General features: G+C 55.1%; 1 protein-coding gene, 1 long non-coding RNA gene and 1 pseudogene across 10 annotated transcripts; 2 read left to right on the top strand and 1 right to left on the bottom strand.

Moving 5' to 3' along the window:
* Positions 1–39,298: 39,298 nt before the first annotated feature.
* On the top strand, positions 39,299–108,740 carry UMODL1 (uromodulin like 1). Of its 9 annotated transcripts, none has more exons than XM_084989774.1 (22): positions 39,299–40,438; positions 45,022–45,264; positions 50,777–50,938; positions 51,450–51,571; positions 54,190–54,376; positions 56,993–57,133; positions 70,120–70,374; positions 72,598–72,710; positions 73,668–73,887; positions 78,749–78,886; positions 79,934–80,506; positions 81,735–81,992; positions 84,408–84,520; positions 88,438–88,651; positions 91,579–91,716; positions 93,177–93,496; positions 100,903–101,048; positions 101,541–101,777; positions 102,037–102,196; positions 104,022–104,106; positions 106,351–106,548; positions 108,370–108,740. In XM_084989774.1, exons 4-21 carry the CDS (start codon positions 51,503–51,505, stop codon positions 106,530–106,532), a joined length of 3,549 nt encoding a protein of 1,182 aa, XP_084845900.1. In that variant the 5' UTR covers positions 39,299–40,438; positions 45,022–45,264; positions 50,777–50,938; positions 51,450–51,502; the 3' UTR covers positions 106,533–106,548; positions 108,370–108,740. The 9 variants fall into 9 exon arrangements, 8 of the variants coding, with proteins under 8 accessions (XP_084845900.1, XP_005670432.3, XP_084845899.1 ...); XM_005670375.4 differs by lacking the exon at positions 39,299–40,438 and adding an exon at positions 40,802–40,877; XM_084989773.1 differs by lacking the exon at positions 39,299–40,438 and adding an exon at positions 45,703–45,828 and having other exon boundaries at positions 45,061–45,264.
* On the bottom strand, positions 97,981–100,336 carry LOC146397911 (ubiquitin carboxyl-terminal hydrolase 1 pseudogene; annotated as a pseudogene).
* A 13,248-nt stretch (positions 108,741–121,988) lies between the features above and the next one.
* On the top strand, positions 121,989–125,585 carry LOC146397912 (uncharacterized). Its single transcript, XR_014822548.1, has 2 exons — positions 121,989–122,374; positions 123,569–125,585. It is a non-coding gene; the product is annotated as an uncharacterized LOC146397912 (long non-coding RNA).
* The last annotated feature ends 14,693 nt before the right edge of the window (positions 125,586–140,278 follow it).

Here is a 140,278-nt window from a genome sequence, read left to right on the forward strand (position 1 = left end):
GTAGTTTTATTTTAAAACATGCATTGTGTTCGTAAGCCTCCCAATGAAAAGAAACGGTGGGAGAATGAGAATAAACAGGGCTCGCCAGTGACGAGAATGCCACGTGGGCGACGCCGACCTTAAGCGCAGTGACTGTGCGGGAAGCACACGGTGCTTGAAACTCCGCATCGTCGCAGACACGCGTGGGTTCAGTCCCACCTACAGCCCAGTGACTGAGGACACATTACTCCTGGCTTCTTCATCTACCTTTGCCTCTTTGCTGGTTGTTTTCCCCTGATGAGGATGAAAGGGCAATGGAGTTAATGGTAGTTAATGGTCACACGGCAGTTCATCAGCATTGCGGGGCCTCAAGTGCCACGAGTGTCCGTGACAGGCTGCTGCGCCGAACACACTGTCACAGGCTGGGAGCCCGACAGCTCTGAGTCAGCAAGTGCTGGGGACGCACATGTACTCCGAACACCCAGGTACTGGCATCTTTACCCCGAGGAGCCTTCCCAGGATGGCTGCGTGGGTCCTGGAGCCCCTCAGGGCTGCTCCGGGCATCGCAGAGGTGACGGGACATTTTTTGGGACACTGACACGCGTACACCCCTCACCCCATTTGCAGCTGGAGTTTCCATTTCTGAAAATGGGCTGAGCAGACACCAGAGAAGAGATAAGACATCCCACCTAAACACTCGAAACAATGGGGAAACAAAACATTAAAATGATAGTGAGACACCCCTACCCACCTATTAGAATGGCTAAAATTAAAAATGCCGTCAAGAGGACGTGTCCGCTAGGAGGTGGAGCTACTGGGACGCTCACACAGCTGGTGGGATGTGAAGTGGTCCAGCCCCTTTGGAAGACAGTTTGGCAGTTTCTTATGCAGTCGAGTGAGTGCCTTTCTCTGCGGCACTCCCAGGTGTTTACGTACGGGAAAACATCTGGCAGCTTTACTGCCCAACCCAGAACCAGCCCAAACGGCCATTACTGGGCACTTGGATGAAGAACCAGTGTCACATCCAGGCAGTGGACACTGCTCAGCAATAAACAGTTACCAGCACAGGAACAGGAGGGCCTCAAAAGCATTATGAAGACAAAAGGAGCCAGACTCTAAAAGCTATCTGCTGTATGATTCGATTTATATGACATTCTGGAAAAGGCGAAAATATTGGAACATCTATCAGAGGTGCTGAGGGTGGAGGAGGTGACGGACAAAGGGACAGGAGCGCATTCTGGGCGACGGGAATGGTCTGAGATTCGATGGTGGTGGAGGTCACGGGGCTGGCTGCGTGGTCGGCACGCGTGAGCTGTACGCTCCAAGAGGATGAGCTTTGGAAGGGAGGCGTCATCAATGTGGAGCATCATGTTGGCCTCAGGTGTGCGGCGTGAGGATGCGACGTACGGATATACTGCGAAATGAGTACGTTTTCTCAGATGCACCTTGTACCTTGAGGAGCCGTCTTACGGAGTAAAAGATAACCAATGGAAAACAAACCCTCTTTCAAAAGGTGTAAAACTCAGAGTTCCCGTTGTGGCGCAGCGGAAACGAATCTCAGGGACCATGAGGTTGTGGGTTCAATCCCTGGCCTGGCTCAGTGGGTTGAGGATCTGGTGTTGCCGTGAGCTGTGGTGTAGGTCGCAGAGGCGGCTCGGATCCCGTGTTGCTGTGGCTGCGGTGTAGGCCAGCAGCTGCAGCTCCGATTTTACGCCTAGCCTGGGAACCTCCATGTGCTGTGAGTGGGACCCTAAAAAGCAAAAAAAAAAAAAAGTGTGAAAACTCAAGTTCACCTGCTCCTGAGGTCTGAAATCTTGCTGTTGAAGGGGAGCAGGCCTTCACCCCCAAATATGCCACAGACAGGTCAAATGAAGGTCAGAAGTTCTGTAGTTTGATGGGAAATAGCCTAACTGGTGGGTGATTTTTTTGGGGGGGTTCTTTTTAGGGCCACACCCACAGCATATGGAAGTTCCAGGATAGGGTCGAATCGGAGCTGCAGCTGCCAGCCTGCACCACAGCCACAGCAATGCTGGATCTTTCCGGAGCGAGGCCAGGGATCGAACCCACATCCTCATGGATACTAGTTGGGCTCATTACCACTGATCCACAATGGGAACTCCTGTGGGTGATGGTTTTTAAATGAAACGATACAGGAGAAAGCACTTAGGCTGGTGTTGGCACATCTAAAGGCCCGGTTGAGGTGAGCTGTCATTGTAAACACATGGCAGAAGCGTTTACAGCTTCCTCCTGGCTTCGGGGCAGCGGGGACCTCAGAGCCCGCCATGTCCCTCCTTCAAGGCTCACCTCTGCGCCTCAAGCGTAGGGACGGGCAGTCTCTCCTAGAAGCCATGGGGGCGCCTTCTAGCTTTGAAGAGAGACCGCGTTGTTCCACCAGGGCTGGCCGAGGTGTGGACTGGGGCAGGCAGCCATCCCAGGACCGGGGAGGTGGACGCCTGAGGACGCGGGCTGACAGGCCGGCTGAGATGCCCAGTGGGACAGTGACAGCCAGTCCTGATTTAAGACAGAGCAGTGTCCCCTGGGAAGACGAGGATGTGGGGCACAGAGGCCAGGGCCCCCGTTGATGGGCGCAGGTTTCAGTTAAGGGTCCAAATGCTGGAGTTCCTGTTGTGGTGCAGCAGAAACGAATCCGACTAGGATCCATGAGGTTGCGGGTTTGATCCCTGGCCTTGCTCCGTGGGTTAAGGATCCTGCATTGCCGTGAGCTGTGGTGTGGGTTGCAGACGCGGCTCAGATCCAGCATTGCTGTGGCTGGGGTGTAGGCTGGCAGCTGCAGCTCTGGTTCCACCCCTCGCCTGGGAACCTCCATATGCCTCGGGTGCAGCTGTAAAATGAAAAAAAAGAAAAAAAAAAAACCAACAACAAAAACCAAAAAAACAAGTCCAAGTCTTTTCCAAAGTGCCCATAGTCCTGGCTCATGGATCTCCTCGCCGTTCCGCCCCCACCTTCTCCTCTTTGGTTACTGGGTGTATCACGTATACAGTCTGCACACACAGGCGACACCATCGCACACCTTCCAGGCGGAAGATGTCCCCAAGGACATTCCCTACCCTCCACCTGCTTCCCGACGTGACGAACGCCCCGTGCACCAGTGATGCCGGACTGTGCGGGTGGCTTTTGCCTTTTTTTTCCTTTTCTCCATGGAATGTCTTTTACCATTTTAACTGTGCAGGCTTAAAAAAACTCTTTTTCGTATAAGAATTGTCTGTGCTCAGAAGAGCCCACAGTGTTACTCATTGTCACCGAAACCCAGATGGTATTTTTATGCTCAGACTGGCTTCTGCATTTCTTTCCAGGCCCTGTAAGCGCCTTAAAATTTCCATTTATCGAGTCAAGTTGTTCTTTAATCAACGGCAAAGTGCAGGACACATGTATTACTCAGTCTCTTTCAAACTGAGATAAAGGAAGATTTTTTTTTTTTTTGTCTTTTTGTTAGGGCTGCACCCTCAACATATGGAGGTTCCCAGGCTAGGGGTCGAATCGGAGCTGTAGCCGCCAGCCTACACCACAGCCACAGCAATGCCGGATCCAAGCCTCGTTTGGACCTACACCACAGCTCATGGCAACAACTCTGGATCCTTAACCCACTGAGTGAGGCTGGGGATCAAACCTGTGTCCGCATGGATACTAGCCAGATTTGTTTCCACTGAACCATGATGGGACGTCCAAGGAACATTTTTTTAAAAGAGAGCCTATATAAATGAATATCAGAGGTTCCCTGGTGGCATAGTGGTTAAGGATCCAGCGTTGTCGTTACTATGGCACGGATTCGATCCTTGACCGGGAACCTCTGTGTGCCTCAAGCATGGCTGAAAGAAACACATATATCAATATCTATTTTAAGAAAAGAAAGGTGCTGGCTTCTGATAGAGGCATCCCTGGGTATGGGCAGGGGATTGGTTCCAGGACCTCTCTCTGGTACCCAAATCTGAGGATGCTCAAGTCCCTAACAGCTGGCCCTCGGCACCTGTGGGTTCCGTATCCATGGATACAGGGGACCTCCGTTATGGCTGACACTCACTTAATGAAGAGCAGCCTGCAGCTGGCTGAGGGAGATGGAAAGTGAGCAGGTCTGGCTGAACCTAGACCAGAAAGCATTTTGGCTTTTTCTGTGGCCAGGATGGGGCAGGGCCCAGGGAACACCATGGGTTTGGATGCCTGGATTAGAAGGGCATGGAGGCGCCCGACCTGACTACCCAACTGGTTGGCAAGTCACTTCCTCTTGGTTTCCAAGAACAGCCATCAGACGTTCGAGGTGGACGGGAGCCTAGAGGTCTCGAGTTCTTCTTGCTGACCTTTTAGACGGGGAGCCAAGCAGCCCAGCCCAGGGGCGGTGCCCTGCCCAGAACTCAGCCTTGACTCCGAGCTCCTTCTCCAAGGGGAGGAAAAGCTCCCAGGAGTCTCTCTCCATGCGGCTGGGAGAGGCCCTCATCTATCCAGCCGTGAAACACCAATATGAGGTCAAAGGGGGGCCTCTCGTTGGAAGGGGACCTTGTGGGTGGCCTTGGTGCCGAGTGTCAGGGAGGGAGCTGACCCGGTCCTGCATCTGGCATTTCCTTTCCCAGACCCTGGCGGTGGTGCCCCCTGGCCCCAGAGTCGTGGGGTGTGGGACGTTCTCTCTCCGCCTGCAATTTCCTTCCCAACACGTGCAGGGCATGGAACCGTGGCGTGACCACAGCCTGACTTTGACCGACTGCAGGGCTCCAGTGCCTGCACAGATGAGCTGTGTCCTGTAAACTTGGAGTCTACCTAGAGGCTGGATTTGCATATTAAAAAAGCAATCAAGGAAGTCCCTGTCGTGGCACAGTGGAAACGAACCTGACTAGTATCCATGAGAATGTGGGTTCAATCCTTGGCCTCGCTCAGTGGGTTAAGGATCCAGTGTTATTGTGGCTGTGGCGTAGGCCACAGCTGCAGCTCTGATTCGACCCCTAGCCTGGGAACTTCCATATACCGAGGATTTGGCCATAAAAAAAAGGGGAGTTCCTGTCATTGCACGGGGAAATGAATCTGACTAGGAACCATGGGGTTGCGGGTTTGATTCCTGGCCTCCCTCATTGGGTTGGGAATCTGGCATTGCCATGAGCTGTGGTGTAGGCTGGCAGCTGTAGCTCTGATTGGACCCCTAGGCTGGGAACCTCCACATGCTGCAGGTGCAGCCCTAAAAAGCAAAAGCCAAAAAAAAAAAAAAAAAAAAAAAAAAGCAGGATTTGTCAAACTGCAGCAGGTCCAGGGCTGGGGCTGAGCTAAGATTTTTTTTTTTTTTTTTTTTTTTGGGCTGCACCCATGGCATGTGGAAGTTCCTAGGCCAGGGATCTAGTTTGAGCCACAGCAGTAACCAGAGCCAGAGCAGTGAAAACTGCTAGATCCTTAACCCCCTGGGCCACTGGGAAACTCCTGAGCTGAGAATCTTTTTTTTTTTTTCCTTTTTATGGCCACATCTATGGCACATGGAAGTTCCTGGGCTAGGGGTTGAACCTGCATCCCCTCGGACGCTATGTTGGGTTCTTATTCCAGCCGCAATGGGAACTCCTCACCTGAGAATCTTAAGAGGCCTCGAGAAACTCAAGACTGGTGGTAAACTTATTTCAGGACAAATGGTCCAAAATGGGAGCTCCTGAACTTACCTAGAACAGATGGCCTGAAATTAGTCCACTCGTTTTTCCGGAAACAGCAAAACCTGATTGTGGAACAGTCAGCTTTTGAGGCTCAGAAGCTCCGTTCATTACAGCTTCCACGAATATCTGTTTCCATGTGAAACAGACACGCACCTCTGCTGTGTGAAATGCAGGGGAGTGGGAGGAAATGGTGAGTGTGGTTGCCTCAGTAATAAAGCAGTGTCTAATAAAGTGTCTAATGAAGCAGTGTCTTTCTTTCTTTCTTTTTTTTTTTTGTCTTTTTGTCATTTCTTGGGCCACTCCCGTGGCATATGGAGGTTCCCAGGCTAGAGGTCCAATCGGAGCCGTAGCCACCGGCCTACGCCAGGGCCACAGCAACTCGGGATCCCAGCCGCGTCTGCGACCTACACCACAGCTCACGGCAACGCCGGATCCTTAACCCACTGAGAAAGGCCAGGGATCGAACCCACAACCTCATGGTTCCCAGTCGGATTCGTTAACCACTGCGCCACGACAGGAGCTCCATAAAGCAGTGTCTTGACAAGAGACGGCAAGAGCATCGTGGGTGAAGGGGCGTCAGAAACTGAGTTGTGTCCCCAGAACATTCATAGTTGAGAATCCCACCCTCCAGGACCTCAGCACGTGGCCTTCTTGCAGATAAGGGTCTTCAAAGAGGTGACCACGTGGGAAGGAGGTCAGGAGGGCGAGTCCTAACCCGATCCGACTGGTGTCCCTGTAAGCAGAGGCGCTTACAGACAGATGACCTTGTGAGGTCACGGGGAGAAGATGACACAAGCCAAGGAGGGAGGCCTGAGGAAGCCACCCCCCCGGTGCCCTGATCTGGGACTTCCCGTCTCCAGCACCGGGAGAGAATCAACTCGTCATTTTCAAGCCACCCAACTTGCGGTATTTCGCTCCGGCCACTACAGCTGACTCGTGGCTGGGGAGGAGTCCGTGTTTTGCAAATGGTCACACTTGACTTGAAGCCAGCCAGCAGCCGGATTGGGACTTGAACCCACTGTTTTTAAATTAGAAGCACTCACTTGGTGTCCGGACTTACTGAGGCTCAGGTTCTTTACGTCTCAGCGCAGAAGGAATTCAGCGAGCGACAAAGCGATAGGCAGACATAGATTCATTAAGACAGGATGCTTGTGAGAGATGCAAGCGGGCAGGCGGGGAGGCTCTGCCCCGAGGATTAGCTGGGCTACAGTTTTATCATCCAAGGGAAGCAGGGAGCGAAAAAGACATCTCTTCCTCGCTCTTACATCACTAGCTCCTCCTTCATCTCAGATAAAGGGAGTGTTTGACCCTCTGAGGTCAAACTAGGGCTGTGATGGCGCTTATTCAAATCAGCAGAAGGGTGGAAACAGATGCTAAAATATGCGAATCATCTCAGATTTCCCTACGACCAGGGTCTCCTACTCTGGAATGTCATCTTTCCCTTCAATTCCTGTCCTCGGTCCTAAGGATCTGAATCCTAACATTTTCCGAGGACCGAGATGAGCCACTAGAACCCGAGATCAAACGATGGCTCCTTGGTACAAAGAAATTTAAAAAGTCCATGGGTGTGCATTTGGTGACTAGGAATTCTGCCTTCTTTTCTGCTGCTCTGTGGCTCCGGAGAAACTTTAAGTGGGGCTGGTGGGAGTTCCCTTCGTGGCTCAGCCGTAACGAAACCGACTAGTATCCATGAGGATGTGGGTTCCATCCCTGGCCTCACTCAGTGAGTCAAGGATCTGGCGTTGCTGTGAGCTGTGGTGTAGGTTGCAGATGTGGCTCGGGTGCTGCGTTGCTGGGGCTGTGGGTGGAGGCCGGCAGCTGTAGCTCCAATTCGACCCCTAGCCCGGCAACCTCCATATGCTGCAGGTGTAGCCCAAAATAAATAATGGGGTGTCCTTCTGGTTCCACATTTACTGCTTTACTTTCTCTCGGTCCACGATGGAAGCAGAAGCCCTGAGAAACTCCTGCATCAGCCACTCTGGCCCCGAAGAGGCAGCCCTCTGGAACCCAGACAGCCAAGCTGCTGCTGGCGAAGCTGTGAGTAGCTTTTTCCCTTTCTTAGTTTTCTTTTCTTGGCTTCCACTGGATCCTAATCCATGTCAGCACTGCCATGTGTTTGCTCTGTAAAATGAGTGCCTTTGGAATTCCGTTGGAAGGTTCCGGATTGGAAAAATAAGGGGGATGGGGGAGGGGCGAGGACCAGGTCAGGTTCAGCCCAGAGTGGCCTGCCCTCCGGGGCCCTCAGGTAGGTGCCAGCCTGGGCGGTGGTGATGGGTGTGGAAGGGACCCCCCAGAAGTTCAGCACAGAGGGCACGTTCCCTGTGGCCGCCGTGCGGGGGCCTCGCCACAGGCAAAAACGGGACTCCAGCCAGCTTTGTACAGAGTGGCAACTAGGCCGCAATAAGGACAAGGCCAGAGCCACGAGGCCAACTGATTGATGGGAGGCATCTGTGGTCCAACCGGATGACCCGTTTCAAAAGAGCAAGCTGAGCAGGTGCAGCTGGTCTTTCACATTCAAAGAGGCCCTCCTTCCCCTCTGAGGGGTTCGAATCCTTACAGTGCTGTGAGCACCTGGAGGCTGAGTTAACCCAGAGGCTGCTCTGGTCTCACCAGGCCCCAGGGGCCAGGATTAGAAAGATGTGGGCCTTGGAAGCGGTCCTTGCAGGTGGTCCTTGGCCTCAGGCTTTCTTTGGAGGGGGGTCCCTGTCCAAGTGAGGCTCAGCACCCAGGGCGGGAGACAGGGGGTGGCTCCATCTCAGGCTGTCCCATCCAGCCCACAGGAAATTCATGCAGCACGTCCCAGCGCTGAGCCGGGCCAAGAGCTCGCCGGCTCTTGGGTGCTCCCAGGACTGGCCTGACCTGACAGGCAGGTGCTGCCGTGTCTTCTTGGCAGTGTTCACTGTGAACCTGCCCCTCCAGGAGGGTGGCTGGGGTGGGACGGGCCTCGCCCAGCCTCGTCCTTGCTTCTGGGTGCTGACCCACCCTACTGGGCCTTGGGTTCAAAGCGCATTTTATTTTATTTTTTATTTTATTTTTTATTTTTTTGTCTTTTGTCTTTTGTTGTTGTTGTTATTGCTATTTCTTGGGCCGCTCCTGCAGCATATGGAGGTTCCCAGGCTAGGGGTTGAATCGGAGCTGTAGCCACTGGCCTACGCCAGAGCCACAGCAACGTGGGATCCGAGCCGCGTCTGCAACCTACACCACAGCTCACGGCAATGCCAGATCATTAACCCACTGAGCAAGGGCAGGGACCGAACCCACAACCTCATGGTTCCTAGTCGGATTCGTTAACCACTGCGCCACGACGGGAACTCCCAAAGCGCATTTTAAAACAGAGTCCTGGAGTTCCCGCTGTGGCTCAGTGGAAATGAATCCAACTAGTATTCATGAAGATGTGGGTTCCATCCCTGGCCTTGCTCAGCGAGTTAAGGATCCGGCATTGCCGTGAGCTGTGGGGTAGGTTGCAGATGTGGCTTGGATCCAGTGTCACGTAGGCTGGCAGCTGTAGCTCCAATTTGACCACCAGCCTGGGAACTTCCATACGCTGAAGGTGTGGCCCTAAAAAGACAAAAAAAGACAAAAAAAAAACCAACCAAACAAACAAACAAAAACAGAGTCCCATGATGGACCAGATGTCAGTTTGCAGACTTTAACCATTTTCACAATTGGTGCCGGTGACTCTGGAATGAGGAGAGAACTTCCTTTGCCTCATGGAAGTGCCCCCCACCCCGCAGCAGTCTTCAGCCGTATCTTGGCAGCAATTCACCCACCCCACCCCCACCCCGGGGGAAGTTTTCCAAAAGCCTGATGCCCAGGTCCCCCCCTAGACCACTCTTCACCGACAGGAGGCTGCAGCCCCTGCCGGATGGTGGTTCAGGGTGCAGGTGGGGGCAGGTGGGTGGTGGGGCCGCTGCCCCTCGAGCCCTTCCCCCCGGGGGCCCAGTCTGTGGACATGGGTCTGCAGCCGGGAGACCTGGTTCAAGCTGGGGTCAAAAACTGGGACAAAAACTGGACAAAGACTGGGGCAAGCCCTTCTCGTCAGCCCAGGGATGACAGCATCCCCTGTCCCCCCACCAGGCTTACCGTGAAGACCGGGTGCGAGAACACCTGGGAGGCGGCACAGACGCCGCTTCTGTCACCAGCCGGCCTCGCTTCTGGGCGCAAAGCAGATGCCACCAAGAATGAAACTCCCAGGCCGCCCCCTCCTTCCCCGTCTCCAGGTGTTTGCAGACTCTCCCGGCCCCATGCAGCCAAGACGCTTTTTCTTCTAAGGATTCTCCGTCTTTTCTCTCCGTTTCTCCGCCTTTCTCCCGCTCCGCCTTTTTTCTCCACCGTCATTTCTTTCTTCCTGGACTTTCAGGGCCTTTCCCCGTCTGTGTCCTCGTCCGGGGGAAGCTGCCAGCTCCTTTCGGTCACCTCGGGTTTTCCACTCTTTCCTTCCAGGGTGTTCTTTCGTCACCAGAACCTCTCTTCCCCCAGTTCCAAACCTCTGGCCACTTTGACCTTGGTGTCCCCCTGGCGCGGTTCCCTCTTCGGGGATGAAATACCCTCCCGGTCAGTTCACTGAATGGTCCTTGGGACCCACTGCCACTGTCCCTCCCTTTCTTTGTGCCCCAGGAGACCAGACAGGTTGACAGCACACGGTGTGTTCGTGTGCGCGCGTGTGGGTCTGAGGCTGTAATTTACATGCAGTCACTGGCTCGTCCCCTTGCACCTGCCAGCGTTTCATTCCCGGTGGGTGTGGCATCGTTTGAGTTAAGCTTCCCACCAATTTCCCAGGGAGAAGCAAGGCGGGGGTTGCCGTGGGATGTGATCTACGGTGAAGAAAGCACGAGTGAGCCGTTGCCACTGCTCTGCAGGGTAAGGCTTCGCTCCAAGAAGTTTATAATGATCAGGGTTGGATGGGGCAGCAACATACCTCCCTTGTGATATTTTGATCAAGGTCCTGAAAGCTTACTGTGTTTTATTTTGTGCTTTTAGGGTCCCACCCATGGCATATGGAAGTTCCCAAGCTAGGGGTTGAATCGGAGCTGTAAGTACTGGCCTACGCCACAGCCACAGCAACACGGGATCCTTAACCCACTGAGCGAGGCCAGGGATCGAACCCACATCCTCATGGATACTAGTCGGGTTTGTGATGGTTGAGCCACAATGGGAACTCCCATAAAAACTTGTTCTTGAGTTTAGAGTGGTTGGCACTTGGGAATGGCCAAATTCCATGACACAGTGCCACTGGAGCTTAACAATGGTGGCTTTGGTGGGTGGTTATATCGCCTCAGAGGCCCAAGTGACAGCCTCTCTTCCAGCCCCCGGGCTGGGACTGGAAGGACTCACCCCACCCACGGGCTTCAGGGTTCATGGTGAGGCCCTCCAGGAAGAGGGGACCTGCAAACCCTCATGCAGGGTTTGATCCGAGTGAGGCTCAGGCCATCAGTGACCGGAAGTGGCCCCACATCCTCAGGCCATATGCTAAGCTGGGCAGTGCTGGCCATACAGTCCAAGATGAAAGCCCTGGGGGCTCCCTGCAGCTCCTGCCTGGGGGGCAGAGGAGGGGGACCCCTGCACCCGCTAGTGGGGCAAAGCTGCCTTCTCTGCTCCAGACAAGCACCCTTGTCTTGTGAGACAGGAGGGCTTGAGAAACGGGGGCTGCAGCACAAGAGCCAAGAGGTGGGAACCACCGGCCTGCCCATCAGCAGGTGCAAGGCATGCACTCTCCATACGGTGGCGTCGCGCTCAGCTGGGGGGAGTGAAGAACCAGCCCCGGAGACACACATGGAACCAGAAGCCTTCTGTTAGGGAAGGGACACCAGACACAGGTCACCTTCTTATCATCCTTTGCACATGAATTGTCCAGGCGAGGCACTTCTACAGGGACAGAAAAGAGAGGAGTGGCTGCCTAGGGCTGGGGGGTGAGGGAGGCCACAGCTAAGGGTGTCTTCCCGGGGTGATGAAATTGCTCTAAATATGATTGTGGTGCTCAGTGTACAGCTCTGAATATCCTGTAAGTGGGTGACCTTTACACTCGAAATGATTGCCTTGTGCGGCACACGAATTGTACCCCAATAAATCTGTTACAATAAAAAGAAAAACAAAAGTGGACCAACAGGGGTGGACTGTCCAGGGGTCACAAAGTCTGACTTTGGAGCCGTCTTGCTTCTTGAACCTGCCACCACGGCCCTCCCTCCCCACCCTGTTCTATTTTATTTTATTTTTAGTTTATTTTAACTTATTTTTTTTTGGTGGCACTCAAGGCATATAGAAGTTCCCAGACTAGGGATCGAATCCGAGCCACAGCTGCGAACTGTACCACAACTGCGGCAATGCCAGATCCTTAACCCACTGCCCTGGGCCAGGGATCCTTAACCCACTGCCCTGGGCCAGGGATTGAACCCAAACCTCTAGGATGTGGATCCTTAACACATTGCACCGCAGTGGGAACTCCTATTTTATTTTATTTATTTATTTTATTTTATGTGTATGTTTTTGCTTAGGAATTTTATTGAGAATTATTTTTACTTCTTATTTTTATTTTTATTTTTTTGTTTTTTTATAGCTGCACCTGTGGCACATGGAAGTTCCTAGGCTAGGGGTAGAATTGGAACTGTCGCTGAGGGCTTTGCCACACCCACAGCAATGCCAGGTCCGAGCCATATCTGCAACCTGCGCCACAGCTTGTGGCAACGACAGATCATTAATCCACTGAGTGAGGCCAAGGATGGAACCTGCATCCTCACGGATCCTAGTCGGGTTCTTAATCTACTGAGCCACAATGGGAACCCCTAGAATTATTTTTACACAGGGAAGATTTTTAAATCATTTTAAGACGCGATTCCTTTTTTTTTTTTTTTGTGTGATCTGCATTATTTTAAAAACATTTTAAATTTTTCTATTTTTTTGTCTTTTGTCCTTTTTAGCGCCGCTCCCGAGGCATATGGAGGTTCCCAGGCTAGGGGTCTAATGGAGCTGCAGCTGCCGGCCTACACCACAGCTCACGGCAACGCCAGATCCCTAACCCACGGATCGAGGCCGGGGATCGAACCCTCGACCTCATGGTTCCTAGTTGGATTTGTTTCTGCTGTGCCATGACGGGAACTCCTATTTAAAATTTTTCATGTAGGAGTTCCCGTCGTGGCGCAGTGGTTAACGAATCCGACTAGGAACCATGAGTTTGCGGGTTCGATCCCTGCCCTTGCTCAGTGGGTTAACAATCCGGCGTTGCCGTGATCTGTGGTGTAGGTTGCAGACGCGGCTTGGATCCCACGTTGCTGTGGCTCTGGCGTAGGCTGGCAGCTACAGCTCCGATCTGACCCCTAGCCTGGGAACCTCCATATGCCGTGGGAGCGGCCCAAGAAATGGCAAAAAGACAAAAATAAATAAATAAATAAATAAATAAAATTTTTCATGTAGTGACAGCAGCCCTTTTTGGTGTACAGTCCTGTGCTTTGACAGGTGGTAGAACAGCCATCACAGTCAGAACAGAAACCATCCCTGTGCTGCCACGTTCTAGTCCAGCCCACCCCTACTTCATTTCATTTTTTTATAGTGATTTTTATTTTTTCCACTATAGCTGGTTTACGGTGTCCCAGTGTCCTGTCAGTTTCCTACTGCACCGCGAAGTGACCCAGTCACACATACAGGTACACATTCTTTTTCTCACATCGTCATGCTCCATCCCAAGTGATGAGACGTAGTTCCCAGGGCTACGCAGCAGGATTATGTTACAGTTTATGTTTTTACAATGATTTTTATTTTTAAGCCCCCCTGCTTTAGAGCACACCGTCGCTCCCGGATCAATTCATCTGCTGCCATTCTGAGTGGAGAGAGCCGGGCACCACGCCGACCACAAGGGCTCTTCCCAGTGGAAGTTCTGGAACACGAGGCTTGAGGCATGGGGAGCTGATCAAAGGGTCTGTAAGCAGAGCGGGGCCGGGTCCTTGGGGTGGCACAACCGGAACAGGCGTAACAGGGGTGCAAACAGATGCAGCGAGTCCGCATCCAGGGTGGTAGGAACGCCATCCAGCATGTCAGCAACGTTCCTGTCAAGCTGCCATGAGGCTTCGTCCATCGCTGCCGTTCTCGGTGTGGGTCTCAGGCTGCTGGCTGGCTACCCCCTGGGGCCGTTTCTCGCCCACCGGCCCCTTCGTGCCCTCTGCCCTGGCTTCCCCGCCTGGGGGCTCTGCCCTCTTGGGGCCGCCTGCCACACCTCCACTCAGCCCCCCACTTTGGGGCTGGATGCAAGCGGTCTGTGGCTTTCCCTCTTCTGCTCTCTTGAGGACAACAGCACAAACCACTTTCCTTTCTAAAGGCTGCGGTAGACAGAGTACCAGCCCCCTAAAGAGGCCCGTATCTCCATCCTGAGAACCTGTGAATTTATTTCCTTACATCGCAAAGGGGACTTTGCAGCTGTGATTACGAATCTGCAGAGGAGGAGTTCCCGGTGTGACTCTGCAGGTTACAAACATGACTAGTATCCTTGAGGATGTGGGTTCCATCCCTGGCCCCGCTCGGTAGGTTCAGGATCCGGCGTTGCACGGTGAGCTGTGGGGTCGGTCACAGACGCAGCTCGGATCTGGCGTTGCTGTGGCTGTGGCATAGGCTGGCAGCTGCAGCTCCGATTCGACCCCTAGCCTGGAAACTTCCAGGTGCGGCAGGTGCAGCCCTAAAAAAGAAAGAAAGAAAAAAAAAAAGAATCTGCAGAGGAGAAGATGATCCTGGATTATCCATGTGGGCCCTAAGTCTGATCACGAGAGCCTTAATAAGGGACAGAGGGAGGCAGGGGGTCAGAGAGGATGTGACGGAAGCAGAGACCAGAGAGGAGAGAAGATGCTGTGTTGATGCTGCAGAGATGGAGGGCGGGGCCTTGAGCCGAGGCTGCAGGTGGCCCAGAGAGTCTGGAAAAGGCCAGGAAATGAATTTCTCCTTGAGCTTCTGAAAGGAATGCAGCCCCACCAATACCCTGATTTGAAACTTCTGACCTCCAGAACTGGCAGGTCTTACATTTGTGCTGTTTTCAGCACTGTTTGTTTTGTGTTTTGTTTTTTCTTTTTAGGGCCACACAGAAATTCCCAGGCTAGGGGTTGAATGGGAGCTGCAGCCACCAGCCTACACCACAGCCACAGCAACAGTGGGTCCGAGCCACGTCTGCGACCTATGTTGCCGCTTGTGGCAATGCCGGATCCTTAACCCACTGAGCGAGGCCAGGGGTCTAACCTGTGTCCTCATGGGTTCTTAACCTGCTGAGCCACAAGGGGAACTCCCATTTTCAGGGCTGTTTGTAGTGGTTGTTCCAGCAGCCACACGAAGCTGATACACAAGTTTTTCTCCTGGCCCAGGCAGGGAAACAGGCAAGGGGGAGCCCAAGAGGCAGTTGTTAGAAAGCCTAAAAGCGACTGGTTACGGTGGCCACTGGCCTTCCGCCGTAGGAAGAGGCCCAGGTCTGTTTCTCTGACTCTCTTGTTAAACCTTATCCAGGGGTTTCCCAGTTCTTGCAGAGGGATCCGTCTTGCCCAACTCTGGCCAGACCGGAGCTTGGGCTGAGCGACCCGAACTTGACCCCAGGGCAGCGTGGGCGGGGGCGGCTGGACCATCTCCTTTAATGGGACCCTCGAACTTGTCCTGACCTGTCCTGAGCTTGACCCTGCACCCCTTGGTTCTCCCACGCTTTCCTGGGGAACCATGGCTCCACCCCCTGGGGGCCGCCTGGCCCTCAGATGTCATTACCCGAGTTCCTGGCTTCTGGGCAGGTCCCTCCCGGGTCCCTCTCTTTGCTCGCTTCAGTCCGCTGCAGTGGGCTCATCCCCAGGATCACGAGGCTATTTCTTTAGCAAAGGCTCGGTGTCGCCGTCTCCGTCCTAAGCTGTCTTGGCAAAGCTGCCCATCCCGGCCCGTGGATGATGGAGCAGGAGCCAGGCTTCCTGAGTCCAGCTGCTGGAAGCTCCCTCCACCCCCGGTCCCTCTTTGCCTCAAAGCCGACCGACTAAGTTCTTATTTCCACGTGACGGGCTCTGAGATCTCAGCTCATTTGAACACCTCAAGTTTGATGAGTGCTGGCTGCAGGCCACCCTCCTCTCCCCCGTGGAGGGCCAGCAGCATCTGCCCCTCAGGGCCTGTTCGGCTCACTCTTGTGCCAGTTATCACCCACCAGGTTGACCACCTGCTGGCCTTAGGGGCTGGGGAGTGTGGCCTCCAGGGAGTTTACAGTCTCTAGGAGAAGACGATTGCCAAGTACGAAATTCCGCACGTCTTGAATTCTGTTGTGATAAGGGGTACGTGAGAAAATTTAGACAAAGCATCGGTGAGCAAGTGACATTTAGGCTGAGTTGAAAGTTGCATGGCAGCAAAGGGGAGCACGCGTGTGTGTGTGTGTGTGTGTGTGTGTGTGTGTGTGTGTGTGAGGCAGTGGATCCCACATAGGTTTGAAAGGAACCACATTCGTTCCCTCATTCGTTTATTCACCTGGGGACTTCCTACAGAGCCCCTGGATGCCAGGTGGGAGGACAGAGCATCTGGTGCCTGGCGTGGCCTGTGCAGCGTAGACCGGGGGCAGTGGGCGTTGGAGGTGGTTGCTTAAGTCCAGAGCAGAGGGAAGGTAGTCCTTTGGGGCAGAGTGATGGCAGGGCTGGGTGAGAGGAGGATTCAGGAGGCTGGTCTTGCCTGGACCACAGGCGATGGAGCATGGGATGAGGGCACGGGCAGGGGCACGGTGGCTCCATCTCCAGCAGGAACAACCGATGGCCTCTAGGGAGGGTGCAGGTGCAGAGAAGAGGCGAGCTGTGGGACCGGAGAAGGTGACTCCACTTTGGACACAGGCACACTTGTCCCAGGCACATACCTGGGGGGGGGCTGGGAGGGGGGCCTTGGAGGGATGGCCTTCTCGAGGAAGCACCCAGATTCTTTAAATCCACACGCAAAGGAAAGCTCCACAATTTGCAGAAGGCAGAACCCAGCATCATTCCTTGGGCTGGAAGCCGTGGGCGCCCCAGCTGAGTCGCAGGCTCCCCTCGCCCAGAACCCCCTTCTGTTCTTCAGGAGCAGCATCTGTCTGCTGGGGACAAAGAAGTTCTCACATCTCAAGTGTGAGTCCACCCTGCCCACGGGACGGGCTGTGGTCTGGGAGTGACCCCCACGCCACGGGCTGGCAGCTGCAGAAATGCCCCAGCTCCCTCCTTCCTCCCTGGGGCAATTCTGCGTGTGTTCTGCCCCGTCTCTCCGCACAGCCCCAGGGGCACCCACGCTCTCATTCAAGCCCCCACCCCCCACCCCCGAACCTCCCGGGACCACCACCCAAACCAGCGGTTTGCACGTAGACGCTTATCTTAGTGTTTGTGATAAGGGAGGTGAAACTCAGGCGTGGATGAAAGCTTACTGGTAATTATGCTCATTTAGTGGGAAATGGATAAGGGGGTGTTACATCCCTGTAACTGAAAGACTCCTGAGGGCACGTTCTGTTTTAGAATGAGAAAATCTTGTTCCAGGCGTCGTGCCCTGGGACACGTGTCATTCCATCGTAACGAGTCCCATTGATGCACCTCCATCTGTGGACCATAACAAAACATCTGGAGCCAGGTTTTTCTGACATTTAGAAACTCGCTTCTAAATTCATTTGCCCTACAAAATCAGTGCAGAGCTGCCAACGGCCATCCTCCTCTGATTAGCAGGAGAGGGAGGGAGGTTTGTCCCGGGAGGGACGTATTTGGGCAAGGTGACCTTCCCGGTGGCTTTGATCACGGCGTGGAGCGGCCACCGGGTCCGCCGGCTGCACCTGCACCAGAAGTCCGCTCTGACTTTCCGGCCGTGAACACGTTCCCCTTCGGTGCCACCCAGGTCTCTTCTGCAGGGTGAGATCTGGGACATTAAGACGCGGGTGGACTTCCCGACGTGGCGCAGTAGCTATTGAATCTGACTAGCATCCATGAGGATGCAGGTTCGATCCCTGACCTCAGTCACTGGGTTAAGGATCCCGTGTTGCCTTGAGCTGTGGTGTAGGCCCTCAGCTACAGCCCCAATTCGACCCCTAGCCTGGGAACTTCCATATGCCGTGGATGTGGCCCTAAAAAGCAAAGCAAAACAAAACAAACAAACGAAAAAACCCACAGGTGCCTGCAAGCATCCTGTACTCTTGAACCTGCGGCTGGGAATCCACACGATAGGCCTCAGAGTTTTTTATTCAACCACAGCAGTGAATCAAAAAGGTAGATATGAAGTTTCTTGGTGGCCTAGTGGTTAAGGATCTGGCGTTGTCACTGTTGTGGCTTGGGCTTGAACCCTGGCCCAGGAACTTCTGCATGCCACAGGTGGAGCCAAAAAAATTCAATTAAAAAAAAAAAAAAAGAAGTTAGGGGAGTTCCCTTCCTGGCTCAGCAGTTAACGAATCTGAGTAGGATCCATGAGGATGCGGGTGTGATCCCTGGCCTCACTCAGTGGGTTAAGGACCCAGCATTGCCATGAGCTGTGGTGTAGGTCACAGATGTGGCTCAGATCTGGTGTTGCTGTAGCTGGTGGTGTAGGCCGGCAGCTGTAGCTCTGACTGGATTCCTAGCCTGGGAGCTTCCATAAGATGCGGGTGAGGCCCCGAAATAGCCAAAAAAAAAAAAAAAAAAGAGGTGCTTTTTTTTTTTTTTTTTTTTAAATGGCCACACCTGCGGCATATGGAAGTTCCAGGGTCAGAGATTGAACCTGCACCTCCACAGCAACCTGAGCCGCTGTAGTCAGATTCTTAATCGCCCGTGGGAACTCCAAGAAGGTATGCTTTGTGGTGACACAGTCCAGAGCCAAGGACAGGCAGAGACGCTGGCCCAGGTCACCTTCCTCCCACTGCTCTAGGTGGTGCAGTAATTGCAGCCAAGAGCAGGTTGAGGCGTAGCAGCTGATGTGACCCAGTTCATTTCAGCCTCCTGCGTAGTTGTTCACTGGTGCAGGCTTGTCCCACCCACCCTAGAGGTGGCAGGCAGGTCCCTGCCAGCCCCTTGAGGCCAGCTGTATTGCCTGAGGACAAGTCAAGGGGTCCCCCTGCGAGCCACAGGTGTGTACATGGGGCAGTGGTGGGGCCAGGGACTACAGGCTCTAGAAAATGACACGAGGAGTTCCCTCTGTGGCTATGGCACATTGGGGTGAGGATCCAGAGTGGCCACAGCTGTGGCTTCAGTTGAGGCTGTAGCTTGGATTGGATCCCTGGCCCAGGAACTTCCATTGGCCCAGGTTGTGGCCTAAAATGAAGGAAAAAAAAGGTGACGTAATATTTCAGCTTATCTATTTACCCTGTTTTTAGGGACAACCATGCCCCTCCGCCAGGGCTCCCAACTTGCGTGGTCTAAGCAGTTAGAAGACCAGGGCTGTAACTGCCACGTGCCAGGAACTGTGGGCTGCGTGGTCTCTTGCGGGGCAACGTGTGAGCCCCAGGAGCCTGCCACGGGGGTGGGGTGGGGTGGGGCGGAGCTGCACAGGGCGTGTGCTCTAACCTCCGGCCAAGGGTTGTCGCTGCAGCATCCACTTTAATACCATCAGCTGTTTTTCTCATGGCATCAGCAATGACCATTGTAACCCAAAGCTCGGTACATCTCACAAAGTCCTCTCCCGTCCGTGGCTTCATTCCGCCCTGAGAAGGCCTTGGGGGCAGGTGGTAGCTTCACTGCCTTACCCACAAGGAAGCAGAGACTCGGCGGGGCCAGAGCCAAGGACAGGCAGAGACACTGGCCCAGGTCGCCTTCCTCAACCAAGCGGGAAACGAAGCAGCAGGCCCCGTTGGACCTTGGCACCTCAAGGCCTGGCCATGGCTCTGCAGGTGACAATGGCTCTTCCTGCGATGCTCGTGCATGCACAGGCTTGTGCACACACGGGGAGTGGGGTGGAGGGGGGGTTAGGTGCGCTGGCCCGGGGCTCCATCCACAAGCTCTTGTCCCCTAAGAACCAAGGGCACCTGAGTCAGGTGGCTGAAAAGGGCCGTGAGTAGCCTTCGAGTCCCACTGCCATTTAAGTAAAGGCTCCAGCATACACGCCCATACAACTCACTCCTCTTGGCAGGTGCTTGAGCTCACCTTCTGTATCCTGTTCCACTCCCCTCCCCACCCAGCCTTCCTCAGCTTGCGGGAGGGCGGGGGGGGGTCTTCTGCGCATCTGGTTCAAGCCTCGGCTCCCCCTAGACACCTCTGTGCTGTGGCTTTGATCCCTGGAATAGGCTTCTCCGAGGCCCGGCAGTCCCCTGCCGTGGATGCATCCATGAAGCAGCTGGATCCCGGGGTCCCATCATCACACGGAATCTGCATACCATGTGATGCAAGTGTCGTCTGAATGTTTGTGTCCCCCCCCCCCCAGTTCATATGTTGAAACCTTAACGCCTGATGGGCTGGTGTTAGGAGATGAAGACTTGGGAGGTGATTGGGTCTTGAGGGCGGGGTTCTCTTGAATGGGATGGGTGCCCTTATAAAAGGGACCCCAGGGAGTGCCCGTCGTGGCTCTGGGGTAACAAACCCCACTAGGATCCTTGAGGACGCGCGTTTGATCCCTGGCCTCGCTCAGTGGGTTAAGGATTCAGCGTTGCCGTGAGCTGTGGTGTAGGTCGCAGACGCAGCTTGGATCCCCCGTGGCTGTGGCTGTGATGCCGACCTGCAGCTGCAGCTCTGATTCACCCCCTAGCCTGGGAACTTCCATATGATGCGGGTGTGGCTCTAAAAAGCAAAAAAATCATTTTAATTAAAAGGGACCCCAGAGAGCTCCCTTTCCCTCTAGCCACGTGAGGACACGGTGGGGAGGTAGCACCCGTGAACCCCTTCTGCCAGCGCCTTGATCCTGAATGGCCAGCCTCCAGAACCGTGAGGCATCAGTGTCTGTGGGTTATTAAGCTGTCCAGTGTCTGGGGTTTTGTTTTAGGGGCTCGAGCTGACTCAGGCGGTACCTGTTTGTTTTCGGTGCAGGCCCCTGCTTGGTGGGAGGGAGAAGAAACTCCTCTCACACGTTGAAAATCTGTTGCATAAACCAGTGCTGTTTTATTTCCCTCTTTCTGACCATGCGGGGCGCTTCTCAGGTATGAGGCCTAGGATTCGTGTAACCACGTCTGAGCCCAGGCTTCCTCCTGCTTGGCGCTGGCCTTCCCGGGCCTCCTGAGCCATCTTCCTGGCCTCAGCCCCCCGGCTCTGCTTGGCTCCAGTCTCTGACCACGGGGCAGGAGGGGCGGGCAGGGACCCCACTCCTGTCCACTTGGGGCGTCTCTGGGCTTCCCCGAGCCCTCCGAGGTCTTGGTTCTGCCTGCGTCAGGGCTTATGGATGCAGAGGCCCCCTGGGGAGCTGGATGGGCAGAGGCAGCGGGGAGAGGCCATGGACGGAGCGCAGGAAATGCCCTGGAAGCAGAACTTCAGCCTTGACCGCTCAGGCCCCCAGGCCCAGGGGCTGACCAGCCAGTCACTGCCAACTGCATTTAGCTCCTTGGCGACATCTCATGAGTGTGTGTGTTTGTGTGTGTGTGTCTGTCTTTGGGTCTGTGTGTGTGTGTGTGTGTATGTGCGTGTTTATCAGTCCATCTGTCCGTCTATGTCTGTATCTTTGTGTCTGTGTGTCTGTATCAGGCAGTCTATCTGTGTCTGTATCTTTGTGTGTGTGTGTCATTGTGTGTCTGGGTCTTTGTGTGTGTATGTCTGTGTGTGTGTGTTTATCAGCATGTCTGTGTGTGTGTCTGTGTCTTTGTGTGTGTGTGTGTGTGTGTGTGTGGCAATACGATGAATTTTGTCACCTTAAGACTTCCAAGGCCTGTGGATCCCAAGTGTTCTTGTTCTCACCCCCTCCCCCTCCCCAGGCCCACCTTGGTTAATTCCCCTTCCCTGCCTGTTTGTTTCAGGATGACCAAGGCCCCGTGGTCCCTGGAGTCCGCCGATGAGTGCTGGCATCTGCCAGGGTGCAGGATGGACCTCAGGTCTCCGTGTCCACCGTGTCCTAACCTCATGGCAGCTGGCCGCCCAGCAGGTCTGGGAGGAGCTTCCTGCTTGCTCTCCTAGGATGGAGGCAGACCCATCTCTCCCCAGAGATGGGCTGGGTGGCTCAGGGAGCGATCTCTGCTTCCTCCATTCGGCATTGTTTTGGGGCAAAGACCATCAACTGTGACTCGTCCACTCTCTGTGCCCCAAAACTTGAAGGAAAAAGATGGGCCATTTCAGCAGACGCGGGGGTGAGGCAGGGTCAGGCCTTTAAAATGTGTTTTTAAAACAATATGGCAGGATTTAGAAATTGGCAACTGACTATTCCATGTTCATTCTGAAGCATGATGGAATCTCTTATGGCAGTATTTATTCAAAACCTGTCTCAGTGGAAAAAAAAAAAAAATGTTTGGTTTAACAGAGACTGTGCTGGAGAAGGAAGAATTCCGAGAAACCAAAATTGGGCTTCAGCCTCTCTAGTCCAAACACTTGGGGAGCCGTGGGTTTCTACGTCTGTCGGGGAATCTCACGGTGACCTCATGGTGCTGAGTCCCTGTGACTCTCAGTGGGGTGGGCTGTGCCCTGGGGGCGGGGGCGGGGCGGGGGGAGATGCTCTCGGGGTCTCAGCTACGGGGGAGGCGCCCGTTGCTCATGTTAGAAGTTGGAAGGTAAGAAAAGCCATGGCGAGCTGGAATATTCTAGACCTTAGAAACCCCCCTGTGGCCGAGTGGAATTTATTTTAGGATTCTGATGTCACCACGTCGGCACTTGATTTTCTGAGCAATGTGCCCTGTCTTGGAGCTGAAGACCGTCTCACTCCCTCGTAAGGTCATTACCGCAATTCCCAGACGGAAGCCAGGTGTGAGGTCACTGGCTAGCTGCTGCCAAGGGCAGATTTACAGCCAAGCTGAGGGCCACTCAACGGCAGATGCACCAGCCCCCGCTTCCCTGCACTTACTGATTCCAGCCGGTGCTTTTTAGCTCAGGAGGGGCAGGGCTGCCAGGACACAAGGTCTGGTCCCCGTCTGGGAAGGAGCTGCAAGCCTTGGCGGGGGGGAGAACTGAGTGCTTGCTTTCTTCCACAGTCACAGTTTTTTTTTTTGGGGGGGGGTTAGGTTGCCCTGGCAACTTGCTTGAGGGCATCTAACTGACCCCTTCCCCAACTGCCTGGGTCTGTGGGTCCCCTGCCAGGGGCAGGCTGGCAGGAAGCGATGGTTGTTTGTGTCAGATCCGCAGCTGAGGTCACTGCTCCCGGTGGACAACCTTGATCAAGATTTTATCACATTCCTCCCTCCCTTCCTCCCCCGCTCCTTCCACCTTCCCCTCTCACTTTCTTTCTTTCTCTTCTTTCCTTCCTCCCTCCCTCCCTCCCTCTCTCTCTCTCTTTCTTTCTTTCTCTTTCTCTCTCCCTTTCCTTCCTTCCTTCCTTCCTGTGCTCTCAACCCACTGCTTCTCAAACACTCAGGTGCACGACGGTCAGCTGCAGGGCAGGTCGACTGCAGATTCTGCTGCCGTCAGTCTTGGGCCTGCCTGGGAGTCAGAGGGACTAACAAGCTCCCTGAGATGCCGCTGCTGATCGTGGAAAAATGATATGGGAATCCGGATTCTTGTTCACAGCCGCTGAAGAATGAACTCCGCGAACACACAGGCAGCAAACAAGCAAAATCTTTATCAAAGGAAAGCAAATAGCTCCCAGGGCTGCTGGGGGTGGGGGGAGAAGAGCCCCCCTCTCTTGTCCTATAGGGATTTTGATCTCTTAAAGATGGGGGTGGGTACCAAGGTGGGGTCCAGAAAGATGTGCTTTTCTCCCGTTGGCCCTGCTCAATTGCTTATATCAGTCCTTGTCCTATAGGGGTTTTAGGGGTGGAAATGCCCCGTAAGTTTTAGGGTTTCTTTGTCCTTTTCTTTGCTTAGATTACGTCACCATTTCGCTCCTTCCTTTTTTTATCAGTTGAGGAGTGGACTAGAAATTTCCATTCCCTACAGTAAACAAAGCCTTTGGGGACCGCGCATTTCCTATGATAAAACAAGGCCTGTGGAGGTGTTGGTGCCTGGAGCCCTTAAACCACAAAGGTCAATCAATGTTCATAGCGAGAGACTGTATGGGAGCCCACGCTCCTCCGCTGACTCCCTGAGTCAGAATTCCGTCTCACTGCCACTGGTCTGCGGACCACACTTTGAGGAGCCAGGCCTGACACCTCCTCAGACCCCAGGAGACGTGTTTCCCCCGTAGCACATCGGGTGCTGGGAAACCTCCCCGTGGCCCTGATAGGTCACCTACAGACATGACCTCCTGGCCCAGGGAGTGGCATGAACGTGAGCGGACGGCCGGTTCCTCTTCGCGAGAAGCGGGAGGACGGACTTAGCCACCAGCCAGGAAGGCGTGGATGGGAGGCCAGGAGGTTGGGAGAAGAGAGACTCAGAAGGCAGAGGAGCTTTGCCTGGAGGGTGGAGATCAGCAGGGTTCGCCTTGAACAGGAAGAGGCAGGACAGTGTGGGGGAGCTGAGTGGGGCCGGGGCCCCTGCAAAGAGAACCGGGGGTCCCGGTGAGTGTGCGGCCAGGGGTCACCTGTCGGAACATCACGTGCAGCCTGGTGATGGGTTCAGGCCAGACCCAGGGCTGGGCCCTGGAGAACCAGGCAGAGACCACCCTGCTTCCTCCGAGCCCCAAGGAGTTTCGGTCTGAGATGTCACTGTCACCGCCGTGCTCCAGGGCCTAGGACAGGCTGGCAGCCCCCAGCAAGTTCTCTGTCAATGCATCTTGAGTGAGTGGACACAGGGCAGGACTGTGAAGTGAGTGGCCCGGGAAGCTGGCTCAGACCACTTGGCAGGAGAGTGGGTGCCCCATGACTGGTTTTCAGTAGGCTGGACCTCTGTCCCCGAGTGGGTAACTGTGGGACCGGCGGTCAGACGATGCCTGTTCAGAGTCCACACCTCCCAAGGGGCACCCCTGGGACTTATCAGATGTGGGATCCATGGACCTACCACAGCTTTGGGGGTTCAGACTGTCCTGGTCTCAGGACCAGGCGGTCATCCGGCTGGGTCTCCCAGTCCATGTGCTTGGGTCTGAGCTGCCCCTTGGTTGGCCAGGGTGTGGCCTCTCCCAGAACCTTCACTTGACTTGGGGGCTGTGTGTCCCCATCACGGGGGCCATCTGCTCAGGTGGAAGGGCTCGGGGCTGGGGGACCAGGCCGGGGCTGGGGGACCAGGTCAGGCCTGAGGGCCCGGAGGGGGCGCTGGGACAGTTTTGCTGTGACCTTTTCCCAGTAGGTCAAAGCTGCTGGTTGGTTGGTCCCCTGTCATTGACCTCACACGTTCCTTCCCCAAGACAAAGAAAGGAGGCTCCCTCTGCCTCCTTCTACTCCATTGAGAAGGTCTAGAGGTTTCAAGTAATTACTTGTCTAGAGAGTACTTCCTTTGGGGAACAGAGGGGTACTTTTTACCGGGGAGATACTGCCACCGAAGGCCTTGCTCAGTGGGTTAGGTGTCGCGCATGGCCACGAGCCGTGGCGTAGGTCACAGGTGGGGCTCAGATTTGACCCCTTTTCCATATGCCACAGAAGTGGCCCTAAAAATAAAAAATTAAAAAAAAGAAGTCCTACAAATGAGCCAAACTTTTTTTGCAGTTTATAAAATACATGTGCCTGTGCCCTTTATGGCTACTTTTCTGGGTCCAGGGTCCTCTCCAGAACCACATATGATGTTCAGTTGTCATGACCCCAATGACATGCCGGGAAAGTGTTAGTTTCACTTTCTTTACTAAAGGAAAACTAGAGCCCATGGCACACACATTGCTTTTATTTAAAGACTTGGAATCCGGAAATCCTTTCCAGCCATCAGCACACAGATCTGAGAGAGAACATCCACCTGGGCTAATCTCAGGTGGGGCGCAGGTGGGCGAAGGGGTCCACGGGCCTGGTCTCAGGTCTCAGCTTATGCAGCACTGTCGTCCTGACCCCAGCCTGTCCTGAGTCTGTTCTTTAGGCCGTAGAGCCTGGTTCTCCGCTCTTGAACCTGGTTTTAAAGCCAGATGTCTGGCCATGCTCTTCAATCATGCGTTCGATCACCAATTCTGCCCCAGCTGTGAAGGAACCAACACTTCCCACCTCAGTTAAAGCCGCAGGTGACCAGGTTTCACCAGGAGCAGCCCGTCTCTTGGTAACGGAAGAACAATTCTTTATGCCGAGCGATGTTGGTGGCCCCTAACGTCAAGGCCCTTTCGAGGTTTGACGCATGTAGACACCTCCATCCGGGTGCAGAAGTGCCAGCAGAACTCCAGAAAGTTCCCTGATGGGCCTTCCCAAGCTGTCTCCACACTCGCACTTCAGAGGCAACCAGGGTTCTGGCTTTTTCCACCGGAGCTTTGGTTCGCCTTTCTAGAACTTTCCGTAAATGGAATCCTACAGTATGTCCTCACTCTGTTGTCCCTGGCTCCGTCCATTCAGCGTAAGGTTTTTGTGATGCGTCCGTGTCGTCTGGGATTCATCGAAAGCTCATTTCTTTCAGATCTTGAGTAGGGTCCCTTTATGCGCTGAGGCTGCGATGTGTTTGTTCCTCCTCCTGATACTGGACCCTTGGATTCGCTATTTTGGGGCTGTCGTGGATTCAGCTGCTGTGAACGCTCAGGGACACATGTCTGTGTGGAAGTCTTGGTGTTTCCAGTATCAGGAATACATGTCTAGGATGGATTTGCTCTGTCTAGGGGAGGGGTGTTTAGTCTTTTATAGAAACCTCCAGACCTGTTCCTAAGGGGTCACACCGTTTCACCCTTCTACCAACGGCACTTGCTGCGCCACATCTTTGCCAGCGATTTGTGTTGTCTTTTTATTATTGATTTTTATTCTTTTTGTGGCTGCACCTGCAGCATATGCCAGTTCCCAGGTCAGGGGCCCAATGAGAGCTTCAGCTGCCGGTCTACACCACAGCCACAGCAACACCGGATCCAAGCCCCATCCGCCACCTACGCGGTAGCTCACGGCAACGCTGGATCCTTAACCCACTGAGCAAGGCCAGGGATTGAACCTGCATCCTCGTGGATATTATGTTGTGTTCTTAGCCTACTGAGCCACAACAGGAACTCCCTGTGTTGTGTTTTAAACATTTAGCCACTCCAGAGGGCAACGTCAATAACCTTCCCCAAACCCAACCTCTCATCCTGTTTTTTTTCCATCCATTTTGAAGGTCTGTTCATTTTATCCAGATTAGGGGATCTACAGCCCGCTTGCTAAAACCGTGTTGGATCTAAAATTTGTTTCTTTCTGGGAGTTCCTGGTGGCCTAATGGGTAAGGATTTGACATTGTCACTACTGTGGCTCGGGTCCAATCCCTGGCCCGGGAACTTCCACACGCTGCGGCCATGGCCCTGAAAATAAAAGCAAAATGAAATGAAATGAAATAAAATAAAATGCATCTTTTCTGCTGCTCAGACTCCCAGCTGGCCCTGCATTTTCTTGTAAAACAAATGAATTTTATTATAATTGTACAACCATCATCAGAATCTAATTTTAGTATATTTCCATCCAAACCCCCAGCACGCACCCCCCCCCCCCCAGCCTGTCCCCTTTGGTGACCATAAGCCAGGCACAGGACCTCAGCTTGTCACCCTCCCAGGGTTTCCAGGAAAGCGTTAGGGCCCAGGTGGGAGCGGGAGTGAGGCTGAATCCCCGTGGGCATGAGCTTGTCAGCGGCTTTTCTTGCTCAGGAGAGGAGCTGCTAGCGCTGTGGACAGGGATTTGTTAACCCTCCATTTGCCATACAAGCCGACTGAGGCCCAGATACCTGGGCAGCCTCGCTGAGGCCTGAGCCCGGGCTGACTCCTCGGCCTCCCTGTCCCACTGGCCCGTGTGGCCACCACTGGCTGCTATTCCTGGGTGTCCTGTGGCCTCGGAGCCCCCAGGGTCGGGGCTTTTGGGGAGAGCTGACTCTCACTCCCCCTCAGCTCATGAGCTCTCCAGAGAATGAGAACGTCCCTCGTGGCCACTGTGAGTGACGTCTGGGCAGAAGCCCCGTGGCTGGTGGGCGGAGGCCTGGGGCGCAGGTGGAAGACACTGCCTGCCTTGGCTCCGGCCCCAGCTGGTCCCGTGACCCCTGCTCAGCCTTCATGGCTCTGGCCTGAATGCCACGGTGCTGTGGGGACGGGGTCAGGGAGCCTCTCAGCCCACATGGCGCCCACCCCCACGTGGGGGGGTTGGAGGGGAGTGCCTGATGCCCCCTGGATGCGGGCCCTGAAAGCCAGTGTGGCCCCAGGGCTTCTTGGCCTCTGACTGTTCTCAGGGGACCCAGGTTCAGGCTTCTGTGCTGTCCGCTCTCCCCAAAGCTCCCCACCTCCGGTGGACACACCCACTTGTCCCCTCAGGCCCTTTCCTGTGCATCCGTGTCGAGCGTGGCTGCCCCAGCGAGGGCCAGGTGGTCCTGCAGCACAGGGCCGGCCGTGCTCCAGGCCCGGGGACCGCTCCTGACCCGCGGTCTGCTCCACCACCCCGCGCCATGGAGCTCCGACCGGCCCGGGCCGCTGTGTACCTGGCTCTAACTGTGACAAACCTCTTCCTGAATGGAGCCCAAACCCACCGGGGGAGATCCTCCAGCCAGAATCCCTTGTTCTACCCATTTTTTTTTAGGGTCACACCTGTGGCATATGAGGTTCCCGGGCGGCGGGTCGAGGAGGAGCTGTAGCTGCCGGCCTACACCACAGCCACAGCCACAGCCACAGCCACAGCCACAGCAGCACCAGATCTGAGCCGTGTCTGCGACCTACACCACAGCTCACGGCAACGCCAGATCCTTAACCCAATGAGTGAGGTCAGGGATCGAGCCTGCATCCTTATGGATGCTAGGCGGATTTGTTTCTGTTGAGCCATGGGGGGAGCTCCTCCCTTGTTCTAAGTTTTGGCTGCTTCTCCCCGACAGACGTTGACACTGGACACCAGCCGTTGTGTCTGCCTTTTGGGTCTTTTCTAGGGCAACGGTTTCCTTCCGGGTGGGGGCACCACACCTGTTCTGCCCACACCCACCCCTTCCCTTGGGAGTCCATATTGCATCAGTATCAATATCAATTTCCAGAGTTCCCGTCGTGGCACAGCGGAAACGAATCCGACTGGGAACCACGAGGTTGCGAGTTCCATCCCTGGCCTCGCTCAGTGGATTAAGGATCCAGCACTGCCGTGAGCTGGGGTGTAGGTCGCAGATGTGGCTCGGATCTGGCGTGGCTGTGGCTGTGGTGTAGGCCAGTGGCTACAGATCCAATTAGACCCCTAGCCTGGGAACCTCCATATGCCGCCAGTGCACCCCTAGAAAAGGCAAAAAACAAAACAAAAAACCAATATCCCCTCCTTGCCCTGCATAGATGTCCCTTCATCTGTCACAGGCCCTATGGACCCAGGAGGGTCAGGATTTGAGCTGGTGTTAGCCAGAGGGGAGATAGGCCAGGACCAAGCATCTGGGGTGAGGTAGGGGTGTGTGGCAGGCCACAGGAGGAGGGCACAGCTCTGCCCTCACCCCACACCAGGCCGGTGGAACGGGGAGGGGCAGGCGCTTGTGAGCCAGGCGGGAGGATGCTGGGAGCTGGGGAGGGGGGAGGGTCCCTGGAGCCATCCTGGCGTAGGGCGGGGTTGGGGGGGGGTGCGGGAACCTGGAACACAGCTAGAGCAGAGTCTCCTTACTGGGGACTTTCCGTGTGGGGAACACGGGGTTGCAAGCCCCCCACCCCTGCCACCTTAGCCGCTGGGGTTTGGGGCCCTGGGTGGGCAGGTCTCATTTGGGCTGCTCCCTGCAGGTAGAGATAGACGCCAGGGTACAGTCACTGACGTCTCTGCTGGCACTCCAAGCACGTGCACACACACACACACACACACACACACACACACACACACACACACACACGCAATTCCAAGACCGGGGTGGGTCTCACTCACCCAGGGCAGTGGGGGCAGCAGCGCGAGGAGCAGAGGGGACGTGCGGGCAGGTGCCCCTGACCTCGAGGTGACCGCGTGTCTCTGGGGCCTTCCCTCGTCCCTGTCCCCTCTCGCTCCCATTCTTCCCTCCTTCTTCCATGCTTCTAAGAAGGAGGATCTCCAGGAGGAGGAATCAGATGGTCAGAGGCCGTTTTATTTCGATTTTGTAAATGTCGCTCAAAGGGGAAATCAAAATGACCGCATCACTGGCGCTCAGCTCTGCAGCGCCCCGGGCTATGGCCCCATCCCTCGGTGGGGTGGACGCTGCGGTCCTGCATGGTCCTGTGGCTGGTTTAAGCCCCTTTGGCCTGGCCTGGCCAGACCTCGACGGCAGGTCCTGCCCGGCCCCCCCGCCTTTCTGCCTGTGCTCAGTGATGCGCCAGGGGTGACCTCTCGGCCTGGAAGCAGTCAGAGCTTGACTTCAGAATCCCCGGCCCCCTCCTCTGCTCCCACCACTCCCTGCCCAACAGCTTTCTCAGCTGGTTCTCCCAAAATAGTTTGGGAGATTTTTTTCCCTTTATAATGATTTTTACTTTTTCCGTCACAGCTGGTTTACAGTGTTCTGTCAATTTTCTACCGCACAGCAAGGAGGCCCAGTCACACATACACGCATGCATTCCTTTTTCTCACATTCTCATGCTCCATCGTAAGGGACGAGACATAATTCCCAGTGCTACACAGCAGGATCTCACTGCTGATCCACTCCAAAGGCAATAGTTTGCATCTATTAACCCCAGATTCCCAGTCCATCCCGCTCCCTCCCCCCTCCCCCGAGTTTGGGAAATCTTGGGAGCAAACCACGTAAAAAATTTTGCACAGCTCTCTGTCCAGAGGCACCGTCTATTGTCTATTGTGAGCAAAGCGTCTCGGCGAGAAAATCATTGTGTTCTCTGTGGTTTGCCTCCGAGCGGGGAACCAGACAGGCACCACCTTCACGATGTCTCTGGACCAGAGCAGGTGGAGACAGATGCGGGTGGGACCCACCTCCTGAGGGGTCATTTCCTCCCTTTCGTTTGTAACGGTGTCCTGGGGCTGGGGCGGCAAATTACCACCAACTTTGTGGCTTAAAACCACAGACATTTGGAGTTTCCACTGTGGCTCAGTGGGTTAAGAGCCTGACATACTATCTGTGAGGATGCGGGTTCGATCCCTGGCCTCGCTCAGTGGGCGAAGGATCTGGCATTGCTGCAAGCTGTGGCATAGGTTGAAGATGTGGCTCGGATCTGGTGTTGCGGTGGCTGTGGTGTAGACCGGCAGTTGCAGCTCTGAGGTGACCCCTGGCTTGGGATCCTCCATATGCCACGGGGGTTGCCATAACACGAAAAGCCAAGCCAAACCAAAGCAAAAGGGGACATTTGCTGCCTCCCATCGTGGAGGCCCAGAGTCTGAACCCTAGGTGTCTGTGGGGCCTCGTGCACGCCGCAGGCTCCTGGGGTGGGGGTGGTGGGGATCCACCTGCGTCTTCCAGCTCCTGTGGCGTTCCTGGGCTTGTGTGTGTCCTCTCCTGTCTCAGCAGGACAGGCTCATTGGGTTCAGGGCTCACCCTGAACCATGATGCTCTCATTCTGTACCCCTGTCTTGGTGGCATCTGCAAAGCCCTGTTTCCAAGAGCCACCTTCCGAGCTTCTGAGTGGACACAGATTGGGGGAGGGGGACGCGGTCAACTCACGACATCAGTCACGCTTGGTTGTCATTTGTCCTTCTCCGGTACCTCCCCCCACTGTTTTTTTTTTTTTTTTTTTTTTTTTTGCTCTTCAGACACTGTTGAGATACGCGAGGCCGTTGCCCCCAAACACTGCCTGTATCCTTCCTTCCGAACGCATCCAGCCTGCCGCCCGCAGTCCTGCTGGAAACGCTGCCTCGTCTGTTTCCTTCTGGGATGGAAAACCGTTCTCCACGGCCCCACAGTCCGCGAGACATTCCAGGCCCGTCTTTCCATTTGGGCTTTCTCATCTGTCTGCCTTTTATTTACACAAGCCCCAAACCACTGAGCACTGCGCGGTAAACACTCATTCATTTACCCCGAGCGTGCTGGGCTCGGCATTCCGGGCCCTCCCTTCCCCAGAAAATCCTCAGCAAAGCGCCGGGACTCCGGGGGACTTTCTTTTCACATACTTTGAGGTTTTTCTGAAAGGGTATGTTTTTCCTAACATCGCTTCCAACATGCTTATTAACAAAAGAAAACCTTCGAACTTTCGGAAAATAGAAAAGAAGTTTACTCATCTGGAAGTTCCCAGTTTTAAGTACCCATTACCAAAGCCTTCGGCGTGAATCCTGTCCAGCCCCAGGGGAGCAGGGGCTGGCCTCAGGGCTGAGTGTCCAGAGAGAGTTCTCTTTTTTTGGAGGGGGGGGGGCATTCAGAGTATTTGGAGGGTCCCAGGCTAGAGGCGGAATCAGAGCTGCAGCTGCCGGTCTACACCACCGCCATAGCAATTCCAGATCCGAACTGCGTCAGCGACCTACACCACAGCTCACGGCAACGCCAGATCCTTAACGCCTGGTCCTTTAATCCATCGAGCGAGGCCAGGGATCGAACCTGCATCCTCATGGATACTAGTCAGGTTCTCAACCCTCTGAGCCACAGTGGGAACTCCCCAGACCAATATTTCTTTCCTGGTTGGTCCAACTGCAACCGGACGGCCCCAGTGTTCTTTCTGAGCGGTAGCCCCAATTATGGTGCCTGACCTTGGCCTCCAGCCCCTGGACCCAGTTCCTGCTGCAGCTCGGCCTCTGTGCCCTGGTCCTGTGGTCTGGTCATGGGTCCTCCCTGTCCCATGATGGCTCTGAGCGTTGCCCTTTTAAGCTAAGACTTCCTGGCCCAGGGCCATTCCTGCACCCTTGGCGGATCTCCCCGAGGTTGGCCAGCTGACCCCCGCCCTGGGTCCTGCTTGTGCTCATGACCCACACTGTCCTGGCTGACACAGGTCACGTGCTTGCCTTAACCTTGGCCGATGACGTTACATGGCCCAGGCTGAGCAGACCCCTGCACCACACGTGGGGACGGCTCCCCCAGCACCACCAGCCCCCACTGGGTCCACCTCCCGGCCAGGCCTTTGCCGCCTGCCTATCTGTCCCCAGGTCACCAGGGACAAGGCTTCTGTGCATCCAGCGGGTCCCAAACATGGATGTGTCGTGGCTGACACTGCAGAGTCCTTTCTAGCACAAGCTCATGTCCACGTCAATCTGGTACTTAGTCTTCACAGGAGGGAGCAGGAACGCCAGCCTTGTGAAGCCCTGGCCACGTGCTGGGGTCTTAGCTCCTAGGCCACCCAGAGGAGGCACGCTGTCCCTGTTTGCTGACCAGGGCACGGCCGGAGTCCCTTCCAAGGCTGCTCAGAAAGGAAGCGGGGACCGAGGGAGGGATCGTGCCCCCCCTCCTTCTCTTCCCGTGGGTCCCTCAGGCTCTGGATCCTGCTCCCTGGAGCTGTGAATCTGTTCACCCCCCTTGGAAGCCACCCCCTCGGGAAGGGAGCCTCTCTGCAGCTGTAACCTCAGACGCAGGCTGGCGGCTGGAGCTGGGGCGCGGGGTGTGCCCTGGTGGGGGGAGTGGGGGTGGGTGGGGCATCTCCTGTCACCGTGCTCTAGATACGGCCTTCCAGGCTTAACTGCCCTCCCGATCTGACCCACATACCTGCTGCTGAAACTGACGTTGACCGCCTGTGACTCGGCCCTGAGTGACTCCGGCCTGTCACCTACCCTGTGGAGGCCACCACCTTGCTGGCAGGAGCCGGAGGTGACCTGGGGCTTTGACACCTACTTCAAGAGAGGCGCGGCCCTCAGGGCCACACAGTCCTGGACTGTGGCTGGAAGGACGGATGATGAGCCGGGCTGGGGCTGCGTCTTGCCTCCCTGAGCCCGGGGCCCCTCCGCGCTACCAGCTCCTCCGAGGGCCCAAGCTCTGGGCCCCAGAACATCCCCTGCAGGTCCCAGCTTGCGCGCCTGGACCCCGTGAATTCATGCTGGAGGTCAGTCTTCTCCATCCCGCTCGCTGACATGTCCAGGGCCGCCGTGACAAAGCACCACCAACGCGGGCGCTTAAAACACGAGAAGTTTGTTCTCGCACAGCCCTGGAGCCAGAAGCCCCAAATCGGGGTGTCAGCAGGGCACAGCCTCTGGGGTGGCCAGGGGTCCTGGGCGTTCCTCGCCTGGCAGCTGTCATCACCCAACCTCCTCCCCCTGGTCGCACAGCCCCCCTCTGTGAATCTATGACCCCACCTGGCTCCTGCGAGGCCACGGGGCGTACTGGATTTAGGGTCCACCCTAAGCCGAGGACCCCATCGTAACTAAGTCACACCTGCAAAGACCTCACTTCCCAGGTACCGTGGTCTGTTCCTCCTGTTCACGGGGGTAGGGCTTGAACATATCTTGGGGGGGTCACAATTGAACCCACAGCAGACTTGAGGGCTTTCTGGGTCTGGGCTGGTCCTGTCTACTGCTGAGTCCCCAGGGGGCCCCAGAAGGCACAGGGGGACGTCTGTGGGATGAATGAAGGGACAGGCAGGGAGCTGACAGCCCACGGGTCATGGATGCTGAAGGCGGATGTCCCAGTGAAGCCTGACTCGAGGGCCAGCGCCCCCTCCCTCCCTGCTTGTGCCTCTGATTCTGCTCCATCATGAATCTCTATAGCTGCTCCCCGCCCCCTTCTCACTTCCTGTTTCCTGTCTCTCCTGGAGCTGTTTCAGAATCAAACCATCAGGGCTGGAGGGGCCCACGGGAGCCGTGACATGACAGCACGTTCTCCTGGGCTCCGGCCCCGCCCTCACCCCCAGCAGCTTCCTGTGTCCCCGTGGAGACAGCGGCTGGTACCCGCTGGCACCCAGAGCTCGAAACTTGTGACTCCACCCACCTTGCTCCCTCGGAGGCCAGGCAGCACCCTCCGTGCCCCACTGTTGACCCCTGTCTGCAGGCACGACCCCCCCACGGCCAGGGGAGGGTGCCTCACGGCGCTGATCTCGGGAGCTTCCTCTTCCACCCCTGCGGCTCTGAGCTCATCTCTGACCTGGTCTCAGAAAACCCGCAAGACCCGCAGTGCTGGGCCGCTGCGATCAACACCACGGCAGCTTCTGGAAGGACCCTCTGTCGGCTGGGTGACTTCAACACCAATGTTCACTTCCTCAGAGTCCTGGAGGCTGGGAGGCCATGGTCAAGGTCCAGCAGGGAGGGCGGGGTTCGGTGAGGATGCTTCTTGATGGCTACCTCCTTGCTGGGTCCTCACAGGAAGAGAGACAGAGGGAGGGAAAGGGAGGGAGAAAGAGAAAGTGAGCTCTGAGGTCTCCTCCATAAGGGCGCCAATCCCATCGGGTCAGGACCCCACCCTTACGACCTCATTAACGTAAGCAATCATGTCCTTACTCCGAGGACAGCCACACTGGGGTTCGAATTTTAACCCACGACTTTTAAGACGTTTAAGGAGACGAATATTCAGTCAACAACATACACAGTTTTTTTTTTGTTTGTTTGTTTTTTCAGGACACATCTCTTTTTTCCACGTAAAACACAAAGAGAAATGCTGCCACGTACCCCCGACGGAGGCTATGACAGGCAGTGCGGAAGCCCAGGGGTGCCCAGAGGGATAAAGACCTCAGGGCGAAGACAGCCCTCTGAAAACCAGTCACTGTAGGCGGTACCAGAAACAGAGAACACGGATGCGAAGGAAGTTTTGCCAAGAAGCCAGGCTGAGCCACGCAGGGCCAGGCAGGGCCCGTGCCCGGTGGGGGCCGCTCATGAGTGGCCCGGATGTGACTGAGATGATGCAGCCTAACCCCGAGCACCACCCCGACCCCCAGAGGAGGGGAGGGGGGCTTTCCTGGTGGGGTGGAGGCGTTATAGACCCAACACATCAAAGAGAGGGACCTTCCTGGGCACAGGAGGCAGAGAAAGGCTGTGGGCTGGGCTGCCAACGGGAAATGCCCGGGCATATCAGTCATCTCTGGAGGTGCCTCCTGAAGGCCTTCCTTCGGCTGTGCCAATGGCACGAAGCCCCCAAACCTGGGAGACCCGGGACCTGGCCGTGTGATGCCCAGGCTTCCGGAAAGGAGGAATGTGCTGGGCACCCACAGAGCCCACGTGTGTTAAGCGTCTCTCACTGTTCAGCCCAACAAACTCCGCTGCAACTGGGTGGAGGAGAGGGGAGGGCAGGGGGAGGGGGGAGAGCGTCAGTCGGGGGTCCCATGAAGGGTGGGGGAGTCTCCGCCTTCGCCCCATGGGGTGTGTGAGTGTCACAGCCCCTGAGACGGGGGGCACGGAAGCACATGAATATTATTTTCTCAGAGCCCTGGGGGGCAGACATCCGAAAACGGGTGGCAGCCGAGTCGGGTCCTGGGGACGCCCAGGTGGAGAGCGCTTCCTTTTGCCTCTTCCAGTTTCTGATGCGGCCGGCCAGCCCTCGCATCCCTCCGCTTGTAGGCGCATCACCCAGGCGCTGCCTTGGTCACACCTGCCGAGACTCTGCTTCCCATTCGCAGCAACGTGGATGGAACTAGAGATTCTCATACTAAGTGACCTAAGTCAGTAGGAGGAAGTCCAAGGCCACAGGATATCACTTCTGAGTGGAATCTAATATATGGCCACAAATGAAGCCATCTACAGAAAAGAAACAGACTCCTGGGCATAGAGAACAGACTTGCGGTTGCCAAGGAGGGGGTGGGGAGGGGCTGGGAGTTTGGGGTGCGTAGATGCCAACTCTTGCATCTGGAGTGGATAAGCGAGGGGATCCTGCCGTATAGCACGGGGAACTATACATCAATCCCTTGTGATGGAACAGGATGGAGGATACTGTGAGAAAAAGAATGGATACATATGCGTAACTGGGTCACTTGGCTGTGCAGCAGAAATGGACAGGACACAGTAGATCAACTAGAATAATAATAATAGTAAAACAGACTCTGTCTCCAAGTAAAGCGCCATTTAAAAGCACCAAGGGTTAGGGTTTGGATGTATCTTTTGGGGGGGCACCATTCGACCCATTACACGTGGTGACCTTGTCCAAAAGCATCTCACATCCATTTCCTCGTTGGCAAACCACCTCGGATCTGGGATGGACCAGCGGTGGTCCAGCCGCCTCTTGAGATCCCCCAGGTGCCTTAAAGAGGGGTCCCGCCCTTCCCCAGAGGGGCTAAGCCCTGACCCGGGCTGGGATGGGGGCTGGTATTCCTTAAGGACATTCCCAGGAGTTGGCAAACTCATCCTGGATTTCATGGGACTTTCCTGGGGTTCGTAGCGACAGCCCCGCCTCCTGAGCCACACCTCGGCCCCGGCAAACCAGGACGCTCGGTCACTGCATCTCTAGGTGGGCTGGGGTGAAAGCCACCTCACCCCTGGGCCCCCTGGGAGGTTCTCTGCCTCTGAAGAGGGCCACTGAGGCAGCCACGAGAATGTCACTCTAACTGCCCCTTGCTCCTTCCCCTGCCTGATAGCGGCTTGGCCCAAAGCAGGGGGTGTGGCACACTCACCCTTGGGCATCTCTGCTGGAGCAGAACGTACCTGAGGAGGACTTTTCCAGCAGAGCCGTTCACAGGAGGGGCTGCCCTGCACACAGCCCTGCATGGGGCCGGGTCCTCGGGGTTTAGAAAGAGTTGGTCCTTGTCCTCAAGCTTTTGTGTTTTCTTGAGGGACCCTAGCCCCTGGGGACCCACCTGAATAGCCTGAGAAGGCACCTGCTTTTCCAATAAGCCCACCCGCAGGATTCCGAAGTAGGTGGTCCTCCCTGGGCCACAGGAAACATGGCTTTGGGTCCCCGCGGGGGCAGAGAGCAGCCTGGCAGGGTCAGAAGCTGGACCAGACTGTTTAAGGGGGCTCCAACCCAACATTTGCTCATGACCATCATGGCTCGTGTTCCCTGGAATTAACCCCTTGGCAACAGAGGCCCCTTCTTGCCTCCAGCACCATCCTCACCAATTGGCAAGGAGCAGCACAGTCTCCAGACACCCCACCCCGTCCCCCCTCCCCGTCCCTGTCCAGAGCCTCTCAGGGCCCAGCAGTTCTCACCTTGGTCCCCACACCATGGATGCGTGCTTCTGCCACGCACGCCTTTTTGTGTGCATCCTCCTTGCCCAGGCCAGGTGGCGCAGGATAGCGCCCGGCCTGCCCGGCCCCTCCTGCCCTCCACCCGAGGATGGAGGTCGCCAGGGCTGTGCGTGGAGCAGGGGTCCAGGAAAGAGGCGATGAGCAAGGCCATGCCTGCTGTCACTGCTCCAGACGACATCTGGTGCCCGGCAGTGGCCACACCCTTCCGTCCCTCTGAACACAAAGCCACATCCCAGGGCGGTGCTGGAAGGTCTACGTCTTGGCCCATGGGACGATGACAGCTGTGGTTTTGCATCCTGCACAGAACTCAGAACCGGAGCCCGTGAAGGTCCTTTGGAGGTCACCTAACCCACCTGCCCGACTGCAGGTGGAGGAGGTGGGTGGATCGCCCAGCTCACGTCCCTGGGGATGCTGTGTACACAGGCACGTGTCGAGTGGGCACACACGTCTCAGCACTGTGTGCCCACAAGCATCAGATCTGTCTGCACACTCATGAGAGTGTGTGGGCACATGTGAGTGTGTGTTTACAGACACATGTGAGTGTGAGAGTGTGGTTGTGTGTGAGCGAGTGTGCATACATGAGCGTGAAGGCGCGAGCGTGCACAGGAGTGCGTTGTGAGTGTGGCCATGTGTATATACCTATAAGTGTGAGTGGAGCATGGCTTTTTGCACACACGTGTGTGTGAGTGTGTGAACCCATGTGTCTGTCCTTTGATCCGGCCCTGCAGCCGGCTGGTCTCCCCTCGTCCCCCAGTTTTTGGACACAGTGTCAGCAGGATGCTGGATCTTCTGCCCCAGGAGGGGGTCACTGGGGGCTCTTTTCTGGGTGGACTCCTGGCCAGACACAGCTGGACATGCTATCCTGGAGGGGAGACGTCCCTCTCCCCGCTGGTGGCACCGCGTGGTTATTTTTCCACAAAGCATTGACGTGGAGAAGTCAAATGCGGAAAATCCCTGTGGCCGCCGTGCAGAAAAATATGCCTGAATTACTGCAGGGAAATACCTCGCTGTGGGTGGAATAGAAACAGCACACACGTTTTTACCCTTCCTGTGCCTGTGCAAGAGGAGGCTGAGAGGAGAGAATGAGAAACAGGCTGCCTTTAAGGGGTTTATTTGTTTTAATCATAGGAATTTTGATATAAAGAGAGCCCGGTGTGACAGCATTTTATGTACAATTTCCAACTGGCACGAAGCGCTCAGCTGGCAACGTGTCTTGCCTTTGTCCTCCCCTCTGGGGGTCTGAGGCTGGGTGTCCTCCCGGTAGGAAGGGGGGCCAGGCAGGGCGTGTTCAGTGAAGAATGTGGTCTTCCAGCTGCATGGCGTCTTGGACCCTCAGTCTCTTTATCTGGGCAAGGGGCATCAGGGACGTATGCCACAGGGCGCTTCTGAAGACGAGAAAAATGGTGCATGGGGCCAATTTCAAGTCTTAAAATATGACATTATCCTTGATGGCACCTTCATATTTTATAAAAGTGCTCCCATGTTCTAGGAGCAAAAGTTCTAAGAGAGAATAGCATATTATAATAGATTCCCTTATCTTTTTAAATGTTCAGCTTCACCTTAATTAGAGTGGTTTTCTCATGTATTCTGCTTGTGCTCAGTGGATTTTATCTTCTGGAATCTTATATTCTAGCCTTAACAATGATTCCCTCGCTCCTGAAACTTTTTTGTGAACCTCGGTGAGCGCAGCATCGCGTATGAGTCAGTCAGGGAGCGCTGTGTTGCTATGAAAGGGACCGTCTCCCGGGAGACGGGGGCTAAGCCCCTTAACGGCGCAATTATTTCCAGCTCCTTTTTTCCCTTTCTTGTCCTGGCATCTGTCATTTAGTCATTAGCCACGCAAATGCACCAGTTAATCATCTCAGAGGTTAACCTACAGAGAATACAAGACATGGCATGGCGTTGTCTGGAAGTTAAGCTACAAGAGCGCTTCAGGACAGAACTGTTTCGTGTTTTGAACCCAGAGGAATTATATTTCAGAACCAGGCAGTCAAGATGGGGCTTTGCTATCCTATTGGAAAGTCTCCTCAGCAGAATGAATGAGATTTTCACCTCATGTTAATCATGGTGCCTGATCTACTGTTACAAATTGCAGCCAGCAATGGGAGTTCCCGTGTGGCTCAGTGGGTTAAGAACCTGACAAGTCTCCATGAGGAGGCGGGTTTGATCCCTGGCCTCGCTCAGTGGGTTAAGGATCTGGCGTTGCCACACGCTGTGGCATAGGTCACAGATGCGGCTCGGGTCCTGCATTACTGTGGCTGTGGCACAGGCAGGCTGCTGCAGCTTCGATTCGACCCCTAGCCTGGCAACTTCCATATGCTCAGATGTGACTGCAAAAAGCAAAGAAAAAAAAATTATTTCAAGCAAAGAAAGACAACCTAGCAGAGGAATGAGAAAGCATCATCAACTAGAAAGTCTTTGATACAAAATTTTAAAGAATCCATTTCACACAACACGTGTGGCTACTGTAACAAGACATAAATCAGCTCTCCTTCTGACTGCCCTCACAATGATTTTTCTTCCTCTGGCCTCTTCTGGGTTGGGCCCACTTTTATGTAATTGTGGGCTTGTCACCTTTTTAGAAACCGGTGTGTGTGAGGCTCTGATTTCACATGATGAGGTCTTATTTCCACGCTGCTAAAAGCCTTCGTGGGGAACACAGGTCTGCGTGGTGTTACGTCCAGGTGCTCTGTAATGACTTACTCCCCGGCGCCTCCTACGAAGGCTCCCTTTGAGGCTTTGCCATTTTCAATCCTGGCCAGCGATGAACATCTCAGCCTGCAGCTCCATGGCCCTCAGGCCGAGCCTCAGGAAGAGGTCTCCGGGTCGGAGGAACATTTTTACGGCTTTTGATCCGTATTGTCCAATTGAGAGAAGGATGCTTTTCTGAGTCTGATGGGCCACTTTGATTTGCTGCTGTTTTCTCCTGCCAGTTCCCGGCGATAAGGTAAGGCAATACTTTGTACTGATGGAGGGAGTCAGATTCGGGTCTGAAATGTGTTTTCTGCGTAACGATGAGATGGGCCCCAGCGATGCAGCAGGGACTCGGCGACTCACCTTTCCTGAAAGATGCCATCTGCCTGGAGGGAGAATGGGCTGGGACTCGCAGGGGTCCCGGGGGACATGGCCGCAGCGGTGGCAGGTGTTTACAGGCAGGCATAAGGGACCGCTCCCACAGTGCACTCTGTGAAGCCGCTGCCACGGTCGGCGGAGCAGGCGAGAAAAAGAGCCCCTTCTCTGGGCCCAGGTGACCCGGGCCCCTTTGCGCTGCCACTCACGAGAGGCCCAGAGCCACCACCACCGTCCGACCATGCTCAGGACCCTCGGGCTGGCCCTGCTGGCTCTGGTCAGCGCCGTAGGCCAGAGCCAGGCCAGCGGCTTCACAGGTGAGGGGTCGGGGCTCAGTGTGGGTGATGCTGGGGGAGCGAGGGGCCCCCTGGGAGCAGAGCCGAGGGCTAGGCAGCCAAAGATGTGTCTGCTTGGAGAGACAGGGTCTCTTCCTTCTTGGCTGAACCTCCTTGTAACCACAGAGACGTGGTAGGATGCTCTCGAACCACCTGCTCGGGGGGTCGGTCGGTGGGGTTCAAATGCTGAGTCTGAGTCAGTGGGTCTGGGCAGGGCCCCAAACTCTGCATTTCAGCTCGTGGTGTGGGTGCTACAGATCCGCCAGCCCCGCTGAGTAGCGAATTCCCAGGGACTCAGCATCGAAGTCTCTAGAACCCTGACCCATTAGTTAGGAAACCCAGCGTGGTCAGGGGCTGGCTGAGGCTACACAGCCAGCCGGCTGCGGGCAGGATTCCTCCAGGGCGACCTCCGACCTTGACCCTGGCTCAGACCTCCTGTCCCTGCCAAGGAGGTGGGACCACGAAGTGGAGGTTCGACTCGCACTGGGCTCTGGAGCCCCGTCTCCTCTGCAGTGGACGAGGATGCAGGTGGTCCATGGGGGCTGAGGGCCAGGCACAGGTTCACGGCCTTAGAGAGGCTCACATCAGCTGCTGAAGACATGCTGGATTTCTGAAGCCCCAGGTCTCTGAGAACCGAGGTTGCAAGTCCTTTAAATCATCTCCCTCCAGGAATCCATCGTGGCTCAGCAGAAAGGAATCTGAGTAGGAACCATGAGGACGTAGGTTCGATCCTTGGCCTCACTCAGTGGGTTAAGGGTCTGATGTTGCCGTGAGCTGTGGTGTAGGTCACAGAGGTGGCTCGGATCCCGCGTTGCTGTGGCTGTGGCATAGGCTGGCAGCTGCAGCTCTGATTCTCCCTGTAGCCTGGAAGTGCCATATGCCACAGGGGCAGTCCTAAAAGAAAAAAAGAAAGTATGCAGCCGAGAATTCACACAGACTCATTCCCTTTCTACCATCAACTTCAGTTTTGAACCAGCTTAAAACTTTTTCATCCATAAGCAAGGAATTTGTGATTTTTTTTAAAAAAAATTAATTATGCTTAAAAAAAAAAAAATTTGGTATTTTCTTTGGAATGAGTAAGGTGCAAATCACACAGCTCAGGAGAGAGCAGGCAGGAGTGTCCGGAGGCCAGAGGAGATCTCAGGAGACATTTCATGCACAGGTGGGGTCCTGGCCGCTGCTCGGTGCTCCGTCAGGGAGCCACGTGTTTGCCCCCAGGTGCCACATGCTGCAGTTACAGGCGTGATTTCTTTAGTCCTCCCGCCACCCCAGACGTAGCTACGACTTTACAAATGATGAGACTGAGGCCCCGAGAGGGCGTGACATGGGCTCAAGGTCACTAAGCTGGTATCTGGGAAGCTGGTGCGAATGCAGGTTTGCTCATCCCAGGACCCAGCAGAGTGTTCAGATTTCCTGCCTCTGGGACCAGAAGCCAGGCGGCCTGACGCCTGTGCTCCTCAAAGGATTTGCTGAGTGAGGGCTCTGCTCCGAGGTTTCTGTTCTGGGCTCTGCCAAGAAGCCAGGCTCGAGGAGGACTCCGTGGGTCCAGCAGAAAGTGAAAAGCAAAACAAGCAGCTCTGAGGGCCATTTTGCCTGGAAGGAGGTGTGTGTGTGTGTGTGTGTGTGCGCCCACACGCTCGTGCACACACACACACACAGGAGGGCTTTGCTAACCAGCAGCTGGGACCTTGCTGGGACCCGGTGGAGCCCAGCGGCTCTCGGGAGACTGGGAAGCAACCTTCCTTAGCGGTTGGCACCTCGTCTTCACTTAAGATGAAAAATAACCCGTGGGTTGGCCTCACCTGCTTCTCCACGCAGGAAGCTTGATCCTCTTCTGCCCCCTCGCTCAGCTAGTGACATTTTCTCCTGTCACCTCTGAGCTCTGACCTCAGAAGGCGCCTTCTCCTGTCCCACCCCACACAGCGAGGGGCCTCCCAGCCCCTCCCAAAGCTTACTGGGACCCATCCCTGGGTGAACACAGGTTGTGTCCACTCCCAGAGGCCCTGCCACCCCAGGGGAGGCCGCCACGTGGTTTGGGCGTGGGCTCGCTCTGCGGTGATGGGACTCAACGCCCGATTCGGCAGCCGCCTCTCCCACCAGCCTGGGCTTGAGAGCCGGCTGGGCCCCGTTTCCTCCTGGGGGTTCCCAGCCCGAGTCTCGCGTTCCGTATGCTTGTGGGCGCATGAGAGGCCAGAGGCGGGGATCTTCGGGGGTGCCGTCCTGGTGCTGGGGATAAAGACGGTTTCTGCTGCCCCCTCCAAGTTCCCGCCCAGAGACCCAGCCTCTCCCGGAAGGGTAGGCACTATAACAGGGGCAACCTCCCTGCCGGCTGCACCGTGTCGTAAAGCTTAGCGCTCCAAGGGTCAGTATCTGAAGTGTCAAGTGGAGTTCCCCCGGCGACCTCGGGTTAACGAGCGGGCATTGTCCTGGGTTTGTGGCTCCAGTTGCTGCTGTGGCACCGGTTCGATTCCCAGCCCCGGAACTTCTATGTGCCATGGACTCAGTCAAAAAACAAGGAAATGAAAATGTGAAGTTCTGGAAACCATTCACTTTTCCTTCACTGAAGCCCATGACTGCAGTGGGTCCCCTGCGGACCGTGAAGTCTGGGGACACTGCACGGGCCCCCGTGTCCCTGCCCTGGGGCTGCCTTGGCCAGGTCCCAAAGACTGGCAGGGGTGGCGGTGGCGGTGCTTAATGGTAGAGATTTATGTCCCCACAGTTGGGAGACCAGAAGTCCCAGGTCAAGGTGTTGGCAGGGCCGGTTCCTCGTGCGGCTGGTGGGGGGTGGGGGCGGCGGATCCGGTCCCAGCCCCTCCCCAGCTTCTAGGACTTTGCTGGTGATCTTGCTGCTCCTTGGCTGGTGGAAGCATCCCCCTGGTCTCTGCCTTCGTCTCACATCACGTCTCCTTGTGCTCATTCGTGTCTCTGCCTCCAAATTCCCCTTTGATAAGGATGCCAGTTGTCCTGGGCCAGGCGCCGCCCTACTCCAGCGGAACCTCACCTGCAAAAATCCCTACTTCCAAACACGGTCGCATTCCGGGCCCTGGGGTGTAAGACTTCAACATGAATCCGAGGCGGGGCGCCTTTCCGTCCATGGCAGCCCCTGCTCTTGGGCAGACGGGACATCCTGGCACCCCATGGGAAGTGGGTCCGTGGCAGAGGGCACAGGGCTGGTGAAGGTGGTGGGCACCGTGGGAGCTCGAGGACCAGGTGATGACGCTGATGGAGGCCATGGGCATCTGTGTGCATGAACCAGGCTCCAGGTGAGAGACACTGGGCCTGGTAAGACACAGGGTCACAGCCAGGGAGGATGTGGTCCTACTATGGGCACTGTGCCCTCACTCCTGCTGGTGACCGAACAGGGTCAGCCTTGCAGTCGGGCTGAGCTTTACCACCTATGAAGGTCTCACGTGTGCTCAGTGTGTGTGTGTGTGTGTGTGTGTGTGTGTGTGTGTGTGTGTGTGTGTGTGTGTGTCTTCCATCTAGGGCGCCATCGCCAGTGTGCCCAGCACACGGTGGCCTCAGCATGGGGTCCCTGGGGGAACTGCCGCGTATTCCCCTCGGCTGTGCAGCCGAGAGGCGAGCACAGGGCTCTCCAGCCAGCAGAGTCAGAGGACACGTGAGGAGCCCACATGCTTGGTTCCTCTGTGGCCCCCTCCTGCAGTGTCAGGGCCGTGGGTACAGGAGCCGGGGGTCAGGCAGGTGTGGCATCTCCTGCCCCCTGGAGGAGGACTGCCCTTGCGTGCAGGTGGCCGTTCAGACTTGATGCCTTTTCTTTTTTTTTTTTTTGGCTGTGCCTGTGGCATGTGGAAATTCCCAGGCCAGGGACTGAACCCACGCCACAGCAGTGACAGCACCGGATCCTTAACCCACTGAGCCACCAGGGAACTCCTACACTTTATTCCTTCAGTCTGCACTGCTGCCTCGGCTTCTGGGGGCAGGGGTGGCGGGTTCCCCAAAGCCTAGGACTTGCAGAAGAGCCCTGGAACTGGTTTGACACTGGCATCTACCACCCACTCTTCTCCCCGTTGTCCCTCCCCCCACCACCCTGTTGTCCACCCCATTGTCTCCCCGCCTCGTGTCTCTCCTCCCCCCACCCGTTGCCCCCCCCCCCCCCACCCGGTAGAAAGCGGCCTCTCGTTGCTGGGCTACCAGCTGTGCAACTACAGCGAGACGCACACCATCCCCAGCGTGGAGGCCGCGCAGACGTCCCGCCTGACCCACGTTCCCTGCGGCGGCTGGATCCCCTGGCGGCGCTGCCCCAAGACCGTCTACAGGACCCGCTACCTGGCGGTGGACGTGCTCGAGCGGAGGAACGTGACCCGCTGCTGCGAGGGCTACGAGCAGCTGGGCCTCTACTGCGTCCGGCGTGAGTGTGGGCGTCCGGCCGCGTCTCGGGATCTTCGCGTTCGCCCTTACCCTGAACGGACCAGATCTTTCTGGAACTCTGGTTCCCAGGGCGCAGCAGGGTCGTCCGGAGGGCCGGTCCAGGCACACGTCTCTGGCCCCAGCCCAGGTGTCAGGTCCAGAGGGTCAGGGTGAAGCGCAGGTTCCCGGGTGGTGCTGATGCTGGGGCCCAAGGCCCCACTTCCAGAAGCTCTGTCTGGGCGGGTGGCTCTGAGACCTGACTGCACTGGTGTCCTGGGGGCAGCTTTATAAATGCTCACGCCTGGGTCTCCTCTCAGGGACGGGTTGGATTTGGTCTGGGGCATCGCTTGGGCACTGGGATTTTTTTTAAAGCCCCCCGAGCAATTCAAATAGGCAGCGAGTCTGAGAACCCGCGCTGCCCTCTCTTCCCTCCTGGCAGGCAGCCTCTTCATTCTACAAGCCCGGAAATCCTAATCTGAACCCCAATCTGTAAGAGTGATGGGAAGGGTCCCCCACGTGCCCCCTGCCTGCCCAGAGGCCCCCACATCCTCCTCTTACTTCCTCAGTGAGTTTCAAAGGATGCTTGGGGCACTTCCCAGGGAGGCTTTGGCTGGGCCAGGCTGGTCTGAAGCCAGGTGGCCGGGGCCATGTGGGAGTTCAGGGCTCAGCCTCTTGACCTGAAGGAAGTTTCCAGAACCTCTTCTAGGGGAGAGGATGTGGGCGTGGGCATGTGTGAATGTGTGGGGGTGGCGGTGATTGTTAGATTTGAGTCAATACCGGAGCTACCATGAGTTTCTGAACACTCAGAAGGGCCCCCTGCCCCCGCCTGGAGGTGGAGGTGGAAGTGGGAAGGGCGTGGCTCCATGGGGTGTCGGCTGGGCACCCTGAGACGGAGGGCTGCAGCTTCCAAGGAGCAGAAAGCACCAGCTCAGGGGTGCAGGGGGGCCCCCAGGACGGTCCCCAGGGCCCGAGGCCAGGACAGCAGCAGGCGGGGGCATGCATGCCACACACTGGGATCCGCCCCCCAGCACCAGGGGCCCCAGGATGCAGAGTCTTGGGCCAGTCCGACCCTGCAGGAGGCTGCGTGGCTGGGCACACGGTCAGCCTGAGTGCCCCGAAAGCCCACAGGGAACAGGGGCGGCTGACACTTCATCCTGACCCCATTCAGAGGCCAGGCTCAGAGGTGACGGGACTGCTCGGGGCTGAGCAGTTCACAGGAGTGTTAAAATGACACCACTGCAAGTCAAAACCAGAAGGGGCCAGCTGGCCTCAGGTCCGGGGCTTGGCACCCATCGTACACTCTTGCGGTTCCCTGTCCCCTGGCGATCCTGCCCAGGTGCTGAGTCTAAGGGGTCCCTCCCGGGGTGACCCCGGCCCCCTCTTCACGTCCCCTGTGTCCGAGGGCCCTGTGACAAAGGCGCTGCCCAGCCCTGGGAGCACCCTCTGCCCCTCCTCCTGGGGGTGGGGCCCGTGTCCGGGAGGCCTGGGGGACCTTGCCAGTTGGGAGCATCTGGAGGGACCAGCAGAAGGAGGGACCACCCCTCACGGTCTGCCATCGCCTGCCGAGGCCACACTCCTCTCACCTGAAGAGGGGCTGGCAAGGTCACATGCCTGGAGGACCTGAGGCTGAGTGCCACCCCCCGCCCCTCCCAGGCCAAGCTGTCTCTTCTGTAACAAGTGAATTCCCCGTGGGAGACACCTGCTGCTCGTCTTTCTTCCTCTTAACGAGCCAGCCTCTCATGGGGCTCCTCCCCACTTTTACACCATTAACGCCTTTAAATAGGAACTTACCAGGCGGGAGAGGCCCAGAACATTCTAGACAGAGTGGGCCGATCTGCTCTGGGGACGCGCCGGTCGGGGGTGGCTGGTGCGGAGACAGTGGGGATAGGAGGCGGGGTGTGCTGGGGGCGAGAGAAGGGACGCACCCTGAAGGTCCGCGGGGCCCAAGGAGGGGGCTGAGGTGGGGCGGGGGGCGCACAGGCCCCCTGGGCCTTAGGAGGGTCACTCTAGGATCAGGGTCACTCCAGGAGCAGCTTGGAGGGAGGCAGACAGGAGCCCAGAAGGCAGGAGGAGAGAGAGGGAGAGGAACCTCCATCAGGTGCGTCCTACAAAGGCCCACGGGAGAATCCTTGTCACGACAGACGGTGGGCGGCAGCGGACCCAACTAAGATCGCGCCAACTTGGGTCTGGGTGTCCTGACCCCCGTCCGATTCTGTTTGTGGCATTTGAGGAAGGGGGCTGTGGTGGGGGGGGGCAGTGACGAGGAATATCGGGCACGGGTCCCATCGGACTTCTGCTCAGGAAGGTCCGTCCCTTCTTGTGCCCGTCCCGCTTGGCACTGCAGCCGCTGCAGAGCCTGAGATGTGACCCGGGGGAGGGGGTGGGGGCTGCAGCGCTCCTGCGGCTTGTGAGAGCCACGCTGAGTGTCTGTCTCCGCGTCTCTGAGCTCAAGGACCCCACGTGGGCAGCTGGGAAGTGCCTGGGTTGCAAGCGTTTACACCATGGGTACCTGCAGCTCAGCTTCCTCCACCCCTGCCTGGCTCCTCTGATCAAAGCTGGCACGTTTGATCAACGTTGGCTCAGAGATGCCTCATGACAGCCTGGCTGTCTTTGGGACCAGAAGTGAGAAATCTCAGCAAAAGATCTGCTGAGACCCGCTGGTTGATCTGCACAGCAGGAGGCAGAAGCCAAGCCTGGACGTGGTGGGTGCGGACACAGCCTGGGAGTCTGGAGAGGAGGGGGGCAGAAGACGCTCTGCTCCGTGGCAGGGCCTCTGGGTTGCTTTGCGTCTTGGCAACTTGAAGCTCTCAGCTCAGGGGTCTCATTCCCGCAGCAGCCACTGCAGCCCGCTTTCTTCCTCTTCCTCCCACTCAGCACCAATCCCCTAAAAAGGGAGGAGCCATGTGAGAACACGTGCGATGACTTTTTCAAATTTTCTTCCTTTTTTTGGGGGGGGGGGCTTTTTAGGGCTGCACCTGCAGTATATGGAGGTTCCCAGGCTAGGGGTTGAATCGGAGCTGCAGCTGCCAGCCTACACCACAGCCACAGCAATGCAGGATCCAAGCTGCATCTGTGACCTACACCACAGCTCACGGCAACGCCGGATCCTTAACCCACTACGCGAGGCCAGGGATCGAACCTGTGTCCCCATGGATCCTAGTCGCGTTCGTTAACTGCTGAGCCACGGAGGGACTCCCCCGTTCCAAATTTTTTAAGTCCAATATTTAGAATGCAGTAAGTTGTACGTTGTTTTATTTAAGTATATTTTTAAAATACAAGGACAAAAATGAGCGTGCAGGTCGTGTAGAAAATTTGAAAACAAAGAAAAGGACAAAGGGAAATGGCCCCAAGCCTCCCGGCCCCCACCTGCCCCAAGAATAACGACTGTTCAAATTGCCTTCTGGTTTCACACAGGGCGCATGTTTGACAAAAGCACGGTCACCCTCCCTGAGACGTGTCGTAGCACCCTTTGGCCACTCGGGGGTTTATCTGGAACATTCTGGGTGTCAACAAGCAGTGTTCTCCAGCATGATTTAATGGCCACAAGGCATTACCTCATCAGGCTGGATCCGCATGAGGCAGCCTCCAACCTTGTCACATCTAGCGGTTTCCAGTTCTTTGTTACAAATAATGCTGCTGCTACACCCAAGTTGGGTGCAAAACTCAGGATGGATCCAGGAGCAGAGCTGGGGCCTCAGTGGACCTTCACCATCTGCACCGTCGCCCGGTTCCTGCCCTGCCTGCCTCCTCCGCGGGCTCATCGTCAGCGGGGCCCAGGTTCCCACGGGACCAGGAGCCGACCTCAGACTTCCCGTCTCCCCCAGGCTGGTGGCCAGGGCCCTGTGGGGCAGGAGGCTGCTGAGGAAGGCTTACTACCCAATTATTCCCCCGCCCTGGGGAGTCTTTAGGGCTGTGGCTCAGACGGAAATCTCCCCCTTGGCTCATTGAACTGAGAAGGTACCCGGGGTGGCCAGGCGCTGGGCGGTCCTGGCTCGTTGTTCGCATCAAGTTAGAGAAGGAGAAGCAGATTTTTGACTTTCTACCAAATCGGAGCTGTGGAGTGTTCTCTTGGGCTCTCTAAGCCGGCCAGCCCTGGGGGTGGGGTGGGGTGGGGGGGTAGGGACAGGGGGTTTCCAGCTGCCTCCAAATTAAGACGAGCTATGACTCAAAAGCCCTCTGTTGCGATCAAGTGAGCATTTTTGGAAGCCAGCTTTTCTTGGTGGCCTGTAAACCTCTTAGTTTAGACTAGGTTTTTTTTTTTTTTTTTTTTTTTTGGCTGTGCCCATGGCCTATGGAAGTTCCTGGCCAGGGATTGAACCCTCGCCACAGCAGCGACCTGAGCAGCAGCAGTGACAGTACTGGGTCCTTAACCCACTGAGCCACCAGGGAACTCTTAGAATAGTTTTTGATTAAGTATTTGGAGACAGTGGAGTCCCCCTCTCCCGGGGTCCCTAACATGAGCTCGTCGGTTACCAAGCACATTGGTCCTGGGAAAGGCTGGCGCTGGCACAGTGTTAATTGTAATCCACACTCTGTCTGGATTTTCCTTTACTTCCTAGTGTCATTGTTCTGTCCCAGGGACCCTCTGGCCTCCTTGCACACTCTCCTGCCTGCCTGCCTGCCTGTCGGGCATCAAGCCTGCTCTCTGATGGCTGCCCGCCAGAGCCCTGGCCCCCCCAGGCGGCCCCCCACCGGGCCCTAGCTTCTTCCTTGAAGCTTTCATCCAAAGCTTTCAGTACTTCTATTTGTATACTGGCCTCTGTCTGCCGGAGTCTAAGTGTCCTGAAGGCAGGGACTCGCCCTCTGGCTCACTGCTGGATCCTGGGCCCTGGTACCATGTCTGGCACACAGTAGGTGCCCAATAAATATTGAATGAGTGAGTGAGTGAGTGAGGGGTTAGCACACAAGCAGCAAGGGGGCCTCTGGAAGCTGGTGGAGGTCCCCGTACCTGGGCTCCGGAGGCCTAGAGCAAAGGGGCCCCCGGGCCCCCAGCTGAAGCTTCCCTCCTCCCAGGAGAGACGGTCAGGCTCGTTAGAGTCAGAGCAGATGGCCCTTGATGGATGCTCTGCAGGACGTGGGACAGTGCTGCCCGGGCCTGGCCACGGCTCTCAAGAGGGCTGTGCCGTGCACCTCGGAACCCCAGACGACCCAGGGCCAGGAGCCACCCAGGTGCAGCATCACGCAGCCCATCAAGGACTCTGCTGCTGGGAGTTCCCATTGTGGCTCAGTGGGTTAAGAACCTGACGCATCCATGAAGATGTGGGTTCGATCCCTGGCCTCGCTTAGAGGATTAAGAATCCGGCCTTGCTGTGAGCTATGGTATAATTCTCAGATGCAGCTCGGGTCCTGCGTTGCTGAGGCTGTGATGTAGGCCAGCAGCTGCAGGTTTGATTTGACCCCTAGCCTGGGAACTTCCATAGGCCAAAGGCGCGGCCCTAAAAAGCAAAAAAAAAAAAAAAAAAAAAGACGCTGCTGCCAACACCGTCCTGATGACTGGTCACTTGCCCCCCCAGCCCGGAATCGGTCTTCGGAGTTTGCATCCAGACCTGGAATCTGCCCTGTGGTGGGGCCAGAAGCGTCCACCTTGCCATGCACCCTGGATGTGGACTGCCCTGGACTCCGGAAGTGCTGCCCCGTGTCAGGGGCCCTCGTCTGCACGGCTCCCACGCCTGGAGGTAGGGCTAAGACCTGAGCAGAGCAGGCCTCCCTCGGGAAGCTGAGCGGGGCGGGGCCAGGCCCTGCTCTGGGAGGAGGGGACACTTCACTCATCAAAATCCAGCACTGACTCTCATGGACGGGGCCCGCTCTCTGGGCCCCGGGGCAGGGAAGGTGTTCTGGGAGAGCAGGGAAGGACCCCAGTTTCCCAAGTCTGGGGGAGGGGAACCCGGGGGAGGTCCTCGGAGCCCCCGCTGGAGCTCGCTGGGAACTGAACTGTGTCAGAGGAGGCAGGTGTAAGGCTGCCCCATGGGGACCCAAATCCTTCTCAAGAACCCGTATTCAGCAGGTCGATGGCCTGGCCCTCAGTGCCCACTCCCAGAAGTGGCTGGTCAAGGTGCCGGGCGAAGGAAATATATATAAATCTGTAATAGGGACTAGATATCATAACACATCATACATTTGTGTAGTGTGGCCCCAGGGAACCCCGCCCTGTCCCGGGCCTGAGGCTCACCCAGCGCCCTCCTGCAGCTCCAGAAAGGAAGCTGGCGAGTTTCTGGTACAACCTGACGGTCCTGGTGAAGATGGACTTCCAGGAGCTCCTGCAGGTGGACCCCAGACTCCTGGATCACATGAGGCTCCTGCACTCCATGGTAGGTGGGGGCGGGGGGCACCTGCAGGGTGCCCGGTGGTGTGCAGCTGGGAGCTGGCGGTCGGGGAGGGGTTCCATGTGTGACCCCCAAAGCCTGACTCTGAACCAAATGTGAATTCTTACTTAAAAATGGCTTTAAGGGAGTTCCCATCAAGGCTCAGTGGTTTCAGACCCCAGCTAGTATCCATGAGGATGCAGGTTTGATCCATGGCCTTGCTCAGTGGGTTAAGAATCCAGGTTGCCAGGAGCTGTGGTGTAGGTCATAGATACGGCTTGGATCTGGTGTTGCTGTGGCTGTGGCATAGGCCGGCGGCTGCAACTCTGATTGCACCCCTGGCCTGGGAACTTCCATATGCTGCAGGTGTGGCCCTGCAAAGCCAAAACAACAACAACGAAAAAGACCCAAAGCTCTAAGAGCTAGGATTTTCATGCAATAAAACACACTCTTGGGCGCGATTTGAGGTCAGGGCGTTCAGGCTCACCCCGTCAAGCATGGAGCCTCTCCCCCTTACAGGGTCTGTGACTTAAACAAAAGTTCCCCAGACACAGACACCCTGCCCAGAGCTGTGTCCTCATGCACCCCTTGCCCCGGAGCTCCAGCCCCCACCTCGGGAATTCTGAAGACGTTCTGGAAGTGCCTGGAAGGAGCCTGCAGACCGGGCTCCTCCCCCTCGCCCTTGGGGCTGGTGGCTCTTTGTCTTGGTGCTGCCTGTCCCCGTAGGATTCACAGCATGCCTGGCCTCTATGCACAGGACACAGAAACATGCCCAGCTGTGACAACCAAAACTGTCCTGGACGCCACAGGTCCCCCGAGGGACAAGGCCGTGGGTACTTTCTGACGCCTCGGCAGCACCTGCCAATCAGGACAACTTCATGCACTGTGTCCCTCTGTCCGGGGAACCCAGCAGGGGGCAGACGCTGCTTGTCACCACCCTATGATGCCTTCCCGGGGTGGTGGTGTGACCCCAGGACAGCTTCACGGGGAGGTGACCCCACACAGTCACCCCCACTTGGAAGGGCCCTGCATCTCCCATCATGCTCTGCTCTTGCCTCTTGAAATGCTTGATTTTTGAACAAGGGGCTGCACATTTTCCTTCTGTGCTAGGCCCCACACATTGTGTGGCTGGGCCTGGCTGACTGTCAGGTCCCATAGATGTGTCCCAGGTGTCACAATGTCAGACTCAGAGTCAGTGGGGGTGGGCCCAGAACAGACGGCGGACTCCTCACCTCGTTCTGGGCCGCCCAGTAAAAGGGCTTGAGAGGTATTTCCAAACACTGCCTGGACCCAGGAGCCTTCAGTGCCCCAGGTGGAAGTGATCTTTTTTTCTTAGCTCATTGGAGGGTTGGAGATGCCTAATTGCCCAGTAAAGAATGGCTCTGGAGCCAGACTACTGGATTCAAATCCCAACGCTGTCACTCATCAGCTGTGTGACCTTGGACAAGTTACCTAACCTCTCTGTGCCTTCGATGTCTCCTCCATTGAACAGAAATAGTTCTCCCTGAAACAGTGGCTGTGAGGTGTAGACAGCACGTGAAGATCTTTAAATGATGCTCATACGTGTCGCTTCTGAGCTGCTGTGGTTGTTGGTTGCTGCACGTCATTGTCCCATGTCCCCGCTGTTTCCTCTGGTGTGTGGGTTGTGCTCCGCCTCACAGGAGGGGCCTGTCCACACGGGCTTCTGACCGCAGCAGGTGTTGGGCGCCTGACTAAGGGATTTGCACGAGGCCAGTGCTGGCTTCCTGGTCTGCCTCCCTGGGAACGGTTTCAGGTCTGCCGAGGAGGGTCTGGGACCCAGTGCCCCCCCAGCCCCTTTCAGGTCCCGATGGAGACGGGGGTGGAGGGGGGTGTCCTGGCAAAGCCTGCTTCCTGATGCTCCTCTGCCTGGGTGGTCCACGCTCCTTGGCCCGGTGTCGCAAGGCAAACTGTAGCTTGAGACTTTGAAATACTAGAGTAGAGCAAAAAGAATTCATATGAAATGAGAAAAGGGATCATTCAACTTCAGAAAATAGCTGACGTGCACAACGTGAGGCTGTGGCTTGATGTCTAGTTCCCTAATTCCAGGCCTGACTCTCTGTCATCAGTCGCGAGGGCGGGGCCCAGGGGTGCCACTGCCCGGGGTTTCTCCCTGGGGCTGCCATAAAGCAAATTCAGAGCTTGCAGGTGGAGGTCGGCTCCAGGTGGCTCCCTGGCCTCTCCCCAGTGTCCGTCTGTGTCCAAAGTTCTTGGCATAAGGACACAACGTATCCTGGACGGAGGCTGCCCTAACGACCTCACCTTCACCACGTACATTGCAACAGCCCTGTCCCCTAAGGGGCCACATTCCGAGATTCTGGGGGCTTAGGACCCCAGCATGGAGAGCTTTAGGGGGGAGCCACAATTCAACCCAAAGAATTTATAATCTGCTTTGCAGGACTTTTATTGGAATGATGACCAAAAGAAAAATATTGTAGAGGTTTTGCCTTTTTTTTTTTTTTTCTGCACAGGAGAATGGAGCGTGTGTGTGTGTGTGTGTGTGTGTGTGTGTTACAATTAATTTTAACATCTTTGGGCCTCTGTCTCCCAGTCTGTCCCCTGGAAGCACTCTTCCACCATGTGACAGCCTGACTCTGGTTTCTCAGGTCACCGGTGCCCTGCAGCCACTGAACGCCACCGTCTACCACCTGCATTCAGCCGGTGGGGACACCTCGACCACAGTGTCCCGGCTGCTGCTGGGCCTGCCACAGCCGGTGCCGGTGGCCCGTGTCTCCACGGCGCTGGACAGCATGGTGAAGCGCGTCTATGAAGTGATTGGCGTCCGGGTGCAAGGTGGGGCTTCGGTCGGTGTCCCCTGGGGGTGCGGGGCGGGGACCGCAGGAGTGAGGAATCACCCAGCAGGCGAGGGATGGCCCGACCCATCTTTAGCTCATCCTGGCCCGAAGTCTGAACTCCAGGTTCTGAAGCCAGAATGTCGGGAGCTGGCTCTGCTCCGGTGTCGTTTTTCCTTCCCCGCTCTGTCGCCTCCGCAGCCCCTCAGGCCCAGCTTCTCCTTCCCTCCGGGTGGGGCCAGAGGACACATCCTGGAGCAGCGCAGGCACGACCTGTCTCCCCAGCTCCCAAATTCCCCTCCTGCCTCTTCCCCAGCCTCACCAAGAGCATCCTTGCATCCAGAAGGCTCTGTCGGCAGAATTTGCACAAAGCTGAGTTTGGCAAAGCCCACAGATGTGTTTCTGGAAGAAATTACCTGGTCTTTTTTTTCTTTTCATTTTTAAAAGTTTTTTTGAAGTACGGTTGAGTTACAACATTATGATAATTTATGATAATTTCTGCTGTACAGCTAAGTGATTCGGTTATACTTTTTTTTGTTTTGTTTTGTCTTTTTAGGGCCGCATCTGTGGCATATGGAAATTCCCAGGCTGGGGGGTCGAATCAGAGCTACAGCTTCCGGCCTATACCCCAGCCAGAGCAACGCGGGATCCGAGCCGCATCTGTGACCGACACCTCAGCTCACGGCAATGCCGGATCCTTAACCCACTGAACGAGGCCAGGGATTGAACCTGTGTCCTCATGGATACTAGTTGGGTTCGTTACCTCTGGGCCAGCATGGGAACTCCTATTCAGTTATACATGGACACGCATCCACTCTATTTCAGATTCCTTTCCCACACAGATGACCACAGAATATGGGGTGGAGCTCCCTGTGCGGGACAGCAGGTCCCTGTGGCCCCTCCGTCCCGTAGACCACAGAGTGCCTGTGCCATCCGCAAACCCCCAGGCCATCCCTACCCCGCCCTCCGCCCTGGTAACCATAAGTTTGTTTTTGAAGTCAGTGAGTCTGTTTCTATTTTGTAAATAAGCTCATTTCTATCATTTTTTTAAAAAAAGATTCCACGTATAAGTGATAACATATGACATTTGTCTTTGACTTACTTCACTTAGTATGAGAATCTCGAGGTCCATCCATGTTGCTGCAAATGGTGTTATTTCATTCTTTTTTTTTTTTTTTTTTTTGAAGGAGAATCTATATCAGGGGTCGGTAAACTTTCTAAAAAAGGCCAGATAGGAAATACGTGTGGCTGTGGGCCACATGGCCTGTTTCAGTGGCTTGGCTTTGCTGTGGGCAGTGCGTGAGCAGAGGCTGGGCTCGGCTGGAACTTTCTTTGCCACAACAGGAGGCATCGGCAGTTTGCTGCATTCCTGGGCTGCTCTAGCTGAGGAAGCTCCTTCTGTGACACTAAAGGTCACACGTCACCATGCCAGGGTCTGGGACCCAGGGAACGTTCTAATGATGGCAATTAATTCCCTTCCAATGCCACAAATGTTCCTGAAAACCAGACTGAGCCGCGCCAATAAGCAAAGTGCCTGTCTTGTCTGTTCTGACCACGGGAATCTGGAGCAAGGAGAGGGAAGGCTCAGGGCGGGGACTGGGAGCACCTCAGCGGGACACAGAGAGACTCCGTGAGGGTCTGTGGCTTTGACCGGGTGGCGCAGGTGAGGGAGGGCTGAGGGGGTGGGGCTTGCTCTGGATTGGATGCTGCGGAAGCGGACGCGCGTCTCTGATTGGACATCTCAGTAAACCTCCTCCAGGGGAGGGGCGGCAGCACGAAGAGCTGTGATTGGTGCAGAACCCACAGCCTCTCGTTGCGGCCGAGAGAGGGGTGGGTGCTTCGTGGGGGCCGTGATGACCTTTTTCCGTCTGGCCTTGATGAGGTGGAGATGTGACCTCCGCCTGTCTCGCTCTGTCCTGGTCATGGAGAAGCCTGTCCGGCAGTCCTGGGTGCTCCCACCGCATAGGCGAGTAAGGGGGCCGTGGAAGGACCAGGCCCCTCCTGCCCGTCAGGGGCCGCTCCGCCCCCATTTCTGTCCAGGCACTGCCGTCCACAGGATTGATGCTTGGGGAGGAGGTCTAGCCCCCATCATTTCTTTTTTCTGTTTTGCTTTTTAGGGCTGCACTTGTGGCATATGGAAGTTTCCAGGCTAGGGGTCGAATCAGAGCTACAGCTATCAGCCTACAGCACAGCCACAGCAACGCCAGACCCAAGCAGTGTCTGTGACCTACACCACTGCTCACGGCAACGCCGGATCCCTGACCCACTGAAGGAGGCCAGGGATCAACCTGCATCCTCATGGATACTAGTCGGATTTGTTTCTGCTGAGCCACAACGGGAACTCCCTAGACCCCATCATTTCAGATTCAGCACAGCCCCGAAGTGATTTGCTGAGCCCACAGCAGCCGCCCAAGCACCCAGAGCAGTGCCTTGAGCTTTGGACCAGCTGCCCCAGTGACTGGGGCTGGGGGCTGATGGGGCCTGTAGAGCAGGGCGTGCAGAGGCCCTTGGGACCTCAGCCTGACCCTCTTCCTCTGCTCCTGTGAAAAAGTTTGGAGGGTAATGAGGACAATGGATGTCCCTGATGAGCGTCCCCACTGCTCCTCCTTTTCAACAGACGTGAATGAATGTTCCCACGACGAACTCAACACCTGCTCCGGAGGGGAGCCGTGTGTAAACACAGAGGGCTCCTACCACTGTGCCCGTCACCCCGAGACGCCGACCCTGTGTCCCCAGAAGCTGGACGGCACGTGTGAAGGTGGGTGACGGCTCTCCAGGTGGGGAAGGAAGGCCTCGGCATCTCCCAGGCCAGGCAGTCCTCAGACCACCGGGACCCTCTCTTGCACAGAGGGGATGGCGGTCCCCTGGGCAGAGGAGTCATTTGGTTCTTTTGAGAATTTCTGATCTCATGACGGGCTATTCCTTTTTTGGGGGGGGGATGCCCATATGGCATGTGAATGTTCCTGGTTCAGGGACTGAATCTGCACTTCAGCAGTGACCTATAGCAGTGACCTGAGCCACAGCAGTGTCAGTGCCAGACCCCTAATCCACTGAGCCATCAGGGAACCTCCTATTCTTTTTTAAATTGAAGTATAGTTGACTTACGACGCTGTGTTAGCTTCTGGTATACAGCACAGTGGTTCAGTTATATATATATATAATATATATTCAGTTATATATATATATTTGTAATCTTGTTCAGCTTTTTCCTTATAAGTTATTACAAAAAATTGGTATTGTTCCCTGTGCTATGGGAGGGTATTCTTTTTTTTTTTTTTTGGCTTTTTGTCTTTTTTAGGGCTGCACCTGGGCATATGGAGGTTCCCCAGGCTAGGGGTCTAGTTGGAACCTACACCACAGCCACAGCAACATGGGATCCGAGCTGCATCTGCAACCTACACCACAGCTCACGGCAACGCCAGATCCTTAATCCACTGAGCGAGGCCAGGGACCGAACCTGCCACCTCATGGTTTCTAGTTGGGTTCGTTAACCACCGAGCCACGCCAGGAACTCCTGGGGACCGTTCTTACAGATGTTTATGTGCCATTCACTGTGGCAGGTGCTGGTCATCAAAACACATATGAATAGATCATAAGCTTTGCTCTCTGGAAACTCAGTAGAGAACGTGCCAGGTGCCTGCCATGCTGGTGTGTAAATAGGATGCCTGTGCACTCTGTTGTTTAAGGGGGACCCTCTTGAGAGTGAAAAGGGCATGACTGCTGCTTATACCAGGCGCCAGGAGTAACCCGGAATTGTGCGGTCAACCTAGATGGTGAAAAATGTGCTGAGTGCTGGTGGACACACTGAGAAGGAAGTCCCGGCTCTGTGCCGGCTGGGTTGCTGATGGATGCCAGGCGTGTCCCAGCTGCTGGTGCATGCGAGGGGCTCCAAGTGGCAACTAACTGTATTTTGAAAAGTGCGGAGAGCTGCAGTGTAGGCGGGAGAAGGCAGTGGGGGAAGATGGGGTCAAGGGACGTTTCGGCGACTGAAGCTGTGGGACTTGGTGACCAAGGAGATGCAGGAGAGGAAGAGGACAGTAAGGTGGCATGTCCTGGTCTAGCAATGGAGAGATGGCTGATTCTGCAGGAGCTGCGGAAGACGAAGCTTATTATTAGCGCTTCTGACAGTAGCATTTTACCCTGAGAGGGGGTGAAATGGAGACACAGCAGGTGCTGCCTGAGTGGCTCTTTGGTGCTGGAGCTCAGAGGTGGGGCTGGGCTGCAGTAACCTTGGGTGTGCAGGTGGCATCTGGACTACGGGCAAGGTCGGGAGAAGGGAAGGAACCCCGGGACTTAGATGTCAGTACGGGAGGAGGTGTGTGCAGAGATGGAGTGAGGCGGGAAGAACACAGGAAAGTCAGCATCCAGGAGCCAAGAAGAGGTGATGCTTCACAGGCAGTTACTGAGAAGTGGCTCAGAGAGACCAAGCAGAATCTGGAGAACAGGTGGGCTTCCAGAAGGGTCCTTCTCAAAGATGGGCATGCCAAAGCACACCTGTGGGCCGTGGGAGAGACGCTGCTAATTCTTGCAGCCCCGGGACCCAGTTCAAGCCCCCTCTCCTCTGGGCAGCCGCCCTGGCATCTCTTTTCTCTTCTTCCCCCTGGCTGGGGATCACGGTCTCCTGCAGCTGCTCCAGTGGCCGGCATGCGGCCCAGGGGGGCATGATGCCCGCAGCGTGCAGGGCTGCCTTCGGGGGGCGAGGCTGCAGGTGCAGGTGCCTGGCCGGCAGCTGGGATGGTGAGTGGGGGGTCAGCAGGTGGAAGGTTCCACTAGCATGGACGGGTGGTGAGGGTCAGGCGGGCGTCCGTTCACTAACGGACACATTTTATCTTATTTATATTTATTTTCATTTTTGGAGGCAAATGAGAAATTTATAGTTTTATTTAAATATGGGACACCTTTTCATGAGCACCAGCTATGCACCAGGCATTGTTTTCATGGTGATTCTCCAGTGTCCACGAGCTCCCAGTCCCTTGGAATGCAGAGGGCAGTGGGGAAGATGACAAAGACAGGGACAGACACAGAATATGGAGTGACAGTTCTGCCGTGAAGAAAAACGACGTAGGAAAGTGACAGGTGGGCTGGGGCCTGGACGTGCCATCTCAGGTGCAGTGGCCAGGGCCACTCCACAGACAGGGTGACCTTCAGGAGTGTGGGAGGGAGCCGTGAGGCTGACAAGGGACAAGGAGGGGTGTGGAGGGCTGGGCGATGTCCCCAAAAGAGTCCATGTCCCCGCGCACCATGTGAGTGGCGCCTTGAGCGCCAAGGGGACTCTGCGGGTGGGATTAGGCTGAGGACATCAAGAGGGCCGATGGTCCTGGACCATCTGGGCCCCAGTGTCATTGCCAGGGTCCACAGGGACGGGAGAAGAGCGGTGCTGCTGGCCTGGCAGGTGGAGAGGGGACCGCCACCCTGGGGCGGGGGAGCCTCTGGAGGCTGCAGCAGGAAGGAAACAGAGGGAACGCAGGCCTGCCCCCACCTGGTTATAGACTCCTGACCTCCAGGGCCGGAGAGCCCATTTTTCTTGCTTTAAGCCACTCAATGTGGTAATTCATCACAGCAGCCACGGGAAGCTATACAGAGTCAGGTCAGGGCCCAGCGGTGCGTGTCCATGGAAACCAGGAGCCAGGAGGCCGGTGGCGTCGGACCTGAGAGGATGGGACCAGCTACCAGGGACAGAACCAGGCAGGCCTCCTGTGGTGCAGACGTGGCAGGGCCACAGGACGTGTCATTTTTACTCTAGAACACTGCAGACAAATGGACACACAGGGAGAGGAGTATAACAAATAAGCCCGAGATGCTCCCAGACCCCGCCTGGCTCCGATCCCGTCCCCATCAGCCCTCCCTCCCCCTCCCCCGTTATTTTGAAGCCACTTCCTCATATCACTTCATCTGTCCCTATTTAAAAACCAAAACAGTAATTCCTTAATATCATCAAATATCCAGTGTGTTGAAGTTTCTAATGGTCTCAACTTTTTCATAATTTTTTTTTTTTTTTTTTTTTAGGGCTGCACCTACAGCATATGGAAGTTCCCATGCTAGGGGGTCAAATTGGAGCTGCAGCTGCCAGCCCACACCACAGCCACAGCAACACAGGATCCAAGCCGCATCTGCAGCCTGCACCACAGCTCATGGCAATGCCACATTCTTAACGCACTGAGTGAGGCCAGGGATGGAACCCACATCCTCGTGGATACTAGTGGGGTTCATTATCACTGAGCCACAGTGGGAACTCCCATTTTCATATTTTTTTCTTCTTTTTTTATTAATCCGTGGATTTTATTACATTTATAGTTGTACAACAATCATCACAACCAAATTTTATAGCATTTCCATCCCAAACCCCCAGCGCATTCCCCCCACCCCCCAACCTGTCTCCAAAGGAAGCCATGAGTTTTTCTGCGTCTGTGGGTCAGTATCTGTTCTGCAAAGAAGTTCTTTGTGTCCTTTTTTTTAGATTCCACATGTAAGTGATAGTGTTTGATGTTGGTGTCTCACTGTGTGACTGACTTCATTCGGCGTGATAATTCCTGGGTCCATTCATGTTGCTAAAAATGCTGTTATTTCATTCCTTTTAATGGCTGAGTCATATTCCATCATGTACCTGTACCACATCTTCTTGATCCACTCCTTTTTCCATGGACATTTTGGTTGTTTCCATGCCTTGGCTCTTGTAAATAGTGCTGCAGTGACCATCGGAGTACATGTGTCTTTGTGTGTCATGGTTTTCTCTGGGTAGTTGCCCAGGAGTGGGGTTGCTGGATCACATGGGAGTTCTATGCTTAGTTTTCTGAGGACTCTCCAGACTGCTTTCCACAGTGGTTGCACCCATTTACATTCCCACCAACAGTGTAATAGGGCTTCTTTTTCTCCACACCCTCTCCAGCCCTTATTGTCTGTAGACTCTTTGAGGATGGCCATTCTGGCTGGTGTCAGGTGGGACCTCACAGTGGCTTTGATTTGCATGTCTCTAATGATGAGTGATGTTGAACATCTTTTCAGGTGTTTTTTGGCCATCCGTATGTCTTCTTTGGAGAATTGTCTGTTTAGATCTTCTGCCCATTTTCTTATGGGACCATTTTCATAATTTTTTAACTGTTCGAGTTGTAGCTTAAGTCGGATCCACCAGTTAGTAATGGTATCTCTTAAGTTATTTTCGAATCCAGAAGTCTCCCCTCCACTTCCATTTCCTCTTGTAAGTGCTGGGTCAGGCTCCCTCGGCCCAGCCGTTGCCCACGGGCTGGGATCTGCTGGTTTGTACCCAGGGCTCTCCATAACCACGTCCCCTGCTTGGTTATACAAGGCCTGTCTCTGGCCCCATACAGGTTAAGGAGCCCTAAGATAGAGGCATCACAGAGTCAGACCCAGATCTCACTTCCTTTTTTTTTTTTTTTTGGGTCTTTTTAGGGCCACACCCAGGGCATATGGGAGTTCCCAGGCTAGGGATCGAATTGGAGCTAAAGCTACCGGCTAAACCGCAGTCACAGCAACTCAGGATCCGAGCTATATCTGTGACTCACACCACAGCTCACTGCAATCCACTGAGCGAGGCCCGGGTTTGACCCCACATCTTCATGGATACTAATCGGATTCTTTTCTGCTGCGCCATGACGGGAACGCCTCTGGCTTCTTTTTTGACAAGGCTCTTTATGTTCCATGGGCTGCTGTGTCCTGTTCTCCCATGATACCTGTCATCCCTCCTCTTGCGGCCGCTGGGCAGGTGATGAGCATGTGGACTTGAGCGGGACAGTGCCCAAAGCAGGAGCTCTGGGGCACCCAGCCGCTGCTGGGAGCCCCCACATCTGTGTTCAGGTGTGCCCTGCTGCTGGGCAAATCGACTAGAGGGGGCCCGGCAGACGCCCAGTCCACTCTCTCCTTCCTTCACCGTCCAGATGGGCTTTTGGGTGGAAACGTGTTCACTGAAAAAACCTCATTTTCCCACCTCCCTTGCAGGTGGGGGGGCATATGACTCATCTTAGCCAGTGAGCCATCGAGGAAATTTCCATGGAGTTGGGAAGGAGGCTGAAGGGTTACGGGCTCTGCGGAGACCGGGTTGGGCAGGGCGCTGTGATGGCCAAGTCCCCGTCGGTCATCTGAGACAGGGGGTGACCTTGAGGGTAAGCCCCAGACATTGGGGCTGGAGGAGCAGAGAGTGAAGGGGGCGGGGCCTGAGGTGCCACCGCTCTTCTCTAGGGGAGGGCTGCTCCTGGTGGGATTTTCCGTCCGTGCAGCAGCTGATCCCAGGCTTGGTGACTTGGGGCAAAGGCCCGGAGTGGTGGCCTGGTGGGCGAGGGGCATCCGGTAAGTGGACACTAGCCTCCCCAGGACATCTGAGCCCGCAGCACAGTTGGGGCTGGCCCGAGAGGAGGCTGCAGAGTAGGCTTTGGACGGACTCGGTACCTCCTTTCAAACAGTTCAGCCCAGAGGCAGATACACCTGCTTCCGCTTGGCTGCTAGGACTTTCTCTTCTCATTCAAGAATCTGATGTATTTACTTTACCACCATTCTAACCCCAGGGGAAGGATATGTCCCCCCCCCTCCGCCCCCCGCAAGCCTCAGAACCGCTGCAAATTATTTTTATTTTTTTTCCTGTTCCTTTCCCTCCCAGTTTTTTTTTTTTTTTAACCTTATTTAAATCCTGCCACATGTGCAGTTTTGCATTCTGCTCTCTCCGCTTGCTGTTTACCATGTAACATTTTCCAAGAAGTGACCTGGTCTTTTCATAATTACAATTTTCCCTGGTTGAGAAAGAGTGGCGTGTTACAGAGATGCTGTCACGCTCTCAGGTACTTCCCTCATGGCTTTCAGGTGGCCTCCAGCATCCGTTCTAAAAACCAGAACTTTTGGTAGCATTGCGACGTGGTCATGCAGAGCCCGGTCACAACTGACTTTGAATTCACCATTTAATCCGCACGTCCCTTTCCCTTGAAGGGAAGAGGGGTGCGTGAGTGGGGGCTATGCCGAAAGTTTGGGATTCCAGAAAGAAGCACCTCCCAGCCCCACCTCTGGCAACAAAGCGCTCCTCTCCTGTGCCTCAGGGCTTTGTCTGCCTAGAACCAGGCTCGTGCTCAAACGTGCCTGCAGAGCTTTGCGGATTATTTTACGTGCTCTGGACTGTGGCCTCTGGCGGGGAGCATCCTGTCCCCCCAGTGAGACTAGAAGGTCGGATACAGTTACTGAAAATACTCGGCGCGGGCATCTGAACAAACGTCAGACTCTGGGAGGAGACAGCAGCCACACTGCCCCGCTGCCCCTCAAGGTAAACTGAACACAAGCAGGGAAAGGGCACAGGCCCGGTTCCCTCCAACAGGGCAGAGAAGACAAAGCCGGCGTCTCCAGATGAGAACTCTCCAGTGAATTCCAATTGCATATTGCTAAGGGAAAACAGCACATGTTTTAAATTTAGAAGCTAATATAAAAAATGAGCAATCTGCTGGAATAAGTCAGGGGTACAAACCCGTGGAAAAGACAGCACAAATCTCAGATGCTTTTCTTGTGAAATTCGTCACCCAATTAATGACTCGCAGGGCAGCTGGATTCTTGCACAAAACACAAACCATAAGAAATCTTGCCCGGTTCCCGCTTAATGTCCCAGGAACGCATTCTGCTTTGAGGACGGAGTGGAAGCGTGTCCTAGCTCCCTCCAACACGGTCCCCTTCCCAGCTGGAGCCTGACGGCTCTTCAGCTCCCTAAAGACCCTCTTGTGAGTTGGTCCCTTGGTGAAGATGAGGCTGATCCTGGAGAGGCCGCCGGGCTGCCAAGAATGGCTGCTCAAGTTCACAAACCTGACCTACAACCAGAGTTTCAACAACCGAACACCCAGGATCTTGGCTCGAATCCTCAGTGTGGGTACCTTGACAAGGTTCAGCAGACAGCCCCAGGGGTTCGAGGGGCAGAGCCTGACGTGTGAGATCAGGGTGGGGGCCGAGTCCTCAGCAGTCCTTTTCCTGCCCCGTCAGGCCCAGGTCAGGGCTGCCTGCGAGAAACAAGGGCCCAGCCCTGTGGACACAGAGAATCCCTCCTGCTTCACTCCTGAGTTCAGGTGCACAGTCGTGGCCTGCAAGGGCCACGGGGCAGCGGTGCCCTGGGATCAGACCCAGGCAAGAGCTGGGTTTATTTTCGGGGGCCGCCTTTTAAGATGGAAGCACGTGGCCAAGCCTAAGGCCAGGACAGACAGTGTTCTGCCTGATGACCTGAAATCCAGGTCACAGGAAAGACAGGGTCAGCATGGTTTCCGGTTTAAAGGAGCTCAACGTCTGTCCTCCAGAAGAGGAATCAGCCTTCGTAAGTCTGACGGTGGCCAGTTTTGCAGCAACACAGAACTTTCCGGCAAGTCCTGCCATCCAGCCAACCGCGGCCTGGAAAACTACTTAAAGAAGAGTCCAGAGGTCGACTCATTTCCTGGGGCGGCTGTGACAGAGGCCCACAGACCTGGTGGTTGAAACAACAGAAGGTTCTTCTCCCACAGTTCTGGACGGCAGAAGCGTCCATCAGTATTGCTGCGTCCAAGACAACGAGTGGCAGGGCTCCCTCTGGATGCTCTAGGGGAGCCCCCCGTTTTGCTGTCCCCCTGTTTTGGGGGCTGCTCGACTTCCTTGGCTGGTGGCCACATCACGCCTGTCTTCAAGGCCAACGTCCTCAGTTTCCCCCCACGCCCTTTGCACGTGGCTTCCTCTGTGTGTCCCCTTTCCCGACTCTGTCTTGTGATGGCCTCGAGGGCCAACCTGGATCATCCGCGGTCATCAGGATCCTGAACTTTATCTGCCCCGGAAGGCCCTTTTCCCCAAAGCTGCTCCCTTTGGAGGTCATTATCCAGTCTATTCCCGGGGGGGGGGGGGAATAGGTTAGGAGTCCGGCACGGGAATTTTGCCTTTACTTACTGGACAGCTTTGCCTTTGGCTCTCTGCTTGACCTTCCTAGGCCTCAGGTTCATCCTCTGTAAAATGGGATCATAGGAGAACCTATTATCTCCCAAGTATTATTACCTCCCAAGTATTGTTGGGAGTAACAGGAGTAATATGCGCTCAGCCAGTGGGAGCTCTGAGTGAGCCGGTGGTAGCTTGGGTAGCAGCCTGATGGAGTTCACGGGAGGGGGTGCCCCCAGCCCCGTGAGCGCCCCCACGGCCCTGTATCCCCACTGTTGCCATGACGGCCCCCCCCCCCATTGCCGGCTTGGACCTCCTGTGTAGGTGTCTGGAACTGCTGTGGGCCTTAATCTACCCTTGTTTCCATCCCTGGCTGGGGCAGCGCTGGGTACCTGGAAGATGCGCAGGACATGTCAAACCGTAGGAACTTGCCCTTGTAGTTGGTCAATCGTTACTGAATCCAGACACTTGCAGATGCCTCAAGGTGCTATATATCTGTATATATATTTATACCTTATATATATGTATGCATTTAATTAAAGTATAGTTGGGAGTTCCTGCTGTGGCACATTGGGTTAAGAATCCAACTGCAGCAGCTCAGGTCCTGCAGAGGCGAGGATTTGATGCCTGGCCCAGAGCAGTGGGTTAAAGGATCCAGCGTCGCTGCGGCTGGAGCTCGAACTCAGTCCCTGGCCTGGGAACTCCCATATGCTGCGGATGTGGCCATAAAAAAAGAGTATAGTTGGTTTACAGTGTTGTGCCAATTTCTGCTGTGCAGCGAAGTGACCCGGTCACGCATGTATATGCATTCGCCGTCTTGTATTATCTTCCATCACGGTCTCGCCCGGTTCCCTGTGCCGTCCAGCAGGGCCTCATGGCTTAGCCACTCAAAAGGTAGTAGTTTGCATCTACCGACCCCAGACTCCCAGTCCCTCCCCCTCCTCCTTGGCAACGCGGTCTGTTCTCTCTCTGTGGGTCTGTTTCTGTCTCAAGGTAACACATTGGGTAAAGGGCTAAACGCACACTCGCCCGGTGAGACTTTCCTCAAAGAGATTTACTTCTTTGGATGAGAGGCCCTGAGCTCTGTGATTAATTAAACAGCTTTGGCAGATGCCCCTAAGACTTCTTCAGCCATAGCAATGCCCACCTGGCAGCTCCTCAGCCCAGTGATCCAGGGACCCCCAGCATATTAATTAATTAATGATTTTTTAGGGCCCCACCTGCAGCATGTGGAAGTTCCTAGGCTAGGGGTCGAATCGGCCTACCCCACAGTCACAGCAGTTTGGGATCTGAGCCACGTCTGCCACCAGCGCCGCAGCTCCCGGCAACGCCCGATCCTTAACCCCCTGAGCAAGGGAGGCCAGAGATCAACCCTGAGTCTTCCTGGATACTCGTTAGTTTTATAACCCGCTGAGTCACAACAGGAACTCCTGGCATCTTAAGTCAAAGAATGAATGTGAGGGATTCCCGTTGTGGCTCAGTGGGTTACAAACCTGCTAACAATCAGCAGGATTTGGGTTTGATCCCTGGCCTCGCTCAGTGGGTTAAGGACCCAGTATTGCCATGAGCTGTGGTGTAGGTCCCAGACGTGGCTTGGATCTGGCGTTGCTGTGACGATGGTGTAGGCCGGCAGCTGCAGCTCTGATTTCACTCCTAGCTGGGAACCTCCACTTGCCATGGGTATGACCCTAAAAAGACAAAAAAAAAAAAAAAAGAGTGATTGTGTCTCCAGCCAGCCGAATACCCGCCAGTCCCCGGGGTTCCTCCCAACGCCGAGAGGACCTTTCCTCTGGTAACCCCCCTCAGCTTGGAGGCACCCTCTCTCTAGAACGTTCTAGGAAAGGGCTGTACACAAGCTTGTGGCAGAGACTGGTTTTCTGTGTCCCACATCTAGTCTGATGCCGACTGGCAACCAGGAGGCAGTGTCACAGCCCCAAAGGGGGCTGGATGCTGCTGCCCAGGCCCTCCAAGCCTCGTGCTCGGCCCCACGGTCCTGTTTGCCGGCTGTTGTGCCGTGACCTGTGGGACTGAAAAAAATGCCTGGGACTGTGTCGTTTGGCCACGTGCATCAGAACATTCAGTGCTTTGAGCAAAATTTTAGGAGAGTTTTAGCCCTTCCTTCCTTTTTCAGAGAGCCCTGTTCCCAGGGAACAGACAGAAAAGCCCCGTGGTTGTCACTGGGGGTCTTCTTGATGTCAGGGTCCTAGGGAGGGGGAGGTGGGGGTGAGACCCGTGGTTTTGGGGCCTGAGCTGCTGGCCAGTCCTCAGCTGAAAGAAAGGACAGTGTCGTAAAGAAAGAAAATCATTCGTAAGATGAAAGTGCAGAAAAACCCTGGACCATTCAGTGAAAGGACAGATGCATCCTCTTTAAAGCACACTCGACCTCCCCAGGCAAGGAGCGTTTTCAGGAAAGTAAGGATTTAGATGCGGGGGGTGGGGGGGGAGTGGGGGTGCTTCCCTCCCTCTGGAGCATCCAGCCCCTGCTTTGCGGGGCTCTGGGGGACTCCTGATGGGGAAGCTTGGGGAGGATGTGGCAGGACTGAGCTGCAAGACGAGGGTGGGGCACTAAGCTGGATCCCGAGCTTCTTGGCAGCCAAGGCAAAAAGGGAAATGCCTTGAATGGTACCAGTTTTAATTTTTACTGAAAGGAAGCCCACATATTTGTTGGAAAGACAATTTTTTCATAATATTAGAAAGCATACAGCCTATGAATCCTTATGTGAAGGTTTTTCAAAACTTGACACAGATTGTAATTGTTTCTTCCCTATGGTTTTGCAAAAAGTTTTTTTTTTTTTTACATCTCTTCATAGTTTATTTCTATAGAACTCAAATTTTGCTGTAAAAATTTTGGCGCCTAGGCTGAGGGTTACCCTAGGTATAATTTTGGTATAATTCATATTGCCCAGGTGACTGCTATAAGGCCAGAATTTTTTTTTTTTTGTCCTTTCTAGGGCCACAGCTGCAGCATATGGAGGTTCCCAGGCTAGGGGTCTAATCAGAGCTGTAGCCGCTGGCCTATGCCAGAGCCACAGCAACGTGGGATCTGAGCCGCATCTGCGACCTACACCGCAGCTCAGCACAACGTGATTAACCCACTGAGGGATCGAACCCGCCACCTCATGGTTCCTAGTCAGATTCGTTAACCACCGCGCCACGACGGGAACTCCAAGGCCAGAATTTTTCTCCCACCGAAGATACTGAATTCCACTTGAGCATGGAGATATGTGTTGGTTGTTGTGTTAGAGTGTTGCTCCCTAAAGCATGGATTTTTTTTTTTTTGAGCCCCCCTACAACATGCAGAAGTTCCCAGGCCAGGGAGCGAACCCGAGCCACAGCAGTGACCACAGCAGATCCTTAACCCACTGATAGAGCGTGGAGCTTGATGTGAAAACACAGGGGGCCTCAGCCTGACTCCTGACTCCTGCTTCCCACGGGCCACTGTTCTGGTGGTGAATTAGCTGAGCCGACGTCCTGGGGCAAATGATTAAGTCCTTGTGAATCTGAAGAGAGGGCCTTTTGAATTTGTGTTGAGACCGTATGTGTACATGTAGCACAGAGACATGACGCCGTGTGTTAACCTGCCCAGGCTGCCGTAATACACGCCACCAACTGGGCGGCTTCAACAGCAGGCATTTGCTTTCTTAGTGTCGGGAGGCTGGGGTGTTGGCAGGGCTCGGGTGTTGGTGGCGGGCTGGTGCCATCTTCTCCCCATGTCCTCACCTGGGCCCTCTGTGTGTCTGTGTCCTAGTGTCCTCTTCTTATAAGGACACCAGTCACGTTGGATTGGAGTCCATCGTAATGCCCTCATTTTAAAACTTCTTGAAAGACTCGACCTCCACATAGGTCACTTTTGAGGTATTGGGGGTTAGAACCCAACCTGTGAACTTTAGGGGAACACGGTTCGGCCCATCACACACCACGATGACCATAGTCGCAAAAACGACCCGGCTGCCTCCGTGGCTTGGTGGTTGTACCTGGTGCTGCCGTGAACATGGGGGTGCAGGTCGCTCTTTGAAAATCGTGCATTTGTTTCCTTCAGAGGGATCCTCAGGAGTGGAGCTGCTGGATCATAGGGTGGTTTTATTTTTCACTTCTTGAGGACACTCCACAGTGCTCTCCAGGGTGGCTGCACCAATTTCCATTCCCACCAACGGTGCCTGAGGCGTCTCTTCCCCACAGCCCCCAACATGCGTGATCGCTTGTCTTTTTGATAACAGCACGCTGACACCTGTCAAGTGGTACCCACTGTGGTTTTCATCTGCATTTCCCGGATGATTGGTGATGTTGAGCATCTTTTCATGTGCTCCTTGGCCGTCTCTGGTCTTTTTTTTTTTTTTTTTTTTTTTTTTTTGTCTTTTTGCCATTTCTCGGGCTGCTCCCACAGCATATGGAGGTTCCCAGGCTAGGGGTCGAATCAGAGCTGTAGCTGCCGGCCTACGCCAGAGCCACAGCAACATGGGATCCGAGCCGAGTCTGTGATCTACACCACAGCTCACGGCAACACCGGATCCTTAACCCACTGAGCGAGGCCAGGGATCGAACCTGCAATCTCATGGTTCCTCATTAGATTCGTTAACAACTGTGTCACTACGGGAACTCCCTCTCTAGGTCTTCTTTGGAACAATAGCTGTTCAGATCCTCTGCCCATTTTTAAATTGGATTATTATTTTGCTAATGAGTTGTATGGTTTTCGTGCAAATTTTGGATATTAACCCCTTATCAGATAGATCTCTGATCTGCACGTGTTTTCTCGAGGTCTGTAGGTTGCCTTTTCGTTTTGGGGATGGTTTCCTGGGCAGAAGCGTCTCAGCTTGACGTCGGCGCACCTGTTGACTCTGGCTTCCGTTATGTCTCTGACGTTTCCTGTGTCCTCCGTAGACTGCCCGCCCGTCCCTGACCACGCGATCACCAACGTCACCAGCAGCAGCTTTCACGTGTCTTGGAGTTTGAATTCCACCCAGAACCGCCCTTTCCAGGTGCGGGTGTACAGGGGCGAGGAGCTGTTCAGGACGGCCAGCACCCGGGGGACGAGCCTGGAGGTGGCCGGGCTGGAGGCCGGCGTGCTCTACAGAGTGCAGACTGGCCACCAGGCGTGCGGGGCCAACGTCACCAACACGCTCACCGTCAGGACCGGTAAGGCCACACGTCTGAAGCCCACATTAGTGAGTTTGTCTTTCTAGCCCAGTTCTGTCGGCCCCAGTGACTCAAATCGTTGTGCTTCCGATGAGCAGGGCGGGGTGGTCGTGAACGTGGCCTCAGGCTTCTAGGCAGCAGCGGGGGCATTCCGAGCCCTGGAGCAGTGCCTGTGGTCTGCAAGGCCCCCCTGGCTCCCCTCCCCTCATCCTGCCTGGGGGCTCCTCTGACCCCGGCGTGATGAGAAGTCTGAGGATCCCATCTTTCTGTGGCTTGAGGGACCCATAAAGCCATCAGCTAGAGCGAGGCCCAGAGTGTAGTGAGGCAGGACAGGGCAGAGAGCCACATGCCTTGAGCGACCTTCGGCCATTCTTTTTTCTTTATTCTTTTCCTTTTTTTTTTTTTTTTGGTCAGCCCTGCAGCATATGGAAGTTGCCAGGCTAGGCATCAAATCTAAGCTGCGGCTGCTGGCCCATGCCACAGCCACCATGCTGAATCCTTAACTCACAGAGAAAGGCTAGGGATCGAACCTGCATCCTCGTGGATACCAGTTGGATTCTTAACCCACTGAGCCACAATGGGAACTCTTCTTTGGCCATTCTTAATTCCACACGGCTGAGTCTGTATGACTTCCCGCGACCCGAAAGCCGGGCATCCTGTAAAATCCTCATGACACACACCTCGTTTCCCACGCTGTGCACTCGCAAAGCTGACACAGTGCCCTGCCGCATTGCAGCCTGAACAAACGTTTTTCCCCAAACACAACCAGCATGAATTGGGAATTCCAGTGCCCTGAAGGCAGCTGGCCTGGCCCACGTGACTCTGCCAAGCGGCCAAACCTGGTCCTGCCTCTGCCTGGACACGGCGGTCCCTGGGGTGGTGTAGGCCCCAGTGCGGTACAGCCCGGGGGAGGGGTTGGGAGTTCCTGCCTAGGCTGGCCTCTGGATGCAGACGCGTGCGGTGGGGACAGTGGAACTCCGAGAAAGTCTGGTCTGGACGCCAGAGCAGGTGGGTGCCCTAGCCTGGGGATTCAGAGCAAGCAGAAAACAGAAATCACTGCACGAAAGCTCCAGTCGAGATGGGTCCACCTGTGTACACTGTGCAATGCTGGTGACATTTCTGGGCCTTAAGTGGCGTGGGTATGAGCTCTGCCTTGGCCCAAGGCTGGCTGGTTGGTGGAGAGTCAGGGTGGGGGCCAAGTGTGAGCAGCTTTTAGGTCATTAGAAGTTAGATCATGAGGACTTCCCGTCGTGGCGCAGTGGTTAACGAACCCGACTAGGAACCATGAGGTTGCGGGTTCGATCCCTGGCCTTGCTCAGTGGGTGAAGGATCCGGCGTTGCCGTGAGCTGTGGTGTAGGTTGCAGATGTGGCTTGGATCCCGCGTTGCTGTGGCCCTGGTGTAGGCCGATAGCAACAGCTCCAATTCAACTCCCTAGTGGGAGCGGCCCTAGAAAAGGCAAAAAGACGAAAAAAAAAAAAGGATGAAGAAGTTAGATCATGACTGCAGGGGCAGCGTGGATATGAGTTAGTTTCTCTCTTCCTTCCCTCCCTCCCTCCCTCTTTCTCTCTTTCTTTCTTTCTTTTCTTTCTTCCTCTCTCCCTCCCTTCCTTCTCTCTCTTTCTCTCTTCCTTGTTAAAATGTAGTTGTGGGTGTGAGTTTCATTCTCCGTCACCAAAAAGACAGGCTCCCACATCCTGTGGCAGGCTTTTCCAGCTTTGCTTTGTGTCCAAAGGAAAGGACGCTTCCCTTGAGGGTGACAAACCTTTTATTTTGCCTGCGACGGAGCAGGCTCCTGAAAGATGGGACCTTTGCCGGGAAAACTGGAAAGTCCACTGCAAATTGGGACCAATCACTCACCCGGGTGTTGGGGGGCCTGGCTGGAAGGCAGCAGCCGAGGAAAGTAGCACCCACGCCGTGTGAGGCATTGCGGGGGGGCTGCGTACCCTGTGTGCCCTGGCCGAGCCCCAGTTCCCCTGCTGTGACCCTTGTCCCCCACTCTGGCCTTGAAAGCGTGTGATTATTGAGCTTCCTCACCTCCAGCGCAGAGGGTGCATGTCTGACGCTGACCTCTCCCGACTTGGCGTCCAGACCTTAGACTCAGGCTTCAGACCGTTTTCTAATGACGTCCCTCCAAAGGGTGGGGACGTTGGAGAATGTTGACAGAGAAGCGTGTGACTCGCGTCGCCGGGTTCCGGCCCTCACGCGTCACCGTCTGCCCCAGACGCGCGGTCGTTCCGCGTCACGATGAGAATCCTGGACCGCAACGTGACCGAGAGGCTGCTGGACCGCGGGAGCCCCGAGTTCCAGAACTTCTCCCGGCAGCTGCTGCACGAGGTAAAGCCCTGGAGGGGAGTTTTCCGAGGGTCCGAGCCAGGAGCCCGAGCCAGCGGCCTGCCCCTGAGCAGCCTATGTGGCGGTGGGACAAGCGCCCGTCACCACGGCTGGGGAGGGGCAAGCCCAGACCTATGGAGATGCCTCAAGAGGCCCCTCTTATGGGACACTTAATCTAGATTTGGGGCCAAACTGTCTAAATCTTTTTTTTTTTTTAATGGCCACACCTGCAGCATATGGAAGGTCCCAGGCTAGGGGGTGAATTGGAGCTGCAGCTGCCGGCCTGCCCCACAGCCACTGCAATGCCAGATCCTTAACCCACTGAGCAAGGCCAGACGGAACCCGAGTCTTCGTGAGTCCTAGTCGGGTGTGTTACCGCTGAGCCACGACAGGAACGCCCGCGAGAATTCTCTGCCCTTTTAAGCAGTATTTGGCCCGTATGTGCAGGTGGGGTGGAGGGAGGCGGGGCCAGGCTGGTGTCTCCTTTGCTCAGGCACCGGTGGCCCTGAACACCTGGCCATGCCTGTGTTTCCTGGGGGGTCAGGCCCAGTGAGAGGGGACAGCGCCATGGGATAGCGCCCCACGGTCTCTCTTGGCCAGTCCGTCAATGCGTCAGTCAGTGCCGCGAGCTAGCCACTCTCCTCGCACACACGTTACCTTCACACCAGGTTCCAGGGCACCCGGGGTGGCCCGTGCGTCTGGGGCGGCACGGCGGACAGCTGGCCGTCAGGGTCTCTGGGTCCCCACAAAGACCCCTCGGGCCCAGTCCGCTGTCCCAGGGTGCCCTGAGCTGGGGGGCGACTCTGCTGCCCCAAGAGCTTGGTGGCTGGGCCCCTCCCCCTGTTATGAGCACGACGCATGGGTTCTGTGCCCCCTCCATTTGTGGCCCCGCTTAACAGGTTGGAAGACGTGGACAGGAGGCCGGCTCCCTCTGAGCGCCCCTTCTCTCCCCTGGGCCAGGTTGCCCGCTCCTTCCCGCCGGCAGTTTCCGACCTGTACCGAGGAGGGAGGCTGAGGATGCAGATCGTGTCTCTCCAGGCGGGGAGCGTGGTGGTGAGCCTCAGGCTGACCGTGTGGGACCCCGAGTTCCCGCTGGGTGTGGCCACACTGGCCCCCATGCTTCCGCCTCTGTGGGCCAGCACCGTGTTCCAGGTTGACCAGCAGGGGACGCTCGTGCAAGGTGGGTCCTCGTCCCACACCCGGCACCACACCCTCCAGAGTCCGGGCTGCGGGGTTTCTGGTCAACATCCACTTTATTCCAAAAGATGGATAAAGTTCGTGAACTTGGAGTCCTTATCCTGTGTTCCTCGGGAGAGGGGGTCCAGAAGCCGACACCCCCAAACAGCCCGTACCCACATCTGGTTCCCCATGGGAGAAGCGACCCCCGGAGCTTGGGGACACTTGTTCCCTGGGAAAGTGCCTCTTGGCTGCCTCGGACCCAGAGCCCATCCAGGGTGGGCCCGGGCTGGAGGGAGCATGAGGGGTAAGGGGACGGGGGCTCACTGTGTCCGAGCACCGCTTGGCGGTGTGTGACTCCCTCATGCAGGGTCGGCTTCCTTAGCGCTGCGTCATTTTAGTCGGTGTTACTTTGAGGCAGGAAGTCACAGGTCAGGGGAAGAGCCGGGAGTGACAGAGACAGGCGGGGGCGGGGAGCGAGGGGGTGAGAGAGAGAGAGATGGGGGATGGGGAATCGGGGGACAGAGTCAGAGATGAGGTGGAGACACCGACATGAAGAGACAGAGAGATGCAGAGGCTGCAGGGGAGACTGGGGGAGATGAGAGAGAGAGGGGAACAGAGAGAGGAAGACAGAAAAACAGAGACGCCCTGAGAGAGACAGAGACCTCGCGCCATCATGTCAGGGGGCTCTGCCGTCGGATGCAGGGACGAAGCTTCCTGCGTGGCGAGGGCACCGCAGTCTCTATGACAAGGAGCCTGCCTGGGCTCGGTCTGTGGAGCGGGCGTCCCCCTGCCCCCCCAGGGGCACGGGTCTCCAAGTGAGCTCTGCCATCTCCTTTGAGCTCAGTCCAGCACCAGCAACCCCAGAGTGCAGGGACGGCCACGGCAGTGTCACACCTGAAGTCACACCTGGGGAGGACCTGCCTGCTTGGCCTGGGGTCTCCTGTCGCTTACCACCTCGGGGACTGAGATGGAAGCGCCCTCTCACCTGGAGGTCCCGCCTGCTGGGGCTCAGAGGGGGCTAAGTGCTGAGTAGACCCTCAGTGGACGCCCCCCTGGGACAGATCTGAGCCCCCTTGAGTCCAGTTGAGCTTGTGAAGCATTACCATGTGTGATGCTTCCCAGCCATGTGCCCTGGCACCGGGCGCAGGTTGTTGATGTTTGTCAGGTGATACGGTGTGCTGGATGGTGGCCCCCAAAGATAAGATGTGATCGTATTTGGAAGAAGAGTCCCTGCAGGTGACACTAGGGACCTGGAATCCTCCTGGATCAGGGTGGGACCTGAGGCCAATGACAGCGTCCTTAGAGGAGAAAGGACGCATCCATGGAGGAGACCACGTGATGCTGGAGGCAGACGGGCCAGGGACCCCAAGGGGCCGCCAGCAGAGGCAGGAAGGACCCTCCCTTCCTGAGTGCCCTCCCTGAGTGCCACAGAGGGCGCCCAGCCCTCCCACGCCCTGGTTTTGGACTTCGCCTCTAAAACTCGAGGGAATGCGCCCTGTTTTAAGCCAGCTTGAAGGCACGTGGCCGTTGGTATGACGTTGGCCTCAGCAAAGTCAAACAGAGGGAGAAGAGGCAACTTCCTTTGCTAACAGCCCCCGTTCTCAGCCAGTCATTTCTAAGCCCCTCTCCCGAAGTTCCAGAAGCGTCGGGAGCCCTGAGCAGGCTCTCGTCCTGCAGCGTCCCTCACAAATGCTCAGCTCTGGGCCTCACACACCGGAGCTGGGGGTCGCTGTGGGAAGGCCTCCTGGGGCCGCTTAGCAGAGGAGGAGGCTGCTCTGCCTGCAGAGTCCCCCGACCTGCTGGCTTCTGACCCCAGAGCCCGAGGGACAGTCCCACCTGGGGAGGCTGGAGCCTGCATGTGGGAGGGCCGTTCTCCCCCTGCCCCCCACGGCCCGCCAGCGCCACCCCCCAACTCCCGCAGCCCGGGAACTGGAAGCATGCATTCCTTGCCAGTCTGCAAACTAGCAACAGACTGCAGCACAGAGAGCTCCCCTCCCCTGAGGCTCCCATAGAAACAGCGCTGCTGGCGCAGCCAAGAGAGAACGAGACTTGTCCCCTGGGTGATCTGGGAGCTCGTCTCAGCAGCAGGGCCGTCCCGTGGTCATGACCTCATCTTCTCCCCTCGCCCATCCCCCGCTCACTGGGGGCCACAGGTCCTGGTCCTCCCCTGGGGGACGTGCCCCTGCTCGCCCTGTCCAGTGGGTGCTCCACGGGGCGGGCGGGGACCCCGGCTCTGACTCACTCACTGATGCCCGGGACGGGCCTCCCGTGTTCCTCCGGGAGATGGGAGGGGAGGACAAAGGCCACCTTGGGGTGAGCCAAGAGCTGGCACAGGCCCGGACCTCTGACGGCACCTCCCACGTTTCCCGGCTCCTCTTCTCCAGGATGCGCTTTCATTCCTCGCGTGCGTTCTCAGGCCCCGAAGGTCCCTGGGGTCCTGGCCAGTCCTCCCCTCCTTCCCCCCTTCTCTCTGTGCCCCCCTGCCCAGGAAGCCCCGTCCTTCTCACCTGCCGAAGGGCAGACCCCAGGCCTCCGCGTGCACCTACCCGGCCCCTCGGTGCTGAGTCAACCAAACCAGGCTCTGCCAGGGGCATGTCCTGTGTGAGGGGGGCGCCTGGGGTCACCACAGTAGGGGGGTGGGGGCCGCCTTATCCTGCGGGCCCAGGACAGGCCTAACCTGAAGCTTCCAGTCGGCCACACGCTCCCAACAGCTTTGCAGATGCAGTGGCCCTTCTTGTTGCCCCTGCGGGTGGGGGGAGAAGGGGCGTGAGCAGAGGAGGCTGGCCGGGACCGTCACCTCCACCTGGATGCTGGGGGGCTCGCTTTCTCCGGACTCGGGGGCGCTGCCTCGGGCCCGGCTTCTGTGTGTGCTGCAGTAGGAAGCCAGTTCTCCGTGCCCTCCTTCCTCCTCGAGTGAGACCCTGACGCCGGCCCGGGACTGGCTCTGGCCAGGTCTCGCTTCCGAAAGCCACCAGGTCTCAGAGACAGTGGGAGTCGAGTCTCCCGACTCGTTCCTGGGGGTTCCCTGTCCCGGGAGTCACAGTGCTGCCTCTGCTGCCCACCCTCCGGGAGGTGGTTCATATCCTCGTCCCGGCTTCAGGGCTGGCAGGAGCAGAGTGCGGGTGCGGCATGGGGCTCCCACCCACGTCCTTGTCTGGTGGCCCAGGAGGCACAAAGCCACCTGGCCTCTCAGACCTGCCTCCTGCCTCTGACCCGGAGGACGGTAGGCCTCGGGCTTTGATCCAGGATCTGAGTTGTCTGCATCTTAGTCGGGCTTGCTCCTGGGTGTGCTCTGGGGAGCAAAGGCGAAGGGACCCCCCCCCCCCCCCCACAAGATAGCCTGTAAGTACTCTGTGCTTTGAGCCCAGGTCTCTTCTGGGGCCTCCGTTTTCCTCCTGGCCCTGGTGCCCGGCTGACCTGGCTCCAGCCCCAGCCTCCAGCCCCCAGCATCCTCGAGCTGCCTGCAGGCTGGGGGTCGGCTGTGCTCCAGGAGGATCTGAGAGCTGGGCTGGGGTGTAACTGTTACATCAGCTGATGAGTCTGCTGGCCCCGGGGGAGCTGCTTCGTGACAGTCACATGAAGCACAACTGAAAACCACAAAACGGGCCTCCGAGCGCCTGGCTGCAGAGTTTTCTCTGCACAGAACGAGACTTGTCCCCTATCTTGACCCGGAGCCCAGCAAATCGGGCTCCCCTGGCTCGGGAACTCCACCTGTGGCTCTCAGGCAAAACACACATGGAGGGGCTCGTGGCCACCCCCCCCCCCAGGGACCCTCAGACCTTCGAGGTGCTCCAGCTTCCCCTGCAGCTCAAAGCGACAATTCGAAGAGCCGCCTGCTCCCCGGGGTGGGGGTAGGACAGGCAGTGACCCACAGAGCCAGACCCAGGCTGAAGGATGGGTTTCCAGGGCTGTGGGAAGACTGGCCCCCGGGCCCGACTCCTCCCAGCCCGAAACCCAGCTCGAGTTTTGATCCCTTAAGGCTTTATCCTGCTCATTGCATACAGTGTGCTATTGATCGTCGTATATCAAAATGCACCAGAGCATCCGATTCTGTCCTCGGGCAGGGACAGGGGTGGGGGTGCGGTGACCAGGGGGTCCAGAAGGCGGGTGGAGAGAGCAGGAGAAGGTGGAGGGATGATGTTCTCGTGAGTTTTGCCCCAGTTTGGCCGAAAGCTGGTCCTGGCTGCCCGCCGATCAGCAGCTGCGGGGCTGGATTGTGTGATGAGAGGAAGGACGGGGGCTCTTCGGGAAGGTGCGGGGCTGGGGAGCTCGTCGAGCAGCCTTGCTTGCCCGCGTCCGAGGGATCAGGGCTTCCCGGTGGCACGGGGTCTTTGGGTCTCTTACAATCATTTCCTGGACCGGGGGAGGGGGTGTTCAAGGCCCGTGCCCATCCATGGCCCGGAAAGTTCATGTTTAGCTGGACAGCTCCCGGCTCGGTTATTTTTCAGCTTCTTTTTTGAGATGCTAAAAGTTAGGGGAGAGAAGTGAAAGCAAGCTAGGGACAAAGAATAACAACAGGGGAGTATAGTCACACCCAGGGGTGCTAATACCTCCTAAGGGACCAGCGTTCTCTAATCTCCATCCCCAGACCAGCACCCCCCCGGCTGGAGGCGGGCGCAGGCAGGCCCTGAGCTTGTCGCTGCGGGTCAGGTAGAAGCTTCCGGGAGGGCTCTGTGCAGGCCCCCTCCCCACTTCCCGCAGGTGCTGGACACCAAGGGCCTCACCGAAGTCCTGCCCGGTCCCTTTGGACGTTTGCTGCAAAGACGATCAGGAAGAACCTGGCCCTGTCGCTGCTCTGTCCTCTGAGCAGCGTCTGGCTGCTTCCTCATGTGCCGGTGCCCTGTGTCTTTGTCGCCCCACAGACTGGGACGAGTGTGCGGACAGCTTGGAGCACGACTGCTCACCGGCCGCCCAGTGCATCAACCTCGAGGGCTCGTACACCTGCCGGTGCTGGACGGCCAGGGACGCCAACCCCTCCAGACCCGGCCGGGCCTGCGATGGTGCGCCCCCTCCCGGGGACCTGGGGTGGAGCAGGGCCCACTTCTCTGTCAAGCAGGGTGGGCACAGGGCCTGGCACCCCCTGCCCCGTCGTGCTCTTGGAGGTCCCCGAGAACAATTTAATTGCTTTTCCGACCAGAAGAAAGAAATTTATATCATAACAGTAAATATCAATTCTGAATCCAGTCTTTATACTAATGCAGTTTTAAAGTATGATTTTAAATTAATTTTATGAATGAAAGGGTCTTAGATGAAACCCCGGAAGAGGGGGTCCCTCCCTGGGTGTAGAAGCCTAGGTGAGCTTGGAGAAGGCCTGGAGCTGGGGCTTCTGAGCCCCATTCTTGGTGCATCTCGGCCCCACGTTTCTGGAGGGCAGGTTCTGACCGACTGGTCGGGGCTGCCTGGAGTGCTGGGCTGAGAAGCAGGACGAGGCCGTGTACAGCCTTACAATGCTGTGATGGACTCGCAGTGTCTGCTCTGGACGCAGGGTGGGCAGCATAGGCGCTCGGCTGCCCGTTTGCCATCCCTGCTGAGGCTTCTCGCTGGAAGAAGCCGCAGAGACCTGTTCCCTGGGGACGGTGCCTCTGGTCCTTAACAACCGTGTCTACTGTCCTGCTTGCTAAGTCTGGGGTCCACGCCACTTCTCCCCTCCCCCGCTTTTTGTTGCATGTGTAACAAAAGCACGAAGCCCCATGCTGAGCACACTTTGGGGGGAAATTGCCCCAAGTTCACCCAAACCTGGCAGTTTTGTCTGAGGCCTGCAAGAACCAAGACCTGAGTTTCTGTCCTGGTTCTGCAGCCACCCAGCTGGACCCCTGCCCTCGGGGTCTCGGCGTCCTCACTGACCCCAAGGAGAGGCCCTGTGGCCTTCCGAGAGCGCTCTTGAGGGACCACCTGTTTGTCGCCGTTAGACATTCTTAATCACCCTCTGGGTGGGTCCCCAAGTACTTGGGGTCAGCTGGCGGCTCATGTAGGTGGCATCTGGGGGGGCTCTTACTCAGTTGTGTCTGGAGCAGACTCCCCGCCTGAGAGAGGATGTGTCTCGGCAGGTGATGCAGTGAGTCCCCCGGGAGGTGTGCTGTCTCCAGCGACAGGGGTTATAGCCCCAGCTCCTGGCACGGAAACAGCAGCTGTTGGCTTGGAGACTGTTGCCCTGTCCCCCAGCCCTGGACACCCATGGGGCACCCCTGCAGCAGGCCAGGCCTGGACCCCAGGGCCCCCACCCAGGAGAGGGGTCAGCAGCATGGCTGGCCAAGGCAGTGACAGCACGGGGCAAGATGTGGAGGAGGAAGTGCCCAGTGTGGCCCCAGGCCTGGGGGCTGGCCAGGGGACGGCCAGCGGGGTGGCGGGCACCGCCTTCTCCCCCAGGGCTCCCGGGGCCACAGACAGCCTGCCGGGCCCTCCTGGGATGCTGCCTCCGGACTCCACCATGGAGCCTCTCTTCTGGCCCATGCCTACTGAGGGTCCCACAGGCCACATCGAGTGGCAAGCCAGCCTCCCCACGAGGGACACACTGCCAGCACCTCTGGACCCAACGTGGCCACAGACCTTGGACCCTGGAGCCACGTCTCAGGACCTGCCCTCGGCTCCCACCCCCGAGCCTCTGAAGACCTCCGCCTGCGGTGAGTGGCAGGAATGGTGCCCCCAGGGGGCTGTGTGGAGCCACATGCGGTGCGAGTTCCCGTGGGCACAGGCACACAGTGGTGCAGTCCAGGCCATCGGGCAGCACCGAGGCGGGCGCTCTCTGCACAGCGGACAAGCCTGGTGCAGCGCAGCCCTGCCCCTTGGCCGCCGGCTCCCTGTCTCGTTAGGAAGAGAACTCGCTCTCCCCACTTGTCCTCCAGCCCCTCCTCCCCCTTCCTAAGCCTCCCCATGGCCAACAGCTGGAGCAGCAAGTCCGGCACGTGTTGAATTAAGCGCAGGGGGTACGGGGGCACATCCCCCGGCATTCTTGGGTCCCCAACAGTTCTGCACCCCCAGAGGTGCTGACCCCTGGCTGTCCCCCATCACGCATTATTGCAGGGGACCTTGTCAAGACCCCTGGTGATACCCCAGGAGACAGGTGGCCGCTTTGCGGAGGAAACGGGCCTTGCTATACTGGCACCCGGGTGAGCTCACCCAGCTAGCCCGGCCCTGGATTGCATCCCAATCAATGGGCCAGACGGTAAAGGCAGCGCCATCGATGCATTTCTCCTGCTGAACAGAGCAGGATCTGAGACTAAACTTTGAAGCCCGTCTAAACCCCGACGGCAGGTGCCCTGGGCCCCTGTAGGAACCGTCTAGAGCCAGCAATGGCTGTCCCGCTGAGCCCTCGTGAAGTTTACCCAGAACCAGCTCCGGAAAACTTTGTTTCAGGAGGTCTCACCAGGACCTCAGGGTGGACACAGAGCAAACCTGAGGAGCAGGAGGTCCGTCCCTGGACCCCAGGGCGCGGGGGCCGTCCGGGGACGCTTCACCCGCGTGTGCAGCCGGCAGCCAGGGAACTTGACTCTCGTGTCCCTGCGTGGAGAGGCAAAGCTTCTTTCATCTCCTCAGAGTGTTGGATTTATTTTATTTTATTTTATTTTATTTTATTTTTTATTTTATTTTTTCTACTCTATTCTATTCCATTCCATTCCATTTTATTTATTGGCTGTCCCTTGGCATGTAGAGTTCCCGGGCTGGAGATCAGATCTTAGCCACAGCTGCAGCCCACAGCACAGCTGCAGGCGGGAGCAGGTCCTTTAACCCACTGTGCTGGGCCTGGGATTGAATCTGCATCCTGGCGCCACAGAGCTGCTGCGATCCCATTGCTCCACCGTGGGAGCCCCTGGACTGATTTTAACAGAGGCATTTGTATTCCCTTCCCAGCTCCTGTCCCCATCAGAAGGGTCACCGTCTCCAACGTGACCAGCACAGGCTTTCGTGTGGCGTGGACGGCGGATCTCACCCCACACCCCACATTCCAGCTCACCCTGACTTCTGCTCGGGGCCCCACCGTGAACCTGGAGACTCGGGACGCAAGCCTGGTGCTGTCGGGCCTGGAGCCTGGCACCTTGCACCGGGTGGAGATTGTGGCCCAAGCATGTGGGAAAGAAACGGCCCGAGCCCACCTGAAAGTGAGGACAGGTAACGGGCTTCAGAAATGCTATTGCCATTGGTTCTCTCTCTTTTTTTTAGGGCTGCACCTGCAGCATATGGAGATTCCCAGGTTAGGGGTTGAATCGGAGCTGCAGCCGCCGGCCTCCACCACAGCCACAGCACCGCAGGATCCGAGCCACATCTGTAAGCTACACCACGGCTTATGGCCACACCGGATCCCTAACCCCCTGAGCAAGGCCAAGGATCGAACCTGTGGCCTCCTGGATACTCGTTGGGGTCTTAACCTGCTGAGTCACAACAGGAACTCCCACAGCACCGGTTCTTAAAGGAGGAAAAGTGTGAAAACGATTTACGGTGGGTTACGGGTTAAACAGCCACACTCTCTTGTGGACACTAGATTTCTGTTCCTTAGTGTTGGAACGTCTATCTCACCTCATACGCAGCTGCCGTGTGATGGCCACACAGGAGGGGGCTTATTTCAGGGACAGGTGTTGGGCAGGTGGGGCAAAGAGGCTGCATTGCAAAGCGCTCCGGACTCTGCAGAGGCGGCCGTCGCTTGCTCACCTGTGTCCTCAGGGGTACGAGACAGGGAAACAGGTGCTGGTCTATTCATTCCCTCTGAGCGTTCTCCCTCCCAGGGGACCTGGACTTGGCTTTCAGGAAGGATGAGGGGCCCCCAGAGCCTGGGGCTGCGGAGCAAAAGCAAGGGAATAGAATCGAGCAGGTCAGACGCAGACTCTGATGAGGCAGGGCCAATCCTTGTTGAGAGTTACATGTTCAGATAGAATTCCTCTCTTTTCCTCATTAGCATTTGTCACCACATCTCTTCTTGAATAACTAACTTACCTGAACAGCCACGGGCAAGCCGATGTTGCAGGTGGCTCCCCAAAGCTAGGGCAGCCCTCCAAGAGTGGGTAGCGTTGGTCTCTGAGAGGGGGTGCACACCCCTGGGAGATGCCTAAGACCACCTATTGGGGTACAGTCAGAAAGCTCAGGACTTTCGTTGACGCACTTTCCAGTGTGGATTGGCTGCGGACTGGGAAATTAGAGAGGAGGTGATGGGTGATGACGCCCCATGCAAGTTCATGGCAAGCCGGAGAAGGGACAGTCACCGCTGGCCAGACAGCCAGGCAGGGCAGCCCCTGAGGAGAGCTGGTGCCAGGCTTTTGGTGTAAATCTGGGCTCTGAAGGTCTCGCCTGAGCCTGGCGAGAGGAGCTGCCCACGGGTGTGTGACCCTTGCCGGAGACGGGCCCACATTTGCTCTCACCCGTGTGCCCATCCTGCTCCTGCCCTCACCCGTGTGCCCATCCTGCTCCCGATGGCCTTCAGGTCAGGTCACACGCTCAGGTGTCATGCATCTGGAGGGTGACCCCCAGGTCCAGGGACAGCCACGATCCTGAGAACATGGGGCTCGGGGTTCGTCCAGGAGTGCGTAGTGAGACAGCTGTGTGGTCTGTCGTATGCCTGGGCTCCTGGGGAGGGACTCTCAGCCCCGGACAGGGGAACCTGGTCCCCCCTCACGGAACGCCCCGCACGTAGCACCTGGCGAAGCTCTGAACGAGAACTGAGACGGCTGCCCTGGGGGACCCAGCATGCGGCTGGGCCATGCTGCCGGACCACGCACTGCTGGAAGCCCTACTCAGAGGGAGGTGATTCAGATGGAACAGACGGTGCGAGGGAGCAGGGACGGCCTGGTCCGCACAGAGGCAGGGCTGAGGGGGCGGGGCAGGAAGGGCTGGCTGTCTGGGACCCCTGGGCGCGGGGATTCTTTATGCGTCCCCCCGGGTCTGTGTACACAGCTGGCACACACCCCCTCATGGCCCAGCAGTGCCTCCTTTCACTCTGAAACTTGTCCCAGCTTGCTGGCCATCTGCTGGGACACCTGTGCACAAGTGGTGGCCCAGGGAGGCAGGAAAGAGTTGTAGGGGCTGAGCTGGTTCTGCGGCTTCTGGAAGGGTCTCCCTCAGTGCCAGGCTTTGCCCCAACGTGCTCTGGAGCTGGTGGGCTGTATCCGCATACCGGGTGCTGGTCCTTCTTTACAGAGGGCAGGTCAGCCTCAGCTTGGTGCTCTTCCTGGGTGACATGAAAATACGCCGTTAAGATAGAGATGATGGGAGTTCCTGTCGTGGCTCAGTGGTTAACAAATCCGACTAGGAACCATGAGGTTGCAGGTTCGATCCCTGGCCTCACTCAGTGGGTTAAGGACCCGGTGTTGCTGTGAGCTGTGGTATAGGTCACAGATGCAGCTCGGATCCCGCGTTGCTGTGGCTCTGGCGTAGGCCAGCGGCTGCAGCTCTGATTCGACCCCTAGCCTGGGAACCTCCATACGCTGCGGGTGCGGCCCCAGAAAAGGCAAAAAGATAAAAAAAGAAAAGAAAAGAAAAGAGATGATGATGTCTTACCTGATCCCGTCCCAAACGTGTTTATTCTGCACCCTGCAGCTGCCCAGAAGCTCAGTGGAAAAGTCAGAATAGCGAACGCCGGGTATTTAGAATCCTTCCGCAACGCAAGCAGCAAGGAGTACCGGGCCTTCCTAGAGCTGTTCCTTAGGACGGTAAGTGGGTGAAATTGGTCCTTATTTTCTCCTGGGATGAAGAGGAGGGAGGTGGTAGCATCCCAGTTGCAGCCAACCTGCCTCCAGACCTGAAGGTGCCACGGGGCTGTCCTTTCCAAGGGAAGCTGGCACTTCAGCTGTGGTGTGGTGCGAGTGTGTTCTGCCACTAAAGGACACGCCAGCAGCGGGGAGACACACCCTTTCCTCTGCTGCATGCTTGCTTCGCATGTTTCCTGGTCGGTGAAACCTCATTATTCATCTGGGACCCCACGGAGCAGATGGCGGTCCCCCCACCCCTGCCTTAAAAAGGAAAAAAAAAAAAAGATTTAGAATTGGGGTCTCCATCACATACCGTAGAACTCATACTTTAAAGGGCAAGAGTCGGTGGTGTAGACCGTATTTACACAATCGTGTGACCATCACCATCATCTAATTCCAGCGTGTCCTCATCGTTGCAAAGAGAAACCCAGTCACGGGTCTCTCCTTGTCTCTGCCCCTGGAAGCTTTCTGACTCTGTAGATTTGCCTGTTCGGGATATTTTCTAGAAAAGGAATCAGACAACATGTGATCTTTGTGTCTGGGCTGCTTCACTGCGTGTAGTATCTTCAAGGTTCATCCTGGTGCCAGTATCAGACCTTCATCCCTTTTCATGGCTGGGTAATATTCCCTTGTATGGACAGATCACATTCTGTTTATCCATCACCCGTGGATGGACATTTAGGTGGCTTCCACTTTTTGGCTTGTGTGAATAGGGCTCTGATCCCTGCCCTAAAGGAATTCTTTTTCCTGGAGTTCCCGTCGTGGTGCAGTGGTTAACGAATCCGACTAGGAACCATGAGGTTGCGGGTTTAATCCCTGCCCTTGCTCAGTGGGTTGACGATCCGGCGTTGCCATGGGCTGCGGTGTAGGTCACAGATGCAGCTCAGATCCTGCTTTGCTGTGGCTCTGGTGTAGGCTGGCGGCTACAGCTCCGATTAGACCCCTAGCCTGGGAACCTCCATATGCTGAAGGAGCGGCCCAAGAAATAGCAAAAAGACCAAAAAAAAAAAAAAAAAAAAAAAAAGGAAATTCTTTTTCCTACTCTCTTTTTTTTTTTTTTGGTCTTTTTTTAGGGCTACACCGCAGCATATGGAGGTTCCCAGGCTAGGGGTCGAATTGGAGCTACAGCTGCTGACCTACACCACGGCCACAGCAATGTGGGATCCGAGCCACGCCTGCGACCTACACCACAGCTCATGGCAACGCTGGATCCCTAACCCACTGAATGAGGCCGGGGATTGAACCTGCGTCCTCATGGATGCTAGTCAGAGTCGTTTCTGCTGAGCCACAGCAGGAACTCCTTTCTTACTCTTTCTTGCAGCGCCCTCTGCCATCCTACTGGCATTCTTTGGGATGGTATATTGCTGCAATTTAGTTAGGGTAGCAATCTCAATATTCCTCTTGCTGGTGGCTAGTTTGCTCTTTGATGAGCAGAGAATGCGTTTGTCATAATCTAGGGTCCTTCTCAGGCACTTTATCGTTTCCCTGTTCGGGGAGTTTCGGACAGACCAGAGAGAGCTTGGCAGCGCCATCTATTGGTGGAGTAACAGATAGCGCCTCAGCAATGCTGGGGATTCTGCTCAACCTCATCAGCACTGCTGCTGGATAAAATGATGGGACGGTTCCATGGCTGCTCCTGGAACTGTCCCATTGCAGCTCCCCAGAACCTGGGGCCCTGCTTTATTTATCGTGAGGCCCCTAGCTCCTGGTCCAGTGCATGGATTCAAGGTCGTTCGTTTGAATAGTTTGACTCATGTGGGTATCACTGTCTTCTTTAGGTTAAATGGTAGTTGCATGTCACATTAAGTGACATCGCTGTGACATCACGTAGTGCGAGCAATCACAGGAGGCAGCTTCTCTGCCACTCCAAGTTCCTTCACTCATCTTTCCTTTCTAAAACATTTCATCTTTTGTCTGTTGGCGGGCGTGGGGAACAGTTTTTGTCTGTCTAGGATTTCCGGATAGCAAAGAACCGTGCGGTTTAGCACCAGTGTAGGGCACTGGGACACATTTGGAGAGGTTGAGGGTTCACGTGTCACCCTTTTCTTTGTCACTTCCTAGCGAGGGGCCTGGAACTTTGCTTTGAGTCTGGCTTGAGATACAGCCAAACATGATGCTCCTTTAAGCCTCTGGTGGATCCCTCTCCAAAAATGCCAGAGAGAGAGAGACACCCAGAGACAGAGAGAAGCCCAACGCTTCCGGTGACAGTGATGGTGGCCGTGTGACTGCAGGCAGCTCTGGGGTCTCCTGGGCACCTGCGGCCTCTGACGGGTGACCACAGGCTTGCTCACACTGGCTGTCCCAAGGCTGAGCATGTACGAGCCTGTGTCCTGAGCTGCCAAACGTCATGCAGTTCAGATGCAGACAAGGTTTTCTCTGGGAGGGCCAACGGCGGGGGTGGGCTTCTCTGTAGCAGATCCACGTTCCATGGACCACCTCAGGCCCTTAAGATTGGGCACCTTTCTGGGCAACTTGAGCGTAATGGGCTACAACGAAATAGTGTGGTGTGTGATGTCGGGCCCCGTCCACACTGACAGACTAATAAACCAGGCTTTTAGAGGCGGGAGCTGCCTGTCCCACAAGAGTGCTTACAGGGAAGCAGTTTTCCGAAAGGCCGGAGGAAGGAAGGGAGGGAAAGCCTTTTGCGGTATGAGGCTCATAAGGCCTGCTCTAGAAAAGACGAAGCCGGGGAGGTGTTGCCCTCCCTACGGCCACTGGCACAGCCCGCCTTCCACGGCTCTGAGCTGAGAGTAGCAGATTTTTTTATTATTATTATTAAACTATAGTTAATTTACAGTGTTGTGTCAATTTCTGCTGCACAGCAGAGTGACCCCAAATCATGGGTCATATTCTTTTTCTCACATTCTCTTCCATCAAGTTCTGTCCCAAGAGACTGGGTAGAGTTCCCTGTGCTGTACAGCAGGACCTCCTGGCTCATCCATTCTACATGGAATAGTTTGCATCCACTAACCCCAAACTCCCCGTCCATCCTGCTCCCTCTCCTCTCCCCCCTTGGCAACCACAAGTCTGTTCTCTATATCTGAGTCTGTTTCTGTTTTGTAGATAAGTTTCTCTGTGCCACAGTTTAGATTCCACATGTAAGTGATATCATATGGGCTTGGTCTTTCTCTTTCTGACTTCCTTCACTTAGTATGAGAATCTCTAGTCGTTTCCACGTTACTGCAAATGGCATTATTTTGTTCTTTTTGGCGGCTGAATAGTATTCCATTGTGTATATAGACCACGTCTTCTTAATCCATTCATACACTGATGGACATTTAGGTTGTTTCCATGTGAGTAGTATTCCAGCTACTGTGAATAGTGCTGCTATGAGCATACAGGTGCAGGAATCTTTCTGAATTATAATTTTGTACCACCTCACACTGGTCAGAATAGCCATTAATAAGTCTACAAATAACAAATGCTGGAGAGGGTGTGGAGAAAAGGGAACCCTCCTGCACCGTTGGTGGGAATATAAATGGGTGCATCCTCTATGGAAAACAGTACGGAGGTTCCTCCGAAAACGAAATACAGAACTACCATATGATCCAGCAATCCCTCTCCTGGGCATCTATCTGGGCAAAACTATAACTCAGAAAGAGCAGCAGATTCTAGATGCCGCTGCGTGCCCATGCCCGTGTTACAAGGGGGCATTGGCGCCTGGCCCCTTGCTGACCCTGGTTGTTGACTCAGTGTCTCAAGCCACTGGCATTTGTGCTGGGCCTGGGGCCTCATCAGATAGCAGGGACCTGTGGCCTTGACCTCTTGGCCGAGGTCAGCCCTGCTGCTGGCCGGAACCCCCGGAGAAGCCCCCTTGAGGTGAGTCCCCTATTTCCTCTCCGCGGGCAGCTCTCCTCACCAGCCGCATTTCTCTAAAGGTGCGGAATTCCTTGCCGGCCTCCACGCGCCAGCACCTGGACACAGGTGGGGTGCAGGTGGAGGTGACCCGCATCAGCAACGGCAGCGTCCTGGTGGAGTTCACCGTGCTGGTCATCGCAGACCTGGACATCCGGGAGGTGGCTGCCGCGTTCCTCGCCGCCTTTCAGGACGCCTCTCCGCTGGAGGTGGTCGCAGGGGACACCTTCCTATGGGGTACGCAGAGCTGGGCTCGATGGAGCCCCCCTCCCCGCAGGGGGTGAAATCCTCGCCCCGGCTTTGTTTCTGAAAAACGTGTCTCCTCTTAAAGGCTTCCCTGCGTGATATGAAAATGTGACACGGACAGGACCTGCGTCTCTCTTAGTGCTGCTGTGGTTTTTTTGTTTCTTCTTTCCTTTTTAGCGCTGCACCTGTGGCACATGGAGGGTCCCAGGCTGGGGATTGAATCGGAGCTGCAGCTGCCGGCCTGCACCACAGCCACAGCCACAGCCACACGAGATCTGAGCCACACCTGCAACCTACACACCAGCTCACGGCAATGCCAGATCCGTAACCCCCTGAGCAGGGCCGTGGATCAAACCCCCATTCTCACGGATAGTAGTCGGGTTTTTAACCCACTGAGCCACAATGGGAACTCCCTTGTGGTTTTTTGTTTGTTTGTTTGTTTGTTTGTTTTGAAAAATGGCTTAAGGGTGGATGATATCTTTGGGCGAGCCTGCAAACGTTCCCAGGGGTGCTGCTCCCTTCCCGTGGGCTCTGTCCCATCCCTCCCGCCTCTGTCAAGGTTGAAGGGGCTGAGGGCAGACGCATCCTCCTCTGCACAGTTTCCAAGGAGATCCAGTTAAAATAATTGAGGAGAAAAGCAGGGAGAAAGGCCATGTGGGCTCTTCTCATATCGTGTGAGCTCGAGCTGTCATACCGCAGTTGCGGGGACAGAGTGGCTTCAACACTGGATGCCTATTTCCTCGCCCTTGCAGAGGCTGGAAATCCCGGGTCAGAGTGTTGGCTGGTTTTGGTGGGGACGCTCCTGACATGTGGACAGTCCTCTTGCTGCTGTGTCTCAGCGTGGCTTTTCCTGCGTGTGTGTGTGTGTGGGGGGGGGGTGGGTGGAGAGAGGGAGGCTCTGGGGTTGCTCTTACAGGGCCATCTGTCCTGTCAGATGGGGTCCCTCCCTTAGGACCTCACTTACCCCCAATTATCCCCCAAGGGCCCACCTCCAAATGCGGTCACACTGCAGGTCGCGGCTTCAACGCATGGATTTTGAGGGGACAGAGCTCACCCCTAACACACCATACCCGAGTAAATGATAGAAGTCTTAGAGTTACATGTTTGCATAAAATCAATGATGACGTAAATGAATATTTTTCTGATTTTTGGAATGGGAAGGGTTAAGCCTGCGGAGAAAAAGGCTGGAATATCAGACTCCGTAAAAAGTTAAATCTCTCAGAGTTCCCGATGTGACTCAGTGGGTTAGGAACATGATGTCGTCTCTGCGAGGTTGTGGGTTCAATCCCTGGCCTCGCCCAGTGGGTTAAGGATCCAGTATTGCCACAAGCTGCAGCATAGGTCACAGATGTGGCTCAGATTTGACCCCTAGCCCAGGAACTTCCATATGCTGCGGGTTCTGCTGTAAAAAGGAAAAAAAAAAAGTTAAATCTCTCACATCAAACAAAATAAAGTCGTCATTATAAAGCAAGCCGCAAACCCAAAAATAAGTTCAACACCCTGATGAAGCGTGGTGCCTAAATATAGAGCCGAGTCATTCATGGATCACAAATTCCTGAGAACCCAATAGACGGGTGCGCCAAAGACCCAAAGAGTCGATGCATGAAAGAAACACACGTAACTGACAAAGACCAAGAATCAAAGGCATATGCCTGCTGAAATGAGTTGCTCTTTTTGCCCATCTGAGAGCACCTTAAAATAGTCCTCAGGCAGCCCTTGCACACCGAGCTGGGGAGTAAAATTTCCCCTCACTGCCTGGCAACCGATTCGACACTATTTGTCAAGAGCTTTAAAAATGTTCGTCCACTAAAAAAGAAAAAAAAAAGTTCATCCACTGTGACTTTGGACTAGTAGCACTTCCAAGACTTCACCCTCAGGAAACAGACCTCAGTTTGACCATAGTTTGTATCCAGAGACATTCATCTCACTGTTTGTCTGCTTGTTTGTTCATTGTCTTTTTAGGGCTGCACCTGCGGCATATGGAGGTTCTCAGGCTAAGGGTCGAGTCAGAGCTGCAGCGGCTGGCCTCCGCCCCAGCCACAGCAGCGCGGGATCCAAGCCGTGTCTGCAGCCTACACCGCCGCTCACGGCAACACCAGATCCTTAACCCACTGAGCGGGGCCAGGGGTCGAACCCTCATCCTCATGGATACTAGTCAGGTGCATTACCCCTGAGGCAAAATAGGAATTCCCTCAGTGTTGCTTTAAAAGCAGAAGTTGGGAATAAGCTGTCATCTGGGAATAGGGAAGAGATTAGGTCAGTCACGCCCTACCAGTGCCACGGTCTGTTAGGCAATTATGAAATATGAGATGTGCTGAGCCAGACAAGATTCTTGACCCAAGACAGGGGATGAAAGCAGGGCTCACATTTGTGTTTAAAACTTGGTCTTAGCTGCGTCCTGTCTGCCTTTCAAAGGACTGGAGACACCGGGACGTGCAGACACCTGCACCCACGAGGTGGCCTCAGGATGGGAGGGGTGGGGGTGGGGGTTGATGGTTTTCTAAGCTGTTCCGCCTTTTATCCATTTTCTGCACGGACCTGCCTTACTATGAATGTGCAGGAGTGGGGCAAGTGGGGGCCAGGGTCCCTCTGCCTGAGACCAGGGTCTAGGTGGGCCCCTGCCCCAGTCTCCACGGAGCTGTGGGGTGCTGCTCGGCCCACTCCCCTCCCCCGCGCCAGCCCTGGGACCAGGAGTCCTCCTTTTAGAACAGCCCCTACCGCCTTCCTGGCACTCCCATCTCCCGCACAAAATGGGGGTGTTGCCCAGGCTCCTGAACCCTCCAGAGCGGGCCATTTTTGCTGTCATTTGATCATTTTAGCTTTGCCCCCCCCAGATGCTCCTTCCCCCCCAGGCTGCCTGTAAACGGTGGGCACAGCCAGCCGTGACCCTCCTGCTTTGTCTTGTAAATTCTGCGCAGATTACAATGAGTGCGAAAGGGAGGAGCACGACTGTGCCCCGGGCTCCACCTGCCACAACATCCTGGGGTCATTCACCTGCCGCTGCGAGGGAGGTGCCGCGGACCCTCCCGTAGAATATTCTGGAAGACCCTGTGAAGGTAATATTCTCGGGATCCATTGTCTGGAACACCGTCAAGTAGTCTGTCATTTAAGGACAGTCCCCTGAAAAGCCCATCTTGTGAATGAGAGCAGCGTACTTTTATGACCTGGACAAGTTTCCGTGTGTGCGTGCGCGCGTGCGAGCCCGTGTGCACCTGTTGCTGCCGGTGCCCCAGCCTTCTGGGTGCCTCCAGCCTTCGGGGTGCTGCCTCGTCCACAAGCGCGTCCTCTGACCCCCGTGATGAGGAGCTACGCGCCCTCGGGTGTGTCCTCTTGGACGCTGGATGATGACCTCACACTGGGAACACTTCTCTGTGGCCCTGCTGTCCACGCAGCACTTTCCCCGTCACCTGGGGCCTTTGTGTACTAGAGCTGACCCCGAGGTGACCCCTGCCGTCTAGGGATCTGTGGTCAGGTGGAGGAGACGGACACAAGGACTGTGGAATTACTCTACCTGAGGTAGAAGCAAGAGGCCCAGAGGAGCCCAGCCCAGTCAGAGTGGTCAGGGAGGGCTTCCTGGAAGAGGCATGGACCTAAACGATGCCTCAGGATGCCTCAAACTGGGCTTAAAGGATGCCTCAGGAGTTCCCTTTGTGGCTCAGTGGGTTACAAACCCGACTAGTATCTGTGACGATGTGGGTTCAATCCCCTGGACTCTCTCCATGGATTAAGGAGCTGGTGTTGCCGGGAGCCGTGGCGTAGGTCGCAGACGAAGTTTGGATCCCATGTGTCCTGGGTCTGTCCTCAGAGAATAGGGGATGCTTTTTCAGAGCCCCCTGCTCCTTTAGAGATTGAAATTGAGTGTGCTGGAGTTCCCGTTCTGGCTCAGCAGGTTAAGAACCTGACTAGTATCCATGAGGACGTGGGTTTGATCCCTGGCCTCGCTCAGTGGGTTAAGGATCAAGCGTTGCTGCAAGCTGTGGTGTGGGTCACGGATGCAGCTCGATCTCCTGTTGATGCGGCTGTGGTGTAGACTGGCAGGTACAGCTCCGAATTAGACCCCTAGCCTGGGAAGCTCCATATGCCGCGGGTGTGGCCCTAAAAAGACCAAAGAAAAAAGAGAAAAGAGGTAGGGTGCTTTGAGGGCAGCAGGAGGCTGGAGCAGGAGCTAGGGACACAAGGAAGCTTCTCGTAAACTTCATTACCCCATTTCAGAAACAAGACTTGGGGCCTGGGTAGATGGCTGATGCTAAGTCCGTGGATTTGGGGCACACGGCCAGCATCGTCCTGAGGGCTGGGGGGCAGAAGGCCCTCAGGTCTCCCACCCATGGGGGCCACGGTGAGCCAAGGCCAGTTCCCCGGGCCGGCGGGATGCACAACCCCAGGCTGGTGCTGCTGCCAGGCACAGAAACCTTCCCTCTGCTGCCCGCCCCCTGCCCGCCCCTGCCCTCCCGCCAGGCTCCCGCAGCAGCCCCTGAACACAGGCCACCCTGTGCTTTTGTCTTCTTGTGCCTTGCAGGCGACTCTCCTGGCAACACAACCCGGTCCCCCACCCCAGAGCGGCCCCCCACCCCAGTGGGAACCTGGGCTCCCGCTGCACAGGGCGCCCGCCCAGCACCCCCGGGCCCGCCCCCGCGGCTGAACCTGAGCAGAGCCGTCAGGGTGCTCTGTGAGACCGACAAGGTGGCCGTCGCCATCCAGAGGCGCTTCCTGCAGCAGGAGTCCATCCCCGAGTCGGCCCTGTACCTGGGGCACCCGTCCTGCAACGTCAGCGACAGCAACAGCACACACGTGATCCTGGTGGCTGCGTGGAGCGAGTGTGGAACCGTCGTGCAGAGCGTGAGGCCTGGCTCAGACCCTCCCCGGGGTGCGGGGAGGGGGCACCCGGAGTCTGGATCTCCATGGGGCAGGGGCTGATCTGGCCTGGGGGACACGGAAGGCTCTACCCTGAGATGCCTGACCCAGTGAGGGACCCAGCAAAGGGTTAGAACAGGGCCGAGTTCTCGGGGCACCGGGCGGCACCCTGGTGCAGGGATGCTGGTGCAAAGGCAGGGTTTAGAAGATTCTCCCAGGAGCTCCTGCCATGGCGCAGTGGGTTAAGTGTCCAACTGCAGGAGTTCCTGTCGTGGCTTAGCAGTAACAAACAAACCCAGCTAGTATCCATGAGGACACGGGTTCGATCCTTGGCCCTGCTCCCTGGGTCCCAGATGTGGCTCGGATCTGGCGTTGCTGTGGCTGTGGTGTAGGCCGGCAGCTGCAGCTCCAGTGCAGCCCCTAGCCTGGGAACCTCCATATGCAGCAAGTGCGGCCCTGAAAAAAGAAAAAAAAAAAGAATCCACCTGCAGTGGCTCAGGTTGCTGCAGAGGCGTGGCTTTGATTCCCAGCCCAGATCCATGAGTTAAAGGGTCCAGCATGTTGCAGCTTCAGCATAGGTCACAGCTGCGGCTGGGATTCAGTCCCTGGCCCAGGAACTCCCAGATACGGGGGTTGTGGCCAGAAAAAAAAATGGAGAATCCTTCCAGTGAGTCTGATGCGCAGGCAGAATGGAGGCCAGTGGGGAGGAGGAAGGGCAGGAAGCCAGAGCCTGTGTGAGCGTGTGTCCCTGCGCGTGTGTGTGCATGCGTGTGTATCAGCACGTGTCTGTGTGCATGCGTGTAGGTGAGTGTATGAGCGTGCGTGCGGGTGTGTGTGCTTGTGGAGTGTGTATGAGAGGTTGTGTGTGCACGTGCGTTGCTGGGGAACAGAGGTGGCGTCAGACCTGGCTGGCCAGAGGGGCAGGGCCGTATCAAAAATCTCTTAGCTGGAGGGTCTTTCCTGCAGCCCAGTGGGTGGAGTCTTGGCTGGGAGGCAGTCCCACCTCAGTGCTGAGCAGGGCTCCTGTGCGTGCATCCGCCTTGCTGTCCCGGCTCTGGGCTGGGGCTCCCGGGCCCACATCAGCACCTCTGGTTTGCAGTGTCCCCCACATGCTGGCTGACAGCTCCAGATCCTGCATCTTCAGGCCATGCCCTGCACCCCCTGCCCTCCGTCTCCCCACACTCGGCCACCAAGCACCAAGCCTCTTTTCAGGGCCCTGCCGGGCAGGTGGGCAGCACCTTTCTTGGGCTCAGCCAGCACCCAGCACTGGGGGAGCAGAAGCAGCACTGAGGGCAGGTGGGGGGGCTTGTCCCTGCAGAAACATGCGGTCCTGGGACAGGAGGTGCCATCACCCAGCAGCACAGGGTGGGGCCAGGCCAGCACTAAGCCCAGCGGCCTGGCTTCCTGGGCCCTGGGTGGGAGGGGCCTTCTGGAAGCAGCCGCGAGAGGAGGCTGAAACATGCCAAGGGGCGTATCGGGGAGACCACGAGGGTGGCCAGGGGATGTGTGCTGGTGGCTGGATTTGGGAGGCAAGAAATGGGGCTGCGTTACAGGGTGGAGGGTGGCTGAGTGGTTCTGGCCAGTGGGACAGAGCGGCCCAGTAGGAGGGGCAGGGCCGGGAAGGGGCTTCTGCTGCAGGTGGGCTGGGGGGGGGGAATCTCCGCAGGGGGCAGCCCTGGCCCTGGGGGAAGTGGTGCTGCTGAGCAGGGAAGGCTGAGGGCCTGAGGCCTTGTTCTAGAACAGGGCTGGGGGGTACTCGGCCCCGAGGACAAGGACCTGCTGGCTGTGTGCTTAGCACCCTCGTCACCCCCAGACTGGGTGTTATTTTCCATGTTTAACCAGCGGGACCTGGAGGCTCAGCAAGGTTTATTGGGGGGGGGGTCAAGATCAAGGTCGCCCTGCCTCCGAGGACCAGCCCTGTGGCCTCTGTGACTCCGCCTCTCCAGGGGCCTTGATGGCACAGAGTGGGCGGGGGACCCACACCCTCAGAGGCTCAGGTTGGACCCTGGGTGATCCCTCGTGGGGCATGAGACTTGGGCTAAGCTTGCTGATCACCCCAAGTCAAGGGTGCAGGGAGGTGACACCTCAGCTGAAAGGGTGAGGATGGGGCGTAGGCTGAGCAGGAGGCCCAGGCGTGACCTTGGGCCTGAGTAGGCAGGGACCTGGGGAGGGGAGGTGGGGATGGGTGGGGGGACAGGGTGCACAGGCAGCTCTACGTGCCCCCCATGCGGCATCCTCAGACCCACAGACGGAGCCCCTGGGTCGGGGACCGAGTGGGACATTTCTGGTGACCACAGCCTTCGTCAGCTTCTCCAGTCAGCACAACTGGAAAACAGCCACTGGGTTTTGCTCCTCTTCCTTAAAGATTCCCAAGACTCCCACCTGGAGGCGGGTGCATGGGGATGGGGGCGCCGTGGGGGGCAGCGAGCAGGTGTGAGCTTCTGGGCAACTTCATTTCTGAGCACAGGCTGGGGGTGGGGGTGGGGATGGTTCTCTGGTCCATGTCAGGAGAGGCTTGTAGAACCCAAGTGAAAGATGCTCCAAATACGACAGCTCCTGCCCCTGGCGATGGGCCCGCCAGGCTGTCCCACGGTGACAGCGCCTCCTACAGGACCAGAGGCGCGGCTACAGACATTGCTCTCCCACGCGCTTGTTTTGCTGAGCGAGCCAAGCACCTGGTTTATTAATTAAATTCAGTAGGATTCAGGGCAAGTTCAGATCAAAGGAAATTCATCTCTTATGAGTCATCCAGGCCCTGGGGACCACAGGAGCTCTTACATGTCTTGACATTTGTCAAAAACTAAGATTCCCCCCAAAACCTACTTATACAAGTAGAACAGATTATGCATGGTTCGCAGGTTCTGCCTATCCCGCCCCCTTTTTAAAATTTTCTTGACCTTCTGTTTTTTTTTTTTTTTTTTAAATTAGATTTGAGGGCTCAGCTCTCAGTCTGATGTTCTCCATACATCAACCTGAGTTTCATACCAGGCCTGAAGATTCACTGGGGTACAGGCTCATCTTCGCACATAAGGTTCATGAACCCGGCTAGTATCCATGAGGATGCAGGTGTGATCCGTGACCCCACTAGAGGGTTAAGGATCCGGCGTTGCCATGAGCTGTGGTGTAGGTCACAGATGTGGCTTGGATCCCACGCTGCTGTGGCTGTGGTGGAGGCCAGCGCCTGCAGCTCTGATTCAGCCCCTAGCCTGGGAACTTCCATGTGCTGCAGGTGGGGCCATAAAAAGACAAAAGGCAAAAAAATAAAATAAAAAATAAATACATGTCAAATTCTTGTAATGGTAGAAGGGGAATGCCCAGGTTTTCTGAGGCAGATCTCAAAGTGACTCAAGGCACAAAAAGTTTACCATCGTGAAGACATATGTTCTAGGCTTGGTGCCTCTGATATGGCCCATCCAAGATGTGGCTTCATGGCTGTTCTAAAACTAAATGTGTTTTTTAGTTGAAAAACTACAGGACCTATAAATATCATGCAGATAAATCCTGCAAAATATGGAGACAAGAACACAGCATTTTATTTTAAGATGCAAACACAGACGACAGGTGTAAATGCAGAAGGCTTTCAGTGCTTCCCTTTAGGTTATAATAAATTGAAGAGCATTCCCTCTGCTGCACAGTAGGTTCTTGTTGGTTATCTGTTTTAAATATAGCGGTGTACCCGTTAATCCCCAACTCCTAATTTATCCCTCCTCCGCTTTCTCCTCTGGTAGCCATGAGTTTGTTTTCTGTGCCTATGAGTCTCTTTCTATTTTGTAAATAAGTTCATTTGTGTCATATTTTAGATTCTGCATATAAATGATATCATATGATATTTGTCTTTGTCTGACTTACTTCGCTTAGTATGATAATCCTTAGGCCCATCTGTGTTGTTCCACAGCTTACAGCAATGCCAGATCCCCAACCCACTGAGCGAGGCCAGGGATTGAACCCAAGTCCTCATGGATACTAGTCAGGTTCATTACCACTGAGCCATGATGGGAATTCCTACTCCTAGGTATTTTAATTTTTTGATGTGACTGTAAATGAGAATGTTTTCTTAATTTCTCCTTCTGATAGTTTGTTGTTGGTGTACAGAAACACAACAGGTTTCTGTAGGTTAATTTTGTTCCTGCAACTTTACTGAATTTATCAATGAGTTTTCTTGGTGGCATCTTTAGGATTTTCTATGTATCGTATCATGTCATCTGCAAATAGTGACAGTTTTACTTCATTTCTAATTCGGATTCCTCTTATTTCTTTTTCTTATCTAGTTGCTATGGCAAAGACTTCTAATATTATTTTGAAGGAAAGTGGTGACTGTGGGTGTCCTTGTCTTGTTCTTGATCTTAGAGGAAATGCTTTCAGCTTTCCACCATTGAGTAGGATGTTCAAGAGCTAGACTCTTTGATGTAAACAACTTTTTCCAGTTTGTCTAGGCCTTTTTAATATGCGTGCAAGGAAAATACCTCATTCTATAACTTTTTCTAAAACAGCAAATAAGGGGCAGATGCAGTAGCTGTAGAAAGAAAGAGACTCAAAATGTCCTTCTCCTCAGTGACTTTTGGATCATCAGAGAGCAGACACTTCCCTTCCTGCTCCTCTAAGCTTAGCCCTGCTGATGATGTTTTGTTCTCAGACCCATTCATGTTTGACCTCTGGATTCCCCACTTGTCAGATTCAGGGTCCCATTAGTGTTGTTAGTCTCAGAATTTCTATTCTCAGCAAATGCTTTACTGGCCACCGTATCAGAATTAGACCTTTTTTTATGTACTCATACTCTGCTGTTCCGTCCTCCATGAAATCCAGTAACTTCTACTTGGCTGTGTATTCTGACTCTAATCCACGCTTCTTCATTGGCATGATTTTCAACCAGGCCCCTTGTTTCCTCTTCACTTGATGGCTCTGGTTTACCTATTTCACACAAACTTTCCCTTCTCTAGTGCTAAACGGTTAAGGCTGGTGACTCTAAAGGAAGCAGGGCAATGCCTACTACCTGTTGTGACACACAGAAGCCCTGCAGCCAGGTCATCCAGGCTGTCCTTCGTTGGCCCGGTGTTCTGTCCTTTGGTATTTTTGGAGGCGTCATAAGGGATGTTGATCTTGGAGAATCTGCCACCATGACAATCAGACTTAAGCCACTGGCAAGTCCAGTGCTACAGCTTCGGGCATCTTGTCAAAGCAAAGGCTGGCTTCAGGCTAATGATGGCAATTTTCAGAGGAATTTTTATTTCCTCTTACAATGCTCTCCACTCAATGCAATGATGAAATTGCCCATCACGGCATCTTCATCTCTGCTTTTGGCTTTGGAGAAATTTCAGAACTCGCTTTGATGTTGGAAAGCCCAGCCTCATAACACGACTGCCTGAAAATCTTCTTTTCCGCTAAACATCCGCATTCTGAGCAACCAGTCCTTAATGCCAGCTGACCCTGAGATCGCTTCTCTAGCGTGAAATGGATTTGCTCTGCACTTTTGTTTAGGGGCTTCGCCTCATTAACACTAACAGGCACCACACTGTTCCCTGGGGACTTGCGTCCGTGGCGTGAGCTATGTTGTCATCTCAGGTCCCTGGGTCCTCCTCCGGGTCACACTCATTTTCTTTCGGTGGCCTTCTAGATCCTTGGTTCGTTCTCATTCTCCCCAGAAGTAGAAAGAATGCAGGTTGCTGAGTCACAGACTTTAACCAGTGTATTTTAACCCTTGATTTCTTTTTTTCTTTAAAAAAATTGAAATATAGTTGATGTGCAACATTGACTTGGTTTCAGGTGGCCAGCAAAGTGATTCAGCTTTACATCTGTTCCAGATTCTTTTCCGTTATAGGTTATTACAAGACATTGAATATAGTTCCCTGTGCTATACAATAGGTCCTTGTCGTTTATCTATTTTATACGTAGTTGTATGTATCTGTTAATCCCAAACTTCTCATTTACCTCTCCCCACCCCTGCTATCCCCTTTGTGGTAACCCTAAGTTTGTTTCCCATGTTGGTGAATCCATTTATGTTTTGTAAATAAGTTCATTTATATCATTATTTTAAGAGTCCACATGTAAGTGATAGCATATGGTATTTGTCTTTCTCTGACTCACTTCACTTAGTGTGATAATCTGTATATCCATCTATGTTGCTGCAAATGGCATCATCTCTTTTTTATGGCTGAGTAATATTCTACTGTGTATGCATGTACCACGTCTTTATCTAGTCTTCTGTCAATGGACATTTAGGCTGTTTCCATGTCTTGGCTATTGTAAATAGTGCTGATATGACTATGGGGGTGTATCATCTTGTCAAATTATGATTTTTCTCTGGATATAGCCCAGGATTGGAATTGTTGCATCATATGGTAATTCTATATTTAGTTTTTTTTTGTTTTTGTTTTTGTTTTTCTGGCTGCATCTGTGGCATACAGAAGTTCCTGGGGAGTTCCCGTCGTGGCACAGTGGTTAACGAATCCAACTAGGAACCATGAGGTTGTGGGTTCGATCCCTGGCCTTGCTCAGTGGGTTGAAGATCTGGCGTTGCTGTGAGCTGTGGTGTAGGTTGCAGACGTGGCTCAGATCCCACGGTGCTGTGGCTCTGGCGTAGGCCAGTGGCTACAGCTCTGATTGGACCCCTAGCCTGGGAACCTCCATATGCTGCAGGAGTGGCCCAAGAAATGGCAAAAAAAGACCAAAAAAAAAAAAAAAAAAAAAGAAGTTCCTGGGCCAGGGATCAAACCCATGCTACAGCAATGACCTGAGCTGCTGCAGTGACAATGCCAGATCCTTAACCCACAGCACCACAAGAGAACTGCTGTGTTAGTTCTTTGAGGAGCCTCCATACTGTTCTCCCATCGTGGCTGCACCAATACACATTCCCAAGTCTCAATTTCTGTGGCGAGGGCTTTGTACTCTCCTTTTCAGAAGTGTACTTGGGGATGATTTGGGGAGAAATCAGATCTATTTGGGGGTATCATCTGATCTAGTTTGTCTCTGGTTCTCTTTTAATTTTTGCTCTTTTAGGGCCACGCCTGTGGCATATGGAAGTTCCCAGGGTAGGGACTGAATTGGAGCTGCAGCTGCCGGCCTCCACCACAGCCACAGCCACAGCCACAACCACGTGGGATCCGAGCTGCGTTTGCAATCTACACCACAGCTCATGGCAATGCTGGATCCTTAATCCTCTGAGGAAGGCCAGGGATTGAACCTGCATCCTGATGGACACTAGTTGGATTTGCAGCCTCTGAGCCGCCACAGGAACTCCCCTGTCTGGCCCCCTTTTAAGGCAGAAATAAAATGAGCACAGGAAACAGGTTAAGCCAGGTGTCATGCCATTAGTTTTCCTCGGCAGTTTACACTGGGGGTCGTCTTTGGGGGCGGGGCTGGGACCCGCAGGGACCTCACTTCCCGCTCGTGTCCAGAACGTGACCACCACGGTGGTGAGGACCACGCTGAGGAACGACCTGTCCCCGGAGGGCATCCTCCACCACCCGAAGATCCTGAGCCCCATCCGCTGCGCCTTCCAGAACCACCTCCTGACGTCCTCAGGCTACACCCCGGAGTGGGGGTGAGTGCGGGCGTCTCTCCCCGACCCTCCGGGGCGCATGCTCCTCCCAGCGCCCTCGCCCGGGGGTTTCGCGAGGGTGTCAGTCCCTTGAAGACCCTTCCGAGAGACTGAGCATTCAGAAGGGCCCTGGCCAGGACCTGGTTCTCAGTGGCCAGCTCCCCAACTTTTGTCCCCAGTTCCAGCGAGGACCAACCAGAGAAAGGCAGATCTGCTCTCCCAGCCAGTCGCCTAGGGCGCCCCCATCAGGGCACACGGAGCCCCCCTCCCCGGTGAAGCTCATCCCCGCCCCCGCCTGGCTTTGAGTCTCCACCAATCGCGGTTGAGGGGGGCTGGTCCCAGCTCCAGCCAGCTCGGAAGAAAGAGCCGTCCTCTCCTGGTTCGCATTTGGACGGACTTCTTTGGTTTCCATCCTTCTTGGGCGCTGCACTTCGGGGAAGAATGGGAAGAGGAGGGTCACGGAAGCAGACCCTCTGCAAATTCTCCCTCTTGCAGTGTTTACACCATCATCGAGGACCTCCACGGAGCCGGAAGATTTGTCACTGAAATGCAGTTATTTATTGGAGACTCTCCTATTCCTCAAAATTATAGCGTGTCTGCCAGTGATGATGTCAAGATCGAAGTAGGGCTCTATAAGCAGAAAAGCAACCTCAAAGTGGTCCTGACCGAATGCTGGGCTACACCGTCCAGTAACGCCAAGGACCCCATCATGTTTGGCTTCATTAACAACAGGTAGGGGTTGGGGGGAACTGAATACCTGCCCCTCGCTCTGTAGCCTGCCCTGAGTTTCTAGACATGCATGGTTGTGGACCTGGGTTTAGGTAGTGCCCGTAGGAGACCCTCCTCAAGGGGGCAGGCGATCGAGCCTTCCTTGCCTTCTCGGAGCCTTGTGGGGATGCTCCGTGCTCACTCAGGTGTGCTGTAGAGAAACTCACCTTGAAATGAGGACAGGAGGACTGTTAGAGTTGATGAGTCCGTGCTCTCCTCCCAGCTGCCCCGTCCCCAACACACACACGAATGTGATTGAGAACGGGAACTCCGACAAGGCCCAGGTTAAGCTGAAAATCTTCTCCTTCATCAGCAACTCCATAGTCTATTTGCACTGCAAGCTTCGCATCTGCATGGAATCCCCCGGCACCACGTGCAAAATAGTAAGTGCTTTGCTGTTCGAAACCTCTGGACGCTTGTTGTGAGCGGGGCTGCTCTGCGAGCAAGAGCTCAGGGCTCGGGCAGCTCTGGGGCCCAGCTTCAGGGAGGGGGCACTGGGCCCTGCAGGCTTGGCCCTTAAAAGGAGCGACATGGTGGCAGGCAGCCTGGGGTGGAGAACCCGTGTCGTCGACGGCTAACTTGAATCCTTCCTGAGGCCACACGGTCCCACTGGCCGTCACATCAGACTTTCCTTGTCATGGCGCTGCCAGGCTTCTACTCAAGGCACTTTAATGTGTGTTTCGGTGTAAAAATGTATTTTAAATTTGAAATTATTTTTAGCAACATCAACGGAGCCCTAAGACTCAACGACTGAATCTTAGCCACTGTGATATTTAATCAGGTTTCTTTCCTGTTCCCATTTGTGCCAGGATTATGGATAATTTTACATTCTCTTTTCCTCAGACCTTTGAATTTGAAATGTGCTTTTTGCATTTCTGGGTTGGCGCGTTCTTCACACCGTGGACCCGTAGGAGAAGTGACGGTTTGTCACGGGCTGCCTGTGGCTGGGGACGGTGTGTGGAGGGCTCGGCTGACCTTTGGTTCAGCTCCTGCATGAACCCCTCTCTATTGGAGGCTAGACTTGTCCTGTGCTCCTCAGAGAACTCGGGCGGTTTTCCTGGGTGGTCAGCTGCCGAGCGTCAGGTGGACTGCGCAGGAAAAGAAACCCAGTGACCCCTGATCTTGTTGTCACTTTTTCTCAAACAGTAGATTCTCTGGAATAACAGAGGAAAGGAACACAGACTCCTGACACCTACCCACTGAGGGGGCGCCAAGCCTGCACCTGCTTCCATTAGCCCCGTAGAAGCACTACAGCTGTTGATGCCACAACAGCCTCAGCAAGGAGCTGCCGGTCCTCAAATTCCCTACAATGTGAACCTCACATATTTCTTTCCAAGTTCCTTTAGGACAGGAGTTGTGGTGGTATTCTGGGGCTGCTGTCATGAAGCACCACAGACTGGGCGGATGAAATAACATTTATCCTTGCAGAGTTCTGGAGCCTGGAAGTCTGAGATCAAGGTGTCAGCTGGGCTGTTCCTTCTGAGGCTGTGAGGAGAGTCTGTTCCAGGTCCAGCCCCCTGGCTGGTGGACAGCAGCCTCCTCCCCGTGTCTTCACCTCACCTTCTCTCTGTGCCTGCGGTCACGTGTCCTCTTTATATAAGGGCGCAGTGGCATTGAATTAGCACCCTCTCTGGTGACCTCACCCTAACTTCATCGTCTGCAAAGACCCCATGACCAATTAAGGTCACAAACACAGGTACTGGGGTTAGGACTTCAGCATCTTTTGGGGGACCCAGTGCACCCCACAGCAGGTATATAGTAAGCAGATTCCATTGTGTCACTGAAAGGCGTTAAAAGGAGCAGGTGTCTGCACAGGCTGTGGACAACACAAAGGTGACCTTGAGATGATGTTCCCAGGGGCCACGGGGCCAGAGCTGGTAACTGGGGACCGCTCGGGGGCTACATCTCCCTTCCTTCAAGCCTCCTGCTTCCCAGCCCCACCCCGTTCCACTGCGCATCCCGCCTGGCACAGCCCTGAGGTCCAGGTGGTCCAGCCTCCTTGTCTCACTGCGCATCCCGTCTGGCATAGCCCTGAGGTCTGAGTGGCCCAGCCTCCCCTGTCGTCCTTCTTCCCTGAATGGACACATCCATGCTGACCTGACATTTCAGGGAAAAAAAAAGTACAAATCAGAGTATCATCCATAAGGTGGGTTCATGTCTCATCAACATTGTTCAGCTAATCTGAGCGTCTCTCCTTGAAACCAACAGAGCTGTGATGACTTTCGGTCGCCGAGAAGCAGTGGGATGTCTGCGACGCACCAGATGTCCTGGGGGCCCCTCATTCGGTCGGAAGGTGAGCTGGCGAGTTGGTTCAGACAGCTAGAGCAGAGCCGCAGCCAATTCCATTTCACCAGCATGGACACTGACAAGCAACCACTTGGGAAGATGGAAATCGTAGGATTTTACTAGAAGACTCATTCTAGGAGAAAAGAGAGCTAACGTTCTTGGAGAGTCTGGCTTTCCAGAGTGGCGATAAGTTCCTTTACATGCAGACGTGATGTGGGATCTGTTGTTACCCCACATTGTAGATGAAAGACCAGGCTTCAGGACGTTGGCACAAGTGTAAATAGGCAATATTTGACCTGTGTAACACGAAGCCAGGGAAGTCTCTTGACACTGGGTGAAGGCATCAGGTGGGTTGTTATGAGGAAGGCTACAGTCACGTTACATTCTGTGTGTGTGTGCGTGTGTTGTGTGTGTGTGTTGTGTGTGTGTGTGTACACGCACAAGGAAGCTGTTTTCTTCTAGGCTTGGCTAAAGATGCAAAAAAGATAGCATTGCTGCTCTCCCTTGTGAAAAACTTCTGTCAGTTAATTACATTCCATGTATTTTCAAAACTCACCAATAATTTTCCAGGAAAACATTTTATTTTCTTTGTGATCTATCCTATTATTTTGAAAAAAAATGCTTTGGGTAATTGTGTGCTTTGTTTCATGAGACAGAAACTGCCAGCCGCCTCCCAATAGCTGTTCTCTCCTTCCTTGGTCCCCAAACCACCAGTTTTTCAGGGACTTGTGGCTGCCAGGAGTAAAAACTATAATTCCCAACCTGGCTGCCAAGAATGGCCATATAAGTGAATTCTGTCTAATGAAGCGCCAAAGGGAGTGTTAAGTGACAACTTTTTAAAGGGTGCCCTCCTCATAAATATCTGGCACCTGACCTGCTGCCTGACATACAGCCAGTGCCATCTTGGACCAGGGGGACAGGAGCTGGACAGAGCCAGGTTCCCCAGGACATTGTAGAGCAAAGCTGAATGGATGGATGAATAGGGTTCAGAAGACTCAGGAATATTCCTAAGACCATGTGGCTCAGAAGTATGCGAGCCAGAGTCTGGGGGCCTCAGGTTCCTTGGGAGGTTGCAGCTGCACCAGCAATCAACTCCAGTATCCCGGTCCCAGTGTGTCTCCCTCTGGAGGAGAGGTTTGCCCAGGTTCCAGCTGGCCCACCGCCCAGGCAGTCAAAAGGGAGCCTCTTCTGCACCATTGTCAGACTGCTTTGGTGACTGCACATGTCCCAGCCATGACTGGGGGAACCCAGAGCAATGGCCACTTCTGGCAACAGCCCCTCAAATGGGACACTGGCTCTCGAGTGACCCTCGTTGCCCAGGAAGGTTCTTTCCTACCCAGACCTTTCCGATGAGCTCCTGTGGTAAAAGGGAGATAAAACTCCCCTAATATAAAGTCAACTGCTTTGCCATAGGCAGTCGAGCACAATTTAGCACCTTCGCAGGGGTGTACGACCACCGCTTTTCTCTCATTTCAAAACATTTTCATCGCTGCAGAGCCGCTCCGTGCCCAAGGGAGGGACTCCCCAGCCCCGCTCCTCCCTGAAACCGCCGAGGTCAGCTTTCTGTCTCTGGTTTCCCTAGAAACGGGGTCCTGGGGTCCCGGGACGGGATGTGTGGTCTTTCTGACTGTTACCTTTCGCTCAGCCTGATGGATGTTTTCGAGGCTCACTCCTGCCGAGCAGACGTGTGTCAGAGCCTCACACCTTTCATGGCCAAATATTATTCCCCCTGCCGGTTGGGCCGTGTTTTGTTTGCTCCTTGCTGCTTTGCTGGACTGGGGGGCTGTGTCTCCCTCTTGGCTGTTGTGGAGATGCAGCCACAAACCTGCCTGTACCAGGGTTGACTTGAACCCCCGTTTTCAGCTCTATGGGGGGCAGGCACTCATGTGTTTTTCTTGCCCCTGGGTCTGGGGACGGCCGGCTCCCTGTGCTGTGCTGCGTGAGTGGATACAGCATGTCTCTGTGCTGGAATGCGCTGAGCTCCCCGCCCCCACCCGAAGGGCCGGTTGTCCCCATGCAGCTGGTTGGTGATTTTGCAGAACATGGGCAGGCGGGGCTGTCCTGGGGGCCGTGCTCTCTCAGGCTTGGGATGCCTGCCTGGCGCCTTGGGTACACGGGCACAGTGGGGTGACCTTACAGAGTGGCCAACATCTTGGGCTCCATCCCAGGCCCTCAAGCCGGGGCCGATGCTGGGGTCCAGCTGCTTTGGCAGACTCCCCACCCATGCCCATCTCGTCCCCTGTCCCCGCAGGAGAGCCTCCAGGTGCAGAGCCAGGCCTGGGAGCCGGTTACCTGGCGCTCATCATAGTGGCCGTCTTTGCCTTGGTGGCGGGGACAGCTGCCCTTGTGCTCCTGAGCTACCAGAGAATGACCGGCAGGTACAGCTTCAAGACCCAGCCTGGCGCCTTCAGCTACCAGGCCTTCCGTGAATGAGGCACCTGCGCCGGAGGTGGGTGGGGAGCCAGGTCCTCTGCTGCCTTCACCGCCCATAGTGGTGGCACCGCGTGCCCCAGGGTTCAGGAACCAGGAGATGGGTGGGTGTGGGCCTCTCATGCCTGTGATGCTGTGGTTTGTAATAAGAAATCTGTATTTGGTCTTCGTCCCTGGTTCCTGGTGCAAAGCTCCTAAAACCCTCGGGCTTTCCTAAGTGATGGGGGGCAGAGGGGCGACGGGTCTGGTTATGTTAACGAGGGAACCTTTGGCCCGCGTGCGCCTAAGGATGGCCAGGGAAACCAACCTCCTGATTAGAGGCCCGGTGTCCTCTGCCACCTGTAAGGTCCCAAAAAGGGGTGGAGGGCAGTAACTCCAGGTCAACTCCCCTGATAAAAAAGCCACCGGCCGCCTCCGTGGGCGCCTTCTAGGCTAGTTGGGAGCCCAGCAGGTTCTGTCATGAAAGCTTTGCCACTTACCAACCCCGTCCATCCGTTGGGGCTACTGTCAGGCAGACGTGCCCTCGTGGCCGGCCCGTGTCCACGTCTCCTCCTGGGCCTGCAGCTTCCCCAGCCAGGCCTCCTTCCCCAAGTTCAGCCCTTCAGTCTCTCGAGGTCACGGAAATTCAATACAACTCAACCAAGGGCGGTCCATCGTAGCCTCCTCCTTGAAGTGGGACCGGGGAGTTCCCACTGTGGCTCAGCGGGTTAAGAACCCGACACAGTATCGGTGAGGATGTGGGTTCGATCCCTGGCCCTGCTCAGTGGGTTAAGGATGCAGCATTGCCGTGAGCTGCAGTGTAGACTGCAGACGTGGCTCAGATCCAGTGTGGCTGTGGTGTAGGCCAGCAGCTGCAGCTCCAATTCGAGCCCTAGCCCAGGAACTTTCATCTGCCGTGGGTGCAGCCTAAAAAAAAAGAAAGAAAGAAAGAAATGAAATGAAAGAAAGAACAAAAAAGAGGCGACTGGGGCCAGAGATCTCAGGCGACTCCCCCACAGCATCTCACGGCGGAGGCTGGGTTACAGTGCACTTCTCCCCGAGGCATGTCCCTCTGGGTGACAGCCCTGTCCGCAGAGAAGAGGTCACCTGCTCAAGGAGCTGCTTCTGCCGATGCTGGAGGCAGAGCCTTCCCTGTTTCAGCCCCTTTGCTCCGAGGTCCTGAGAGCTTGCGTGATTCCGGGGCCTTCGAGCCCTCACCACCCGGGAGGGACGGGAAGGGTGGACCAGGGGCCAGCACGAGAGGCCAGTCACCGCCCCGCATAGGAGGGCAGGGGAATTTCAGTGAAGTCCAACCAGGAGGCCAATGCTTGTCCTGGGCAGTTTCTGAGGCGATCTGGGGTGTAGGTGCCACGGCCGTGCGGGGTGCCCTCCTGCTCGAAGTGAAAACGCGGGAGGGAACACCAGCCTTTATCTTTTCTTACCCTCCTGGGGCTTCTGTCTTCTAAGTAAAAACCTCTGTAGGGCGTTCTCAAGGTCCTGCAAAAATCTGCTCTTTGGAAAACATCAAATAAACACATGCCAAGGTCAGCGCTTGGCACAGCCTCACTTGGCGATGAGCCCTGTCTGGGTGGGTTGTCTGCGGATAGGGCAAAGGCACAGGCCCTGAGGGGGTGCCCGTCCCCTGTCACACCTGCCTGCTGCCCAGGGACTGGTTTCCCTTCCCCTGCGCCTCCTGGAGTTGCTGCCCTTTCATGGGGCACGATCTCACCCTCTCCCGCAGGCACAGATGTCGTGTCCTGGGGGCTGGTGGGTGCCCTCTGCTACCCACTCTGGAGTTCCCAGCATAAACCTCACCCTTCCTGCGAGCAGACTGACCCAGCAGCCCTCCTTCCCCACGCAGGTAGCCGGGACTCAAGCTCCAGTCTCCACTCGAGCAAGCGTGCTGTGTTCCACGTCCAGAGCCTGGATGAGCCCCAGAGATGCTGCAAACGCAGCCTCCGCCCGCCCCCAGGAGGCCCGGATCAGCAAGGGCTGCGTGCTGGTGAGAAGCGGGCAGTGAGCCTGGCTGCCTGGAGCCTCAATCGCAAGGATCTTCCAACCAGCTCTCCCATCACCCCATCTCCTTCACCGCCAGCTCCCAGCCCCTCTCACCCTAACTGATCCAGGTGGCCCTTCCCGGCTCACCACTGAGGTTCCTCATCCTCTGCCCCCATCAGCCCCTCATCCGTCCATCCGACACCCTGTCAAATACATGTTTCTCATTTTCAAAAATATCTGACAGTGCCCTTGAAGTTCTTTTAAAGATAAGTCGGTGTGAATACATGACTAATGTCGTTTTTAGCACATACAGATGCTTTAGAATTTTTCTCCTGCATCTTTACCAGGATACTGTTTTGATTTACGCAGCAGTGGCTCAAAAGGCGACTCTAGGCCATTCATTGAGCACCTTTGCAAGTAGGAACAACAGTGGATCTCTATAACATTTTATATTTTTCCAAGCGTTTCACAGGTAGTAAAATACATAATTTTACCGGGGCGAGGCACTATTTAGCCACTACTCATTGGGAAACCACAGGAGGAGTGGGTGAGTTCAGTACCGAAGATCACGCAGTGCCTTAACGACGAAATGGGTCTAGAGTCTAAGCGTTTTAGTCTAGAATTTTCTTCATGACACTGCTACTTCGTTTAAAGCACATGGCATCGTCTTCGATAGCTAATGCCTGCAAGTTTAGTGTTTCTCCTGGATGAACTTAGCCTTATGACACCGTCTTGGTTTTTAATTCATGAGATTAACTTTGTCCAATGCAATTAACTGGCGTTAATACAGAACATTCGGGAAATGTATTTTGAGGTACTGGGGAGTCTCAGAGTCAGTGTCGAATCGCAGGATGTCATACTGCGGAGATCGGATTCTGAACAAGTAGAATAAATCGCCCATGACATTGAGATGTGACTGTGCTTGTCTGGTTCTGCCCATGTCACACCCTCACCCGGCGTCGGCGCGGGCGGCCGCTGGGCTGCGCGATCCCCGGAGACCAGGAGTCTGTCCCTGACGCTTCTCCAGCTGCGTCCGCCTGTTCTGACGTCAGCTCAGTGCCTGTCACTCACCTTTCTTGAGGAAGAGACAGGAAGCATGCGGGAAACCCAGGCTTGGGCCCCGTGGCTCTGAGGCTCTTTGGATTTCAGATAAAGTAGGTGACTTGCATTTCAATGCTCCACCTTCAAACTTCAGCTGCAGTTTGGAAGGAATCTCCGCAACTACTCTCTTCATCCGTGTGTGTTTCCTGTAACAAGGAAAATTTGGCTTTCTCCCCCCCCCCCACTGCCCCAGTCTCTTCTGCCTTGTTTCCGGAGCACACACCACGCCCCAGGCCCTGGGCTCGGTGCTGATGACTGTGAGAGAGGCAGGCTCCGTTCTGCCCTCACAGAGCACGAGGTCTTGTAGGGAAAGAGACATTCAAGTCAATAGACGGTGATGCTAAGTGCTGAGAGGGACCCCTGATGCGCCACCCACCCACCCTTCTAACTGTCCACCCCTTCCCCTCTCTACCCGTCCACCCACCCATCATCCATTTGCTCCTCCATCCATCCGCTCATCCAGCCACCCATCTGTCCATCCATCCATTCACCCACTTGTCTACCCTTCCTTCCATTCATTTATCCATGCATTTCTTCACCCACTCACTCGTCTAACCCACCCACCACTCCCCTCTCCACCCATCCATTCAACCATCCATCTATCCATCCATCCACCTGCCTATCCATCCACTCACCCACGTATCCATCCATTTAACAAGAAATGCTATCGAGTTTCGATTCTTATGCTGACAGTAGGAAGACAGAAAGGGTAGAGTCTTTGCCCCCAGGAACTGAAAATCCATCTGAAGAAAAGCCCCTCTGAACACGACGTGCTGTAAAGGCAGGGAGGCCAGGAGGAGGGAGGCGACAGAACAATGCACGTGTGGACATGTGCTCGTGTTCCTTCTACGCGAGGTTCTGAGAGGCTGCGGTGTAAGGGTGGACCCGGTCTGCGTGTTGCTTGTAGTTTAAATCCTCGAATCCCAGACTCTTTCTGCCGGCATGGCTCCGGAATTAAATTCCAAGCATCCTGAAGCAGAGGGAGGGAGGCACTGAGGCAGGGTGGTCCTGGGCATCTGTAGAGGTTGTCCACTGCTCTCCAAAGCAGGGGGTCACTGCCAGGCCAGACTTGGGGGCCTTGGAGACCCTCCAGAAGACCCCTCTGGGGCCGAGTGGGCTGTCCCCCCGTGAGGGTGGGGGTTGTGTGCACACTGTGCTCACACCTTGCAGATATCACCTAATCCAAAACTCATCACAGGTCTTCCACAAACGATTATTCTCACTGTACACGGAGACCTTACGCAACGGTCCCCAAATCAAAAGGCTGGTACGTGGAGGAACTGGAATTGAAACCGGGCCTGCCTGGTTGTAAAGTTCTGTGGTCTTTGCAGTGGAGGGTCTGATGAAATCTGAAGGTCTGATGGGGGCAGCGACTCACTAGCGCCCCCTCGCCCCTCCAGCCAAGCATGCACTTCCCCAGCATCACCACGAGATGGCGCTGCAGACCAGGGCGGGAGTCCCGTTTTCCTGCAGCAGCCAGAGGTTTGTTCTCTTTGCCCAATTTGAGGGGAATCTGAAATCAGGGCTTCCGGGCCCCAGGGCACGTGTCTGGGATGGGGCTCAGACAACCTCGGTGGTGTGGAAAAAATTTCATCCACAGCTGATCTGAGAGAGAAAAGAAAATTTTTATTCCAGCCAACCTGCGGATCCCAGCCCAGGAGGCGGTCTTCCAGCTCCGAGGATGGTCCCGAAGCGGTGGGGGAGGGGAGGCCAGTGTAGGTGTGGTTTTGGGGACGGGGTCCGGACAGGCAAGCACACATCTCCGTAGAAGTCTGCCGGGCAAGAGGAACAGACAGCTTAGCTAAAGATTTGAGTGCTTTTCTCTTTGTTGTTGTTGTCTTTGGCCGCACCCAAGTCATGGGGTCAAACCTGTGCCACAACAGTGACAACGCCAGATCTTTAACCCGCTGAGCCACCAGGGAACTCCCTTGAGCGTTTATCTTGCAGGTTGGGAAGATGCGAGAATCTCGGCTCATAAAAAATGTCTAACTACCTGGGGGCCAGTTCTGCCAGGTTTCCCAGAGCGCAGAGCTCTGCTCTTTGTCCTGAATTCCTTGTCGGCTGCAGGGGCTCCTGCCTTGATTCCTGTAAAACAGGAAAGTGGGCGTCATTCTTTCTTTACAATCCCTTCCCTTTTGGTCTTAATTTCCACCAAGGTTTGGGAGGCATTTCGTGGCCAGCTTGTCCCATGGTGTTGGGAATTCCCAGATTTTGAGGATTTTGTTGTCAGGCTACTTGCTCTGCTGTTGCTGGACTAGGCCCGGTTCACAGTAACCGAAGCCTCTGGGCTGCCCATCCTACTGGCCCGTTACTGTCCGGGAAATGGTCCCTCTCACTGCTTCTTCTATAAAAGTCCCTCTTACTGCTTCTTCCCGCAGCTAGAGTTACACTTTTATAATCACTGATCTTATCGAAAATAGTATGTGTGTGTGTGTGTGTGTGTGTATTTTTTTTTTTACCGCTGCTCCTGTGGCATATGGAAGTTCCCAGGCCAGGGGTTAATCAGAGCTGGAACTGATGCCTACGCCACAGCCATGGCAATGCTGGATCCAAGCTGCATCTGTGACCCACACCCAGGCTTGTAGCAATGCCAGATCCTTAACCTACTGAAAGAGGCCAAGGATTGAACCCACATCCTCATGGAGCCAATGTCAGGTCCTAACCCTCTGAGCCACAATGGGAACTCCCCCCCCCCCTTTATTTGGCCAAGCCTGAGGCATACCAAAGTTCCTGGGCTAGGGATCCAACATGCGCTAGAGCAGTGACCCAAGCCACACTGGTGAAAACGCCAGATCCTTAATCCACTGCACCAGCAGGGAACTCCAGAAGTGTATTTTTGATCAATCGTTTCAAGCTGCCTAAGCTTCACTCGTTTTATCTGTGACTCAGTCACACACTGGGTGATGCCGGAAAAACAATCTTGTGAAATAGAACACAAGCACTACGGCTGGTGACATTCACAAGGTCCTAAGTAAGCCTTTAAGCTGAGAACTCCCCTTGAGGGCGGCTCAGGATCTCCCAGCTCGCCCGCCCGCCTCCTCCAGTGGGTATCTTTTTTCTTTTTTCTTTTTTTTGGCTTTTCGGCATTTCTAGGGCTGCTTCTGTGGCATATGGAGGTTCCCAGGCTAGGGGTCGAATCAGAGCTGTAGCCACCCACCTACATCAGAGCCACAGCAACTCGGGATCCGAGCCCCGTCTGCAACCTACACCACAGCTCAAGGCAAGGCCGGATCCTTAACCCACTGAGCAAGGGCAGGGATCGAACCCACAACTTCATGGTTCCTAGTCGCATTCGTTAACCACTGAGCCACGACGGGAACTCCTCCAGTGGTTATCTTTAAGGGAAATGATAAATTGGCATCATAGTCCATCAAAGATGTTTGCGCATAGGAGGTGGGGGGGTGGCATCGTGACCCCCCACAGGGTTGAGAAAGGACAGTCTTTGTTATGCGGCTGGTGTCTTTATGCTTTGAGCAGGTATTTCCACTCCAGGAGGTCTGGCTAATGCACAGCGCTCACTGGAGCGGGGGAGCAGGCCCCGCAGCAGAGGAAAAGTTTCATGTTGACTTAAAATGGGCATTTTTCTTCCTTCTGTCCCCGGTCTTTCAGGGTGGACAGACCCGGTGCCTTCAGACATTAGAGGCGCTGGCCTGGGCGACTGTGGGGAGAAAGCAGAGTCCACGTGGGCTTGGTCCCCACAGCCTGGGACTTCCCGAGGAGGGGACACCTTCCCCTTCTTCTCTGGGAAGAAAAAGGCATCACTGTGCCATGCACCTGCAAGGCGGGCGGTGGGGAGGAATGGGGGGAGAGGCGACAGGAGGAGGGGGAGGCCAGGGGCTTGCTGAGGGAGGGAGCTTCCTGGCTGAGGACTGGGGTGGGGGGCACAGTGGTGCCTGCTGGCAACCAGCCCTAAGGCTGGCGCAAAGCCGGAGACCTCGCGGTGTGAGGAGGAGGAAAGTGCTTGCATCACGGAGTGGGGGTGCTTCCAGCCTGGGGTAGAGCCCTGGTTGGGAGGGGAAAGCTCAGCCCATCATCAGGGGCTCAGGATTCCAGCTTTTTGAGATGCCAGACCCCAAAGTGACTCTGGTGGAAAGAACTGCACAGTAAGGCCTGGGCCTGGGGGTTCCTGGGCCTGGGAACAGCTAGAGCTTGCATATCACAAGGTAGTATGTGGCTGCGGGCATTCGGGCTGGTGTCGAGGTGAAAGGCACCTGCTCTGCCACGCGGGGCCTTGTCATCTAATCTCTCTGCACCTCAGTTTTCCCCTGTGAAATGGGGACTATACCAGCATTAATGAGGGAGTTGGGGGCTTTGAGTAAGAGAAGCGTTGGCTCTAACAGGCTTTGGCAGTGAAGATCATTTATGATCTCTTGCAAGGGCAAAGTCCAAGCCAGGGTGGAGTTCAGGCAAGGCTCTCTCCAGCAGCTCTCAAGGACCCAGCTTTGTCTGTTCTGTGCTCTTCTTCCACAGCTTTAGCTTCAACCGGAAGTTCCCCCTTAGTCCCCAAATACCTGTGAGCAGTAACCAGATAACATGCTCATTCGTGTCCAGCAAAAGAAAGACAGGATCTTCCCAACTGTTGATCCAAGGGCCTGGGATCCCCTCTTGATTGAAACATCCTGGGTCCTGTCCCAACCCCGAGTCTGTCACTCTGAGCAGGAGGACATCCTGTGCGGACAGCTGGGCCCTGGGGCCGCGTCCTTTCTGATCAGTATCAGCCAGTCGGAGGCCACAGGAAACCAGTGCACCTGTGCCTGATTCCCACGGCCCAGGCCCAGCGCCGTGAGGAGGAGAGGATTCGAGAAGGTTGTGATGGAGCCTGTGTGGACATTTGCCTTTCCCTTTGGTTCCAGGGCCTTCATCTCCCAGAATGTTTTCTGGGAACCAGGGAAGACTAACCCGGTGTTGTCAAATCATTCTTCCAGAATGTTCTTCGTGGGTGACCAGTGGCTTCTGACTGGATGGTTCCAGCAGGAAGGGCCCCATTCCTGAGGAGAAGCTCTCCCCAGGGGGGAAAGCAGAGCCCCGGTGGTGATGAGGGGTGAGCACCCTGGGCCCTGGGGGCACCTGGATGGGCCCGAATGAGTTCTCTTCTGAATCTGCTTGTGGCAGCCAAGAGAGATGCTGAGAAGCCACTTAGCCTTTAGGGCTGGGCTCCTGGAACCATCTTCCGAGTGGGCCGGTGGGTGATGATGCAGGACACTCACCTGAGCCGTGAAGGCTGCGGCCGGACACGTGCTGCCTTCTTGGGAGGCCAGTGTCAGGTCAGAGGAAGAAAACAGCATCCCTGAAACGCCATCCAGCAGTCAGTGCCAGAGCGGGAGTCAGCCCAGGGCTGTCCTCGGCCGTGGCCTTCACCCCATTTCCCGAAGCGTGGATTCTAAGCCTGCGTCCCAGGGGAAAGGCTGGCCTAGCAAGGCCACACGGCATTTCATGAAGGCATCTCTCAGCTCTGGACTGCACGGTGGATGGACAGGGCCTCCATCCCAGGCCTGGCCAAGCTATAACCTTGACCTCACTCTCCGTCTCTGGAAAGAGACGTTTCCATGACTCAGATCAGCAGTGGAGATGATGAAACCCAGGGCCCAGGGCTGAGCACAAGGCCTGGTCCCCAGGTGGGCTGGGTGGGGTGGGGTGGGTGCTCACCCACCTGGCAGGACCCTAGGGGGGCTGGGACCGTGGCGTGGGAACCCCGGGCAACATTCCACGACATTCTGGGTCTCACTCTGAGCAGCCGTGGGAAGCCCTCCTTGCTGGAATTTCGTTGGGGACTCCTGTCACGCAGTCGCAGTGGGAAGGCTGGCGGCCAAGGCGGACTGCCCAGGGTGGAGCCTGGCTGGAGATGGGGACAGCCCCCCCTGTAGGCATCCTGAGCAGGGAGGGCTCGGCTGGCCCGACCCCAGGGCCTGCCTGGGTCTGAAGGGACCGCTCAGCCCTTGGCCAAGGGCAGGCCTCTCTCGGGCTTCTCTCCCTTTTCACGGCACTGGGGCCAGCCCATGTCACCCCAGCAGCCCAGGCTGTGTCTGAATCCAGTTTCTAACCAGAGCTGCCCTTCTCAGGGGCCACCTGTCACCTCCCTACTCCCCAGGACCCACCCCCCTTCCCCAGGAAGGCTTGTGGAATTTACTTTCACAGATCTGGCAGGTGCGGGGGTGGGGGGGTGGAGATAGGACCCCCGTCTCTGCTCATTTAGGGAAGTGCTGCCTTATTTCCTCCAGGAGCCAGGGGCGGGCAGGGACTCTGTATGGGCGGCCTGGTGCCCAGGTGACATGCTTTTCAGGTGGGCACAGACCTCTCACCCACTTCCCACCCCACGCCCCGAAGGGACCAGTAGCTGGGTGTGGAAGTGCCTCTGAGCCTGCAGGGCCACCCCTGCCAGGCCCGCTCCCGGGCTTCCAGCCTTCAGTCCTGGGTGTGTCCCGGCCCTGCGCCCCTGCCCTCACCCACACGGACCAAAGCCCAGGGGGGCTCTGACGTCCCCGGAGGCTGCCGTGCACAGAAAACACCTTCCTGCCTAGTGAAAAGGTAAGAGATTACGTCTTGAGGTTACATTTTGAAGGCGATTTATTTTCCTTAACTAAATTCACCTTATGAATCTTTTTTTTTTTTTTTTTTTTAAGAACCCACGGCATATGGAGGTTCCCAGGCTAGGGGTCAAATCAGAGCTACAGCGGCCAGCCTACACCACAGCCACAGAAACACCAGATCCAAGCCGCATCTTCGACCTACACCACAGCTCACGGCAACACCAGATCCTCAACCCAGTGAGCGAGGCCAGGGACCGAACCTGCGTCCTTGTGGTTCCTAGTCGGGTTCGTTAACCACTGAGCCACAAAGGGAACTCTGACCTTATGAATCTTTTAAATTTCTTTTGCATACTTCTGGGGACTTGTAACAATCACTTTCAAGGGGACTCAGAGTTTGAAGTATTCAAGTGACAAAAATCCTTGTAACCAATCCATTTAATTAAATTCCCTTGGGCACTGACAACTGCATTTACTAATTTAATTTCTCCGGTCTTCCTTCCAAGGAGCTTCAACTGCATGGCCTGTGTGCTTTTATTTATTTATTTATTTATTTATTTATTTATTTATTTATTTATTTTTAATGGCTGCACCTGCTGCACATGGAAATTCCCAGGCTAGGAGTCAAATCGGAACCACATCTGCGACAGCAAATGCCGGATCCTTAACCCACTGAGCGAGGCCAGGAATTGAACGTGTAACCTCATGGATACTCGTTGGGTTCATAACCCGTTGAGCCACAACAGGAACTCCCCCCATGTGCTTTTCAAACTCCAGCGAGGCTGTTGATAACCAAGCCTAGAATTTGATGGGTCTCGGGTCTAAGGAATGTTCTAGTTCTGTTTACACAGTTGGTCCGTTTCTCCTAGACCTTTGAACTTGGATGCACCAGCCCCTAAGAAGAGGCCACATGTTGAACGAGAGTCTGCTATTCTCCGGGATAAACTAGAAGAAGGCTCTGTCGTGGGAGCCCCAGGACGCTTCCTTCTCTTCGACATCGCAGACTTTAAAACAAACACGCAGACTCTTCCTGAACGTAACAGGAAAGGATTAATACAATGGGTTGGATCTATTTTCTCTTCTGCCTGGGATTCTAAACATCCCTGGAGTTCAAAGGGGCTTCTCTACTTCAGACACCGTTTCAGCACCCCGAGCGGGGACAGGGTTACCCTCTCAAAGGGGGAGGGATTGGGGTCTGGATTTGAGACGGAGGAATTCGACATTCCAGATGGTTCTGTCATGCCTCTGATGAGACCTGGGGGGAGGGCGACCCTCACACGTTCCAGGCCGTGCCCTGCAGCTCTCTCCCAGGTCATCTCCTGTCCTGGCCTCTGGTTACCTCTGCGGCTCTCCCGCGGCTCCATCGGGGACCAGACTCCACCCTCTGCATCCTCCCTGACTGGATTCTGAGTTAGTTCCAAGGGGAGTTCCCACTGTGGCTCAGCGAGCTAAGAACCCGACTAGGAACCGTGAGGATGTGGGTTCAATCCCTGGCCTCGCTCAGTGGGCTCAGGATCTGGCGTTGCTGTGAGCTGTGGTGCTGGTCACAGATGCAGCTCAGATCTGGCGTTGCTGTGGCTGTGAGTGTAGGCCGGCTGCTGCAGCTCCAATTTGACCCCTAGCCTGGGAACTTCCATATGCTGCAGGTGTGGCCCTCAAAGGGAAAAAAAAAGAATGTGTCAAGGTCTCCTGTCTGGAGGTACCACACCTCCTGGTCTGGCTGAGTCCCGGGTCTCTGCCCGGCTCAGTGATTCTGGTGCGGACAGCAGGCGAACGAGCCTGCCTGGTCCTCTCCTGACTTTGCACCTGTCCTGGGCTCTCCCCTTGTTATCCGGGGCCTGTCCCTGCTTCTGGAAAGAGCTTCAGCCTGTTCCACAGGAAACAGCATCCCTTCGGCCTGAGCCTAAGTGGGGTGTGTGGGATCGCAGGCTGCTCCGTGTGCTCCGTCCTGTGGTTCCCACAAGGACCCAGTGGGCAGTGGGCTTGTTCCGAGTTCCCTAGGTGAGGAAGTGGATGCTGAGACACCTTAGGGAGGCTGACCAAGGTCCTGTGACTAGTGGCCCGGGAACTTGGAAACAACAGCTGGCTTTTAGTGGTGACGTGCTGTGGCCTCTCCATCACGCCCCCTGCTGTGCAGGAACGGTCACTGTCGCCATCACACAGATAGCAGAGACGCTGCCAGGGGTGCGTGACCTGGGAGGGTTGTGACAGCTGCCAGGCTGGCTGGTGGGGGTCCAGGACCGAGACAGTCCCTGACCTGGCGTAGGCACCATCTCCAGGGCTAACACCTGCTGGGCGCTGACGCGCACTTCACATGGATTCTACCGTTTCATCTACCTTTCGAGGCAGGAACCCTGATGCTCATTCTTCTGGAGAAACTGAGCCCAGAAGGGGAAGGAAACAGGTGGTGGCGGGCCAGCTTCCAACCCTGTTCCCGTGCCCGTGGGGTCAACCATCATGGCTAGATGCAGCATAGGAGGGCTTGGGAGAAAGCCCCTGGCTCTTCTCAGGACCACACCACACTGCTCTGGACTGTCCTAGAACCTGGGGCAGGAGGGCTTCCCCCTGGGGACCAGGGCTGGGCCGGATCTGCTGGGGCTCCGGTCTCAACGCAGGGAAGAAGGGTGATGCTGTTTCCTCCCTTCACCGCCACGGGCCCATCCTTCTGTTGTGAGAATGTTAGGGCCCTTTCAGAGTTCTCACTGTGGCTCAGAGGGTTAAGAACCTGACTAGTATCCATGAGGATGAGGGTTCAGTCCCTGGCCCCGCTCAGGGGATTAAGGGTAGGTCCCAGATGCGGCTTGGATCCTGCGTTGTTGCTGTGGCTATGGTGTAGGCTGGTGGCTGCAGCTCCAACTCGACCCCTAGCCTGGGAACTTCCATGTGCTGCAGGTGCAGCTCTAAAAAGACAAAAAAATAATAAATAAAATAAAATAGTTCCTGCTGTGGTACAGTAGGTTACAGACCCGAATGCAGCAGCTCAGGTCGCTGCAGAGGTGTGGGTTCACCCTCTGGCCCCGTGCAGTGGGTTAAGCATCTGACGTTGCCACAGCTGTGAAGGGGGTCTTAGCAGTGGCTCAGACTTAGTCCCTGGCCTGGGAACTTCCATATGCCACAGGTGCGGCCAAAAAAGAAAAAAAAAAAAAGTAGCAGGTCCTTTTCTCCCAGAAAGGGCAGGCGTCGTCTTCATCCCTTTCTGATGGAGGTGCCAACCAGGGACATTTTTGGGGAGAAGGATCTGCCGGGGTCCCCAAAACCACCCTTAGGTTTGAAGATCTTCTAGAAAGACTCATGTGACACAGAGGTTACAGTTTATTACAGTGAAAAGATGCAAATGAAAACCCACGGGGGGGGGTGCCCGGGAGGAGTCCAGGAGAGGCCAGAATGAGCTTGCCTCCACTGTCCTCTCCCAAGGGAGTCATGGGGACGCTACTAATTCTCTGGCAACGGCGTGTGACAGCATGTGGGGGGCATTGCCAACCAGAGATGCTCATGAGACTTGGCGTCCAAGCTTGTCCTGAGGCTCAGTCCCAAAGGCATGGAGCACTGCCTGGCTGAGCTGAACTGCTCAGACCCCAGCCTCCACCCCAGTTCAAACTGATGCATGGCCCATGGCCACCCCCACCCCCCAAAATCACACCCTCAGCATGAAAAGCAGTCAGGACCCCAGGCCCGGGGGCACAGAGACACTGTTATCGGCTTGGACACTCCCTGACTCAAGAAGGGGTATTTTTTGTAAGGTTTTAGTTATTTATTTTTTCTTTTTATGGCTGCATCTGCAGCATATAGAAGCTCCTAGGGTAGGGGTCGAACTGGAGCTGCAGCCACCGGCCTACACCACAGCCACAGCAACACCAGATCCGAGCCCCATCTGCAACCTACCCACAGCTTGCAGCAATGTTGAATCCTTAACCCACTGAGCAAGGCCAGGGATGGATCCTGTATCCTCATGGATACTAGTTGGGTTCTTAACCCACTGAGCCATAACGGGAACTCCAGATTCAGGATTTAACACCTTAATTCTGCTGAGTTAAGCCTCTGCTGCATAGGAACTGGGGGGACAGAGGGAGCAGATGTCCAAGACCCCCCCGCCCCCTCAGAGTGCCATGTCCTCCTAAAGAGATGCCGGGGCTGCCGGGAGACTGGCCCTCCTTGCTTCCAGCTCCGATTTCCTTACAGAGCAGGGACATCGGCCCAGGACCCCAGGCGGAGCTGAGCTAAGGGGATCAGGCCTGGGCTCAGAGGCCCCTGACCCCTGCTGCATGTAATACCAGTGCCGGCCGGCAGGAGGGGTGCGGCAAGAGAGTTCCCAAAGCAAGATGCTCCCCACGACGCTTTTGGCTGCATTGGATTTTACACCTTGCCCATCTTTTGATCATAACAGAAATTGCCATCAGCTCAGCAAATAAACGTGCCGGTAACCATGGGGACCCGAGGGCTTCGGCGCAGGGCAACACACCTGCAGGCAGACCCGGCGTTCGACACGTTTATTCCAGGGTTTGATCAGCTTGAAAACCTTCACGATGTTTCTCATCTTCCTGCAGGGGTGCCTGCCCCGATTCACAACCTCTGAAGCCCCAGGCCGGTCCCTGGAGGCCACGCCCGGCTCCCTGGGCGCCAGCTTTGCCCACCTGGGGCTGGAGTCCTGCAGCCGCACAGCCAGGCTTCCTTCCCCGTGGCCCAAACTGATGATCTGTTGGGGCTTCTTTTTCACAAAGTTGTTGCCAGGGAGCCCAAGTGTTGCAAAGCTGACCAGCTAACTCCAGGCTTCTCTCTGCGGATTTTGTGATTCAAGAAAAAAAAAACAGAGAGAGAGAGAGAGAGAGAAAGAAAAACAACAAAACCCCAAGGCACTAAGAGGGACAGAAAATATAATTAGCCCGCAGAATTTTCAATGGAAAATTACCACCCCCCTCCCCCACCATGGACAGCAGGCATCTCCATAAAGGCTGGGGCTGCGGTTACAAACAGCTGTCAAAGTTATGACTGGCTCTCACGCGGCATTTCCGTGCGGGTGAGCTGGGAGCAAGGACAAGCCTGCAGGGGACCCCGTTTGGGTACCACATCTACATTAAGATGCAACGTTGCGTCCTCTACCCCCCATGTCAGGAGATGGATGGGGCACACCCTGTTTATTTTTTTAAGCCCTGCACTCCTGGCATAGGGAGGTTCCCGGGCTAGGGGTCCAATAGGAGCTGAAGCTGCCGGCCTACACCACAGCCACAGCAACGCAGGATCCGAGCCATATCTGCAACATACGTACATCACAGCTCATGGAAATGCCAGATCCTTAACCCACTGAGCAAGGGCAGGGATCGAAACTGCATCCTCATGGATGCTAGTCAGATTCCTTTCTGCTGAGCCACAGTGGGAACTCCCATGGGGGGTACCTTAATCCACTGGGACAGGGAAGCCACAGGACGTAGAGGCCTGGGAGGTCCCAGCCCCCGGATACTGGGAGACCACGACCCCGGGAGGACAGAGGCGCCAGGGCACAGCCAGCTCGGTCGGGTCCAAGGCTTCAGGTCGGGACATGCATGCAACACTGGCGTGAGCTCAGCTGGGGTTGGCAGCGTTAGAAGAAATCTTTTGTGAAAACCATCTCAGGGAATCTGGAAAATCCAGAGCCCAAGACCCCACAGCTTTGCTCTCCCCATCCAGTGCAGCCCAGAAAGTTCTGTGGCTTCAAAAGAGTGGATGAGGGAGAAGCCAGAGGTTGGGTGGCAGGGTTGGTGGGTGGCTGAGAGACTGAGAGAGGGCCAGCCTGCCTGCTGCTCACCAGCAGTGACCCCCGGTGGTCTCTGGGGCCGGAGGGAGGAGCTGGCTGCCCCTTCTTCTGTGAAGCCCTTTTACAAGCTTGGGGAGGGTGTGCACGTGAACCACAGGGCAGGGAGCCTGGCTGTACTGGCGGCGGGACGGGCGGGTAAGTGGGAGGGAGCCCATCCTGGGGGTGGGTCTGGGGTGGGGGCACCTGAGCCGGGCTCGCTGGGGAAGGGTCCGGCCAGCTCCCTGGTATGGGCTGGGATGCGAGAGCTCTGAGAAGGACCTGGGCTGGGAAGGGTCTTCCCAAACTTTCACAAGCACGGGAACCACTGGGGGGCGGTGGTCCTGTTGCAGGTTCTTGGCTACCACCTGCAGGGTTTCCGGCTCAGTAAACAGGAGGCGGCCTCATCTGTAGCCTGGTTTCCTACAAGCTTCAGTGCGTCCCTGCAAAGTGCTGCTGGAATCTGGAGATTTCCGAAGGTGAGGTGGGCCCTCCTTGCCGCCGGGGGGGGTGGTCACAGGGTGGGGTGGGGCGGGCATAGATGGTGCCCAGGGCTGAGATCGGTCCTGCCCGAGGCCCTGGTCCTCAGACTGGAAACTACAGGGCACTGCTGAGTCAGTTGTGGAGCCGCTGATGAGCTCAGTCTGGGCTGAGCACCTACTATGTGCAGAGCAAAGGCAGACATTTGGGGAGAGAAAGAGAACAAAGACCCAGGCCTGCCCCGAGGACATCTCACTGATTGGGAGCCAGCCGTCGGGTCTGAAGGGGACAGCCACCAGGCGGGGCTGGGGGCAGAGGGTGGGCGCCCCTGTGGGCTGGGGGCGGCCTCTTGCCCGTGCCCTAGAGATAGTCCCCTCAGCCAGTGGGAGTCGATGTCCCTGAGTCCCACCTGCCAGGCCCCTCTGCCTGGCCATCCACCTGCCCAGGTCTGACCAAGGTCCTGCAGCCTCTGGACGTCTCTCCCCTTGGAGCCCCACATGTACCAGCCCCCGCCCCCAGGCCGACCTGTGGTTCGGCTCCGTGGCTGCAGCCGCCTTCCCTGTGGCTGAGAGATGGGGACAGGTCCCCCTCCTCCTGGCAGCCAGCTTCTGCGCCCCCTTCTTTTGTGACAGTGAAGAAAGGGGAGGCCAAGGGGGTTCCCCTGGCTCTGGGTGACACAGACACTGGGCCTGGGGTCCCTGAACACACCTCGGACCCTGTCCAAACATCAGACAGTCCAGAAGCTCTACCCAGCTCTCGGTCGCCAGGGTCTGAGCAGAGCCTCATCTGCTCCCGGAGGCGCAGAATCCTCTGGGGAGGTCACTCCGGCACCTGGGGTGGGAGAGGCAGCCCAGCCCCAGCTCCTCACGGTGGGGGTCCAGGCTCTTGTCCCACATCCTCCCCCCAGATCTGCTTTGATGCTGCTTGGACTGGAAGGGGAGGGGCTGCAGAGAGCCCACACCGGGGCAGGAGGAGGAGGCTGGGAGGCTCAGGCAGAAAGGGGAGCCTGGCCCCCAAAGGTGGCAGCAAGTCCGTTCTGTGGTTTTTTCCGGACTCTGAGGCTGGTTCCTTCAAACCTGGAGGACTCCGACTTGGCAGGGACTAGATGGTCTCTTGGGGCAAAGTTTGGGGGAGCCTCGGAAACACAAAGCAGCCAGCTTGGTTTCTGATCCTATCCCTCATTCTCTCTGCAGGTGCTTTTGAGACAGTGAGATCTACCTGTCCACGTCCCAGCCTCTGGCAGCACTCACGCCTGCCCTGCCTCCCCACCTGCTCTTGGGGAGACCAGGCACAGGGCTGCAGCAGTCACTCCCCGTGAGCATTCAGCCGGGCACCCACGATGTGGACTCAGGAGGCTGGGGTAGGGGTGGGGGAAATGGATACCCCACCCGCCTCCAGCCATGGCCCAGAAAAGGGGCATTTTCTGCTCTGCTGATCTGTTTGAAGGACATGTCACCCAAAGATGGCTTTTCCCCAAGTCACTTAACAAAGGCAAATAAACACACCACCGGGCTTGCTGGCCCGGGGCAATGTGCTGTGGTCAGGAATTAGGCAGATTCTGCAGCCTCATCTGGGAAGCAAAATGCACAGCAGGCCTTGTCTGGAGGACTCGCTTTCAACCACTGCGGCTTCTGGAAAAGAGAACCCAGCCTTCCCAGGGCAGCTGGCTCACGACGGACGCACCCACCCCTCCGGTTTCTGCAGCCCCAAAGCCAGTTGTGCCCCACGGCGCTCAGAGCTTCACGGGCTCTAAGCCCTTTGTTCTTGATCTTTAATCCTGGCGACAACCCAACCAGATCAAGATGCTGTCCTTAGTTGTCTTCCCGAAGCTAAGTCCTGCCCAAGACCCCACCTGTTACCCCACTGGGCCGTTCAAAGAACAGGAGCTAGAAACTCAGAGGGTCGGGCACTAGTTTCCGGAGATTGTGACAAATCCGCACAAACCCAGTGGTTTACAACTACCCACACTCATCATCTTACACGTCTGGGTGTTAAAACTCTGGCGCAAGTGTCACTGGGCTCAAATCAAAGTGTGAGCTGGTCCCTCCTGGTGGCTCTGGGGAGACCGAGGGTCTTGCCTTTTCCGGCCCCCAGGGCGCCCCCAGCTCTTGGCTCGTGGCCCTTCCCCCGGCAGCAAGGGCAGAATGAGGGGTCACGTCTTGCTCATGTGGCAGAGCTCTGCTGCCCTGAAGCAGCCTCCCGCTGCCACGTTTAAGGATCCTGGGGATTTCTCTGCGGCCGCCGGATAAACCAGAATAATCTCCCTATTTTAAGGCCAGCTGATAAACAGCAATTCCATCTGCTACCTTTAATCCCTTTTGCCACGGGAAATAATACGTTCACGGGTTCCAGGATCAGGGCCTGGAGAGAGCTTCCGCTGCAGGGTGACACATTCAGGTGGGCATCCTCCACGGCCACCTTCCACCCCCGAGCTTGCACGCACTGTCCCTCCAGGGGCCGGCAGGTCCGGTCCCTGACTGCAGGGGGTGCTGGGCTGGCTTCTACTGGCTCCCAGAGCTGCGTGTTAAACAGCTGCTATTAATAACATACAAACGTGCAGCGAAATCAATTCTATTAAAACAAAGGTAAAAATGCTGAAAACACATCACGTCCTAATTATTTTACCGCGTGTTCGTACCTCTGCTCTTTCGGTGATTTGGCTCAATTGGATCTGAGCCACGGAAATCCCGGCTCACACCCGCATCGCCCATCTCTTCCCAACCCGGCGTTTCAGCGACGTCAGGGCCACAGTGGGAGCTTGCAATCAGCCACGTGGGGAGTATTTGCATCACGGAATTCAGCAAATGCTTCAAATCGGGGCTGGATGCATTTTCGGCTGATGGTTTAGTCTTTGGAAAGTGGTGGGGACGCCTTAGTGGTGCAGACCTGAAAGCGTGTGGTGTCCCATTTGTCACTGTTACATTGCGAATGGCACACACAAAGAATTGCCCAGTTGTGATTGAACTGCACCTATAGGTTGGCTACAAAGACAAGAGTTCCAAGGTGGCAAAAATCACCCAAAGCTTTCTGTGTGAGTCCATTGTCTGCGGGGAATTTACAATCAAAGGCACTGACTCTTCTGTTATTATTTGTAAACTTCACACTACATTCTTATATGTTCTTTAATATTCTTATATATTCTTATATTTTCTTTTACAGCAACAAAATGGAGAATAAACTGACATATTGCATATGCTCACGCTTTTTGCAGAGCGGCTTGTGAGTCACTCACCAGCACATCAGTCCCTCCCTGCCCCCCGCCAGCCTCACCTCCCAGCCCCTGTGCATCAAGCGCTCACATTTCCCAAAACCCTCCCTGCTGTCACGTGCTGTTTGCACCGTGCGGCAGGACCCCTCCCCAGTCCAGCCCTGTCCCACTGCCCCGCTGGTCCTGCTGGCCCTTCAGGCGCCGGGCCGGAGCCACCTTCCCCGGGAGGCTGTCCTGGCCCTGGGTCAGATGGGGTGCTCACCGCCCCCCACTTCTCCACCTGAGCTCGCGTCACCCCATCCCCACCTGGAGCCAAGCTCGCTTCTCTGTCGCTGCCTCTGGCCTGACTGCAGAGCCTAGGCGCCCCCCCCCCCGCCCCCGCACACATAGTAGGTGTTTGACAAACACCCACCCCACGTACTGGGCAGGACATTCACGTGAGGAGCTGGGGCTGCTGTTTTTTTCCTTTTTTTCTTTTTAGGGCTGCATTTTCAGCCCCAGGCTAGGGGGCCAATTGGAACTACAGCTGCCGGCCTACACCACAGCTCATGGCAACGCCGGGTCCTTAGCCTACTGAGTGAGCCCAGGGATTGAACTCTCATCTTCATGGACACTAGTCAGGTTCGTAACCCGCTGAGCCATGACAGGAGAGCAGGCGTTGTTCCTGACACAGTGAGGCCTTCGAGTCTCTCTCAGGACACAGCAGGAAGCAGAAGTGGGAAAGAAAGGCCTGATGTAGACACAGTTGTGGAGGGAGCCGGTTCGCAGCCAGTAGGGTGTTTTTATTGCTGCCGCCCATGGCAGATGGAAGGTCCCCAGCCAGGGATCGAACCTGAGCCACGGCAGAGACAATGCTGGATCTTTAACCCATTGAGCCCCAGGGAATCCCCGATGGGGTCTTCTGGGTGCACTGGGAGGAAAGAGAGAACACAGCCCCCACCCCAGCCCCCTGGTCTGGAGGGAGCCCCCACCTTCTGCTCCCATGTGTCCCAGACAAAGGGCTTCTTTATGCGAATCCTCGGGGGATGGGGGTCCCGGGGTTTAGGGCAGATTGGGGCTCCCCAGGGCTCCCAGAAGCCAGGTGTGTTGGGAGGGCCAGCAGGAGCCAAGAGAGGCAGTCAGTGGAGAGAAGCCCCGGGGGGGCCCGGCGCCGATGCAGAGGTGGTGTGGGGGCGGCCCCTGCCCTGGCCCACGGGGGAGGCGCTGGAGGCAGCAAGGCCCCACCTGCTTGGCGATGTCGTGTAGTCCCAGTGGGTGGTGATGGGTGGAGGCGGCAGGGAGACAGATGGGATCCCAGGAGAGACGCCAAGTCAGGTGGCGACTCTGCCGTGCCAGGTGCCCAGCCCGGCCCTTTTCTTATGCACAAGCCCACGTGGGTGACTCAGGATCCCTCATTTTACAGATGGAGGGAGGTTTGCCCTGGTGAACGGCCGCACCCGGATGGTCTCGGAGACCCAGGCTCTGAGACACCACAAAACACTTCCCAACTCTGAGCTTCAAACCCTTGGTCTGCAAGTTACCGGCTGCAAAGGCCCCTTGGGACGCCTGTAACACCCTCTGTCCTTGCCGATCTCTGGGGGCCCCACCCCTGTCCCTGCAGCCCCCCACCCCGCCCAGGTAGAAGCCCCCACCTGGGAAGGGCAGGGCAGGGAGTGGGGCCGCTGGGTCCCTGAGGGCCTCCCAGCTGTGGGCCTCCCTGACGCTGCCCTCTGTCCTCTCATGGGGACACACCCTTGGCGAGGCAGGTACTAAGTGACCTGCCTGACATAGCACATAGAAAGGGCTCACCGCCTCCTTTCAGGGCGTGGGAAGCAGTTTCCCTAGGCCAGGAGAGCTGACCCATCCAGGGTCGACGGGGAGGAGAGCTGAGGGAAAGGCGGACGGGGAGACGGCAGAGGGACGGGCCTGCCCGTCGCAGCCCAGCAGCCTCAGCACCTGCGTTCTGCATGGCTGCAGGATTCTCCCAGAAGCCCTCAAACATCTCCAGATGCGGCAGGGTTCCTGGGACCCCTGGAGCTACCTTCTCTTATAGTTCAAAGAAATTCAGGGCAATAAGTGGGGCCAAGGCGTGTTCTCGGAGCAGCTCTGGCTGGGAACGCGCCAGGTCTGTCAATGACGGCAAACATAATTCGAATCGCCTCCCATCAGAGATGCCCCGGGCTTGAGGTAGCAAAGCCTCCCTGGCCGTGTGTTCACTCCACCCAGCAGCTCCACACACACACACACACACACACACACACACAGGCACATGGACACATAAGCACATACAGGTACATAGACACACAAAGACATAAACTAGCACACAGACACACACACAGGCACATAGACACACACAGGGACACAAACACACACACAGGCACATAGACACATACACACACGCACGCACATAGACACACAAACACATACACAGACACACAGGGGCACACATCACGCGCAGTGGCCATGACCTGTGGGTTCAACTGCCACCCTCCTGGCAAGGCCGCTCTGTTTGCACAAACACGTCCAAACATGACCCCTTTGAGTTTCCAAAATATTTGCGGTCATAAAATCCTCACTCCAACAGTCCCTGGAGGAAGGTCTCTGTGATTCCCTCTTGTTTTTCAGATGAAAAAAGAAAGACTCAGGAGATCCCTGTGAGGAGAGGAAGAGGGAGGGGAAGATGGGGAGGGAGGGGGAGGGGAGGGGAAGGAAGGGGGGAGGGGAGGGGAGGGGGCGGGGAGGCTGCAGCTCAGGTGCAGCAGCGCAGCAGCTGGGATTCCGCCCGCCCCATGCCCCATAGCGGCCTGGAGCAGAGGAGGGCGTTCAGGTGGCCCGGCTGGCCAAGGGGGCCGTGAGGCAGGGGGATTGCGTCTTGGGGTGTCTGGCCGGGAAAGGCAAAGGGAGAACCAGCTGCTGAGATGCTCCTGGTTTACAGGAAGGCTTTCTTTCGGCCTGTGGGGGGAGGAGCAGGTTTGCGGGCAGGAAGGGGGGAGGAGGGGAGGGGCGCTGGGGCGGTGGGGGGGGGCATTGCCAGCTTCTGAGCCGAGGTGAAGCGGTGGGGAGGGCAAAGGAGGGGAGCAAAAAGTGGGGGGGGGTCTGGGGTGCAGGCCAGGTGGAGGGGTGGAAGCTGGCTTGCCGCAGTGCTCCGTCCGCCTCACCAGGGCAGGGAGCGGGCAGTTGGAGAAGGAGGGCCATGCCGCCTGTCATTTAAAAACGCTTTTTATTTTGAGATAATTGTAGGCGCACTTGCAGGTAGGAGAAATAATTCAGCGAGGTCTCATACATGCGCCCCGTGCCCCCAAAGCCAGCAGCTGGTGCTCTCTGCCAGCCCCTCCGCCCTGCTTCTCCTCCTGGTGGCCTTGCCCCACCTGCTAAGCCATCTACCGTTTAGAAAACCTGGCTCCCATCTGCAGACTCCCCTGAGAGGGCCCCTCATGGCTAGCCCTGAGTACCTGGCCTCTGGGTACCCGGACGGAGCCAGTGACCCGCCAGGCGGTCAGGATATGGGCACTCACAGACCTGGCACAAAGGTCAGAACTAAGTTCAGAAAGGGCAGTTTCCAGGCAGCCCAGGCGCCCACTCCTCCGCCACCCTGGTCAGGGTCCCAGGCTTGAGAGTTCCACTGGCCCGGCCTGTGCCTGAGCCCCAGCCTCGGCCAGGGGCCAGAGCTCTTTGATGGGCAGCGCTTCAAGCCTTCACACAGCAGTCGGTGGTCAAGGGCATCCCTCCAAAGTCAAGGAGCTATGACGGGAGGAAGGGGAACACTGGGTGACGGGACTCCCCAGACCTCGGTGAGTGTTGGGTGGAATCGCAGGTGAAACCAGAGGCCACTTGTCACAACACCGGAGTGAGGACTTTATCGGAAGACGTGGGCGGATGCACGTGTTTTCGAGAATGTCCTGGGATGGACCCTGTGTGCCATGTGGACAAACCGGAACAAAGGACTCTGGCTCCTTGAGACCATACTGAAAACTAACTACATTTAGCTGGCGTCTTGCCGCCGTAAAACTGAGTCACGAGGGCCAAGCAGCTTCCCTGTGAGACTCTGTTTAACCTATGATGGTTTCTTTATCTCACCCTTAACCCAGAGACTACGCTGTTTGTTTTACTTATTCGTGCTGAGACTCTGTATTTACTCATATTTTCTTCATTATAGAGAACGGGTCTTACTCACCAACCTTATATTTCACCTACACACTACTGTGTTTTCATCACCTGAGCAGCAATATGGAAAAGTGGCTTTAGATTTTTCCCTAAATAAGGAAAACACCAACTTCTTAGCTTTAAAAAAAAAAAAAAAAAAAAAAAAAGGCAGTGAAAATTCGAATGGCGATGAGAGCTAATGCATTTTCAAAACGCGCCGCCAGACCTCTGGTCAATTAAAAATCGCGATCCCGGACTTCTCGCTGTGGCAACAGGATCCGCAGCCTCTCCGCAGCCCAGGTCCCAGGTTTGATCCCCAGCTGGGCACAGTGGGTTAAGGATCAGACAGCTGCTGCCGCTGTGCCTTAGGTCACACCTGTGGCTTGCACTGAATCCCTGGCCTGGGAACTCCAAATGCAGAGGGGCGGCCGAAAATAAAAATAAATACATAAAAACCGTGGTCCGAGTCGGCAGCCCCCTTTCCGGGGGACGACCCACAAAGAACAGGACAAAAGGAGGCAGATCTCTGGTGAGAGGAGGCTGCACACGATGCCTCAGGTCACTACAGGTGGGAGAGGTGGTGAAAACAGCGGAGCCTGAGAAACAGGAGCGAGGCTCCTGCTCAAGTCTTAGGAAAGGTCCCGGAGCCCACGTGGCCGCGTTGGGCGGGGAGGTTCACGCGCAGGCGCACAAGCGAGCTTCTCCAAACCCGCTTTGGTGCTAAGTAGGCTTGTGACGCTGAGTCGAGAATTACCCGGGATCCACACAAAGAGGAAGGTGTGTGCGTGCGTCCTGTCCACTTGTTATAAAAAGGGAAAGTATAGCTGCACAGATGCCGGAGAACTGGGATCAGACACGTGTCAGGTCGTTAAATACGAATGGGATAAACTTACCAATTAAGAACCCAATGCTGTGCCTTATCCAGGAGCTTCTCCTAAACCCAGAGGGTTTTATGTTTTTACATGGTTGAAAAGCCACCCAAAGAGGAAAACTATCTTGTGACATGCGAAAATTATGTGAAATTCGGATTTAGCATCCCTAAGTAAAGTTGTATGAAAACACAAGCTCATGGAGTCATTTACATAGTTTGTGGCTGATTTCTTGCACCAACGGACAAGTTGAGTGGACCAGTCATATACTGTATGGCCCATAAAGCCTAAAATATTTATTATCTGGCCCTTTACAGAAAAAGTGTACCTACCCCTGCCCTAGGTTCTGAAATTAACAATTTTTTTTTTCTGTATTTGCTTATCACAGCATCCGTCCATCTCTGCATCCATCTATTCTGATATCCATCCAGGCTATTCTGAGATCATTTTAAAGTTGTAAATATCAGTACATGTCAGCTTTGGGTGTTTTTTTTTTTGTTTTTTTTTTTTGTTTTTGTTTTTGTTTTTTGTCTTTTTGCCATTTCTTGGGCTGCTTCCTCGGCATATGGGAGGTTCCCAGGCTAGGGGTTGAATCGGAGCTGTAGCTGCCAGCCTACGCCAGAGCCACAGCAACGCAGGATCCGAGCCGCGTCTGCAACCTACACCACAGCTCATGGCAACGCCGGATTGTCAACCCACTGAGGAAGGGCAGGGATCGAACCCGCAACCTTATGGTTCCTAGTCGGATTCCTTAACCACTGCGCCACGACGGGAACTCCCCAGTACATGTCATCTTTGAAATGCTTCAGCATGCATGCCATTAGAGTTCATTATTCGTTTATAGGGATTTTAAAGATAAAATTATAAACAGCAAAACATATAACATTGAAGTCTAATCCAAGCGCCTATTAAATAGAGGAAGTTCCCTCACAGCCTTTCCCAGGTCCTATCCCCACACAGAGGCAGCCCAGTTCTGACTTTTTTTCCACTATAGATAGTTTTGCAAGTTCTAGACCTTCATGGACACAGAGCTGCACGGTAGGACCTCTTGCGTGTAACAGTTCTTTCACTCTCATAAATTTCTGCGAGTTGCACTGCTGCCCGCGCTGGCGGGCAAACCCTTCTTCTGAAGGATATCATTCCAGTGTAGGAAGAAACCACCAGTGGTTTATGCATTTGTCTGATGATGGGGCCTCAAGCCGATTTCAGCATTTGGCTAGTACGGGTAATGCTACTGTTTCTTGGTGACCCTTCTGGTGCTTTTACTTCTCTTGTGTAGCCATCTAACCATGGAATTTGGTTCATGGGCTGGTGTACGTTTAATTTTAGAAGACTGTCAGGCATCTTTGCGAAATGGTTGTACTATTGCGTCTCCCAGACTGTGAGTTCTCATTGTCCCACATCGTCGCCAACCACGGGTGTGGCCATTCTTTTAAAATTTAGCCATTCTGGTGGGAGCGCAGTGATAGCTTGTGATTTATTTGGGTTTTCCCAATTATGAATCATGTGGAACATTTTTTCCTATGCTGTTTAGACCCTCATATATCTTCCTTTATCACATATGAAAATTAGGTGGATTTTTCACAGGCGTTTGTGTATTTCTTTGCTAGACCATAAGACTAAGGATTCAGTTCAGCGGATATTTTTTCCTCCTGACACAATCAGTTAAAAATAAACAGCTCTTTAAAAATTTAACTCGAGGGAGTTCCTGTTGTGGGTCAGCAGGTTAAGAACCCAACTAGTATCTATGAGGATGCAGATTCAATCCCTGGCCTCCCTCAGTGGGTTAAGGGTCTGGCATTGCTGCAAGCTGTGACGTAGTTGGCAGATGTGGCTTGGATCTGGTGTTGCTGTGGCTGTGGTGCAGGCTGGCAGGTGTAGCTCCAATGGGACCCCTAACCTGGGAACTTCCATATGGAGTCTGCGTAGACCTAAAAAATTCACTTTATTGAGATATAATTGACATAGCCAATGGCACACCCAATAAACATGACTCAAGGTAAAGTTCGAGGTTCATTTCCCCCCCCCCATCTGGACATCCTGTTGACCCAGCATCGCTTTCTGGAAAGACTCTCCCTTCCCCTATTGAATTTCCTTGTCATCTTTGTTGAAAATTAATTGACTGTATATGTGATGATATGTTATGGACTCTGCCCCATGGGTTTGTCTTCACATCAATACAACTGCAAGGCCTTGGTCACAATGACTTTCTGGTGAACTTTAATAATTAATAATTTAAGTCTGATTTCATTCATTAAAAAAAAAGTTCGACTGTTCTAGGTGTTTGCATTTTCGTATGACCTTTTATAATCAGGTTGTCAATTACTAAAACAATGCTAAGAATTTTTGAGAGATTTTATACAGAATTATTATTATTTCTTCCTAAAATGTTTAGTAAAGTTCATCTGGGATTAGAGTTTTCTTTAAGGAAAGTTTTTAAACTATAAATTCAAGTTTTTTAATAGATATGGGAATAGTCAGGTTATTTAATTCTTTTGATAATTTGTATTTTTCAAGAAATTTGTTCATAGGCATTTCGCTAAACAAGAGCTACAGATGGCCAACAGGCACATGAAAAGATGCTCAACATCATTCATTATAACAGAAATGCAAATCGAAACTGCAATGAGGGATCACTTCACACCAGTCAGAACGGCATCTTCAAAAGCTCTAAAAGCTGGAAAGGGTGTGGAGAAAAGGAAACCCTCCTACATTGGTGGTGGGAGTGGGAGTTGGTGCAGCCACTATGGAAAACAATATGGAGATTCCTTCGAAAACAGTATGAAGAGTGTGGGAATATTTCCCTTCCAGCATTTGAATTTAAGACGACCATAGGACCCAGCAATTCCCCTCCAGGGCATCTATCTGGAGAAAATCATTTTTCAAAAAGATACATGCACCCCACTGTTTATAGCAGCACTAGTTACAGTAGCCAAGACATGGGAGTATCCATCCATAGGGGACGGAGAAAGAAGATGTGGTGCACATATACAATGGACTATTACCCTGCCATAAAAAAGAACGAAATAATGCCATTGGCAGAAACATGGATGGACCTAGAGATGATCATCCCAAGTGAATTAAATCAAAGACAAATACCATATGATATCACTTGGATTTCCACTCTTAAGATAATGATACAAATAAACTTATTTACAAAACAAAAATAGATTCACTGATGTGGAAAACCACTTTATGGTTATCAAAGGGGAAACCATGGGAGGGCAGGGATAAATTAGAAGGATGGAACTAACACATACACACAATTGTTTATAAAATAGATAACTAACAAGGACCTACTGTATAGCACAGGGAAATCTACGCAATATATCTGTAGTACCCTGTGTGGGGAAAAAGAGTGGATATATGTATACATAGAGCAGAGTCACTTTGCTGTACACCTGGAAGTAATACAACATTGTAAGTCGACTCTACTCCAATAAATTTTTTTTAAAAAGGAATTTGTAGGTTTGGTAGAATTCGCCTGTGAAACCATGCAAACTATAGCCTTTGGAATGGATCAGCAATGAGATCCTGCTGTGTAGCACTGGGAACTATGTCTAGTCACTTATGATGGAGCGTGATAATAGGAGAAAAAAGAATGTATACATATATGTGTGACTGGGTCACTATGCTGTACAGTAGGAAAAAAACGTATTGGGGAAATAACAATTGTTTACAATTAAGACTAAAATAGTTATAATAAAAGGAATTTGTTCAAGTAAATTGTCAGGTGTATTGGCATAAATTGTGCATAACATTCCTTTATTATCCTTTTAATGTGTGTAATGGCTGCGGTGAGGTCCTCTTTATAATTCCTCATGTTGGTGACTACGTCTTTTCTCTCCTTTTATCTCTAATTTTTCTCGCTAGATAATTATCAATTATATCGATCGCGTCAAAGAACTTAGTTTTGTATTCACTGAATTTTCTATTCTTTTTCTATTTGTGTTCCATTGATTTCCACCTATTCTTACTTTCCTTCTTAATTTGGGTTTAATTCACTGTTGTCTTTCAACTGTCTTGACTTACAAACTTAGATCAATTATTTGAGGGCTTTATTTTATTTTTTCTTATATAAGCATTGAAAACTATACATTTCCTTTTAGGCACCAGTTTAGCTGCATCCTACAAAGTGATATGGTATGATTTCATTTTCATTCCATTTAAAATACTTTCTAATTTTTGTGAGTTTTTTTTTTTTTTTTTGTTTTGTTTTTTTTTTTTTTTTTTTTTGCCCATGGACTGTTCAGAAATGTATTTCATTTCCAAATATTTAGGAGATTTTCTACGTAATTTTCTGTTACTGATTTCTAGTTTAATTTTCTTACGGTGAAAGAACAGGCATTACATCATTTGAACCACTTTATGCTTATTATGACTTGTTTCAAGGTCTGCCTGTGGTCCTTGGGGTGCATGTTCCACGTGTACTTGAAAAGGATGCTTATGGCAAGTGCTGGGCGGAGTGTCTGGAATCGTAAACTAGGCAAGCGGGTTGATACTATGTTCTTGAGTGAAGGTGATATCTTTGCTAGTTTTCTATCTAGTCTACCAGCTCTTCCTTGAGGTGTTTTTCAAGCTCTGTAAAGAGGTGTGTGCACATTTATGCTCTCATGAGGCTCTTACTCCATTACCATTCTGCAACTTATTCTTCATGTCTGGCGAGCGTCCTTGTCCTGAGGTCTAGTTCGTGTTAACACAGCTGATCCAGCTGATCTCACGCCTCGTTTCTGCACATCCCTTCCCAGTCCTTCCCCTTAATCCACCTGTGTCGTTGTATTTAAAATGGATTTTCTTATAGACAACAGACATTCAGGTTCTGCTTTGGCAATAGCTGCCTTCTAATTGGAATGTTTGTCCCCCTTACATCGGAGATAATTTGGGGTTGGGTTGGGTTTAAATCTATGATTTTGTCCCCCCCCCCCCATTTTGATCAAATGAGCACTGAGCCTTTTTTAAAAATTATGGTAAACTCTGTGTAACATTTTTTTTTTTCTTTTTAGGGCTATACCAGCAGCACAGGGGTCGAATCAGAGCTGTAGCTGCCAGCCTACACCACAACCACAGCAATGTCAGATCTGAGCCGCAACGTCAGACCTACACCACAGCTCACGGCAACGCTGGATCCTTAACCCACTGAGTGAGGCCAGGAGTCGAACCTGTATCCTCATGGATACTCGTAGGATTCGTTTCCGCTGAGCCAGGATAGGAACTGCCTGTAACAGGCATTTTAAACTGAGTGCTGTTTAGTATTCCATTTGCTCTCTACCCTCAGCTTATTAGTTGTGCTTTCTGTCTTGTGACTCCATGGTCACGTTGCGGAAATCTCGGCTGCCTCTGTACACCGATGCCAAATAGAAACGCGGAGACAGAGCTGGCAGAAACAGAAAAAGTAGCTTTAATGGCCAGGCAAAGAGGGAAACAGAGCAGGCTAGTGCCCCAGGGACTGTGCCCACCCCCCCTTAGAAGGAGTAGTGAGAAGTCTGATAGCGTTTGAGGAGCAGGGCGTGGTCAGCTCCTGGACACTCTTCTGACTGGTGGGTGGAGAGGTCACTGGGAGTCAGCGTCATCGGCCTTCTGCTTCCACCTGCTCTGGGTCTCTGTGCTTGTGGGCAGCACACAGTTAACTTCTTCCACCTGGCGGGGCTTCAGCACCTGCCAAACAGCTCCAAGGTCACGGCTCAGAATATTATCTAAGTGTTTGAAGAACTGAAGGTCTTTGACTTTGTAGAATGAATGAAACATTATTCCCGTTTTCTTTTTCTCTGCTTTTTTTCACTTCCCTGATGAAATCAGTTCTTTGAGTAAAGTTTTTCTACAGATAAAAAGGCAGGAGGATGTGAGTTGTGGGGGTCCACTCTGGGGAGACCTCCCAGGTCCTGCTCGGTTACAGTCGTGCTATTATCTTTGTTACACCCTCTTGTACCCCTGCCTTTTCCCATCTAGCCTTCAGATAACGTTACACCACATCACCTAGAGCGCAAGACCCTTGCACCTGCAACTCTGTGCTTTCCTTTATAATAGGGTCTTGCTACCTTTCATTTGTGTACATATTAGGGCTCCCACGGCAAGAGGTCATCGTTTTTTAAGGCAGGCCTTTTAACATCAGTTTCGACAACCACCACAACAACATACATTTCAAATAAAAACATCATTCACCCCAAATGTCAAAAGAACACAAGTGTGTTGCTTCTTTCTCTTGCCTCCAGCGTGTACTGTCTGTGCTGGATGCAGCATTTTTATGCTGTTATTATTTGCTTGTCCTTCTCCTGCCTCAGACAATAAAGTCCTTGAGAGCCGAAACAATATCTATTCATCTGGCAGCCTTCGCACAGTGCCTGCAGCTTGTGGGAGTTCAGCAAGAGTTCCCCACTCTCTGATTTCCCAACTGACTCGGATGAAGGGATGACAGGGTGAGATACACGCTTGAACATGAGCCGAAAGGTGTTCCCGCAGGCGGGCAGGTGCACTCGGCGCCTCATCGCTCCCTTTCTATATAGAACCTTCTCCCTCTGTCGGTCTTCACTCTCGCCATCAACCTCCCTCTTAAAACTCAGGAGGAGGGAGGAAAACACGGATTTCCAAAGCCGACTTCTGAGAGACATGACCTTCAACGGTCACAGGTCAGGACTCACGGTGGACTCTGACTTTGGCTGTCTTCCAGGAACGGCCAGGAGGGGCCGTTGAATGTGTCATTGTGTCTGGAGGCCTCACAGGTGGCTTGCGTTGGCAACAAGCGAGACTGTGGGTGGGTTTGGGAGAGGAGAGCGGGTCACTGCGGGGACGTGGTCTGGCTGGCCTGAAAAGTGGCCTGGAGGCCATTGCTTGCAACGTGCAGAGCCTCTGTGGGCATGAGTGCTCCCAGGTTCATTGGGGAAACTGAGGCTCAGAGCCGCTTCACCGAATACAAAGAGTTCTCTGCAGGTGACCTGGGGCACAGGCTGCTTAAAGCGCACACAGTGTGATTGTCGGGGCTGTGCCGTGAAGTTGGGTCCTGAGTGATGCTGTGTGGCTGGGTGACTGCAACAGGCAAAGCTGGCTCACAGGTGGTCCTGAAAATGGGGGGCGAGGGGTGACTCTTTCTCTTTGAGTGTTTTGAATTCAGAACAGTCAGAGCTTATGCATTTTACCCTGCTCTGCTGAGCTTCCTCTAATTTTCGAATTCTTGAAATGTTGGGAGAACGACAAAAATGTTGACAGCGTACTTTTAAAGAAATGTCTACATAAAAAAGTAAAAAAAAAGTCTACATTAAATAATAATAATAATAACAATGATTTTTCCTCCTTCCAGGTAGTTTTAACCGTATAGGAAAGAACTTATTTCCAAGAGAGATTTTTAATTCACACACTTTTTTTTTTTTTTGGTCTTTTTAGGGCCACAACCGGGACATATCAAAGTTTCCAGACTAGGGGTCCAATTGGAGTCACAGCTGCTGGCCTAAGCCACAGCCACAGCAATGCCAGATCTGAGCCGCATCTGTGACCTACATCACAGCTTGTGGCAACGCCGGATATTTAACCCACTGAGCGAGACCAGGGATTGAACCCAAGTCCTCATTGCTGCTAGTTGGGTTGGTTACCACTGAGCTGCAACAGGAACTCTCACAAATTAAAAAAAAAATTTTTTTTTTAAATTCAAATTCACATTTGAAGTTTTTTTCAAATGTGAAATTAAAATTAGGTTCAACAAACTTCCTAAAAACAGCCAGAACTACTGAAACCCCCAAACCAAGCTTCCTGTTTCATATTTCATTTAGCACACATGTTCTGAGCACTCGTTGATGGGGTAAGGAAGGTGACATAACCATGGAATCAGGCAGTGGGTGTTTCAAGCCCAAAGACAGTCCTGGGCCAGTGCCCCCCCCAGCTGACCAGCGGTTCCCTGTGGATCGATTCTGCCCTCCCAGGCACGTACGGGTTTCCCTGAGTCACTGCATCGCAGACTGGGAGAGGCCTTGGAGGATCATGCGCTGGGAGCACAGGGCAAGTTCAAACTGCTTTCAGCTGAGGAGCCTACTGTCCAGTGATTCTGGTGGGAGAGAACTGCCCAGCTGCAGAAAAAGGGAGGGAGGCTGAGGCCCTGCACCGTCCCCTCCATCCCCACCACCTGCCTGAGTCTTGGGCAGCGACCGTTTGAAAAGCACTGATGGAGTCCGGTAACTTCACTTTCTCATGGGGACAGTGTGGCCCACAGGGGCTCAGTGACCTGTCCAAGCCCCTCCCCCCAGTGGGGCTGGTCTTGAGATGGGGTCTTTCTTGTGACTCCTGGGCCAGGGCTTTCTCATTTTGCGAGCTTGGTCCCTCTCTGGTGGCCAGGGGTGTGTGCAAGGAGACAAGACCCTGCTTGGGAGGTAAGTGACCACACCTCTGGCCATGTGGACAGTGGCCTGGCCAGCTGTGGCGGTGGTGGTGACTGGCTGAGTCAGTGGTCAGGACTCCCTGTCCAGGGTGCCTTGGTAGTGCGGCCCCTCTGAGTCGGGAGGCTGGGCCAGGAGCCAACCATCAAGCCCATTCTGGGGCTGTGTGGGCCCCAGCCAGCAAGGACAGCTGCAGGCTTGGCTGGCAGGGGCACAGGGACCTCTACCCTAGAGACAGCAGAGGGGTCAGTGAGTCCAGATCCCCAACAGGGACAGGGGTGGGGCTTTTCCCTCTGGAAACACCCTGTATGGATCACCAGGAACAAGATGGTACATTTGTTCCCGAAGAACTTTCCAGACTGTCATCCAAGACCCGGAGCGGCTCCACCACATGAGCTAGTGCCACTGTCTCCTTTGCATTTAAAGTGGCAGTCTACTGCCAGAGCTTCGAGTTTTCCGGAACTATTCAGCCAATTCAAAAACTGCTCCAAGAAAGAGAGCCAGGTGTTACTCTAGAAATTCCACTACCTCTTCCAAAGTGACGAGGTACCATTCAGTCAGTAACTACTCTCTGGTATTAATGACATCTAGCACCTGGGGAATTGATTTCATCTCATAACCGGCTCTGTGTGCGGGGGCGGGGGCGGGGGGGGGGGGGAGCCAGAGGGAGAGAGGGAGACGCAGCAGGAGAGGGCGGGGACAATAAGGTATAACGGAGAGGTTCATTTATGCCTCTAAAACGTAGAACATCCCGCTTGCAATGGCCTGAATTCACCGCCAGTTCCATGTCTATGTCGGGCAATGGTTGGCTGTGTTTTCCTTCAAAGGCCATTTTCAGAGCCGTTCTCACAAAGCTGTCGTACTCAGGACACTCTCTGAGCTGCAACCATCTCAAACGAGCAGAAGCAAAACAGGGCGTTTGCTGCTCACAGAAGGGGGAAGTCAGGAGCACACAGGGGCCCCGGGAAAGGCTCTGACGATGTCATCTGCCAAGGCCAGGCTGGGGTGAAGGCTGGCAGAGCCCAGGCTCTTGAGCAGGGCAACACGGACAACTTTCCAGCAGGTCCCCTGGCAGAGGACGAGGAAGGACTCTGATTGGCCGGGCTGAGTCACATGAGCACGCCCAAGCCAATCACCGTGTAGGAGAGGCTCAGGCTCTGATAGCTTAGCTCTGGACCACTTGCTTGCAAGAAGTCAGCCCTACCTGGGTCTTCTCCCAGGACGCGGGTTAACAGACTGAAGGAGGGCGGAATGGGTGCTGGATGAATTAGAGCCAGTGTTTCAGCCTCTTGATTTGTCTCTTAAGTTACCTTAACAGACTCACAGATTGCACGGTCTGTTCCTGGA

Source organism: Sus scrofa, chromosome 13 (assembly GCF_054392235.1).
Source record: "Sus scrofa isolate SSC_HxYL_T2T_F1_AM1 chromosome 13, Sscrofa_HxYL_maternal_Yorkshire_Landrace_v2.0, whole genome shotgun sequence".
Taxonomy (NCBI): Eukaryota; Metazoa; Chordata; class Mammalia; order Artiodactyla; family Suidae; genus Sus; species Sus scrofa.

Coding starts and splice junctions, on each gene's coding strand:
- UMODL1 (XM_005670375.4), top strand. CDS start 40,802: ATGCTCAGGACCCTCGGGCTGGCCCTGCTGGCTCTGGTCAGCGCCGTA. Junction 50,939..51,449: donor CACGGCTCCCACGCCTGGAG/GTAGGGCTAAGA, acceptor GCCCTCCTGCAG/CTCCAGAAAGGAAGCTGGCG. Junction 51,572..54,189: donor TGAGGCTCCTGCACTCCATG/GTAGGTGGGGGC, acceptor CTGGTTTCTCAG/GTCACCGGTGCCCTGCAGCC.